We start from the raw sequence: 144,179 nt of genomic DNA on the forward strand, positions 1-144,179 counted from the left end.
GACGTTTATTGAACTATATGAATAATAAAGTAAATTAGTTACAAACTACTGCATGCACACACTGTGTTCAACACGTAAACGTTACTACAGATATTCGGATTTAGGTTATGACATGTTCGATATGCCTGCCATCATTGGTGATGACGTGGCGCAGACAGATAGTGAAATTCTGTATGATCGGCTGAAGTGTCTGAACATCGATGCAGTCGATGACCTCCTGAATGGCTGTTTGCAGCTCAGCAATGGTTTTGGGGTAATAGCTGTTCACCTTGTCTTTAATATAGATCCACAAAAAGGAGTCGCAACTTTTCAGATCCACAGAATATTCCAGCCAACCGAGGCCCATGCCAGTGGCCTTTTCCGTACCCCGGAGCCAGAATGCGGTCCCCAAAGTGCTCCTCCAGGACTTCAGACACTCTCCTGCTTCTATGGGGTGGGGCTCCGTCTTACATGAAACACTTCTTGTCGATATCAGGATCACTCTGGATAATGAGGATGAAATCCTAAATCCTTCACGTACCGTTCGGTAGTTACCGTGCCATCGAGAAATATCGCACCAATTATTCTTTGACTGGACGAAGCACACCACACAGTCACCCGTTGACGGTGCAGAGACTTCTCGATCGCGAAATGCGGATACTCAGTCCCCAAATGCGCCGATTCTGCCTCGTTGACGAACCCATCCAAATGAAGTGGGCTTCGTCGCTAAACCAAACCGTACATGGAAATACTAACTCCCATCATGCCCCGCTGCCAACCGTGGAGTTTGAACGTCCTAGCGCAAACCGTTCAAAAGTTATGACAATTTTATTTCATATAGTTCAATAATTGTCACTATTTATCTAAGTCAACGAGCGAGCTAACTGCACCAGAGAGGCACAAAGTCTCTGTCAACAAAGTAAACTTTTAGATTTTGATGCAAAGAACATTACGATTATTGTCCAGATAACACTAACTTTCATGCCGCAACCTGCGAATATAGCACCGAAATGACAGTTGTAACTAAAGAAGTGTCAAGTCGCTCTCAACATTTAATGATTCACTTATATTTTCATAATCATTATCTTGAAAATAGAAGAAAAATTTTCGTAAGGCCATTGTAAATAAAAGAAGAATACACAAGAATTTTGCATCATTTCAGTATAATCATTTTGTTGATATTATTTTATCTACATTTTTGACAAGTGCATTGTGTAATGTATGGAGCGCATCAGGATATTACTGATCATAGAAACATGGAAAACGATAATTAATACGACATACAGCATTTGTAATAAACGCCGAATTTTTACATATGTATAGTTCTTTTGATGTGTCTACTGCAAACCAAACTTTTTTTTTTTTTTACAAACGCTACTCGCTAATCACACAATTTGGTGGCGCACCTGTTGTTGGGATGACGTAGGAATTAAAAAAAAAAAGCGCCGGTAGCGAGATTCGATTCACCAGCCTCACGTTTATGAAACTAAGCGCCTACATGCTAGGCTGTGGAGTCCATGAATACTACCCCCATAAGAAGTACATAAGCACAGTGAAATATTCAAGCATGATTTTCTCGAAAACGGTTGAGTGTTTCGTCTTTTACGGATTTGACGTCCTGGTCATGCCCTATACGCCCTGTCAATACGAATCAAATCGGTGTGGGGAATTAAATTCCAGTCATACCTCCTACAAACAGAAAGCGATCTAGTAATCAGGCGATCTTAAGTGATTCACCACATAAATTATTTGATTGATGCATTAATTTGCAGCGTTTCTTCGTAAGTTTAATAAACATAACAGATATACGTAACAGATACTTTAGACAATAATATATCGCCCCTCGCTATTTACAACAGTGTACCAAAGCTGGGCCGGCCGGGGTGGCCGAGCGGTTCTAGGCGCTACAGTCTGGAACCGGGCGACCGCTACGGTAGCAGGTTCGAATCCTGTCTCGGGCATGGATGTGTGTGATGTCCTTAGCTTAGTTAGGTTTAAGTAGTTCTAAGTTCTAGGGGACTGATGAGCTCAGATGTTAAGTCCTATAGTGCTCAGAGCCATTTGAACCAAAGCTGGGGTAACTTTCCGATTCCGTGACTGTAGAGATCACATAGTTCTGACGTGAAGAACTTGTCGCGCCATAGTCGGAGCGCATTTTCATCCGGACAGGAAGTTCCTTGGAGGTTGCTCAATACAGAGCTGAAAAGGCGATAATCTAAGGGAGCAATATCAGGTGAATAAGGTGGGTGCGGAATGATACCGCAACACGATTCCTGTATAGTGCTTTTGGTCAGTCTAGCAGAACGAGGACAGGGGTTATTGTGGAGTAGCATGCAGTCTTCCTGGTTGTTATTCCTGGAACGCGGTCTTCAATAGATCTCAGTTATTGACAACAAATGTCAGCATTGATGGTTAAACCTCGGAAAAGAAATTCGTAGTACACCACACAGTCGCTTTTCCATTAGACGCATAACGTTATCTCTCGTGGCCGTGTGAAGGTCTTTGCACAGGGAGATACTGCTCCTTCCTTTTCCTTATGTTACCATGAAGTCACCATTTTTCGTCACCAGTAACGGTACAGTTGTCCACGGGAATACTGATGACGAGCAAGCAGATATATGGCCACCCACTGGTTTTTGCGGTATTGGCTTCGAATATGCGATACCCATACACGTGATAGTTGAACCTTCCCCATTGCATGCGAATGTCGCACTACGTCGGAATCATCACAGTTCATCACATTTGCCAGTTCTCGAGTACACTGACGCTGGTAAGTGCGGATTAATGCGTTTCAACGGTCTTCATCCAAGCCCGAAGGTCGCCCGGAACTTGGAGAGTAATTAAAGACAAAATGGTTCTCCTTAAAATGAGAAAACCATTTTCTTGGCGTGTTCTGTCCGATGACATTATCGCTATACACGGCGCAAATATTTGTGGCTGCTTCCGATGCTGTAACTCCTCTGCTGAACTCAGAGGAATATGTCGGAAGTGTTCCGATTTCTCCAAATGGCACTCAATTTTCTAACGTCCACAACTCCGCTCACTGTTTCCAGATGACAATGTGTCAACTCAAATAGAAACAGTAAGCTACAAATAAAAATGGCAGTCGAAAATGAACCCATAGCAACCGGAATAGCGATATGCAAAACAAAAACACTACATACTACTGTTTTATGTTGTACATGGGATCTCCAACGTCTCATGCGAATATCTTATGGTGCTGTCCTCTGGGGTTTAACATATGTGGAACTATGAGCCATTGAACTTAATGACATCATAAGGAAGATTAACATAGGTACTTTAGGGACAGACCTCTTGAGAGAAGATCTGTAGCTCTGTGTTGCTTAGGACAGAGGGCACATTGACACGGAGACTATCTGTTTGTGATTTCGGTCACTCAGTATTTCTAAGATGGAGGTTTGGTGACAAGTATCACAGGTTTGCGATAGAAGATAGATGGTAGCGAAGTACATCCATTCGGAAGTGTCGGAGAAGACGTGCAGTGTGCTAAAATCCACCCCAAATTTGTATCTACTTTCATTTAAAAGATACAGTGTTGCGTAACCGGATGGTACTTTTTTGATTCAGCGTGTGTATTACACTGTAAGGGATTTTCCGGGTTTATATTCTACAAGTTATGACTTTCTCGAGCTCGCAACAACACTGTCTTACCGCTTCTCGCAGCCGTCTTGCGTACCCAGGAGGGGCGGCCGCAGCGGCGACCCTCAGCTGGCTCTGCGCGGCGCAGCAGTGGAGCTCGGGTTTCGGCGGCGGCGACGTCACAGCGCAGCGGCTGGCTGGCTGGCTCGTGTTTCAGAAAGACGCTCAGCTCCGACACGCTTTTTGCGGGTCGCCGCCGAAAAGGCGTCCACGGTAAGAGCAGACGGAGCCGGAGCCGCGCCTCGCTGGGAAACAGGACCTCGTGCTGACGTTCGTTGCTCCAGGACCTTCCTCACCCTCCACTTCTCGGCATTCTTTGATGAACTACAGCATTTCGGTTGAGGAACTCAGCTACACAGATTTAACAAGATTGCCCTGGCATCGAACAACAGACTTACCTATATACAAGGTGTCAAAGACGTCGAATGTTCTAAAAGGTTGTAGTATTTATCATTACAAACCGAAAAAGGACAACGACAACGTAGACCAATAAACACAACCAAAAAAGCAGAAATTGCCAAAATAGTAAAGACTGAAAGTACAACAATTAGGAGATGCATAAAGAAACGGTAGGAAGCACATCGGTGTTGGAGAACCTTTTCAAATAAAACAGTGTACAAGAAAATAGCACCAGTAATGAGAACGATCAAGAAGAAATGCGTCTCATTCTTTGGACAACTTACGAAAATACCAGAAGTAGGATTAGTAAGTGAGTAATAGAAAAATTGTCGAACAGTAAAAGCAACTTTACGTCGATCACAAGAATTAAGGAAGATACGAGTATGAGAGAACTCCAGTTAGATGACAAAAAAAAAAAAACAAAAAAAACAGAGAAAACCAAAATACTGCAAGACACACAATCTAGACAACAAACGAAGATAAACAAAAGCACTGCAGGAAGAGTGACATCAAATGACGAAAGAAAAAAAAAATATGCTGACGGAACAGAATAACATCAGTTACATAATAATAAATTACAGTAATCTTTGTATAAACACTGTATTATTGAATTATCCTTAGTAAATTGCTACTGAACTGAAGTGTTTTCCTTAACGATAACAATTCCTTGAATAAAACTTCGTATAAGCGACTAGAGTGCTGCAATGAAAGCCATTAAATAAATAAATAGATAATAATAATAATAATACACTAAATATACACACCAGGCAGAGATCAGAACCAACCAAGACACAGAAGAAACCCACAAAACCAGCATGGCAACACAGGCTACAGATCAGAATAGAAAAACTGAGAAAAGACATCGGCCAGCTAACAATTTATAAGAAATGAAATATCAGACAAAAAACGAAAAAGGTTAGGTAAAATCTCACAACAAGAAGCGATAGAGCAGTTAGATGAATCGAAGCAGAAATTACAAGCATTGGCCAAACGACTTAGAAGATACAAAAAAAGTGAAAATAGAAGGAAACAAAACCAAAAATTCAACACAAACCAAAAGAAATTTTACCAGACAATAGATAACACACACAATAAAATAGACAATCCACCAAACATAACAGACATGGAACACTTCTGGAGCAACATATGGTCAAACCCAGTGCAGCATAACAGGCATGTACGGTGGATACAAGCAGAAACAGACACGTACAAGATGATACCACAAATGCCTGAAGTGATAATTTTGCAACATGAAGTCACCCAAGCAATTAATTCTACTCACAATTGGAAAGCCCCTGGAAAAGATAAAATAGCAAATTTCTGGCTAAAGAAGTTCACCTCAACACATTCACACCAAACTAAATTATTTAACAGCTACATTGCAGACCCGTACACATTCCCTGATACACTTACACATGGAATAACTTGTCTGAAACCTAAAGATCAAGCAGACACAGCAAACCCAGCTAAATATCGCCCCATAACATGCCTACCAACAATATACAAAATATTAACTTCAGTCATTACAAAGAAATTAATGACACATACAACACAGAACAAAATTATAAATGAAGAACAAAAAGGCTGTTGCAAAGAAGCACGAGGATGTAAAGAGCAACTGATAATAGATGTAGGGGTGACATATCAAGCTAAAACTAAACAAAGCTCGTTACACTACGCATACATTGATTACCAAAAAGCTTTTGATAGTGTACCCCGCTCATGGTTACTACAAATATTGGAAATATACAAAGTAGATCCTAAATTTATACAGTTCCTAAACATAGTAATGAAAAATTGGAAAACCGTACTTAATATCCAAACAAATTCAAATAATATCACATTACAGCCAATACAGATTAAGCGTGGAATATACCAAGGAGACTCATTAAGTCCTTTCTGGTTCTGCCTTGCTCTGAACCCACTATCCAACATGCTAAATAATACAAATTATGGATACAATATTACTGGAACATACCAACACAAAATCACACATTTGCTATACATGAATGATCTAAAACTACTGGCAGCAACAAATCAACAACTCAACCAATTACTAAAGATAACAGAAGTATTCAGCAATGATATAAATATGGCTTTTGGAACAGACAAATGTAAGAAAAATAGCGTAGTCAAGGGAAAACACACTAAACAAGAAGATTACATATTGGATAAACACAGCGACTGCATAGAAGCGATGGAAAAAACAGACGCCTATAAATATCTAGGATACACACAAAAAATAGGAATAGGTTATACAAATATTAAAGAAGAACTAAAAGAAAAATATAGACAAAGACTAACAAAAATACTGAAAACAGAATTGACAGCAAGAAACAAGACAAAAGCTATAAATACTTATGCTATACCATTATTGACCTACTCATTTGGAGTAGTGAAATGGAGTAACACAGACCTTAGAAGCACTTAATACACTTACACGATCACAATGCCACAAATATAGAATACATCACATACATTCAGCAACAGAAAGATTCACATTAAGCAGAAAGGAAGGAGGGAGGGGATTTATCGACATAAAAAACCTACATTATTGACAGGTAAACAATTTAAGAAAATTCTTTATAGAACGAGCAGAAACTAGGAAAATACACAAAGCAATCACTCATATAAATACATCGGCTACACCACTACAATTTCATAACCACCTCTACAACCCTTTAGATCACATAACATCAACAGATACGAAGAAAGTAAATTGGAAAAAGAAAACACTACATGACAAGCAACCGTATCATCTAACACAGCCACACATAGATCAAGACGCATCCAACACATGGCTAAGAAAAGGGAATATAGACAGTGAGATGGAAGGATTCATGATTGCAATACAGGATCAAACAATAAACACCAGATATTACAGCAAGCATATTATTAAAGATCCCAATACCACAACAGATAAATACAGACTTTGCAAACAACAAATGGAAACAGTAGATCACATAACAAGCGGATGTACAATACTAGCAAATACAGAATACCCCAGAAGACATGACAATGTAGCGAAAATAATACATCAACAGCTTGCCTTACAACATAAACTTATAAAACAACACATTCCCACGTACAAGTATGCACCACAAAATGTACTGGAGAATGATGAATACAAATTATACTGGAACAGAACCATTATAACAGATAAAACAACACCACATAACAAACCTGACATCATATTCACCAATAAAAAGAAGAAATTAACACAACTAATCGAAATGTCCATACCCAATACAACAAATATACAGAAGAAAACAGGAGAAAAAATTGAAAAATACATCCAACTGGCTGAGGAAGTCAAGGACATGTGGCATCAGGATAAAGTTGACATTATACCGATTATACTATCAACTACAGGAGTCATACCACACAATATCCACCAGTACATCAACCCAATACAGCTACATCCAAACTTACATATACAACTACAGAAATCTGTAATTATTGATACTTGTTCAGTTACCCGAAAGTTCCTAAATGCAATGTAACATATACCGTACAGTTAAAAGGAGGTCATGCTTGATCAAGTTCTGCGTCACCTTCCATTTTTAACCAGACATAACGTCTGAGACAGGAAAGAGAAATAATAATAAACTAATTCGGATCAAAATGATACCAGCTAGAAAATTACCGAAAAACGTCTCGGACATAATGAGGAAAATAAGCATTAGTCTTTATGCACGAATCCTCAAAATGAACCCAAACAGATTAACGAAAAACATTTAACTGCTCCCGCAACAAAGAAAGGCCAATCAAACTGGTTTAAGGAAACGGAAAAGGGCTCAAGAGAACTTCAAATCACTGTAAAGATGTTCGCAGATAAAACTGAAAAAAAAAAAAACAGACAGGAAAGGGAGGTTCCAAGGCAAAATGAAAACCAAACGAACAATCCAAATCTCTGAAGCAGAAAGGAAAGCGAGATCAAAAAAAGAATGAAACAATACTGGGTTCACGGGCCGCAAAGCAGAGTAAAACGGAACGAAAACATTATTATTATAAAACATAGGACGAAACCCATGTTTTCGGAGATACGAAAACCTGTTTATAGGAGAGGCCGTAAGACGTTCCGTTATGAGCACAGTCGTTGTATTGGTACTCTGAAAACAAGTTCTACAGTGTTAGGTGTGTCTCTGTAATGCAGCACAGTACCTATACATTCTACTAAACATTAGACGCTCTGCAATCAGTTGCCTCAAATGTCTTTTGTAGTTTTGCTTCAAACAAATGCGCTGATGATCCAGAACGCTATGGCCATCTGCTTAATATAGTTTTGGTCCACTTTTCTAACGAAACGCAACAGCAATTCTGTGGGCCCTTCTTGATAAAAGTTTCTGGAGCTATGGGTCACCAGATGTCTCCGCACAGGCCATGAAGGATTGTGCATAGTGCGCTGTAACGTTCACCTAGTCCTCAGCTCTCGTGGCGCCTTCTATTGCTACCACAGGGCCCAGGGTAGCCAAGATGAATGTCTCCTATAGCATTAATACTGCCACCACCGGCACGCGCCTGTCACGCGGTGCATGTTTCGAGCAAACGTTCGCCTGGATAAAAGCGGATCCGAACACGACCATCAACTTGGCATAACAAGAAAAGTCATTCATCAAACCCGTAGTCCAGTTTCCATGAACCGGCAGCTGTAATTGTAATTGCTCGTCCTGCTTATTTGACCTATATATTGGGTTGATGCGTAAGTTCGTAGCATTTTTCCATAATATTAATTAGCACAACAGATACACATAACTGAGACTTTCATCATCAAAAATATATTCTTCTTCACTGTTTACAGTAGTCTGCCAACGCTGCTGTATCTGATCGATACCCCCACAGTAGAAATCACGTGGTCTTGAGGCGAAGAACTCGTCGAGCCATGTTCGCAACGCATTTACATCCGGGAATGAGGTTCCTTGAGAGTTCTTTGGCAGAGAGCGGAAACGGTGAAAACCTGTTGGCGCAAGATGAGTTGAATAAGGTGGGTCAGGAATGACTTCCTAAACCAACCCCTGTATAGTGTCACAAAGGAATTACAGACGATGGCTGCGAGCGGGCTTTTTTTGCGTTGATCAACTCCTCACTACAGTAACACCCGACTCTTGGGTGGGTTATCAGAGATACTACGATGGAAATTCGACAAAAGTTGTTTGTATGGAGGGTTGCGGACAACTGCATAAAGTTGTTCATTAAGGAAGTGACAAAATTCAAGGATTTTTTCCTCGCCGTCAGCAAACAAGTAATAAACTGTATGTCCACAATTCCACTCCACCGAGTTCACCTTCGCTTGGGGGAAGTACGAGTATGCCGAGTTCTGAAAGAGGAGCCGGCGAGAATGTATCTGATGAGAAGTCGTGAGGGTAATTACGGCCAGCACCTGTCGCACCGAGAACCACACACCCATCACCCATCCCCACATCAGATGATGCTCATCCGCGTCCAGCACATCATAGGCGACACACAACAGCGTGTCTGCAAGGTGAATCCCATGAAGGTATGACTGGCATACTTGCTTCCCATTGACCGTATGGTACCATGTGGACTGGACTTCAGTGGCAAGATAAGAAGCGTACACCGATCGTGAGACCGCACGCCAGTCGATGTGGGGGTGCTTCTCCACAACCACATTCGGTGACTTAAGCTGCTGAAGAAAGCCGCAGATCGCCTTTGTGGATGTCAAGCACATTGACAATATCGCAGTATGGACGTAGCTCAGTTCGAAAGCTGGATAGGTTCTGTGTGGTGTAAAAGCCTTCAGCAACAGGGTGGTAAGGCTCTTAGGACAACAGCGCTACCACGCCATGTGAGAGCTGACGGAAATTGCTATCGCTCTGTCAGTGACATGCTTCAGGCCTAAACCATCCTTGCATACGAAACCAATGCCGCTAGCATGTGGTGAGCCGTGGACGGAGGAATGGGAACTGTTTGTGCCACTGACGCCAAACATGACGCCAAACATGCATTTACGTATTGTGTCTGATGCAGAAGATCGAGGGCTCGTAAACGATGATTTAGTAGCGCAGCTCGTACTTGGGACTGTGGGCGCCAGCAGCTGAGGGCAATCGTGCGCCTCATATCACTTGTGTAATCGAGTCCTAAGCATCGGATAGTAGCAAGCTACTCGCAAAGAAGCAGATCTGTCTACAGGAAGCCCCGCACCTATAGCCATGGCGCTCGATTTTCGGACAGTAAAAGAGCTACCAGAAGCTTCGCCACGAGTGGTAACACATGCCAGTGACTCCCTGGCCTCAGCACCGCTATGAAGAACGATTACGAGATCATCCGCGTGAGCATTGCAGAAGTATACCTGGCCACCGAGAGACATCCCTGACAAGCGCCGAGGCCGCAAAGCAAAGGCGAAAGCGTACAACAGTGCAGAGAGTGGGAAACCTTGACGCACTGAACGCCAGATCAAAACGGAAGGAGTGAGAGGGACTTTGTAGAGAACACAGGACGTAGCTCCGCCAAGGAGACGCATTACGACCTCGACGTTAGGATCAAGGTATACCAAATCGTGGAGCACCGCTTCCAAGTAGTCGTGATCGACCCAATCGAACCATCGAACGCCTGGCTAAAGTCAAAGGCTGTCAGAAGTCCAGGCTCACGATAAGCATGAACAAGAGGGATTATGTCCCGATAGCGGCAGAAGGCAGCTCAAATCTTATTGGCATCTCCCAAGTGCCAGGCCGTCCCTTTGGTAGAGTAACCAGCAGCTGGGTTAAGATCCTTGTGTGTTTAAGATTCTTGTGTCACAGTTGAGCAACGTCAAGGGGCGGAAATCGCTTATCCGCGAGGTACTCCGAGGCCTATGGATGGGAATGATGAGACCGTCGAGGAAACTGTCTGTGATCTGCACGAGAGGCGACATAAGGTCCCGACACATTTCCGTCCACACCGGCCCCATTAGGGGATGAAATGTCCCATAAAACTCAGTGGGAGGCCATTAGGGCCACGTGACTTGCTCCTAGAACCCGCCTGGACGTAGGCAAGCAAATCCATCTTTGCTACCCTAGAAAGTGAGCCAAAGCAGATTCGGATACAGCTTTAACGTTGGCGGGTTGGTGACATGCAAGTACAGCATAACACAATGTGCATGCAGGGCAGCCTTACATCGCGTTGGGTACCTAAGTGACACACCTCATCAGTCGTAAGAAGATTAATCTAAGTGTTCCGACGGCGGCGCCGTTCCACTATCACATAATACATAGATGGTCGCTCCTGCCGATAGCTCCTATAAGGTGACGGCGTGAGAGCGATGTGAGCTGCGCCATACGGCATCATAGTACATTTCCAGAGAATGGTGAAATAGAAATCCTGGGTTCATCGCCGCCATGTCGTGACCTCTCTTCTGTATCCAGTTAAGGCCTTGCGGAGGGCAGCTTTGCGCAGAGCACCCACTATGACAGGGCAGACTGATAAGGCATTACTGCTTCGATGACAAGCTGTCCACGTGGTCTCGATGAAATGCCGGCAGCCGGATGAATTAGATGTGTTCAGTTTCCATACTCCCAGGCCGCATCACATCCTTCGGCGGTAGAAGTTCACGACACAGATACATGCGTCATGGTCAGAGAACGCCATGGTCAGACTTCAGCAGCATGTACCCCACAGACAATATCGCGGGAGATATAAACAGTATCAAGGCGGCTGGAAGAAAGGCTAGTGAAACGCGTAATCCCAGGACGATCACCATGAATCCATAAGAATCCATAAGGGTGAGGTTTTGAGGAATCGCCGCTAGCGCCGCGCAAGGAGAGTGAGGCAGCAGTTGGTCTGGACGCCTGGGTGGAGTTGAAATTGCCTCCCATGACCAATGCATCCTGTCGACGCAGGAAGAGAGGCGTGACTGCCTCGGAGAAGAGAGTGGAACGTTCTCTGCGGCGGCCCGAACCAGATGGCACGTACACGTTAATGATCCTGACGCCATACTTCTAGAATCACGGTGATAGGCAACTGTATCAGTGAGGATACCGTCAAGTAGGAGGATCGCCACCACACTACCAGTAGGAGAAGCATGGGAGACATGTGCTGTAAAACACTGGGGAGAACAGAAGGTTGCAATATGCACCTCCTGAAGAAGGGTGACGTCAGCGTCCGCAGTAAAAAGCATTTCATGGAGTAAAGCGAGTTTGTAGCGCATGCAAACAGTACTGACCTTGACTGTGGATATCCGATAAGTCCAGAGAACGGACGATTCAGATTCTATGGACGGGTACGTCACTGTGATGGGGGAGTAGCTGATCCCACCAATGGGGGTCCGTTACTCTGTACACCTTGCATGGGGGCTTAATTATTTAGTTTGAAAATATTTTTTGGTAGCTGTTTGTCCGATTACGCTGTTTCGTAAACGGTTGGCCCTGACTAGTATTATTACGCTATCTGACTGCAAAGAACAACAACAAAGAATGAAATGAAAATTTTCGTTAACACAATTAATTAAGTCCCCAGCAACTATGAAACCTACGAAACCAAGCACAAGTATAACTGTTCTGTATGTGGAAGTATGACTCAACGCACATCTGGCACGGTTCTTCTTCAACAAGACAAGAATTTTTAAATACCAATTTTACTGACGTGATAAAAGAAAATTAGAAATACTATAATTGCGTAAGGGAAGCAGAATTAAACTCTAATACAAGAACACAAGCCAGATGCTTTGTTGACTGAACCTGTAATGACGCATTATTCAGGACATTGAAATAATGAAAAAAAAAAGAAACGGAGTTTGTTACCTCATTTATATTGATAAAAGTCACTCTAATCCTTACAATATATCTCCACACCGACTCTCTACTACCACATCTCAACAAGACTCTTCAGTATCACATCTCAGCAAGCACTGCCTACTAGCACATCTCAACAAACACTCTCTGCTACGAGTTCTTAACAGGCACTGACTATTACGAGTCCTCGACAGGCACTGACTATTACGAGCTCTCCCCAAGCACTGTGTAGGCGGCTTAATAATACTCTTTGGCGCAATCTCTGGCGCAGTCGCTCAGTGTAGCCACCTTTCATATGCCCCTCCTCCACAGGCCAGAATTTGATGGTATTTTTGCCAGCATTGGTGGTGAAAATACCACCAAATTCGTCCACAAAAATACAGATAAAAATAAAAGACAATATTAATATCTAAATATCACATAATTAGTTAAAATTTTGGCTTTGCACTGACCTTTCAATAACCTAATATATAAAATACAGTAGGCAATACAAATTCTTTCATACATGTGGCTTTACATAATAGTTTACACAATACACAAAAAATCAGTTTATACAAATGTTCACATAAAATGCTTTCAATGATTAGTACCAGTAGTAGCACCCAGCGATGGTCAACAGGTGCAAACACCAACAAGTGACATCATTTTAGTAAAAGCAGTTCCATCAGTGGCACCCAGTAAAGTTGAGCAGGTACACACAGCAACAAGTGACATTATTTCAGTAGAAGCAGTTCATCAGTGGCACCCAGTAAAGTTGAGCAGGTACACACAGCAACAAGTCACATTTCTCAGCAGAAGCAGTTCCATTAGTGGCACCCAGCAATGTTGAGGAGGTGCAGACACCAACAAGTGACATCATTTCAGTAGAAGCAGTCCATCAGTGGCACCCAGTAAAGATGAGCAAGTACACACAGCAACAAGTCACATTTCTCAGCAGAAGCAGTTCCATTAGTGGCACCCAGCAATGTTGAATAGGTGCAGACACCAACAAGTGACATTATCTCAGTACAAACAGTTCCATCTGTGGCACCCAGCAATGTTGAGGAGGTGCAGACACCAACAAGTGACATCATTTCAGTAGAAGCAATCCATCAGTGGCACCCAGCAATGTTGAGCAGGTGCAGACACCAACAAGTGACATCATTTCAGTAGAAGCAATCCATCAGTGGCACCCAGCAATGTTGAGCAGGTGCAGACACCAACAAGTGACATCATTTCAGTAGAATCAGTCCATTAGTGGCACCTAGCAATGATGAGCAGGTCCAGAGAGCAGTCTATAATATTCACTATCACTAATCAGACAGTTCAGGCATGAACAATAGTTTGAATACACATACAAATGCTTTTACACACTAAACATATAAATTCTAATAAACACAAAAATGATATCAGATAATTGTCGTATTAACTATTACAAATACACAAATACCAGTAAACCCATAATATTTATGGGTGTCAGTGCAAGCCACTACAAACAAATAAAATAATATCTAGGAGATAGGTGGGTAGGATTAGTAAAGGAAAACACACAGAACACACTCACTCATCTTTCATCCACATTAAGTACTACTGTGTAATTGAATAGTGTTATCTGCATAAATGCAATTCTGTCAAAATTTGATGTTCATCATGTGTATCAAGTAGTAGTGGCAGCAATGTATAGCAGTCAATAATAGTTAAGTCAACGTCATAGTCATCATGTCAAGACCAATGTATGCCAAGCCAGATCAAAATGTACGGTTGCTGAACAACTGTCAGTGAGCCAAGATATGCAATTACTTCCTCTCTCCAAAAAAAAGTATATACCGCTTAGCGATTTAACAATGTGTGTGGACAATCTTCCTTCCACTTTAGTATTCTAGTCTGCTATCTTCATCTTCATTGTTCCATATAGACCAACAAAAAAAATATGCACCTCACTTACTTCACCTCTTATACACCAAAACTCCAATAATCATTAGCATCACATAATCTCAATACTTCAATAATACCTCTTACGTCGATACATGTAAACCTTATCATTAATAGCATTTACCTTACCTCTTGTCCACCAAAACTCCAATAATCATCAACTTCACATAATCTCAATAATACCTCAATAATACCTCTTCAATACGTCGATACATATAAACCTTATTACCAATATCATTTCACTTCCATAACAACTCTCTCCTCTAGTCAGTCTCCTCGAACAAGTACAGATAAAATCCTAATGCAAACCTCATCATCCCATACAATCCGAAGACACATTGTCAACACACAACCTCTGTGTAATCCATCTGACCCAAATCTTCTACTCATTATGAATTATAAACAAAGAAATGCACACATGACCTCTAACAGACTTAGTTCGGATAACTCTCAGTAATTAAGTACGATAACGGAGTGTGAATGATCATAATATTTCACAGTGTGTACATCACTTCAAGAATTATGGCAGAAGCAAACATGTGGAGTATTTTTTGTGTCAAGTGTCACTTACTATTTCAATTGCTCACGAAAAATTCAGTGTAATGACTGTCAATGGTCTAAACCTAGTGTTGGTATGTCATGTCGTTAGCTTCCTTCCTATTAGCATAAATTTATACAACTTCCATAAAACCTCCAGCTCATGTGACTTCTATGAAGTTTCTTGTACTAATGTTGTTCGTCGAATTATAGCAGTTCATTTTCTTATCTTAAAATATAAGGCACTGAGCGTAAGCAAAACATGCAATAGCGAGTAAATATACCAGTACAGAACAGAATGTCAACAAGTGGATGCAGCACAATTCTTACAACGAGGCTCTGCCACGCGAACAATCTATAATTAATACCATAGTGTGACCTAAACGCTATGTTTGTACACCTTATATGAGCATTTCTATATACCAAATTAAAGAGTAGTTATGACAACAAACAGAAATGTATAAATATGCAATCCATACGCATAGCAGCAAACAGGTCATTAGCATCATATCAGCATAAGCAAATAAATGTTCATATGTAATCTTAATAAGCAAACATGAAGGCGCAAGCAGATAAATCGAAAAGTATAACTTACATATCTAACCACAAGAGCACAATTAATCAGGTGACAATTATAATTTAAATAAATAAGCACAGCAGGCACATAATTAAAAAATATGATCAGTGAAAAAGCAGTGCAGCCAAGCGATGCATAATATACACAAGTTACAACCCAGTTCATTAATAACCATTGTCAAAATCAGTTAACGTACGCAAGCACGTCGCTTCACAAGTAAATTCATAGAACATGAAATTAGCACAAAGTATGAATCACGTAATCGCGAGCAGCAAACTACGTCCAAAGTACGTACCTAAGTGGAAATATGTTACCTGAAAAATAAACTCAATTAATAGTTACCTTTTTAGTTTATTAGTTTCTTCTTCGAAATTACATTCTTCCTGAAAATTTCTTGATAGCAAGTCGTCTTAACGTCGGACACGCACAGAATTTACCTGAAGTTCTTAAATATTTTATACGAGGGCCGTTCAGAAAGTAACCTCCGGTTGATTTAAAAAAATACACCAAGTTAAATAAAAATATTTTAATATATACATCTTACAACTACATCTTTGCACTATTTCTCTACATAGTCTCCATAGCGATTGAGGCACTTATCGTATCTCTTCACAAGCTTTGAAATTCCTTCTGCATAAAAATCACCCGCTTGTGCCTGGAGCCAGCCTGTGACCGCATCTTTGAGTTATTCGTCGTCATCAAACCGCTGTGACCCGAGCCATTTCTTCAAATGCATGAAGAGGTGATAATCACTTGGCGCCAGGTTTGGGCTGTAAGGTGGATGGTTGATAACGTCCCACTTGAAGGACTCAAGAAGGGCCGTTGTTCTGCGAGCAGAGTGAGGACGGGCGTTATCGTGCAAAAAAACGATACCGGAAGTCAGCATACCACGGCGTTTGTTCTGTATAGCCCGACGTAACTTTTTTATTGTTTCACAGTACACGTCTTGATTAATGGTCGTACCACGTTCCATGAATTCAACCAACAACACCCCTTTGGCATCCCAAAACACCGTTGCCATCAGTTTTCTGGCAGAAAAATCTTGCGAGGCTTTTCTTGGTTTGGTAGGCGAATTTGAATGTGCCCACATCTTTGATTGTTCTTTTGTCTCAGGGTTCACGTACTTAATCCAGGTTTCGTCACCAGTCACGATTCTGTTTAACAATGGTTCTCCTTCGTCCTCATAACTTGACAGAAAGTCTAATGCAGAGGCCATTCTTTGAGTTTTGTGGTGGTCGGTAAGAATTTTGGGCACCCATCGTGCACAGAACTTACGGTAACCCAATCTTGCTGTCACTATCTCGTACAAGAGAATCTTAGAAATCTGTGGAAAACCAGTAGACAACTCCGACATTGAGAAACGTCGATTTTCACGAACTTTTGCATCAACTGTCTGAACGAGTTCGTCAGTCACCAATGATGGTCTACCACTCCTCTCTTCATCATGAACGTTTTCTCGTCCACTTTTAGATGAACGTACCCATTCACGGACAACTCCTTCACTCATAACTCTTGATCCATACACGGCACAAAGCTCACGATGAATAGCTGCTGCAGAATATCCTTTGGCTGTAAAAAACCTTATGACAGCACGCACTTCACATTTGGCGGGGTTTTCTATTGCAGCACACATTTCAAACTGCCACAAAAACTAAACTAGTGCAGGTACGACGTTCACTCGACCACAGCTTGATGCCGACTGACCTGTTGAGTGCGTGAACGCACAGATGGCGTCGCTACTCCCCCCACAACCCGCACTGTGACCAATCGGAGGTTACTTTCTGAACCGCCCTCGTACAACCGTATCCTGAAAAATACTGAATGTTAATAACATAATTCATCAAGTCACTATAGCTTTATACTGAATTTAATCGGAGAAATTAAACTGTGTATTTGTTTACAGCTGTCAGTGCATTCGCACTGAGCGCTCGATCAGCTGTAGGCGCGTGACGTAGGAAGCAATTGTTTTCGGTCAACGACTGCCTTGTGCGGCGCGCAGACTTGACTGTTGCTTTGAGTATATGCCGCCGCCAAAACACAGCGCGGTATCCTTGTACTCTCTGCGTGTTTACATGTAGCTGTTAGTTTCTCACAAGGATGTCATTCCACAAAAATTTTGACGTTTGATATATGATGTATTCCCTTAGAGCGTCGTGATTTAAGAGTTTCTACTTCAACAGTGTTATCATGTATAATTTTGCGAATTCTATATGGACCGTTATAAAGCAGAAAAAATTTGCGACACAAGCCCTTTCCTTTGTGAGACAAACGATGAGACTTAATTAATACCTTTTGACCAACTGACAAGATTTTTAAACGACCAGGACGCTTAGCTGATTTCTCTCTTCTAGCAGCCGCAGATGCAATATTTTGCAGAGCCATGTTCACAACTTCAGAATGCCGCAGTTTCCGTGTAGGCGGAAAAGGAACGATTTCAGAAATGCGATTTGTCGGTGCTTTGTTTTTTAATGTCAGTATAGGCGGTAAAGAAGTTGAATCATTAGGGAGTTCATTCAGAATGTTTTGAAAAATATGAAGATACTGATCCCACGTTCTGTGATTCTGATGACAATAAAGACGACACAATGTATTGATTTCCTTCATCCATCTCTCTGAAGCCTTAGATTGAGGGTGAAAAAGTGAAATGAAGATTGGTTTAATTTTACGACGCCGTAGAGTACGAAGCTAAATTTTAGAACGAAACTGTGATCCATTATCTGATATAACCTTATCAACATGACCAACTTCTTTAAGGAAATGTTTGATGAAAGCATTCGATACTCAACGAGCTGTTGCTTTGCGTAACGGTGTAAAACACACATATTTTGACGTCAGTTCCACTGCTACGAAAATGTACGCAAAACCATTAGTAGATCGAACCACTGGACCGAACAAATCGACTGCAGCCATCTCCTTTAATTTCGCTGGAATGATAGGAAACAACGGTGCTCTGTGAGAAACTGTTGGCGGCTTAGCCTTTTGACATAATTTGCATTTGGCCAGAACAGATCGAATACGTTTTTCCATATTACTGAAGTAACAATTTTCTCGTAATTTATGAAAGCATTTTCTGGGACCAAAGTGTGCATAACCGAAATGCGTATACCAAATCAGCTTATTAACCCACTCATCAGGAATACAAACTAACCAAACAGAGTTGTCGACCGATTTTCGTTTAAAAAGAATGTCATTGCGGACTAAATAATGCTGTCTAATCACTACGCTTTCCTTTCTCCTCCACTTCTCCTTAATGTCCTTCCAGATTGGATCCTTATTTTGCTCCTTAGCGATGTCCTGGAGCGAAGACGAAATAAAGTTCTCAAACGCAACACCTTGAATATACATCAAACAATAATTGTTTTCCTTGCAGTCCTCTTCAGCACTTTGTTTCAAACCCATAGGTGCACGTGACAAAGCATCGGCAACAATATTTGAAGAACCTTGTATGTAAACAATACTAAAGTCAAATTCCTGTAGGTACAACGCCCATCGTGGCAATCTGCCATGAGTTAATTTTGTTGACATAAGAAATTCCAGAGCTCGATGATCGGTATAAACCTTAGTATGTCTGCCAACCAAAAATGTGCGAAATTTTGTGAAAGCCCAAACAACAGCCAAAGCTTCAAGTTCCGTAATCGAATAATTCTTTTCTGATTTAGAAAAAACACGACTTCCAAATGCAATAGTTTTCTGTACTACAATGCCGTCTTCTTCTATCTCTTGAAATAAATGTGCACCTAGGCCTTTGTATGATGAGTCCATCGCCAAACAAAAATCTTTAGATAGATCCGGATGTGAAAGAAGTGGAGCAGCAACTAAAGCATCACGAAGTTGTTCAAATTCTGACTGAGCTTCCTCATCCCAACACCAATTAGAATTCTTTCCGGATAGTTCACATAAACGAGGTGTGGCCAAATCGTCCAATCTAACAAAGCGTCTAAGAAAATTACAGACACCAAGAAAACTACGAACATCACGTTTTGTTGTAGGAACAGCATAATTACGAATAGCGTCAAGTTTTTCTGGATCAGGGAGAATACCTTCTGTAGAAATAATGTGACCGAGAAATTTCACCTGAGAACGACCAAATTCAGATTTTTCCAAGTTCACAGTAATTCCAACTCTTGCAAAGATACGTAATAATGAATCCAAAATTTTGTTGTGCTCACTCCAAGAAGGTTTAGCAATAAGAATGTCGTCAACATATGAAGTAATATTGTCACGAAGATAAACAGGTAAAATTTCATTTAAGCTACGAATGAATGCTGCTGAAGATACAGTAAGTCCAAACGCTAATTTCCGAAACTGGTAACAGTTACCAAAGGCTAAAATGGCCGTGTATTTTCTACAATCAGGGTGGAGTTCTATTTGCCAAAAACTTGCGCGCATATCAATCGTGGATAAAACTTTAATTCCATGAAAATGTTGAAGAAGTTCATCTAAATTTTGTGGACGGTCAGTTTCAGGAATGATGATATTATTTATCTGTCTGGAATCCAGAACCAAACGAATTGACCCATCCTTTTTAAGAACAACGTGTAATGGGCTAGTATAAGGACTGACTGCAGGCTCAATAATGCCCTGATCTAACATGTACTGAAGTTCATTCTTAACCTTGTCTCTGTAAGCCAAAGGAATAGCGTACGTTTTCCCGCGAAATGGTGTGTGTTCTTTTACTTTAAATAAATATTGTAAGCCTTGTATAGTTCCTGTCTGATGACTAAATACTGTAGCATGTGAAGTCAAAATGTGGTGCAGCTCTTCTATTGCAACGTCATCTGGCACTTCAGCTTTCTTAACCTTTTCATTAATTAATTCTTCGCTATTAATTATATCATCCATCGCGTCTCTGTATCTATTGTCATTGTCATGAATAAACACACTGTCATCATAATGCTCAACGAAAACATCAGAAGTAAGAAACCTTAAACATTTTGTATCTGACTCAGATCTTGTTAATACTCGAAAAATTTCAAACATTTTGGCATTCCGGCAACAGTCAAGTTCACACTTCCTTCTTTAAAGTTCAAAATTGCCTTATGTGCGGTAAGAAACTCCATACCTAATATAATTTGTGTACTGAGTAATGGAACAATAATAAAATTAGCAGAAAATTCGTATCCTTGACAAATGAAATTTAAATTGGTCTGTTGTTTGACCTCCACACTTTTTCCAGAAATCGCTCCTCGAATTGTAGTTTTAGAAATAGGTAACACAGGACAAGCAATAGTTCTTACATATATACGAAAAACTGATTCACTAATGACATTCAGTGGGCTCCCAGAATCTAAAACTGCAGTGAACTTATTCTTACCCACACATACTTCAATAACAGGATGTAAAAACGCGTCTACATTATTTTCCTTTTCGTCTAACAAAATGTCTCTCATGTCTTCCAGGCGTACGTAGTGTAAAGTCGTAGTGTCATTACTTTCTGAACCGTCTATATTGCTGCCAGAAGCCGAATCTGCAAGTCATTGTCGATTGTTTGCGTCACGTCTTTGATTATTCGCGTCATTTCGCGGATCAATTTCAACGATTTGCACTTGTCTCTCTGAAGTTCTGTCACGTGGGGGATGCCAATTAGGTCCTTCCTGTCTGTTAGATGCAAATTCTTGGTTGTGTCTGTTATTAAAATTTCTGTTTTCCTGTCTGTCTGCATAACTACTTCTTGTGTAATTTCGACTGTCACTTCTGAAATTATTGTTGTATCTACTAGCCTGATTATTTCTGTAGTAAGAATTTCTATTACTGTATGAATAATTTCTGTCCTAATGACACCGATTACTGTTTCCGTATGATTGATCATTCCGGTACGAATTACCGTTATTATAATTGTCTGTGTAATTTCTGTTAGAACGTCTGTTATTGTCATAAGGCTGGTATCTATTGTCCTGTCTGTTACGTCTGTCATTCTCAAAATTACCCATATAACGCCCGTTCCGATCACTATCCCCTTTCTCTGAAAATCTATTGTAATTACTGTTACTGAAAAAGTTACAAGAAGTCCCGTCGTCGTTGTCATACTCAAGTTCTTGCAATAAAGTCTTAAAAGTCTCGATGTCGTCTTTACATCTTCCAGCTAAAGCAATTTGTCTTATGGATTGTGGCAGCTTAGTTAAACAAATGCGAATTAATTCAGTCGGGCTATAAGGGTTGGAAAGGAACTGATTCTTTCGAATCATGTCTTCAAAATATTCCGCTGGCGTGCGGAACTCAGACTGTTTGAAATTACGCTGCATAATAAGACTGTGTTTGACTCTGTCTTGCGTGTTTTCGGACCAATATGCCGATAGAAATGCATGATAAAAAATCATTTAGGTTATTACAATCTCTAATGAGTGCGCGCATCCGCGTCGCCGGTTCGTTTTTTAAATATCCACACATAAATTCCAGTTTGTGACTTAGTGGCCAATTTGGTGGAAGTGCGTACATAAATTGATCTAACCATGCACATGGATGTATGTCATTCTTAGAGTTGCGGAAGATCTTAAATTTCCGAACAGTCAAAAAGTGTTTATAATCAAAGTTTTCGCCTCGTGGCGACAAAGACCTGCCGCGCCTGTCCCTGTCCCAATGACGATTATTGTTAAATTCACGCGCCTGGCGCTCTCTTGTTGCATCCCGTAAATGAAACAAATTATTTTCTTCAAAGCCCTCTGCTATCTGTGATTCTAGATTTCTTCTGCTGTCTTTTCCTACGATTTCGCCTTCAATTTGTTTGACTTGCTTTTTTAATGCCTCAAATTCCCTTTTCACGCGTTCATTAAATTTTCCCTGATTTTCAACATGCTTATTTATGTTCTGATACTCTTCGGTTTCTGCAAATGGTAATGGAGCTGTATCATCCGAATCTCTGTCCCCATGTAAACTAAGATTTGTCAATTTATCTGAAATCTCCTCAATTCTTTCCGATAAGTCACCTATTTGTTCTTTCTGTTTATTTACGTCTTCCGTAAGTATCGTGACTCGGGTTTCAGTATTGACACACTTGGTAGTTAACTGTTCATATTGTTGTGTTAGATTATTTAATCTGTCATTTGGTACGGATTCCTCGATTCTCTCAAATATTTCTTCCTTATCTTTTGCACGTTGTAAATTTAACTCTGAAAATTTCTGTACTATCACGTGATCTCTTTCTTCCTGTTCTCTATCCTGTTCCCTTTGTCTAATCTCTACTGCAATTAATCTATTACTGTGAGAATTCAAAATCGGTTGTACTTCTTCTCTGATTTCTTTCTTTAATTCATCTTTCATGTTTTTGAAACATGTCCCTATTCGTGAGTCTAACCGTGTTTCCATTGTTTCCATCTGTGTTTTTAATTCAGATCGAAACTGTGCTTGCATTGTTCCCATATCAGTTTTTAATTCAGATCCCAAAGTTCCCATCTCGGTTTTAATTGTTCCTATTTGTGATCCCAGTGAGTCTAACCGTGTTTCCATTGTTCCCTTTTGTGAGTCTAACCGAGATCCCAAATTTAATATTGCACTCATCAACTGCTCCATATCTTCTGTCGTTAATCTCGGATTCTGTCAATTTTCTGATTGAGAAAAATTTTAAAATGGTTCCGGCCTATTTTTCCGACTTATTACATTGTTTTCCACTTCATTATTCATGATACTGTTTTCCTCTGTTGGCGAGTTCGCCATGTTAACAATTTCGTCATTCTCACTATTCATCATTTTCGCCTTCTTCATCGATCGCGTAATCATTTACAAAACATACAAAACTCGTCACTGTACGAAAATTACACACAATGACTCCTTATCTCTAACAATACCATTCACACGAGATGTTTCCCTCAAACACGATTAACGAACAATTGAAATAATTGCACTAGATTGTCAAACGCGTATACAAGACAACAAAATTAAATTATGAAATACCATTAGAAGAATGACAATTACCAAATCTACAAATGCAATATAGACTACAATTACTAAACTACAAATTACTACAACAATACTACTGTCTACTATTTTTACAATCAGAATAATTCCAAGGGACGATCCGAAGCAGCGGTCGCCACGTGCATGGGGGCTTAATTATTTAGTTTGAAAATATTTTTTGGTAGCTGTTTGTCCGATTACGCTGTTTCGTAAACGGTTGGCCCTGAATAGTATTATTACGCTATCTGACTGCAAAGAACAACAACAAAGAATGAAATGAAAATTTTCGTGAACACAATTAATTAAGTCCCCAGCAACTATGAAACCTACGAAACCAAGCACAAGTATAACTGTTCTGTATGTGGAAGTATGACTCAACGCACATCTGGCACGGTTCTTCTTCAACAAGACAAGAATTTTTAAATACCAATTTTACTGACGTGATAAAAGAAAATTAGAAATACTATAATTGCGTAAGGAAAGCAGAATTAAACTCTAATACAAGAACACAAGCAAGATGCTTTGTTGACTGAACCTGTAATGACGCATTATTCAGGACATTGAAATAATGAAAAAAAAGAAACGGAGTTGTTACCTCATTTATATTGATAAAAATCACTCTAATCCTTACAATATATCCCCACACCGACTCTCTACTACCACATCTCAACAAGACTCTTCAGTATCACATCTCAGCAAGCACTGCCTACTAGCACATCTCAACAAACACTCTCTGCTACGAGTTCTTAACAGGCACTGACTATTATGAGTCCTCGACAGGCACTGACTATTACGAGCTCTCCCCAAGCACTGTGTAGGCGGCTTAATAATACTCTTTGGCGCAATCTCTGGCGCAGTGGCTCAGTGTAGCCACCTTTCAACCTCCAGAACGCCCACCTTCAACATCGACGTCGTCCACCGAGCAGACAGACGTCTCAGCAGGTGGTTCAGTGGAATAAATCAGAAGTGCGTCCACAGTTAGCGTCAGACAGAAGGAGAGACAACCGCATCAGACGCGGGAGTAGGAAAGTCGGTGTCTCTAGGTGGATGCTGACTAGAGACGGAGGCGGGGAAAGACATTGCGTCGTCAGGTGTCAGGGCATCTTGGAACAGCGCACTGCTGCGCCATGAATAAGAACAGGCGTGGATTTGGGGAATTTCTGTAAATCTCCCACAGCTATAGCTAGAAGGTAGTAGTTAAGGGACGAATTGGCACACCAGATGGCAGGCGCGGGCGATGTTGATACTTTGCAAACGGGTCTCCAAGTAAGGCTTACGACATCGCTCGCAGGCTAGAATGCACGGCCTGGTGAGCAGTGTATACCACTGTGAAGTAATCAGTACACCACAGGGAGTCAACGTCTAGTGACCTGCGTGTAGAGGCCGACGCGGGCTGAGGACTGACGTTGTAATCATCAAGAGCACTCCACTTGTCCCCTCCAGTGGAACTACACCAGAGGTGTACGGAAAAGACGTATAAATAAGCGAGCCTGGAGGCTCAGTGCAAGCAGTCCTGTCGCCATTATGTCTACATCTAGAACCGGAGAGAATGATGATTGTTTAAGTTGAAGGCCAACCATGACGAACATTTGGTTATGGATAACGGCCCAATCGGCCCGCTATGCTACCTCCAACCTTCGCTACACTGATGCATCAGTGCTGTGGCGGAGCGCGTTGCACCTTGGAGCTACACTGTCGAGTGGAACGAGAGGGCTGCTAGCCTCCGCTGTCTGGGTGACATCGTCCTTCGGACTTCAAGCTGCCGTCCTTAGGGGTGGGGCTGGGGCGCGAACTCGAAGCCTCCCTGGTGCAGAGCTGTCTGCGGGCACAGAGGGAGCTGTCTTGGGCAGACGGCCGAAGCTGCTGAAGCTCACTACAACATGGCGGCCAGTTGCATCCCTTCGGCGCTCTACATGGAGTCCACGAGTCGCGCTTGAGGGAGCAAGCAGCCGTGTTCCGGGCAATCGGGCACAGCTAACGCACCCGGCAGCCACTTAGACGTGGTAGGAATAGGAGTGCTAGGCCCGCAAAGCTTGGAGATTGGGCGCGGTCGCTGCAGATTCTGGCATTGGCATTCGCCGTCGTCGACTTCAACAGGAGACCCGCTGTGTATCTTCGATGTAACAAAGTCAATGACGCACTCGCCTGTGCTTCTCTTCTCGCTTCAGCGTGAGTCGTCCCTCTCTCTTGAACCATATCTCTCGGTCGTTCTGACATACTAAATCCCTGAGTTCGGGGAGTTGTAAAAATTTGGTGTGAGGAAGTCGTAGTTTCACTTTCCATCCCAGTACTTTGCGTCGAAAACTGCCCATCAAATACCAACACTACGTTTTAGTGAGACATTTGATTTTGGTGAGTGGTGAGTGAGGCGGTGGCGCTTGACGTAGATACCTGAGCCGTGTATGGCTCATGTTCGTGCCATCTATTGTGTAACATCTTGTTTTAACGTACGACCACCTCGTCATTTTAAATTTCAATTAATGGTGACACTGAATTACCGTCTTGCCTGTCCGTGAGTGGCGGCAGCAGCGAGTATCGATATTTGCCCTGCCGTGTTATATTTGTTGGACGGCTTTTACTTCCCTGTCATGATGTGTCGTGCGGAGAGATCGGACCTGGAGTAGTGGGAGTTGGAAAGCGGCAGAAGTGCAGTCGGGACGTAGCAGCAGTAGGCGACGGAGCGCTAGGGAGTCGTGGACAGCCAGTACTCGCAGACCGCTAGCGACACAGGATGAACAGTCCGACGGACGGAGATGGCTGCGGGATCGACCGTTGTTCCGTCGATCAGTTGGTCGCCTCTTTGGGCGACGTGTGTCTGTTCTCTTGACCGATTCTGGGCCTCGTCACTGGGTCATCCTGCTGGACGTGGCTCGGTCCCTTCTTGTGCGGAGACGTCGTGGCCAATGGGCAAGCGTTAACTCTGCATGACTCGGTCCGAGCCAGTGTGCCCGGATAGCCGTGTCTCTCAGTTCCCAACGGACAGGGGACACTCATGGTTTGAGTGCCAACAACCTTGGTTGGTTGTTGGTCGGTCGTCTGGTCAGACGACGTGTGTTTCGTCACCGACCGTCCTTCGGGTTTGTGTGTGTGTCCCCCGGTGAATTGTTCTAGTTGCTCATCAGTGATTCGATTTACGAGTGTTCGAGTTTCTTGTGGTAGTGTTTCGTGCAACACAGTGTACCCTGTGTCAGTTCGACTGAACAATGCTTTAAATGCTGTACTGCAGTAGCCAGTTGGGAAGCTGCGACAGAGCAGCGAGTGAGTGTTTTCTTACCGTGTTGATGCTGTCCGCCACGGCGTGTAGTTCTACAGCCGTTGCGATGTTCATGTATGTCAGTAGTTATTGTGACTTGGCTTATTAACAAGCCAATATTTTAAGATAAGTGTTACCTGGCATTTTGGTTGTAGTGTTTCTGGTCTGGTGACCGAAATCAGGTAGTTGGTTGGTTCGTCGGCTTTCTGTCGTTGGGTTGCCTTCCGATTTAGAGATTGTTGGTCAGGCTGCCTGTCTCGCCTAAACGGGCGTTAGAGTTACAATTCCAGGCCGACACTTGGAAACTTCTGAGTGCCGTTTCGTGTCTGTTACATGGTAACTTCCCTGTTTGAGTTTTAGTATTTTGGTTAATGTGTGGCCTTCAGCCGAGTTTTAATATATCCTGAATTAATGTTCTTGTCTTGTCCTTAAGGCATACGATTGTGATGTTTTGGTATGGGGCCTTCAGCCGAAATTTTTATGTTTTAAGATAAGGCTTTCTGCCTTTTAAATTGAAACTCCTTTCTAGGCCATAAACCGTTAAACATATTTTGTTGATATGTGGGCTTCAGCCGAGTATTAATATCTCTTAAATTAATCTTCTTGTCTTGCCCTTAAGGCATGAGCCTGTGATTCTCAATTTTATATGAAATGTTTTATGGTTCGATCTTCTGCCTTTTAAAACTCAAACTTTTCTTTTAGGGCTTAAGCCGTTAAATTACTTGCTGATGTGCAGCGTATAGCCGAGTGTTGATATCTATTAAATTAATGTGTCTGTCTTGCCCTTACGGGATAAGATTGAAAGCTTTTGTTTGCTTGAAATGTTTTAAGATAAGGCTTTCTACCTTTTGATTAACGCTTTCTTATTGCTTAATATGCGGTCTCCTGCCAAGTTCCATTAAAATTGGGTTGCTAAAGCCTTCAGCCTGTTTATATTGAAGATTTAGAAAATATTTTTCGGTGAAACCTCCAGAAGAACCTTGTATGCCAATTTCATGCTTAGGCCTTGCTTCTTTGCTTTTGAGTGTGGCCTTCAGCCGATCTAAAGTTAATCGAAGGAGATCGATCAAAACCTTGAGTTTTTTTGCATTCTTGTGTAATATTGTGATGCACAAATAAAGTTTGTATGTTGAGTGCAACTGCCAACAACCTATTTTGGCCCCTTTCCATAGTCTAATCCGCTCTGGCCTGCTAGCCCGGGCATTTCAATATCAGCTCAGCACAATGTGGTGCGGTGAGTCCGTTTCATTTATATTATTTTTTTATGTTTTCTCTCGCTGTCGGAGTTAGTTGTGTGAGCTAGGGTACAACATGTTTAGATTTACTTTTGTGAAGCCACAGGAACACGTACAGAAGTAATTGCGGACTGGATAATTTTGTGCCACAGAGGTTTCCATTTTGTGTTCTGTCTGGACACGAGTTCCCGTGTACCAGACCTGTAGCAGCTCTTTGTTCTGCATGTAGACATACTGGTTATCTGTCTAGGAGGTGTACTGAATGTAGATGCGAGATGATTCACCGGATGAATTAATTCTGTTTAAATTTTTTCTATGTAGCGTTGAATGGGAGTTCGTGTTTTAATTTTTCTCTTAGAAAAAAAAAAGAAAAAGGAGTCGGTTGCATTAAGGTCGAAGTAGAGTACGTAAAACAGTAGAAGCACGTGCTACTACCGCAGCTGCCGTTTCTGCTTTAACTCGGCTAGTGCAACTGTTAACACAGCAGTTTGAGATCATGAAGGAGAAAATTTTGAACTTAATCGCGAGTTTGAGGCCGCTCGTTGCATATAAGGAAGTTATTGTCGAGTTGGTTTCATCCGCAGACGGGAGAACGGAACGCATGCAGAAGACAATTGCAAAGATGTTGAGAAATTACGTAGGTTCCAGACACGTCGATGGGAGCGTCTATTTACCACATGCACTGTGTGCATACAATTTGAAGGTTCATACTGCAACGGGCTTGTCACTATTTGCAGTGGTGTAGGGCAGGGAAATACCGACTTCCTTTGACGTTTTGGTTCCTAAATTAAGACCGGTTGGAGAGTCGGTGAGGAAGTTTGCTAGAAGAATTAGGGAAGTTCGGAGAAAAGTGCAAAATGCAAACCTTGCAGGCGCTATAAGGCCAGGAACAACAAAACAGATGTATGAGCAAATTGCCGCAATACCGCGTGGTGCAGTGGGTAATAGTCACTAGTCCCTATACGTCAGAGGAGGAAACGAAAGGATTTTTAACAACCAGGCCGTGGAAATGAGTTCACCAGTCAATGTGAAGATGCAGTTCCCTGAAAATACGTCTGTTACGCAGGTCACTCGCATAAAACCATTTAAAGAAATGGAAGATGGGATGGCACAGTTATCGGCAGCTAATCAGGAGGTAAGAGCTACAAATGGTAGAAAGAACGAACCATATATTGGTGAGCAACGTAAGGTGCATGACGTGCCGTATAAGTTAAGGTCGTGTAAGTAAGTTGTATAATTGTAATTGGTTGGGTTTTATTTTGATTTATTACATCGGGGAGTATGCACTCCTTTTTCCCCTAGGGATATTTGTTGTTTTTTCTGATTTGTTGGTTTTTAATGTCATTGTTATCGTTTTTTGTCGATTGCGCGTTCTCGGAAACAGAGAGGAACGTTAGAGCAATTTGTGATCTGCCTGGTGGCCGAGTACGGACAGGTATGAGGACATGTGAAGTGAGCTCGTTTCTGGGGGAAGTAAATCGGACTAGTTGTGGTAATGAGCTTCTGCTGCTCCAGAGGATGGGTGCTCATTGGTTCGTGTTCCGCCGGAAAATATATGGTTGAATTGCTACGAAGGAGGAAGAGCGGTAGGGTTGTAAAAACTCAAGCTTCTGGAATCTGAATGATCATTAATGGCATGACTTGCGAAGTAATCGGGATGGGTTTTCATCTACCAGTTATGCTCACAGGTTCAACTGTTATGACATAGTCGCGGAATACGTTGTATTGGCTAGCTGGGGTGTCATCGTCCTGTACACACATCCGATGGAGGCAATCAAAGGGGTACGGGATTGTATCTTATGTTTCCTCGGCGACGTTACTTCCTAACATGTTGTTCCTTGTCGAATGGCGGGCGGCTGTCGTCCGACAGGTGGTCAGACGCCAGAAAAGTGGAGATCGGTACAGCTCCAAGAGTAACAGCCATGGGGTTGGAAGATGCTACGTGCGTCTGCTGACGGCCATCGGCCTTTGTTATTGCCTCTAGCGGCATTGTAGGAGAGACAGGAGAAATGTCCACCGCGTCGTCGAGAGGCGTCGACGCCGGTGCCCACTGATTCAAAGTGGGCGCAGCAGGCAGCGCGTTTGCATGAGATAGAGGTAACACAGTGGGCGCCGCAGAGAGAGCGATGTCTCCCATCGGTGTCTGAACCATCAACGCTGGAGACATTCAGAACGGACATGGCCTTCCTGGCCACAGCCTGAACAAATGTGCGGCTGGCCATCCTACATGAAGACAGTTCAGCAGCCGGCAATTACCACAAAGGAAGGCACATGTTTGCCGGCCGGGGTGGCCGAGCGGTTCTAGGTGCTACAGTCTGGAACCGCGCGACCGCTACGTCGCAGGTTCGAATCCTGCCTCGGGCACGGATGTGTGTGATGTCCTTAGGTTAGTTAGGTTTAAGTAGTTCAAAGTTCTAGGGGATTCATGACCTCAGAAGTTAAGTCCCACAGTGCTGAGAGCCATTTGAACCATTTGAAGGCACGTGTTTCCTTAGTTCAGTTTTTATCATTCATCATTGAGGACACAGTATCTTTCGACCGTCTTCCACGTTTCAGAAACGTGACTGACGACGTTGCCGTAAGGTTTAATGGTGGAAACTACAACATCCGAAGGCACATCAAACGGGAGTTCGAAAACCCGCAACATATATAGACCAAAACCAGCGTTGTAAACTACGACAACCCCTTTATGACCGTCAGAGTATCGGAACTTGAGGTCGTGAGCATGGCGCCGCACACCACCGGCGCACAGCTCTTCGTTCCCCACATTTATGTAAACAGTGTTACTAAGGATAGAAAAACGAATTCCGAGAACATCTTGTGGCGAGAGACACATTTCGTCCCGTATAAACGGTTCCACTTCGTACGCTTTTGGTTGTTCATGATCGAAAGAAAACGTTAATTTAATAGTGAATTGGCAATAGGAGAACTCCATAATGGTCGGTGAATTCAGACACGAAGACAAGCTGCGACGGGGAAGTAAACACACAAACAAACAGCACGACAGGCGAGAGGCAAACAATGCGTGCTCGCCTCACCACTACAGTGAGCCATCCGGACAGAGTGGTCACAGCAACTGCACGGACTATTCAAGCATGCCTCCCGTCAGACCCAAAATCACAACCCATCCTCACACTGCTGATGTAGTGCCGCAGAGGCATTATCCTCGTCACTCTCGGCTTTTCGCCGATTCACGTAAGAGTTCAAGCCTGGAGTGCATCTGCAGAAGAGATGATTGGCCGTCTTGTCTTAATTACATATATACGTTGTGTCAGTTCTGTGTAGTTTTTTTTTTTTTTTGAGTCTAGAAGAATGCGGGCGGGCGTTATCGTGGAGTAGCATCACTTCACGCAGTCTTCCTGGTCGTTGTTCGTGTATTGCGTCTATAAGATGTCTCAGTTGTTGAGAATAAATGTCAGAAGTGCTGGTTGCACCTTGGGGTGCAATCCATAGTACACCACACCGTCGCTTTTCCACCAGATACATAATAATATCTTTTGTGGATGCGCGCAGATTTTTGCACGGGGAGTTGCTGCTTCCTTTGGAGTCAACCATTCATTCCTTTTCTTATGTTGGCATAAAGACATCATTTCTCGTCACCAGTAACGATTTTCATCAAACCGCAAAGGTCTTCCTGAACATGGAGAGTCAATAATGTCAAAACGACCCTCCTTAAAACGAGAAAACCGTTTTCTTGGGTGGTCTGTTCAAAATGGTTCAAATGGCTCTGAGCACTATGGGACTCAACTGCTGAGGTCATTAGTCCCCTAGAACTTAGAACTAGTTAAACCTAAATAACCTAAGGACATCACAAACATCCATGCCCGAGGCAGGATTCGAACCTGCGGCCGTAGCGGTCTTGCGGTTCCAGACTGCAGCGCCTTTAACCGCACGGCCACTTCGGCCGGCGGGTGGTCTGTCCAATAGTATTATCCCCATACATGATGCAAGTATTTATGGCTACCTCTGCTGCTGTCACCCCTCTACTGAACTCAAACAGAAGGATATGTCAATAACTGTTCCGATTTCTTCAATTGGCAGTCCATTTTCTAGCGTCCACAGCTCCGCTCACACCTCCAAATGACTAAATGCTAATAGGTAATGAGACGTGGTACTTAGGGAAAGGCAGGATTCAGTGTGGACGGGGCTGTACTCTGTTACCGTTGTAGCAACATCTAAGTTCTTTGACCACAGCCCACATGTTTGTATGTAAACATAGTGTATTTCACGAGTGCACATCATAACAGTGGAATATGAAGCTATACTTGGTAAAACTGAAACATTCACGTGAAAATGACAATAAGTGTGTAAGTAAGTGGCAAAACTGTCACCACAGCATAACTGTAATAATGGTGCTTCATCTTTATGTAAGTACAGATATATTTTCATCAAATGCTGCCTTACCACTTACAATTGCCCCACTTGTATCTGTGTAGTCACCAGCAAATAGTTTTTTTGTATTTATACAGTGATCTCCAACAGTATAAACATGGAAATGAATGTATAAACACCTGAAGATGGGCGCAAGCCCGAAACCGGTCGTGTGACAAATAGATAACCTTTTATTGTGACTGGTAGCGGATAATTTTCTACACCCGATTTCTTAAGAAAGTTACACTCACGGCTGAAGGCCTTATTGACCAGAAATTCAACTTATTTGTCGGCTGAAGGCTCCAATAGTAATACCTCAAAAAACAATTTGACGGCTGAAGACCTAGGTAGCAAATTCTTAAGAACGAGTTAACTTCTCCAAGAGATACTAAAATATTATAAAAAAGGACAACATCTAATTAATAATTCTTAAGACAAATTGCATTCACGGCCGAAGTCCTTATTGACAATTATCACAATCTGACCAAATCAAGCGAGGAGAGGGCCTCAGCTCTTCCAAGGATCGACCAGGGAAAGTCGCTCAGCTTCGTAAACGATGAGGCAGGCAGCCAAGAATTGTATTCACTTAACCGGATGGCAAATCAGACTAGTGACAGTTTAAACGCAGGCCAACACTCTTGCAACATCTACCTAACATCTGATAACCAACACAACGATGGAATAACCCAGGCAACGCGGAGCCGGCGGTCAGCACTGCGTCTTCAGAATCCAGTGTTTATAACATCCAGAACCAGAAGGACCCACTACGACCAAAGTAGTCCAAAAGAAACAAATATCCGAACCACAATCAAGGAGGCTGTCGAACTACACGCCTTACCGAACAGCAGCGGCAACGCGAGGAAAGGTACACTGCCGCGAAAATACGCTAACCTCCAGGGCACGTAACTGGGGCGTTAGCGGCCACTAAGCAGAAAAATATCGCTGGTTGAAATTCACCAATAATAACACAAGGAATTCAATGAATAATAACAAGTGGAGGACGGCTAATTAATTTCGCCAACTGCAAACATTCCACTCGTTGCTCTTCGTCTCTGCGACCCTGCGAACAGCAACGCGCGAACAACCGGCGTGATCTCAAAATAGTGGAGGTTTCACTGCTGGGTTAATGTTCACTCAACTCAAACGTCCGGTGGACAACGAGGTTGTGGCCGTCACAACTACAGCCCCTCGATCCGGCAGTGCCTGCGTGCCGCCAGCGGTCCCGGCATATGATCGCGCTGCCGGACCTCACTGCTGCTCCGTCCCAACCGAACTACCCGATACACCCCGATCCGGAAAACACTTGACGCCCTTCCGAAGATAGTACTAGGGTACTAGATATCGATAACCGCTGATGCTGTCACTCGTGGACAGACAACGCTAGCAAACGTACTGGCGCCAGAAAACACGAGAAGAAAACGAGACGCCACTATCCCTATAACACGACGCCAACCTACCCAACGGCATCAACGTGATCCACAACACGGCTCATATAAACTCAAATAGCAACAGTGAACTGTAAACAGAAAATGACAATCGATAAATAAACCCTTAGCAACCGGAATACCGACCTGTAAGACAAAAACGCTGCGAAGTTGTGCACCAACCCAATAATAATAGGAGCAATTAGTACAAATCATTTTATGAACACTTGAACTAGAAAGGGGATCTCTGATGTTGTTAATTGTATGCAACAAGGTTTCCCTTAAACTGTAAGTAAGATATTAAGAACATTTTGTAGGAAAGGAGGGTGGTAATGTGCACTACTCCACATTTGCTGAACTCGTTACTAATCATTCCCCTATTGGTCTGGAAGTAACCGAAATTTTGTGTAAGAAGGTTAAAGGAGTAAAGAAAGGGAAAGTCTTAAACACATACTCCATAGGGTAACATGTTATATGAGCGACTGCTACTCGTGAGTCGACAGTTTCTTGAAGGTTTTAAGCCGGTACTTTAGACCAGTTAACGTAGTTACAGTTCGTTGGTGGCCTCCACTTATCAATCATTCTGATCAAATTTCTATTTTTCTTGTATAACATTTTACCTCCTTCTATTTATCTCCAATTTTTCACTGCTATAATTCATTTTCAAAGTTTGCCGTCCTCCTCCCTACCTCCCATCATCACCCATTTTTCTGCCTAAAAATTTTGTGAGTTTGGTATCGATATATAGCGTTTTCTATGCGCTTAAGTTTTTGCGTAGTGACGCAACCTATCGGTGTTTCCTATTTAGTGCACTGCGACGATTTTGTCAGTAGCTGCATGGCACCATCGACTTACGGGCCGTTTCAATGCCTTTTAGTTTTATTTACATTCAATGTGAAAATTGTTAGCTTAGCCCAGCTGCAATGGGAATGTTTTTTAGTGAATTTTATTTCGTTTTACTGTTGGTCACATATAGCATGTTACTTTATGCGAGCTCCTTTGTTCTGAAATTTGTCGTCGCCAATATGTGATTTTACGCATAAGGAACTTTTATTTATTTTATTTTCATCCAATAATTTTGTACATCCTTTACGCCTTGTTAATTCTTTGTAAATATGACGTAAAATTTCACCTCTAGGTCTATGTACTTCTGAAGAAGACAATTTTATAATTGTCGAAACCGTGGTCAAGTGTTTTAATACCTTTATTCCTGCAACTGGTTGGCTGATTTTCTCAAATAATTCATTTTAACATCCTTTGTTGTTGAACAACAGTTATGTTAAACAAATACAGTATCACGCAAAGAATTTTTCTGAATTTTTTTTTATTATTATTTGCTTAGCTTTCTCAACATACTTTTACTGTGCTACCCAAGTGATCCTTCAGTGTAAACGATGTATTACTTAATAACTACCATTTTAGTGCCTTTTTAAATAAATTTTATTTTAGTGATCTCTTCAATCCAGGAAGGCAATTTATTGAAAAATTTTATACATTGGCATAAAACACTGCCTTGAGTTTATTTTTAATGCCTTATTGATAAATTTAGTAGACCTCCATCTCGATGGACAAAGCTGTTTGTTCAGTAATTATCAAGCAATTACTTTTGTGTGCATAACTAATTGGTAAACTTACTTGCATGGTATAGTTGAAATACTCAGTGTTTTGAACAGATATTTAGAATGAGCCCACTTACTGTTTTTGTTTATTTTTCTCATGGACATTTTCTGTAGTTTGAAAACTGTGTTCATATTATTTTCATAGCTAAGGACTGAATGCACGTATTAATATAATGGAATCAAGAATCACTCGTTCTTTTACGGTGATGACAAGCCCCTACGGGCATAACATACCGATGACATTCTGTTGGTAAGTATTTTTGTGTGTTCAGACCACCTTAACCGACAATCGATATTTTTTTCGGAGAGACTTTCTTCTCGTCACGCAGTCTGTCTACATTTTAAGTGACAGTGTCATTTTCATTCTTCAAACTGAAGTTCATGCCATTTGTTTTCTTTCTGTTCAATGTAACTTTTTAGCTTCTTAATCATTATTAACCTTCTTGAGGTTTCGATTTGTTTTCTTTGTAAGTTCTCTATTTTTTCCTGTGACTATAATGTTGGTGACATTAGTGAAGAGAATATTTTCCCCATCACTGACACTGTTCGGAAACAGGAGCAGGATTGGTCCTAACATGTTACCCGGAGGAACTCCGACATTAATGTATTTCGGATCTGATAAGCAATTCACCAAACGTTTAGCCTTATTTGAGGATTATGTTATCTCTATTAACTCTACTCTTCTAAATATGATCGGAACCAGTCCTCAGCTATACCTCTTATTCTTAATAGCAATAGCCCATTTAATGGAATATTTTGATCAACAATAAGAAAAGCATCGGATTGTGTTTGATATTTCCATTGTATTTCAAGATGAGAATGAAACGTTAACAGCGAACCATCGGTAAGAGCGGACCGTCTGAAATATTTTCGAAAGAACATACCGTCGAGATCACATCATGAATTTTCAGAACGAATCTTCACAAGTACAGCGGGTTTTTCACGAGGTCAGACAAAATTGTCGGTTCATTAACACGCATAATGAACCGTTCGCACACGCACGGAGGAAGGGCCAGCGCCAAACGCATTCGCCCCGTAGAGCTGGGAGATCGTTTCACGCATTTCGGCATCCCGGCCAGCGTTTGCCTTTGTGGGCGGGTCACAGTGTCGTCACACACAGCGAGCGCGCAATTGCGGCGCCGGCGTCACAGAGAGGTCGGCCGCCCACGCGCGAGGGTGGGGTGGCGGGCGCTCTGGTTTTTTTTTGCCCGAGCGAGTTCCGGGAGAGGCGACAGGCCATGGCGACCTCGTTCTCTCTTGTGGCACGGCTTGATAAGGTTCGGAATGACCGTGGTTGTCTTTCCGTAAAATTATCATTGCAAGCCTCAATTTCTGTTGCACGCCGACTAATGGGTTGTGAAATGAAACAAATATGAATGCGCTTTAACACTCTCAGTCAAGTGTAAAAACAGTAATGGGGAGCGTGAGCAGAACTTCTCCATGAAACTTCACACCTCCACAGCTGCTTCACACTAACTCCTAGCACACACCTTACTGGATTTTCGTTGACCTGCAGCCAACGGCCGATGCTTCGAATCTGTGGAGATGTGGTGGTTAATGCTTGCAACCGATGATGAGGTTCCGTGATGTGATACCAATCCGAGCATGGTCGCCAGTTGAAACGATCCTTTCGCCCATCCTTGGAGCTTCAGGAAGTCGTGGGTAGAGTATGATTATGAACAATAAGTCTCTTATCATTTTGTTTTGTAGACTTGAGAATTCAAATAAGAATTAAATTTATACCCGAGAGTGTGTGAGATATTTGTGTTAAAATATTGGGGAAGTGACTTTTCTTGTCCAAAAGTTTCCATTCAAGTAATTCTATGCTATTCAGTCATAATCATTTAACCTGAATGTAATGAGGAGAGAAGTTAAAAAAACGACAGTTTGCAGTGCGATGTACAACAGGTCGATGTTCTTGAAAAATTCTTGCGCTGCTGACACCTCCCGGACGTTTCCGCGCTTTTCTAAGGACGTCATGTGGCTGCAAATCCCACTGAACGTTATCTCATCCCTTGGAACTGTAGTCTGACAGCTAGTATACAGAGTGGAACCAAAGAAATGTGAACATCATCGAAAGAAGAAAAGAACCTGGAATAAAATATCTGTGGCTCTGCAGAATTCCGACAATTGTCGACTCCGGTAATTCTTAAAATAGTCAGAGGCACAATCGTACGCTGTAGGGAAGCCGTCTTGGGTGCTATGTCGTAATCAGTCTGCAGCACGGGAATCAGTGTCCAAGTTGTCTATTAATTTCGATAAAAGTCCAGGAATTAATCTCTCAACATAGAGAATAAACGACTTTGGTGCTGCTTTACTGATTTCCAGGATACAAAGTTCCCTACCGGTCACGACACACGAAATAATGTTTCGAGCCACAGACAATCGAGAAATTAAAATAAACAAAGAAAATTAAACGCACCTTTTCCATTCACGAAATTAGGTTTTTCCATAAATGATCTTCACAGTTGCATTTGACGATACATCATTCTCTTGTATGAGGTGACCATAATTAATCAAATTACATTCCGTATTCAAAATGGCAGCTTACAGTAATGCTGCTAATAACAGTTCCACTGAGATTCTGCCATCAGATTACCCTCCGCAATTGTTAAATCAAAAGTAAGTAAGTCATAATATACGTAATATTCCACAGTCTGTCCACAGTATTTTTACATCACGAGTCAGAGGTAATCTCTTTCTCTATTGTAGTCGTAATCAGTCTTGGAACCATATAGATCTCTTGCGCAGTTACGCATGGCGCTAGAAGAGAAAAACTGACACAAAACGGCGATACTACAAATGTCCCTGGCCGTAGCAACAAACTTTAAATGCCAATTAAGTTTGGTTGCTACCGATTTTAAGGGATTGTCCAGTTTCACTAATTTACTGGGAATGGATAACTATTAACCTGTCCATTTGCAACCAGACAAAAATTTGGTACCTTAACCATTTTCGCAGAATTTCTGTACATTAGGGTAGCATAGGTCTACAAAACGCTTTCTCATTAGGTACAAGATTGCCGACTTTCACGTATGGAGAGACTTATATCTCATTCCACTACACAACCATGGAAGACCACAATAAATTCAAATCTACCCATTAGGGAGCTGTATCCCAGAGGGAAACCGTGGAAAACCCCTGAATACAGACCCGCAACCTTGACCTTTTTCCAGTATGTAGATGGATATAAAAATTTTGAAAATTACACATCCAAACAGAAAACTAAAATAGCATGTACAAATCACAATGGATATTTTAAAACGTTAACTAATTTCGTTTGGTAACAAATTTAAATGTTCAGATCACTAATAGAACATAAACTACAGTTTGTGCGTTTAAAACAATTCAGTGAACAAATGCAAAATAACAATCTGTTGGCTTCAATAGACGGATTCGACGACGATCGATGAAGCTGGATGGAGTTGGTTAACAGATGGATTCCTGGATGCTGGACGCTGACTGGAACTGTTGGAGGCTGATGTGGGACGAATCTTGCGGGAGCCAGGTTATAGAAAAGTGGGATGATCTCGAATCTCATGGCACGAGACAGGACCAACAGGACATCAAACAATTTCAAACTTTGGATAAGTCGGAGACCTTTACGTTAGACACTGCAAAAGAATGTGTTTGTAGCACATTTCTCCATCGTATCCTTCATGATTTCAACACGTGCGGAAGATATGTTATCCACTGCAGTGTCCATTGCATAGCAATCGATTTTATCTATTTAAAATAAGTCTTTCCAAAGAAAATCACTGCTCATGATCATTTGATTACATTTGGATGTTCTAGGACTATATGAAGTCGACAGATCGTCCAACACCTTTTCTAACTTATACCACATAACTCAATATAAACGAATTTTTCCGTATGAGCCGATATTCAAAAAGAAAAGATCATTCTTCATTTTAGGAATTCTTCTCTCTGTGCATCGATCACGATTCTTCATTGTAAGACAAGACAATTTTTTTGTATTCAAAGTGCATATTCCACCTGGGAAATGCTTCCGCACCACTTCTATGTTTTTCTCATACATTTCTCTCTTAAACTCCTACGCCTTCTCAATTTCTTTTTAGTTCACGTCTAAATCTGAATCCACTTTAGAACAATTGGATAAATCAATTCTTCTTACATTCACGATCATTTGAAATCAAATAACTGACCATATATATATATATATATATATATATATATATATATATATATATATGTGTGTGTGTGTGTGTGTGTGTGTGTGTGTGTGTGTGTAGATATACGGGATTTGATCTGCCTGAAAGTGAAATTCATTAGGGTCGGGAACCACCAAACCAATCCCAATCAACATCTTGTATACCAACCACCTTGCAACTATACTAGGTGGCAAGAACACAGCAAAATTTAATTGTTCGTTGTCGATGATTCCTGCAAGTCCCTGAAATGTCACCATCATCATAAATGAGAATACCTTCTTCGGTTAAGTTCAGTCAATTCAGGTACATTTCCTCTCACACAAAAGACCAACTTATGATGCATAAACGTGTGTGGATAAAACACATAAAGACACCCAAAATCGAAACTTGAGTAACTGAAATGGAGGACTACACAGTCATACAGACACTTCCTAAAAATAACTAACTAACTTGTTCATCAACAAAAATTAGTTGCTTACTAGATAAACATTTTCATTACTTCTCTAAAGTACTCTCTTTGAGGTGCATAATCTCTTATTACTAACTCTGATCTCACTATGAGTGCATCATTCTGCAACATTAAACACAATTACTATAAATTTAATCATAGTCCATCACTTCTCACTATGTAATTCCTAATCGCTATGAATTTAATTATGACAGCCCTTTTCACACAGTTAATCACTTCATATGATATTTTGGCGACAGAGTCCTCTGATTATTAAACTTCCTGTATAGGCCGTCAAATACGCACCAGTGTTTGGAATCTTCACAATTACGAAACGTCCAGTGTATAATAATTGTCATTTCCTGTTCTTTTTGGAAAGTAATGAGGATTGCGGTCGTCCTGGTAGCAATACCTTTCCGCCTATCCTGAATGTTTGAATCAGTTTGAGTAAGCTGTCAACCCTTTTTCCTGATCCTGGCCTTCTCAGTGAGATTAACCAGAGCTTGTCTAATTTCCTCTTCCCAATGTATGTCAGTATATACTGCCTTTGGAATTTTATCTACCCATCCATTTCCTTCCTTTCTTCTAAACATCAGTTCAGCAGGCGTGAATTTGGTTGAGGAGGGAAGCAAGTTGTTCGTAACTTCCTCTAATTCTTGCAGCCTGCCTAGCGTGGTAATACGTTCTCATGAATCTATTTCATTCGTGGACTGCACATTAAATTGGGTTGGCTTCTGGATGACAGGGCGAAGTTAATACCCGTTTTATCCCCTGTTGTGTTAAAATACAGGGTGTTTCAAAATGAATATAAGTGTTTTAAGGCTTTGTAACATTCATTATATTTAACTTACAATTATGAATAATACACCAAGTGAAAGAGCAACTATAACAGTTTTTCTTAAAAGTGTTCAATGTCAGCACTATCGCCACACATCGAGTGGATAGGCGAGTTCTTCCAAAACCTCGATCTCTGTGTCTATAGGAATTGTTGCAACGATGCTTTTTCTGAAGTTGGATAGATCAGCTGGTAGCGTAGACATATAAACAATCTTTTATGAACCCCCAAAGGCATGGGGTCAGAACGTGCGTGAACATGAAGGACACACAAAACGAGCTCTGTCAACCAGTGCCTTGCGGCCAATCCAGCGGTCGGGTATACCGTCGTTTAACCAGTCGCATGCTGAGTTATGCCAGAGTGATGGCGCACCATTTTGCTGACAAATAAAATTCTGCGGTTCAGCTTCTTCCAGTTGAGGAAAGAGTCATTTTTTTTGTAGACCATCTAGGTGAGAAACACCAGTTGCAGTTGCTTCACCGAAAAAGTCTAGAGGACTCTCGTTGCAACTGTACCATCTCATGAGGATTTGCTGACCCCAGATACACACATTACGTGTATTCACATTTCCGTATGTCGATACACCACTGAAGACGACACGATCCAAAAAATCTTCATCTCATGCAGCAAAATTTCGTTTGAGAAGTTGGCACGTAAACCGTAGTCTGTAGGCTTTAGAGCTTGTAACAACCACTCACAACAAGGACGAACTGATTTCTTTGGACGCGTTATAGACCTTCACTCGTTCATGATGTTTTTCATTCATTCTAGGTCGTTCCATACTCTTCCCTTTGTGGACGGGTATGCAAACAGATCTGCTTGAGTTGTTCTTTCATTTGATGGATCATTTATAAGAGTAAATTGAATGTAATAAATGCTACCAAGCCTTAAAACCCGTATATTCAATTTGAAACACCCTGTATTTCTCCACTTGCAACAAGTAAAATTTGCAGCATTATCTGACAAAAGCGCTTCAGGCTTTCTAACCTTCTGAACATAGTTATTAGCTAATCTGTTTATGATTGGGGAACTCGTGGCTGTCTTCAACAGATAAAGTTTTACGTACTTTTTTAAACTTCTAAAAATCCAATTATATATTTAACCCCTCCTCTTGACTGGGGCATGGACCACAAACATTGATTGATACTAACGCAAGCAGTTTTTCCAGAAGAACTGAATGGAACATGCTCTTCGTCTTTAGATTGTCGGGCTTCACTTTCTGACATAGTACACAGCGCTTCAACTCACGCTGAACTTTTCTACGGAGGTTGGAAAAATAACAGCAGGTATGTAGCTTTGTTGTACATTTGAGTACACCAAAGTGTCCCCATGCGTAAAGGGTATACCTGATTAACTTCGTTTCATACTCCTCTGGTATACATACACATCAGTTTTTCAAATGTTCACTTCTTCTGTGGAATATGAGATTATTCGTCAATTTGAAAAGCTCATTAATCCTCTGCTGATCTGGTTGTCCTAGTTTTTGTCAAATCTGACTCCAACATGTGTCTACATGTTGAAGACTAGTCATTATGCAACAAAGGTAGTACCCTCGATGTAGCTGGTCTTCCATAAGCAACACTTTGTGAATTGAGATGATTGTTCATTGTCTCAAACTTTCTGGCACACGTGATAAGGTATCACATGTGAACTATCCGAAAGTTGTATTCTTCCAAAGAAATGATTGGACGTAGTCTATAAAAGTTCGTAAGAAGAGTTCTGATAGTGAAATACCTCTACAATTTGATTGTAAAAACTATGGTAAACGAACGACTATCAGGAAAAATACATGGTTTGACTATTAAAAAAAATCGATCCAGATCATCATAATTCTTGTATGTTGCTGGATTAGGGGCTACAGCCTGCATGTAACAGCATCACAAACTGACTTATCTACCTATGCCGTGTGTTACTATTTCGGGTATTCACTGAGAAGTGACAGTGACGAACGACAGTGTAGCAATCTGTGGGCCGAATAAAGTTGTTGAAATGGACGAGTCGCATATAGCAATAAGTAAAAACCAAAGAGTACGACCTTTAAAAAATGAAATCAAACATGCTTGGGTATTCCGTGGCGTAGAACGAGTGTTCCGGAAGTGCTTCATAGTAAGAGTGTTCTCCAGAGACAAGGCAACTTTACTCTGTTTGATAAAGCACTTTATTCTATCCGGTAGAAAAGTGATTACAGACGACTTTCAGTCCTACAACACATTATAAGTGGAAATATTCAACCGCGAGTTCGTGAACCATTGGGTAGAGTGCGTGTCTTCCGTGTACACACACGGAACATCGACCGGTTGTGGAAATTAGTGAAATCTTCCATTAAAAGAGAATGGCGTCCAGGAGAAAGAGAACAACTCTACTTGCTTCAGTATCTGTATTTCCAAAACATGCGGTTGCAAGGAAAAGCTGATGCATGTGAGACACTACCCACATTTTTGCGTGACATAGCCAGAGTCTACCCAAGTTATGGCAATAAGGGAACACTTCCCGTAGCATACACATCAAATGGACTTGCTTATGACGACAACGTCGATGACGAATGAGGTAAGTCATACTCTTTGTAGTTGCAGGTATTTTAGTCAACGTTCTTCTTTTCTCGTTGCTGTAGTGACCGCCATAAACACACCTCCTAATGCCCGTCACCACAGTCGCGTGATCGATTTAGAATCGCCCGTTCGATATCTATCATTTGGGGCCCGCGGCTTCGACAGGCAAGCATTCTTGGAAATTATCCAGAAGTAAGTAGGTTCGTAGTATATCTCTATCGCAGTGATAGTCTTTGATCCATATAGATCACTTCCGCAATTACGCATAAGCATTTGCGCTAGAAGAGAAAAAGTGACAGAAAATAGGTGCTGCTACGATTTTCGAGCGTGAAATGTGTGAAAATGAAGGCCCCTGGGGATGGGGTGGTTTCACTGATGTGATTTACGCCACCACCTGAGACTTCTCTCCATCGCAGAGGCGACAATCGGTGAAACGTGGGTAACAGAAGTTGTGACGTTCCCATCGTGTGACACTTGCACGGTGTCGATGACCAGCGTTTAGATGAGATCTGGTGCCAATGTGGCATCATTAACCACCCTTATGCCTCACATGAAGATCCGGGCTCTGCCTTTTTTTCCGCATGTGTCAGCACCTTGCAGTTTGAAGCGTCTCAATCCCGAGGCAGGCCACAACGCTTTTCCATCTTTACCGAAGAAGGATGTAGGCGCCCCTGGGCCAAATGTCAAACTTCTGCATGGCAGAGGGAGACTACTAAGGTGTTTCAAGAATCTGAGACTTTGTCTTGCACAGCGCACAGTTTACAGCAGGTGTCTCTCCTACCGGTCGTCAGGCGCATTTCATGTGATGTTTCGGCTGATGTTTACAATTTCATTTTTGCAGTGTGTAACTAGAGTCAGCCCACAGAAATATTGCTCGTCAAATTTTCCATGCTGCACTCAGTACCCACAGAAAGCTTCGGTTTGTTTCCGGTTACGATCAAAATGATATTTAATGCGTAATTTTACGTACCCACTCTAACCAATGCACCAGTAGTGACAACACTGCCCTGGCCTATGCTGCTCAGTCGCTCGTGCGGTACTGGTTATTCTTCCTGTTTTAACGCCCTTGCTAATACATATCTAAAAAAATGAATATCGCACTAGATTAATTTGGGGACGCTCAATTCAATGGTTACTAAAATTCTGTTGTAAGAATACTTTGCTCGCAATGAGAAACAAGCAAACGCTTTCCGTCTACACTGGGCATCGCGTGAAAGACTTGACGAGCGGTATTTGATGGGCTCACTTCAGCTACACACTGCAAAAACCGCGTCGTCTTTGTTCCAAGGATTTCCGTTTAAGTTCCTTCGACCATTTCTATTACACTTTCACAAGGAGTCTAGTCTCTGAATTCGTTCGCCGTCTGTTGTTCCTCCTGCTTAATGTCCTTTCTGCCTCTGAATTCGTTCGACATCTATTGTCTCTGCTACTTATCGAAAGTGATCGAGATGCAGGGCGATTATACTGTGGTCATGTAACATGCCACGTCACATGTAATACGTCACGTCACATATGTAATGCATCACTAACTCAAGGTATTTTCCCAGACAGGTTAAAATATGCCATTGTCAGGCATCTCTACAAAAAGGGCGACACCACAGATGCCAATAATTATAGGCCAGTATCCTCGCTTACAGCATTCTCAAAAATCTTCGAGAGAGTAATGTGCTGAAGAGTGGTTAGCCATCTCAACAGTAATGGGATACTTAGTAAATCACTGTTCGGATTTCAGAAATGGTGTTCCACTGAGACAGCAATATACAATTTCACTGTCCACATAATAGAGTCTTTAAATAGTAAAATGTCACCCATAGGAATTTTCTGTGACTTGTCCAAAGCATTTGATTGTGTGAACCATGACATTATGTTACAGAAATTACAATTCTATGGTATAAATGGAATAGCATATGAGTGGTTTAAGTCATACCTACAGAACAGGAAGCAAAAAGTGTCCTTATATGTGTCAAGTGATTTAAATAAGTTTGTTACTTCATCTAAATGGGGTGAAATTACATTAGGTGTTCCACAGGGTTCAATCATGGGTCCCCTTCTGTTCTTGATATATGTGAACGACCTCCCTTCCTATCTGAAACAGGAAGCTGAACTGGCACTGTTTGCTGATGATACAAGCATTATTATTAATCCAGTAAAAGAAAGTCCAATTTAAAATGATACAAATAAGGTCTTTGGAAAAGTCCTTAATTGGTTTTCTGCAAATGGGCTTGCTCTAAACTTTGAAAAAACACAGTACATCCAATTTTCTGCTGCAAAATGTAAAGTTCCTTAAACAAATATAACACATCAACAGAAGTCAATAGACAGGGTAGCGCATACTAAGTTTTTGGGTGTACATATAGATGAAAGTCTTAATTGGAAAATTCATATTTTGGACCTCCTAAAGCCCACTAGGTTCAGCAACTTTTGCGATCAGAATAATTGCCAATTTTGAGGATATGGAAATTATTAAGCTAACATACTTTGCATACTTTCACTCTCTCATGTCATATGGAATAATATTTTGGGGTAACTCAACATTTAGACAAAAAGTATTTACTGCTCAAAAGAAAGTGGTTAGAATAATGTGTGGGGTTCATAGTCGCACATCTTGTAGGCACCTTTTTAAAAGATTTGGAATTCTTAAAACAGCCTCACAGTACGTCTACTCACTAATGAAATTTGTCCTCAACAACATGGACCAGTTTAAAAACAACAGTGACATTCATGATTATAATACCAGAAAAAAGAAAGACTTACACCATCCTCTGCAAAACCTATCTTTGGCACGGAAAGGGGTAAAATATGCTGCTATAGAAATTTTCGACAAATTACCAGATGAAATAAGGTGTCTGAGAGACAGCAGTAATAGCTTCGAAAATAAACTGAAATCATATCTCCTTGACAACTCCTTCTATACCATAGATGAATTCTGGAATGGGAATAAATAAATCTATAAATATAGTATATGCATTTTAGGTCATTTAAGGGAGTGGGGTATATAATAGAAATAATAATCATTAACTGTGTATTATATATATACAGTTTCATATGTGCATTTCTTGTGCACTTAACACGTTCCACATCGTAACGGCTACCGTTCCGTGAGATTGATCAATGGAACACGAAACCAACTAACTACGATAAACACGTCAATAAAGTCTGGCATGAATTCCAACAGTGTTGGCGCTACTTTTTATCCAACCCACGTACGTTTGTGATAGCGAATTTATAAAGTGTAAGTTATCGTTATGATTAATGACCAGAGCATGAGGTGGTCGTGCCGCCGCGCCATGGCAGCGCAGTGGTGAGCGGGGTGGGCGCCGCGTCTAGATGCGGCAGCGACCTCGCCAGCCAGCCAGCCAGCCAGCCAGGCCAAGTGAGGCGCCGCTGCTGGTTTGTATTCACGGCCGCCGGCTGCCGCGTGCCTCTGCTTATGCATTTCGCCGCGCCCACCAGCCTTACGAACAGCGGCACCGGTCGACAGACACTTCTGCGGTGCCGACTGTCGTTAGCAAGTACCTCCAACTGCTGCCACACACCCGCGCTCCTCATGTAGATTAGTACAAACAGACGCAAACGCCACTCAAGGATTAGGCCTGAGGACTATGCCGACTGGCCGAGTGGCTGCCTACAAGGCGGTACGAGGATCACAATGTGTCCAAGTACCTCCAACAGTTATTGCTAGTAGATCAATCCTGATGCTATCCCTGCTTCCTTATTCAGGCAGCTCGCATTTGGCCTAACGAAGCTGAACCGAACCGATTTCAGATCACCCTACCTCAAAAAAAAAAAGTCCGAGAAGGTGCCGGGAATCGAGCCCAGGTCCTTCTGCGCCAAATACAGTGACACTAATCGTTAGTCTACGGAGGCAGTCTCCTACAAAATTAGTCTTTCGTAAATAACACAGCTTGGTTCTTTAGTCGATTTAAAATCAATGTTTAGTTTCACGTAATGCTGCTGTCATCAAATACCACGCTATTAATTATTCATTATTGACTACATTCCTCACATGTGACAAACGTAGTTATACAAAATAACGTACAGTCATTAATGTATTACACTTCCACCTATGAGAAACGCAGTCATACAAAATAATTTACTGTCGAAACATGCACATGTGACGATGGCAGCATGCTGTCGAGATCCGCAGTGCTAAATTAAACACTGTTACTAATCAAAACTGGTTCAAATGGTTCAAATGGCTCTGAGCACTATGGGACTTAACATCTATGGTCATCAGTCCCCTAGAACTTAGAACTACTTAAACCTAACTAACCTAAGGACAGCACACAACATCCAGTCATCACGAGGCAGAGAAAATCCCTGACCCCGCCGGGAATCGAAACCGGGAACCCGGGCGTGGGAAGCCAGAACGCTACCGCACGACCACGGGATGCGGACTCAAAACTGGTTCAAATGGCTCTAAGCACTATGCGACGTAACATCTGAGGTCATGAGTCCCCTAGACTTAAAACTACTTAAACCTAACTAACTTAAGGACATCACACATATCCATGCCCGAGGCAGTATTCGAACCTACAACAGTAGCAGCAGCGCGTTTCCCGACTGAACCGACTGAGCCGCTCGGTCACAGCGGCCGTCTGTTGCTAATGGCGGGTGAGTCAGCAAACTGTGTTCCTTATAACATTGGTACAACATCTAGTTCTATATTACATAAAACAATCTTGCTGTGGCTACACTAAACAACATATCTAATTTTTCGCACTTATGGGCATGGCCAGCTATGCGTACTAGCCAGATAGGAGTACTTAGCTACTGATGGGTACTCGTCCAGCCCTTGGAGCTTATCCAGCAATGGGCAATTGGCTAGCTCTGACTACTTAACCAGCACCGGCTACTTAGCCTGAGACGTGCACTTAGCTGGCAGTGGGTACTTAATCGGCCAACGAGCTAATGTACTAGGCGCACCATCTCCCCGTTACTCGAAATTACCAACTCTCTCACCCTTCCCCCTCACAAAAGCTTCCAAACCCTAACTAGATTCTGACGTTATCGTCATCGTGGTCTTAAGACTCTTTTCGGGTAACTATCCACGGTATTACATCCTATAGGTGTCTCGGAGGGCAGGCGACATTTTCTTTTCCACATCATTCATTTCCTAGTCCTGAAAGTTGGGCAGGCTGTTATGAAACAATTTTGTTCTTTCCTCCCAAATATCCCATTGGCTGGGAGTCGGGCAGACGGGCTACCAATTCGTAATATGTGAGAGGGGACATTCGCTTGGCGCCCAAGGGAACATACGACAAAACGTTTTTCTAAAGTCATCGCCGAGCTGCATTCCTACTGAACGTGATCGCACAGGTTTGGAGTCTAGCATGACCGCAAGTTTTCATTTGGTATATAGGTTGGAATAAATATGTACGAGAACCAAGAAGGAATAATAGTGTACGACCAATAACGAAATGCTCGGATTAATAACGTTATAAGATAGGATGTAGTCTTCTACCCCTACTGTTCAACCTGTACATCGAAGAAGCAATAGCGGGAATAAAAGAGAGGTTCAGGAGTGGAATTTAAATTCAACGTGTAAGGATGTCAATGGTACGATTTGCTGATGACACTGCTATTCTGCGTGAAAGTGAAGAAGAATGATCTGCTAAATGGCTGAATGGCATAAACAGTCGAATGAGTATGGAACATGGATTGAGAGTAAATCGAATGAAGACGAAAGTAATGAAAAGTAGCAGAAATGAGAACAGCGAGAAACTTAATATCAGGATTGATGGTCACGAAGTAGATGAAGTTAAGGAATTCTGCTACCTAGGCAGCAAATTAAGCAATGACGCACCGAGCAAGAGGACATCAAAAGCAGATTAGCACTGGCAGAAATGGCATTCCTGAGCAAGAGAATCAAATATTGACCTTAATTTGAGGAAGAAATTTCTGAGAATGTACGTTTGGAGCACAACATCTTGTGGTAGTAAAACATGGACGGGGGGAAAATCGGAACAGAAGAGAACAGAAGCATTTGAAACGTGATGCTGCAGACGAATGAGGAAGTTCTGTGCAGAATCGGAGACGAAAGGAGTATGTGGAAAACAGTTATAAGGGGAAGGAAGGAAGGGACGGGATGATAGGTTATCTGTTGACACATCAGAGAATGACTTCCACGGTGCTAGAGGGAGTTGTAGAGGGCAAAAATCGTAGAGGATTAGAATACCTCCAGCAAATAGTTGAGGACGTACGTTGCAAATGGTACTATGAAATGAAGAGTTTGGCACAGGAGAGGAATCCGTGGCAGGCCGCATCAAGCCAGTCAGATGACTGATGACTCAGAAAAAGAGTGTGCCTTTTTCGAGTATTTCCATCCCAAAAAAGCTTCAGATATTTTGTCAACATTTCTCAAGTACTCAGCTTTACACGTTTTATCGTCTGATTTCGTATTTACACGACTAATAAAATATTTTAAAGGAGACTCTCATCTGTCGACTTTACTTGGAAGATGCGAATTTGTATGGTTCCCCGCTGATTTCTGCACGTATTATCACAAACTTGCGTTTTCATTTACACTGGCGTCCAAAATTAAAGCAACAAAGTGAAATCTTGCAAGGATGCATTTATTTTGAAGCAAAATAGTGCAAACAGGTGATATTAAAGTAGGAACAATGTACAGAACGTAAACAACTGCAACATGCACAACATTAGACAGAAATGTTCTTTCCAACTTCACGGATTTGCTCACTCATTCCTAGAACTGTTAATGCGCTCAGTATGGTCTGTGACCACCTCTGGCAGCAATAGGAACCTGAGAGCGACAGGGGATGCTGCGAATGATGTCATCAATCTCACGTTGAGGTAACAACGTCCAATCTTCCTGCAGAGTTGTTCGCAAGTCTTGGAGAGTGGTTAGTGGATGCTGATGCGACACGTTTCCCTAGTGCATCCCGGACATACACTATGCGATTCAAATCGGGATAGCGAGCAGGTCACGCCATGTGTACAATAGCTTTTGTTTCCAAGGAAACATCAACTAACTGTACTCTATGAGGTCCAGCATTATCGATCATCATTACGAATTCTGGGCTCACAGAATGTCGCAACAACCGCAAGTGATGTCCCAAGATCTCGTCACGATGCCTGACAGCGGTTAAACCTTGCCGATTCACCCGTACAATTTCATGAAGAGGTGTTTCAGTGATTAACATAATCCCTGCTCACAACACTATGGATCCTCCTTGATGCACATTGTTTGAGCCCCGAAATCGTGTTCCACATCCCCTCCAGACACGAATGCGTAGAGAATCACTCTCCAGACCAAATCGAGACTCATATGTGAAAAGAACATTGGCCTAATATTAGACCGTCCAGGTGGCATATTAATGACTCCGCTCTAGACATTCCCTTCTGTGAAGACGTTTCAGAGATACACATACGCAGATTTCCGACAATAAAGGCCACTCTGCCAAAGCCTTCTGTACACTATCTGCCTCGATGCAACGCCTCCAGTGGATGCTGCGAGGTCGGATTCCAGATACCGTGCAGTACTAAGGCGGTACCGTCGTGCCCTTACAGCCAAGTAACGGTCCTCTCTTTCTGATGTCACACGTTGTCGGGCTTGCCCTGGACTTCGCGATACAGTTTCGGTCTCTATAAACTGTCTCCACATCCGAGAAACAACAAAACGGTTGACATTAACCCATTGCGCCACCTCAGTCTGCGACTTCCCTGCTTCCATTCGCCCGCATCTCGTGGTCGTGCGGTAGCGTTCTCGCTTCCCACGCCCGGGTTCCTGGGTTCGATTCTCGGCGGGGTCAGGGATTTTCTCTGCCTCGTGATGACTGGGTGTTGTGTGATGTCCTTAGGTTAGTTAGGTTTAAGTAGTTCTAAGTTCTAGGGGACTGATGACCATAGATGTTAAGTCCCATAGTGCTCAGAGCCATTTGAACCATTTTTTGCTTCCATTCTTCCTATGGTTATCCACCGCGGATAGTCTTCTATGTGCCATAACTGCACCTTCTGTGATGTGTACACAGCGATTGTAGATGTGAGACCGCCCGGCAAACACTTCCCCATTTGAAAGGTGCCATGACGTCATCGTTTCAGTGGTTGTCCGTTGACTGGATTGTCATCTTCCATGCAGGACATGATCATACGGACATCTGTTGACAGTTTATATGATTATCGTGAATTAAACACAGGACGGGGATTTAGGGTTTTTTGCTTTAATTTTAGACATCAATGTATTCAGTGAATTCTATCAATGGTAATTTAAAGATTTTTATGATTTCATAGACATTTACAGGAGGTGACTGTCGTGGTTATCTGTGTAATGTAGATCTTCTGTGTGTGAGGGAGTCCTTTCTTTGTTTGCTACTCTACTGTAATTGCATTAAACTTCATGAGCTACCGCAGTTAAATCAAATGTTAGCGCTGTAGCTGATACAACGTTTGATGATTCTGTGTACAGAGAAGGGACAAATGAACAGGGATCCTTTCATAGTACTGACTTCACTGGGACAGATAGGGCAATTTTTACAGGAATGACCAGAAAAAATTTTCAGTAACGAACATGGAACAACAAAGTGCAGATGAGTATTCTGCTTTGAAAAGTGAGTCTGTACGATGTAATTTTCACAACAGCCAGGTACTGTAGTTAAAGGTTAAAGTTTTGAGCCACAACCGTAGGCCGAATTGAGCCAGTCTCTACTCCTTTCTGTATTAATGCCAAGGTTGGGAACAATGATTTTTTGCAAAGTATTCTGATGGTATTATCAGAGTGCAATAAAGAACAGGGCTGAAAATTTGAAGATCCAGACACAAGACCGCACAAAAAGTTAAGCAATCTAGAAAAGAATAATAAAAAGAAATTAGAGAGGAACCTTCGGCCGACTTAAAAGCGAAAACTAAGCAGGTTAAGTAGGATGCACGTGAGGAGTTCAACATTGTAATAATCTGAAGTCAAGAGTTGAACACAAGGAAACGGCGAAAATTTCGCATTCAAAAGCAGCAGGACAGTCAGCTTGAAACCTAGATATAAACTGTTGAAGAGTAATATGCATCGCTTAAGGCTAAATAAAGATTAGCTACCTGAGAACAGTTAAACACAGTTACTAAACGGCTAAATGATCTTTCTGCACCGCGACCCAACTGTCTATCAATGCGGACAAAAATTCTGATGTTACACAGCCTGCACTGCTTGCCAGTTTGGAAGAGCATCTTCCTCTTCAACATGCTAGACTGTGACAAATGACCATTAATCAGCTGCACGTGTATGATGTAAAGAAACTTGATGATCGATTATCACGTATTGAACGGAAAACTGGGCACAGGCGTGATGCTACAGATGTTCACATTACGTGGTTTAATACTTCTGAAGAAATATCTGATTCATGACATGTAGGTTAACTCATATGTGATCGCAGTGTGTTCTGCAGACAAGATACCTCACACAACGTGAGAAATAATTTGTTCTCCCACCAGAATGAATCATTTCATAATGGATCTCAATTTCGATATTAGCATTGGTTGTGTTCATTACACCATAAGAAAATTAAATCATCTCTATCATCTCCATGCATCTTCAGACCCTTATGAACACCTAATGTAGGAGCCTGGGAAACTCTGAAGTTGCATTGTCGCCAAAAACACTACATTAGGGATAGATCCCTTCATTTGCTTCGGAATGTATTGCATGAGTCACCAAATCATTTTAATCTTTGTCCTCTCTTCTCGTGTAAAAAAAAAAAAAAAAAAAAAAAAAAAAAAAAAAAAAAAAAAAAAAAAAAAAGAACTGCATCCTGACCGTGTCAGAAATTGTACCTTTACAGGAACAGAGATGCCTATGCATCATGAGGTGATTGATTTAGCTTTATTTAACAGTAAGAGGGGGCTGCTGAAAATAGTAAGACGTTACAACGACATGTAAATATCAAACAGTCATATGCACGCAAAAACGTCTTGGTGAAACCACACCATCGTTCTCACAAGGGGAAAAAAACTCAGCCACAAGTTCTTTCTACTGTAGAACTGACATTTTCGCGTATCGCGTTGTTCACTAAAATGCTGCGGAAGTGGAAACAAGGACGACAGATAAATTGTGAAGTGTTCATCATATATCTCATGTCAAAATATTTAATTAATAATGTAGGTAGAGGATCCATCGCTCTGCGATGGATACATAAGATGACGACTGATGCCTCGTCGAACAGAGTGTTACCATTCTTTCTTTTAATTCATGGTGCACCCAAATTCATCTACTGTTATGTTTAGTAAATACACTCCTGGAAATTGAAATAAGAACACCGTGAATTCATTGTCCCAGGAAGGGGAAACTTTATTGACACATTCCTGGGGTCAGATACATCACATGATCACACTGACAGAACCACAGGCACATAGACACAGGCAACAGAGCATGCACAATGTCGGCACTAGTACAGTGTATATCCACCTTTCGCAGCAATGCAGGCTGCTATTCTCCCATGGAGACGATCGTAGAGATGCTGGACGTAGTCCTGTGGAACGGCTTGCCATGCCATTTCCACCTGGCGCCTCAGTTGGACCAGCGTTCGTGCTGGACGTGCAGACCGCGTGAGATGACGCTTCATCCAGTCCCAAACATGCTCAATGGGGGACAGATCCGGAGATCTTGCTGGCCAGGGTAGTTGACTTACACCTTCTAGATCACGTTGGGTGGCACGGGATACATGCGGACGTGCATTGTCCTGTTGGAACAGCAAGTTCCCTTGCCGGTCTAGGAATGGTAGAACGATGGGTTCGATGACGGTTTGGATGTACCGTGCACTATTCAGTGTCCCCTCGACGATCACCAGTGGTGTATGGCCAGTGTAGGAGATCGCTCCCCACACCATGATGCCGGGTGTTGGCCCTGTGTGCCTCGGTCGTATGCAGTCCTGATTGTGGCGCTCACCTGCACGGCGCCAAACACGCATACGACCATCATTGGCACCAAGGCAGAAGCGACTCTCATCGCTGAAGACGACACGTCTCCATTCGTCCCTCCATTCACGCCTGTCGCGACACCACTGGAGGCGGGCTGCACGATGTTGGGGCGTGAGCGGAAGACGGCCTAACGGTGTGCGGGACCGTAGCCCAGATTCATGGAGACGGTTGCGAATGGTCCTCGCCGATACCCCAGGAGCAACAGTGTCCCTAATTTGCTGGGAAGTGGCAGTGCGGTCCCCTACGGCACTGCGTAGGATCCTACGGTCTTGGCGTGCATCCGTGCGTCGCTGCGGTCCGGTCCCAGGTCGACGGGCACGTGCACCTTCCGCCGACCACTGGCGACAACATCGATGTACTGTGGAGACCTCACGCCCCACGTGTTGAGCAATTCGGCGGTACGTCCACCCGGCCTCCCGCATGCCCACTATACGCCCTCGCTCAAAGTCCGTCAACTGCACATACGGTTCACGTCCACGCTGTCGTGGCATGCTACCAGTGTTAAAGACTGCGATGGAGCTCCGTATGCCACGGCAAACTGGCTGACACTGACGGCGGCGGTGCACAAATGCTGCGCAGCTAGCGCCATTCGACGGCCAACACCGTGGTTCCTGGTGTGTCCGCTGTGCCGTGCGTGTGATCATTGCTTGTACAGCCCTCTCGCAGTGTCCGGAGCAAGTATGGTGGGTCTGACACACCGGTGTCAATGTGTTCTTTTTTCCATTTCCAGGAGTGTATATGTAAATAAGTCTCTCCTATTATCCTAACATATGTAAGATAAAATACGGGTTGAGACTAGTTGTGTACTCAAATACCTCACTTATTAACTGGTGATGACTGCAATTTGCTATGAACATTTGTTAATAGGTGAATAATGTTTCAGAAGTCAATGGTACTTATGCCACATTGATGTATTTGAAAATGATTTTGTGAGGTTAACGATCCTCAGCTATTTATTGCTGGTAATACAGAGATATTAACTGATAGTTCCAGCTGAACATGTATATTGTAAGAAACTGGAAAAAGGGTAAAGAATCATAAAGAAAGGTTAAAATATGACATTTGTTAAAAGAAGTACTGAGATAAAAAGGTAGAAGGTAATATGCGTATGATGCAGATGTATTTGTGTGATGAAAGAAGACGTTGATATTTTTTAGTACTGGAAATGTTATGTTGAGCATGAATGAAGAAACAATAAATTGGCTTACGATACAGTGGCACCTGGCTACTACAACATTCAAAGGACATTGAAAATTATGTTGTTATAAATGAGTGTCGTTGGAACTGAGATTCGTACTTTCACTCTATTGTAGTGGTAAGTGGAAAAGAACAAATCTATTTTACTTACATGAATGTAGGTGTGAAGTAATTAGTCATTTTACTCTGCTGTCTATTTGCCCAATACCCTCCCCTACCGTCATAGAACATGTTCACAATTGTTATGGCTTCCAAAGCGTCACTCACTGTAGGGGTAACCACTGTGTGTTTTTTTTTTCCTTCTTCCTCTCTTTTTACGTCTTCCCTCCCTCGCTTCATGGTCACCGTGGCCCTGATTCTTCACTTCATATGCAATTTAGTCTTCGATTGTAACATGGTCATAATCTATTCTTGCATACATTTCATAGTCACATTTATTGAGAATACTACAGCTGATTTTTCTCAACACTGCAGACAGCGGCAGATCACCAGTGGCATGGAACGTCTCTTCAGTTTCGCTGGCATTTATTTTTTCAATTGTGATTCCCCATTATTGATGATTAGTTACTTATGATTAGGTCTGAGAACCGGCTCCAAGCTTTGGTAATGCGTCTGATAGCTTCCATCCCTCTAACAGAATAATCCTACTTTTTGTCAATGCATTGCCTCATTTTCAATAGCATGAATCTACAATAGTGGCATTTCAGATTCTTAATTTTATTGTATTGTATGGAACAGGGGACCTAGAAACGACGGAGAGGCTTCGTCCCCGCCGTAGCCCTCGGTGGTACACAACCCTACAACAGGCTACAGCTATCCACTCTCCCCAGCACCGCCCCACACCGTACCCAGTTTGTTGAATGGTTCGGTCCCCAGTGGACCCCCCAGGGAACGTCTCACGCCAGACTAGTGTAACCCCAATGATCTGCGTGGTAGAGTAATTATGGCGAACGCGTAAGTAGAGAAAGTGTCTGCGCAGCAATCGCCGACATACGTGTAACTGAGGCAGAATAACCGGAACCAGCCCGAATTCAGCGAGTCTGATAGAAAACCGCCTTAAAAACCATCCACAGACTGGCCGGGCGGATTCGTGCCGATAATCGGCACGCCTTCCCGCCAGGAAAGCAGTGTTTTAGACCGCACGGCCGACAGGTCGGGCAGCCTTCTAACTACTCCTTGGTCCACGACCGTAATACGTTTGCCATAACTGCTGCAAGAAAAAAACGCTTAATATTCTCCAGGTCAGAGAATGCAAAATTTGCTGCACAGTTGTCAACAATAACCAGTACCTTCTTTTCTGATCTCTAAGTTCCCGATCCCAAGGCCTTCTTTCAGCTTCAACGAGTTCAGAAGCCATCGAGGAATATTTATTAGCATTGTCATGGACTGTAAAAAAATTTTTACATGCTTAAAACACATCTCATTTTTTGATTTGTCTATTACAAGTAACTTCTTCTTCTCAGTTCCATCTGTGTTAGCACAAACCAGAATTGTTATTCGTTCTTTAGATAACATGCCACCAATACATTTTTCGCCCTTGAATTTCAGTTTTGTCAGGTGTCAATTTAAAGCAAATGCCAGTCTTTTCTGCATCAAAGACTTCACAGTTGGCATATCCTTTACTAATTGCAGGCCAGACGGTAGTGAGCCAGTGTTGGATTGTTTCAGTATTCACACTGTTGGCTTCACCGCTTTGCCAAAAATAATACCATGGCGTTGCTTGAAACTGCCAATCCGGTCACAGCTGCACACAGATTCCTCACATTTTAACTTCTTGTCAAAATCTTCTGCTTTCACCATAAGGTGAGGCCCACTAATGGGCACATTCACGTTTCTCTGTTGTTTAAACCACTTAAGCAGCGCTTTATCCACTTCGTTTAGTTAAGCTTTTCGTAACCGCTTAATTTTAGACCCATTTTGTTCAAGCACAGTAACAATTTTATTCTTTTTCTTCTAAATCGTTTGGACTGTGCAATTCACGGGGCCAAATTAACAACACACGTCAATTTTTCTTTTACTCGCCATGCTATTCTAAAATGCGTGCACTTCGTATCAGATTGTTATGAAACCTGACATCGCTGGTACTGTTGACTAGCTCTGTGATGTCGACACTAGTGCAGTATGAATACTCTGGGGGAACAATGAGTTGAGGTGTCTATACTACACCTATTGTTGACAGAAGGGCAGAGAGAAGAATACGCCAACTTGCCATATCGCAATAACAGATTTCCTTCTAAAATACATTGATTCCTGGATAATGCTGTTCTAACTGAAGCTGAAAATAACGTATGCACGAGGTGCATGCATGTACATTTGTTATATTAACCAAGAATGAGAAGTATGTTCCTTAGGAGAGATTTGGCCATATCACAGAAATGACGACGTTATAGCCGAGTTGGCATTGTAAGTGATGTCATTATAAGAAAGTTCAACTGTACGTGTATTAAGGTGCAAAGATGTTCTTATGAATTATTGTTTGAGAAAGCCAATGAGATATAAAGGAAGATTTTGTCTCAGTCGCGATGATGTATGTGGCCTAATTTTAACATTACAAGTACACTGTGTAATAGTGGGAACGCGAAGGAGAATGCTTTTACCATGGACATCTTCTTTCAGACCTGTGCTCTGTATTTATGAAGAATTATTCAATATATAATAGATCTGATTTGTGGCTTACATCTGAGCTCTGAATTTTTAGGAATTTCCAGCTTGTTAGTGAAAATATAATTAACATGCTACTCTTTTGTCATCAGGAATGACAGTGGTTTTGTAGTCTCAGTGATACCAGTGAATCTTTACAATACTAATATGATGTTACAGCTAAGTTTTTTCTCTAATAGTATTACTGACTGACACATGAGTGACATTAATAGTACAGTAATAAGGTTTTCTGTTCTAAGAGTGTTTACACAATATCTATTTTTGGTGATTATCATAGTTATTCCTAATGTTGTAATGCATTCTACATGTGGTATTTAGCATTCCAGCCACACAGATGCGTGCATGTAACTAGAAAACTGCATCCAAATCCTTTCATTCATATTATGTACTTTATGATTAGAGACAATTACTCAACACTGAAAATCGATGATCAACTGTATACTTGCTTAAGCAATGTGGTTAAAACGGCATCAGGAATGTACAATCAGATCTTATATACGATTCTTATGATACCCAGGTTATAAGATAACCATTTCTATTGTATACATTAAATAAGGATTTTGAATAAGGTATATGTGCATGGAATTATATTTTTTTCAGGTCGATTCATTATGGTATTATGATGAATGTAACTAGTTATCTAATTACTTTGTAAATTTGTGTAATATATTTAGGAAACCCATGGGAGATGATCTTGGCTAACTTGCACTCACAAAGCATAATGATAATGGACAATATTATACATTTCACTGATGCACTATGTTGGATGCCATATCATGTCTCGGCTTATGAAAGATGGACCAATGGAAACACTGCTTATTATATCAATCCTATAGCAATGACTGTAGCTCTTCAAACTCTCGATTTTTGGTGGAGGTTATGAGGTGTCACTTCCATCCTCCTTGAGACTGCCTGGTATCTTAGAGCCCTGTGGTTTGTCAATGGAGAAATTAAAGCCAAATTACTATACTCCCTGAGACTCCCCCAGAAATGTGTTCATACTATCATATTCGTATAATTGTGATTTGCATGTATGTGACAAAATAGTGCTGCATGCGACATTTTGCTTTGATATTTTTCCTCCCATTCCATAACATTATCCTTGTAGGTCTTCTCAGAACTTTAACAGACACTTGTAACTTCTTTATAAAGTTTTGTACCATACTACAATGATGAGTTTATTTTTCTTTGTTTATCTGAAACGACAAGAATGCCTACTTGTCCTTACAGTTTTTCACAATAAGTTGAACAGACAATTGAATATAATGCTTTGTACTATATTGCAAAACTTCATGTATCTATGTTACTGTATTTGATCAGACAAGATTACAGACTCACATAGCAAGCATATTGTTATTCCATATTATCTCTGTTACAATGAAACTGAAAATGATTTACTGCTGGAAACTTGACACATTTGTCCATATGTATGTACTGCTACTAGTATTTAAATTTATGTACAACTATTGTATTACTTTGTGAGTGTTCAAAAAAATTTTTGTATGTATTGTCACCCACCTCAGGCATTTGTAACCACACATTTTCTATCACGCTTTTCTGTTTGATTCCTTTTGCAGAATTTTTGAGTGCATTCTACTATTCTATCAACAGGAACCACTCTGCAGAATTCTTGTTTAATAGAGGAGGAGTGATAAAAAGTGGCTGTCCGATTTGCTGCGATAGTTCTGAGTATGTCACGTGCCACAAATATGAGTTAATTTGTAAATTTGCCAAATGTTTTCAAACCTTGCAATACCGCTACTACAATGCCTTTTATAAAATTCTTTAATGGATGGAAACTATCTTATCCAGAGTAAAGGCAATATCATTTGGAGTAATTTTTGTAATCGGATGTTTAAAGAGAGATATTAAACAAATGGCTTATAATATTGTATGAACTAGGAAAAGGTAGTATATAAAGGTAACGAGGTTTGTTTCATTTGTAAGTACTTAGTATGCTGATTATTATAATAGCACTTACGGTTTAGATATTCTGTAAGATTTTTCTAGTGAAGTTATACAGCTCTGTCTTTCATTGTAAGGATAAATGCTAAAGAGACAGTACTCAAACTAGTTCATGTGTTAGGAGTGTGAAAAGTTGTATTGCTGCTAAGACTTAATGAAACTCACTTAAAACCTAATGACGTTTCAGTTATTTTTTGTCGGTGAGATTAGTACCCGATTTTTCGTTTGTGTTCATGGTTTTATTTGACTGCACACTCGCTTTACACATCGTGAGTTGTGTGCTGATTAACATTTTTTAACACTGATGAAGTCCCGTCTCGCATCACACATAGCAAGAACGGTGAGTGAAACTTAATTTCGATAGCCAGACCATTATTTTGTAAAAAAAAAAACAAGGTTGCAGAGCAGATGAGCAGTCCATTGAGCACAGGTAAGCCATAAATTTCATTATCATTATAATTCATATTCAGAGTCAGGCAGAGTGCATCTATGAGAATAACACCAGTATAAGTTCAGAGGTTTAATGCGAGTCAAATATTTTATGAAAGTGCTACATTGTGATTTCAAACAGATTTAACAAATAAAGTCACATGCATTTTATTCATTGGTCGCTTGTTGTGTTCTTACGATAATAGTTCTGGTACAGCAACTGTTTTCGAAACTAATAAAGATTCAGGACCAACATTTAACACAAAGCCATTCTCTCAGAGAGTCAGTCAACATGCGAAAATTTTATTGAGAACAGATTTCTCTCTCAGAGTTATTTTGTATGATCGACCAGTTACTCTGGCTTTCACACAGTGTAGAGTGAGCTTCACGTTTTTCTATCTCAAACAAGTTTCAGTTTTCTCAATCAACATTTCTCAGTTATTCAGCTCCGCATATTTTACAGTCTGAATTCACGATTGTACGACTATTACACTATTTTAAAAGATAATTTCACCTTCTGCGGCACTCCATTCAGCAAAATAGGCCGAATCCCGGGAAGACATGGTATCAGATCTATTTTTCGGCCTCCCAAGAAGATTAATACAGTACACCCTGTTATGAATAGTTTAGGCTACAGAGTTCCTGGGATTTACAACACGCCTTATCAGTATGGAAGCAATTACATCGGTCAGTCGATCCACACCGTTTCCAACCGCTGTGCAGAACATCAATGGCATATTAAAAGTCGAGAACTCTAAAAATCTATAGATGGCTAAGTTTTTTAGTTACACAGATCTTTTGACCAATACCATTGTCTGCTCCAACACTGCATAATAATATTTGAGTATTTAGTGCCACTTAATAAAATGATTCATTAATAAAAATATGCTAAAATGCTTGCATTTATTTATAAATGATGTAAAATAGTTGTGTTCACTTATGTAAGTTCCAGTAGATGGTGATTTGTTTTGTTGTGGACCATGTGATTTTCCAGGTCAATGAATATATTGTTGAATTGCACATGTGTAGTAAATAAATTATTGTGGCACAGTTTGTAATATTCTTAATATCAGTGTTGAGCATAGCACATGTACTATTTAGTTCATATTTTTGTTTGAAGTTCAAAGATTATCATTATGCACAGATACAAAGATTTCATTCATCTGATATTGACCAAGGATGTAAGCAGAGCAAATATGATGTGTCGGATGCGCAAACTGAATGTCTTAATAACAGAAAAATGTTTATAGTCTAAAATTAAAAATATTATTGAAAGACAGTAGAACAAATTGTCTTTAGTAAATTTTCCTTTTTCTACTGCCAGTGGAAGTTAGTGACAAAATACTTTAAGGGTAACTGCTTGCATATTATAAAGCAGACACATATGTATAACATTTATATGTACAGATATTTGATTATCATTACAATTTGTAATTAAGTTGCATCAACTACAAAATTAAAAATTTTAATGGTGCGATGAGTGCACCACATTTATGAATCTTGGTAATTTATACAATTATATACTGATATCTTAAACTGCAGCGCTATTACTCTTAGGCAAGCAGTTGGTGTTGATTTCTTTGAACAGACCAAGGAATTTGTTTAGAAAATGTTTACTGACTAACTTCAACTACTCATGTAGAATTTACTGGCGTATTCTGAGGGTTTGAATACAAATTTCTGGTTCCTCTAAGAGGTCCTTTTCTTGCTTTTGTTGGTGGTTTGTAATATCTGCAAGTGATCATTAATGTTAGTAACAGAGTGTCCATACTGATTCAAGTGAGTGGATATTGCTGATTTACTTAAAAATTTTTGGTCTAAAGGGATCCACGTGTTCACGATATTTTATACCGAAGCTTCTGCCCTTTGGTACATGATAAAAGCTGGGACAGTTATCTGAAATAGTCTTGTAAATTCTTGATTTTTCTAGGCATAGGCTGGTGGGTTTGGTGCTGTGGATAATATTATGTTGCACATGTTACTGTTATGGAAACGTGTTTGAACTCCTGTCCTTCAGAAAAGATTGTCAGTTTTGTATGAGATTGTGCACAGGAAGGGAATGCATGCAAATAGTTCCTTTTCTGCTACTGGTCGTGAATTTACTGCAAGCCATTTATTGTCTTTAATTTTATTGTACAGATGGCCAATTATTTGTGGCTTATAGCCATTTTTTGCTACAGTTTTCATAATACTGATCTCTTTCTCCATGGCAGATGAAGGTGCTGAGAATTTTATTTATATGGCTTAACACACATCTGATATAAGCCATTTTGTTCTCTGTCAGTTGGCATGAAGAATGGTTTATTATTATATCTGTGGCTGCTGGTTTTATATGAATTTCAAAGACTTGCTTCTGATGACATTTCTTAATGATGTCAAATGTGTCAAATTAACATAGGTATTCTTTACTCAATAGAATCTCTGTCCTTTTTACAAATTACTACCTCATACCTAAAAATTCATCTATTGAGTAGAAGGAGTTGTCATTCAGTCAGTTGCTTTTAAAGTATTTCATCAATAATTTCCTCTAGCAACATAAAAAGACATCTACTATAAATTATTTATCCTACTATCCTTGAATCATAACTTTACTCTTAGATTGGAAACATTTTTCTGTTAATAACATGTTACATTTTGTGCATCCCACACATCATCATTGCTCTGTTTACACCCTAACTCAATATTAGATAAATGATATCTTTGTATCCTTTGAAAGTAGGATGTAAGTAGAACATCAACAAAACCAAAACGAAGATAATGGCATATAGTCGAATTAAATCAGGTGATGCTGAAGGAATTACATTAGGAAATGAGACACTTAAAGTGGTAGATGGGTTTTGCTATTTGGGGAGCAAAATAACCGATGATGGTCGAAGTAGAGAGGATATAAAATGTAGACTGGCAATGGCAAAAGAGAAATCTGTTAACATCTAGAATTGAAGTAAGTATTAGGAAGTATCTGTATGCAGTGTAGCCATGTATGGAAGTGAAACATGGATGATAAATAGTTTAGACAAGAAGAGAATAGAAGCTTTCGAAATGTGGTGCTACAGAAGAATGCTGAAGATTAGATGGGCAGATCATGTAACTAATGAGGAGGTACTGAATAGAGTTGGGGAGAAGAGGAATTCGGGGCACATCTTGATTAGTAGATGGTATCGGTTGGTAGTACACATTCTGAGGCATCAAGGGATCACCAATTTCGAATTGGAGGCAAGCGTGAAGCGTAAAAGTCGTACAGGGAGACTAAGAGATGAATACACTTAGCAGATTAGGAAAGATGTAGGTTGCAGTAGTTACTTGGAGATGAAGAAGCTTGAACAGGATAGCGTAGCATGGAGAGCTGCATCAAACCAATCTCTGAACTGGAGACATCTTTGCATCTTTGCTTAATGAGAATATTTGCAATGGAAACAAAAACATCAAGTATATAGCACATGTTTGATGCCCAACACTGACATTAAGAATATTATAAAGTGTGCCACAATAATTTATTTACATTATGTTTGCTGTATGGATATCAACAACCTATACATCTACCTGGTAAACCAGATGAACCGTAAGAAAACAGATCCATCTACTGGAACGAAAATAATTATTCTACATCTACATCTACATTTATACTCCGCAAGCCACCCAACGGTGTGTGGCGGAGGGCACTTTACGTGCCACTGTCATTACCTCCCTTTCCTGTTCCAGTCGCGTATGGTTCGCGGGAAGAACGACTGTCTGAAAGCCTCCGTGCGCGCTCTAATCTCTCTAATTTTACATTCGTGATCTCCTCGGGAGGTATAAGTAGGGGGAAGCAATATATTCGATATCTCATCCAGAAACGCACCCTCTCGAAACCTGGCGAGCAAGCTACACCGCGATGCAGAGCGCCTCTCTTGCAGAGTCTGCCACTTGAGTTTATTAAACATCTCCGTAACACTATCACGGTTACCAAATAACCCTGTGACGAAACGCGCCGCTCTTCTTTGGATCTTCTCTATCTCCTCCGTCAGATCGATCTGGTACGGATCCCACACTGATGAGCAATACTCAAGTATAGGTCGAACGAGTGTTTTGTAAGCCTCATATATAAATATATGCAAGCACTTAAGCGTATTTTCACTAATGAAACAATTTATGAAGTGGCACTAACTACTCAAATACTCTTGTGCAGTGTGGAAGCAGACGACACGCTGTTGGTCAATACATCTAACTAAAAAAATTAGTCTACTTAAAGACGGGCATGATTGCTCAAAATTGGTTATGGCCGAAAATACACTCCTGGAAATTGAAATAAGAACACCGTGAATTCATTGTCCCAGGAAGGGGAAACTTTATTGACACATTCCTGGGGTCAGAAACATCACATGATCACACTGACAGAACCACAGGCACATAGACACAGGCAACAGAGCATGCACAATGTCGGCACTAGTACAGTGTATATCCACCTTTCGCAGCAATGCAGGCTGCTATTCTCCCATGGAGACGATCGTAGAGACGCTGGATGTAGTCCTGTGGAACGGCTTGCCATGCCATTTCCACCTGGCGCCTCAGTTGGACCAGCGTTCGTGCTGGACGTGCAGACCGCGTGAGACGACGCTTCATCCAGTTCCAAACATGCTCAATGGGGGACAGATCCGGAGATCTTGCTGGCCAGGGTAGTTGACTTACACCTTCCAGAGCACGTTGGGTGGCACGGGATACATGCGGACGTGCATTGTCCTGTTGGAACAGCAAGTTCCCTTGCCGGTCTAGGAATGGTAGAACGATGGGTTCGATGACGGTTTGGATGTACCGTGCACTATTCAGTGTCCCCTCGACGATCACCAGTGGTGTATGGCCAGTGTAGGAGATCGCTCCCCACACCATGATGCCGGGTGTTGGCCCTGTGTCCCTCGGTCGTATGCAGTCCTGATTGTGGCGCTCACCTGAACGGCGCCAAACACGCATACGACCATCATTGGCACCAAGGCAGATGCGACTCTCATCGCTGAAGACGACACGTCTCCATTCGTCCCGCCATTCACGCCTGTCGCGACACCACTGGAGGCGGGCTGCACGATGTTGGGGCGTGAGCGGAAGACGGCCTAACGGTGTGCGGGACCGTAGCCCAGCTTCATGGAGACGGTTGCGAATGGTCCTCGCCGATACCCCAGGAGCAACAGTGTCCCTAATTTGCTGGGAAGTGGCGGTGCGGTCCCCTACGGCACTGCGTAGGATCCTACGGTCTTGGCGTGCATGCGTGCGTCGCTGCGGTCCGGTCCCAGGTCGACGGGCACGTGCACCTTCCGCCGACCACTGGCGACAACATCGATGTACTGTGGAGACCTCACGCCCCACGTGTTGAGCAATTCGGCGGTACGTCCACCCGACCTCCCGCATGCCCACTATACGCCCTCGCTCAAAGTTCGTCAACTGCACATACGGTTCACGTCCACGCTGTCGCGGCATGCTACCAGTGTTAAAGACTGCGATGGAGCTCCGTATGCCACGGCAAACTGGCTGACACTGACGGCGGCGGTGCACTAATGCTGCGCAGCTAGCGCCATTCGACGGCCAACACCGCGGTTCCTGGCGTGTCCGCTGTGCCGTGCGTGTGATCATTGCTTGTACAGCCCTCTCGCAGTGTCCGGAGCAAGTATGGTGGGTCTGACACACCGGTGTCAATGTGTTCTTTTTTCCATTTCCAGGAGTGTAAAACATTCAAAAAGTATTTGTGGATGTTTGCGTCGTTCTCCAACAAACATAAAATAATCTTCGATGAAACAAAAATTTTGTCCTGGGCTCCCACATACTGGAAATTTGTTATTAATTAGGATGTAGCAATAAGAATGTTTGGGATAATCTTCAACTGTGACGGCGGATATAATCTTAGCGATGCATGGAAGCGAGTTCTCGATGAAAACGTGAGGTAATTACTGTCCAGTCAGAGGCCGTCTTTATAAGGCCATTATAACAGCAGTTTTGACAGTCAGCTGTTACTGACGAAGACGATGGACGTAATCATCGAATGCTCGAGAATTTATTCGGAATTGACACGGCAAGATGTTCGAGAACGTTTTAAACAATTTGATTGATGTTTACGTTTCTGTTTCTTTATTTGTACGTTTATTTACTGAATTTTCAGTCTTCTGACTGGTTTGATACGGCCTGCCATAAATTCCTCTCTTGCATGAACCTCTTCATCTCCAAGTGTCACTTGCTACCTGCGTCCTCAGTTATTTATTGGATGCACTCCAGTCTGCTGCCTTCCCCAACAGCTTTTGCCCTTTGCCACTCTCTCTTATTTTTATTGCTATTCATCATCCCTCTAGTACCATGGAAGATATTCCCTCAGGTTCTAACACATATCGTAATGATGTCCTCCTTCCTGTCAGTGTTCTCCATACGTCCTTTTGTTCGCCGATTCTGTGGAGAACCTCCTCATTTTTGGACCATCTAAGTTTCAAGATCGTTCTACAGAACCACATCTCAAACCCTTGGTTTCTATTTACCAGTTTTCTCACATTTCATGATTCACTACCGCGCTCCAAACGTACTTTCTCAGAAACTTCTTCCTCATCCCGGATTATTGCCCTTTAGATACTGTAACCCCAGTAGATGTTATTGAGTTATTTTCGGTAACAATAACAGCTGCAACAGTTACTAAAATTTTTAACTAAAAGAAACCTGACTGGTGTGGTCGTCACACGCCAATTTCAAGTTATTCCAAGTAGTCCTCATAGAAAAATTATCACTTCGCCCCTCATATTCCATTTACAGAGGGGGAAGAAGAAGGACCCAGTGAAAGTGGCGATTACCAATGAAGAGAAGTGACAGTGATCTTGTTGCGTTTTAAGCAGCACCCTCAATTGGAAAGAAATTATCTTTTTCACTTAACTCGTTTTTCAATCAATGTGCAAAAGACATTTGCTATTTTCCTGTTAAAAATGATGTAATTATTTTTATCTTCCTTTAGAAAACAAATTTCTGTATAAACGTGTACCTTATACTGATTACAAGGACATTTGATTAATTCTAAGTATGGGAAAAAAGTTGAACTGTAGAACAAGTACAGTTTTTAAAGTTTGTTTCTCTTTAGCATGTACAACATGAAAGCTAATGGCGATAATGATCTTACTCCCATTGTGAAAGTTTTACGATAGATTTGAGTGAAAACATTTATTTTTTTCTCGCCTCCAAAGCACGGACACTAATGCTACTGCTCCATTATATTTACGTTGAGAGGCACCCACATGCCTTGCTCATACTGTGGCATCAATCAGTCAGGCCTGCAAGATGAGTGGTCTGCCAAGCGAGTGGATTCATTCTTATTTATCGAGTAACATGAACTCTCGTACTCACAATTTAGTTACAAATTATCCTCCTGCATGAATAATGCGCAACGGAAACACGGCTCTGACTATCAGTAATTTACAGAACTCTGACTGCACACTTCGCACTGGCAAAACCACATTTTCTTTTTGTCTTTTATTTAACGGCTTTTGTCAACACGTGGCCACCGCACTGAATATGAATGGCGCACACATTATAAATTCGGGACATTATGACAACATACAATTCGAAGGAAAAGTCCACCAATCTTTTTCTTTTCACTATCTTATTTATTCCGATAAATTCGCTAACCTAAACACACAAATTCTATAACCTACAACAATAACACATGAGAAATTCCGACCAGTGGGCGTGGCTTTACAACGGTGAATCTCTATATTATGGTCTCGTAATTATTTTAACGCTACAGTGCACTTGATGGATAAGATGGTGGATCTTTTATTATACCTCACACTTCGACTCTCACAATCATCATCACTAAACTTTCCTCCAGACCGAGCGGTACCGAAGGAACAAGCATAACCCACTAATCTTTTGAAACTACCTCGCTACTCTCCCATGCAAACCACACATACCCAAATTACATGACATACACCACACTACGACATGGAATACAAAACACAAAATAGTCACAACACTATCACTTTCAGCTTTCCCACTTCAATTAGTATTTATCCCAGTTTCACGCGACACTGCCCCACTTTGTAATTCTACTTTCCTACTATGAACTCTGGAGATATTTGCACGTCTTCCTGTGCAATGCAAGCCAAGTGGCGTTGCTGGATAGACGGGCAACTCACCTTGCTTCTCTCTCAGAGTTTGAATCAAGTGTCACACGGAATCATATCACGCAAAGTGATATTAAGAACATATCCATCACACACGCGAGTCCTCAACTGATACCATGGACGAGTACTTCTCTTTATCCTTTGTCTCATACACAGATTGAGACTCACACAGTACTCACCACGTGGAAGTACTCGTCTGAAATTTCAAGTCCTGCACACGCCATTTCTTAAATATTTCAACTTATGGTACACACGCTATTTCTTAAATATTTCAACTTATTGTACACACGCTAGTAATTCAGCTTAACTTAAGCACACGGAAGTATTTCAACTTATTGCTACACGTGGTTTCATTGTGACCGTTGGTCACTTCCAAAGATTCCTACAATCCCATTAATATTACCTGCCTGACATTTAATTCTCCCCACAAAAGTTCCTGAAATAGAGAAATTAATATTTCAAACTACTCTTAAAAATTCCACATGCATACCATGTCTCCACTCTTTCGTCATTACGGAGCACAACTAAAACAGGTCTTAACAGCACAAGATCCAGCGGCAGAGTGCTGAAACATGGCCGTTCTTGAGGTTCTCTCCCACCTCTGTCGAAGTGGGGGAGCACCTTTCTACCGCATTGGTCAGCCACATTTCAGGTGCTCAAAGCTCAGGCAAATTTCGTCTCTTTGGTCCCACCAAAGGTGGCCAAAGGATCGACTCAAAGATGATCATATATTCACATTCACTATCTGTGGTTAGCAGACGACCATACATTCATTCATTCCACAGATCTCACTAAACTGGATGTAGGGATTTACTTTGTGGGAGTGCACATGTGATCAATTAAATAAATAAATTGTCATTCTTTCCCGCACTGGTATCCGGCTTCGCTGTATTAATTGAAATTGAGTTATTTTACAAAAAAAATGTGTTCTTCTGACAAAAATAATGAAGTATGTTGTACCTATTTTCAATGTCTGGCGGTACTGTACCCTTTCAACGTTTATGACTGAATTGACCCGTTTTCAATACATTTTGGCTCATGTGCGTTGGAATAGTTGATTGCATGAAAAGCTGTTCCGGCGGATATTCTTTGTGAACTCATTAAATGATACATGAGGTGTTCAGGAGAGTGTAATTGTAAGTGGTATGCACGTCATTCGAGAACTTACAGGAAATGATCAGACCTGGGTGATTTAAACACGTAGGCTACTCTGGAAAAAGTGAGAGTCATATGAGGATTTTGTAGGTGTACAGATTGATGGAAGTGCCCAGGATCAAGCTCGGTCGGCAACCTTTTAGTAATATAAGTCTATTATCGTGTTTCTATTTGATGGTCACTTGATACGGCTTATTTCTATTACGATAATCCGTGAAACATACTTCATAGCGAGTAAAGATGAAAGCGTCTGGTGTACAGAAGCTTTCAAAATTGCAACTAGACGCAGTAGTCAGGAGCCGAAGAATGTCGCCGGCAGGAGCAGTTCATTACGAACCCCGGACGTCTGTCCGGTTGTTAGCGATGCACTCTGTGCCGCCAGACATGGCTTCTGCAGAAGGCAGGATGCGCCTCTTACGCAATGCGACAGGGTCATCAGCTCGTGCAGGCGCCGCACGCACGGTTCTGCAAGTACAGTAACGTCAGGTGAAAAACGAGCACCTGGAACCACTGGTGTCACATAAACGAACTTTTATTACAGGCTAAGCGATGCTCTTTGAAAGACTCCTTTGTTTTTATTAGAAATAAAGGATTCTTATTCCCGCTGCAGGAAGCAAAATTTTGAATTACCCTGAGTTGACAACAGTCATAGCAATATGTACATATACAGATGGAGGTAGTATCGCATAGACAAAGTATAAAGGCGCAGAGCATTGGCAAAGCTATCATTTGTACCCAGGTGACTCATGAGAATCCTGCCGGTGTGGCCGAGCGGTTCTAGGCGCTACAGTCTGGAACCACGCGATCGCTTCGGTCGCAGGTTCGAATCCTCCCTCGGGCATGGATGTGTGTGATGTCCTTAGGTTAGTTAGGTTTAAGTAGTTCTAAGTTCTAGGGGACTGATGACCTCAGCAGTTAAGTGCCATAGTGCTCAGAGCCATTTGAACCATTTGAGTCATGAGAAAATGTTTCCGACGTGATTATAGCCGCACAGGACATTCCATTTAGTAAATGGTTAAGGAATTCACTAATCCGAGACCCACAGTGCCAAGAGTGTGCTGAGAATGTTAAATTTCAGGCGTTACCTCTCACTACGGACAACTCAGTGGCCGACGGGCTTCACTTGACGACCGAGAGCAACAGTGTTTGCGTAGAGTTGTCAGTGTAAACAGATAAGTAACAAAGATTAAAATAACCGCAGAAATCAATGTGGGACGTGCTACCAACATATCCGTTGAACAGTGCTGCGAATTTTGAAATTAATGGATTATGGCAGCAGACGACCGACACTAGTGCCTTTACTAACAGCACTACATCGTCTGCAGCGCCTCTGTTGGGCTCTGCGTCGGCTGGACCATAGACGACAGGAAAACCGTGGGCTGGCCAGATGAGTTTCGATTTCAGCTAGTAAGAGTTCATAGTTTCGAGTGTGGCACAGACCCCACGAAGCTATGTACTTAAGTTGTCAACAAGGCACTGTGCAAGATGGTGGTGGTTCCATAACGTTTGGACTGTGTTTACATGAAATAGACTGGGTCCTCTGGATGTTCGGGTATTTGGAGTCTATTTGCAGCTATTCATGGATTTTATGTTCCGAGACAACGATGCAATTTTTATGGATGGAAATGCTCCCTGTCACTAGACCTCAGTTGTTCGCGATTGTTTTGAAGCACATTCTGCGTAATTCGGATTTGGCCACCCAGATCGCGTGACATGAATCCGGTAGTTCATTGATGGGACGTAATCGAGAGGTTAGTTCGTGCACAAAATCCTGCCCCGGTAACACTTTCGCAATTATGAGCTGCTATAGAGGCAGCATAGTTCAGTTTTCTACATGGGATTTCGAACGACTTGTTGAGTCCACGCACGTCACGTCGAGTTGCTGCACAACGCCAGGAAAAAGGAGGTCCAACATGAAGTTAAGACATATTTCATGATTTTTGTCATCTCAGTGTTTGTTTGTCGTCAGTGAATCATTACAGCAGGCAGCTCAGTGTTCGGGCTGAGCAGAGTTGAGAGAGAGCTTGCTGTCACTAGCAGCACGGTAACGTAGCATATCCTATTCTAAGGACACATCTCTTTGACATTAGAGGAATGTCAGCATACTAGTTTGGATAATTTTACGGATTCATCAGTGCTATTCACTCATTTCGTCAAAAACCATCAGAGCCGCTGCAGGCTATCGTTCAGAATGCCATGGCGCTTAAATTGGTCCTTTATGTCATTGCCGTTACTCTGCAATAGATGCAATTCTCCTTCTCCAGCCCCACTCGCAATCGACTGTCACTGACGGATAGGCAGAACCGCTCACTTGTCCAAAAGCAAGTTTGCACCAATCACAATTACAGTGTCATACAGTAAAGGCCAGAAAGAAATACTGCATCAATTTCGCAGTTCAGATACAATGAGATTTCCTTTCGTCACAACATTTCGTCAAGGCACTCGGCCCTCAATTGCCCATTTCTCTGTGTAACGGAGGCAAACTTCACGGTGATGTTGCGTGCGAGTCGAGAAATTATGAATGTTTAATCGCAGCAAATGGTTTGTGATAATGCTAGATGACACTCTGATTGCAGCATCTGTTCCAATTTATGCTGTCATGACAGTGATCACCAGTGAACAATCGTCTGATGCAGCTCCCCAGACTTATATTTGTGTACATCGTCCGGAACCAGGACAATAGAACCTATTTATCTTTCTTGGGCCATCGGCACCAACAATAATATACTGTCACCAAAAAATTGTATACCCCTTTACATTTTTCCAAATATCTCAGGATTAGTTGTTGTAACAGTGGATATGGAGTACATGAAACGATTACATTTAAGAACAACAGCACAAGCGGTTCTGAGGTACTACGTATCGACCCATAATGAAACACTTATATTAGCGTGTGGTGTGGCCTCCAAGAGCGGCAATGTAGGAGCTGTCTCTGGTACCCAGTCGATCGCACAGGTAGCAAATACTGTCCTGGGATACGTTAGGCTACGCCTGCTCGACCTGCTCCTTAGTTTTGTAAGAGTTGTTGGTTGGCGAGTGCACGAGACACTTCTCATATCCAATTCATGCTCGGTTGAAGTCAGGATGTCGTGCAGGCCAGAGAAGTTGCTGCATATGTTTCAGAGCACGATGACTTTCACTGACAATGTGTGGGCGAACATTGTCCTGTCGGAGCAACGTATGACATTCCAGCTGCAAGAATGGCAAAATAACTGCTTTTAAACATCCTTCAAGTACTGAGTGCCGGTTAGCGCTCTCTCCAAAAACTGAACGAGAGTTATAGATTATCGTACCCCGGCCGTGAGGCCTGGGATGAGGCCATTGTGTTTCGGACGAATGCACTGTATGAGACAACGCTCGTCTACATCGTACGCGCAAAGGACGGTCACTTTCGTGCAGGTAGAATCCGCTTTCATCACTGAAGATCAGGCGCGCCCTTCCAAATGATCCTGTGACGACGCCAGTAGTGCCGTGCACGTCGATGCTGTGGCCCGAGTGGAAGACGGGCTGATGGTGTGCGAGCATGTAGCCCCACAGCTAACAACATATTAGCAACAGTTTATGCTGACACTTCTTACAAGGCCACTTAATGTGCTGTGGTAGATGTACGATCTGCCACTGCTGCCCTTCTGGACGTCCACACAACCTCGTCATCGGGTGTGAGAACGTTCATGTGATCACTGATACCAGCATCAATCACAATAGACGCAACACGCCCAACGTCTGTGGCAGTTTTCCGAAAGGACCATCCCGGCACTCGGAAAGCCTCAAACGGACCCCTTTCAAACTCGCTCATTTGGCTGTAGAAAGCATGACGACATCTTTTGTGCATGGTTGCCTGCTTTCTTCACACCTTTACACCACACTAAGCTTTCTGGCTGTGATCATCCCCGATTAAAGAGCAAACGCAGATGACGCGCTGATAGCAACGTCACTACGCTATGTGCTGGTGGACGGCGTTGAAATCATTATCGTAAATATACCATACTCTATACCGGCATGGGATCAAAATAGATTGCGTGTTTCCCGATGTGCTAATTATTTCCAGCAGTGTACGTAGCTTACAAGACAAATAGACACATTGTTTGTTAAGCAAAACACACATGATTCGAAGTAGTGTAATGGCAGATGCCAAGAAAAGGACTCATGGCTGTAATAATAATACTTGCCATTCATTCTAGCAAAGCATTGCGCAACACCGACTTCCTAGATATACAAGGAATAGCGAATAAGTGGCTCGAGTCTTACCTGGAAAACAGGGTGCAAAAGATGGAGATAGTTCCCACGTCTGCTGATGATAAATTTTACCAGAAAAGAAACAGATAAACACATGTGTTTCTCAGAGTAGTATATTGGAACCAGTTTTGCACTTAATGTACAGGCTGGTCAGATGTCTGAAAAGCTGGTAATGATGTTGCAGGGTAGGTTGTGGCTGAACGTAAGTTGTTCTCATACTGCAGACGATAGCGCACGAGACTACACAGCATTTGGCTCGGGTTTGATCCTTACTATCGTATCACTACCAATTTCTGTATCGTTTTACTTACTCGTTATAGGAAAACCAAACGAAGAACACATTTGGCACACCGTCTCTGGCGGGTGGCTTGAATTTGACTGGTTAACTTCAATGCCAATTAACTCGGAAACGACGCAACGTATCGAATTTTTTCCTTAACAAATCTTTCTCAGCACAGCCCACCCTGCAACACTCTTACAAGATTTTCAGACTGTTTCTGACCACCCTGTATAACAGTGACTTTCCAGATAGTGTAACACATGGAGAAAAAGTTTTCTCGTTGATGATGGCAACATCATAGTCACTAAAAAATTACCAGAGCTTCTATTAGAGAAAGCAAATGAAAGCCTCAAGGATATTTACAGTTGGACAGTATGTAACAACGTTCAACACCAAGAAAACAAACAGTATGCACTTCAGCATAATCAGGGAAAACAACTCTGTCACTTTAAGCATAGACGATAGATCTATAGATTGTGTAACAAAAACAAAGTTTTTAGCGATGAACATTGTCACCTACCGTAGAATGAACAAACAAATACACTGGTAAAAGAGATTGTAGTCAACACACTATTCTCTTAGAGCGTTAGCATCAGTCTGTAACATCCAATGTCTTGTGATGATATACCATGTCTACGGTCACTCAGTTCTTAGCTCTGAGTTTCTTTTCTGGGGGTCGAAAGCACAAAACATGGACACAGGGACACAGTTTTAAGAAAAAGAACTGGAAGTATAGTAGCGCTTATAGTAAAGAGCTATTTATAAAAGTGGTCATCTGTACTGCACAAGGTGAGTCCGTAAATAATCTGCATTGCATATCAGGGGAAACATTACTAAAGACTTTACTAGTAGCTCCGTACTTAACAATGTAACAAGAGAGCCAGTTCACAGTTACATTTGCCCAGAGAAAAACAAAGAACTCAAAACCGCATTTTATATCAAGGGGTAAAGTTGTATAATGGATTTCCAAAGGAAGTGAAAAAGATTACCGAAATAAATCCGTTTAAACGGCAGCTAAAATGTGCTTCGTAATAAATCTACACCACACAGTTAAAGATTACTTACAAGGCACCCTTGAGTACGAGGCTGCAAAAGGCCAATCATGTTTACGGCATTCGCCGTCCCACATATTGTCTACCATGCAACAACACTGTTGGCTGCTAGTGGCAACGGGTATCGAGTGGTGAGAACAGAATGAGGTTATGGAGCGTAGTTGAACTATTTAGCCCACCAGTAGCTCACAACGGTGGTGCTAATGGCAAACTGCCGAAGCAGAGTTTGAAGCGTTCACGAAAAGCAGGGATGCTCACATAATACTAGGAAAGAAAGCTGGTTAAAATCTGAAATTCTCAGCAGTGAGATTTTTGTGGGAAATTTAAGAGCATATCGAAAGGATAGGAAAATGGGAAATGGAGGTGGAGTATTTGTCGCAGTAGACAAGAAACTCAAATCCATCGAGATAGAAATTGAAGCTGCATGTGAGATTTTTTGGGCAAGACTCAGTATCAAGGGTGGACGTACGATCCTCCTATCTGCAACCAGATTCACCTCCTGATGTAATCGAAAATTTTAGAGAAAATCTCAGTTCAGTTGTGCCTAAGTTCCCCAGTCATACTGTAACATCGAGGGAGACTTAAATCACCTAAAACTAAATTGGTAAAATTAGAGTTTTGTTAGGGGGCCATGATAATACATCCTGTGAAACTTTACTAAATGCCGTTTCCGAAAACTACGAAGAACAGGTAGCCAGGAACCACACTTATAATGGAAATCAACTGGATCCAATGGCAAATAGACCTGAACTCTTTGAGAATGTCCACATCGAAACGGGTATCAGTGACCATGACGCTGTTGTGGCATCAAAGATTAAAAAAATGGCTCTGAGCACTATGGGACTTAACATCTGAGGTCACCAGTCCCCTAGAGCTTAGAACTACTTAAATCTAACCAACCTAAGGACATCACACACATCCATGCCTGAGGCAGGATTCGAACCTGCGACTGTAGCGGTTGCGCGGTTCCAAACTGAAGCGCCTAGAGCCGCTCGGCCACCTCGGGTGGCATCAAAGAGTACCAAAATGCAAAGGACACCTAAAACAAGCAGAAAGATATATATGTTCAGTAAACTAGATAAGGAATCAGTAGCGTCATATCTCGATGATGAATTCAAACTTTCAGCAGACTGCAGGTGTATGTACAGAAATTTGGCTCAAATTCAAAAGAATATTTGACCATGCTTTGGATGGATATGTACTCAGTAGAACATTTCATAATGGGAGGGAATCTTCATGGCATACTGTCACTGTAAAGAAACTTCTACAGAAACAGAGATTACTGCATAATAGATGAAAAACAGAACGTAGGGCTATAGACAGAGAGGTGCTAAATGAAACGCGTTTGGCTGTCAAGAGAGCACTGCGTGATGCCTTCAGTGAGTACCGTAGGGGATCAAATGATCTTTCACAAAACCCAAAGAAATTCTGGTCGTATGATAAGGCTGCTAGTGGCACCAAAATTAGTGTCCAGCTCCTAGTGAAAATTATTTGACTCAGTACCACACCTATGGTTATTGTCAAAAGTACGATCATGTTGGGTATCAAGTGAAATTTGTGAGTGGATTGAGGACCTTTTTGGTAGGGAGGACACAGCATGTTGTCTTGAATAAAGAGTCATCGACAGATGGTGACGTAACTTCGGGTGTGCCTCAGGGAAGAGTGTTGAGGCCCTTTCTATTCATGTTGTATATTAATGATTTTGCACACAATACTAATAGTGAAATCATGCTTTTTCCAGATGATGCAGTTATCTATAACGAAGTACTATCTGAGAGAAGCTGCATAATATTCAGTCACGTCTTGATAAGATTTCTAAGCGGTGCAGAGGTTGGTTACTTGCTTTAAATATTCAGAAACGTAAAATTTTGCACTTCACAAAACGGAGAAATGTAGTATCCTATGACTATAATATCCCTGAATCACTGTTGGAACCGGCCGACTCAAATACCTGACTGTAGCACTTTGCAGGGGCATGAAACAGAATGACCACATAGGTACAGTGGGAAAAGTAGATGGCAAACTGAGGTTTATTGGTAGAATACTGGGGTAGTGCAATGAATCTACAAAGGAGATTGCTTGCAAATCATTCGTGCTACCGGTTCTAGGATATTGCTCAAGTATGTGGAACCCGTACAAGATAGGACTAAGAGCGGATATTGAACGTATACAGAGAAGAGCAGCACGAATGGTCACAGCTCTGTTTAATCCATGGGAGAGTGTCACAAAGATACTAAAGGAACTCAACGCAGGAACTCTTGAAGATAGACGTAAAGTATCCCGAGCAAGTCTATTAACGAAGTTTCAAAAACCGACTTTAAATGATTACCCTAGGAATGTACTACAACCCACTACGTATCGTTCACATAGGGATCGTCAGAATAAGACTCGAATAATTACTCTACGCACAGAGGCATACAATCAATCGTTCTTCCTTCGCATCATACGTGAATGGAACACGAAGAAACCCTAAGAACTGGCACAACGGGCTGTACCCTCTGCCATGTGCCTCACTGTCGTTTGCAGAGTATAGATGTAGATGTACCTATAAAGCAGACCAATGGAAACGATAAACAAAGTAAACATTGCATTTTATCTACAACATCAGTTGCCGAATCGACATTTCGTCAGAAAAGAAACCAATGAATTTCGCACAGCGAGGAGGAAGTAGTAGATGAAATACTACTGTTTCTGCGAGATGGTGGTGTAGTGTACGATCCACTGTGCGGACAATGTACATGAAGAGTACAATGATGATACGTGCTTGACAGGACAGGGAGCCACAATCGTTGTCCAAGGAGCGGGTACTAAACATAAAACATGCATGGAATATCATCTGCAGCATAGTAAAAAAAAGTTGTCAATACATTTCGAATAAGAACGTGGCAATAGGACGGTGTAGTGCAGGAGAAACACTATGGATATTCAAGGTAGGACAAGACCCACTTATCACAAAAACTGGAGTTTGTGCGTTTCAAGAATACAATTTACAGACTCTGCATGATAGTGACCTACACTACCTTATGCACTCAAACTGCGCGCGACGTAGCTTACAGTGATTTCAAGGGCAGCAGAGGATGGTTGCATAACTTCAGACAGACGGAATTGGAATACGTAGGATAACGATATTTCAAATAAAGCGTTAACTTGATGATGCACAGAAAACTACCCAATCGGCCAGAAAATAAGATAAACAAATTTATCCTATCGTTCAGTAGTGAATTTTTCAACTCAGAGCAATCGGATTTTAAGAGGAAACGCACATGAAAGGATTACTGGCAATTAGATGTAGCACTAGAGTTGTATGAATGTCACCTAACATCAGTGCCTTAATGCTTTTTTATACAATTATGCCGATTTTTAATCTGGCTGGTAAATTGGCTAGTAAGTTATTTATATCCGCCATGAGACGAAACAGAGCCTCCACTTCAGCCACAGATTGCAATTTGGGTACTGTGGACGTCGATCATGCTGGTTTGGGACTCTGCCGAATCAAGATTTCGAACGTACATTTGAACTCCCAGTGGAAGTCGTAGAATCAGCACTTTGCCCCAGCAGCACAATGCATAGCCTTGTTGTGGAAAGGTGGAATCGGAAAATATCCTGTCCTGGACAGAGTCTGACAGGTCCACATTGAACTTAAAAGATATGACCCATCATGTCTCTACATCGGTGACTGCCATACCATTGTCATATACAACGGGATGTATGAAGGAGTGACATCTTGAATCAAACTATATTCCACTCCTCATCATGCAGATACCACAAGCGGACCTGGCGCCACCACTGCAACCAATGCTACTTCCCATGACTTTCATTGCCGCCCTCACGACTGCTGCTACTTCACCATGGCACCATGGCATCCAGCACTCCCTGATGACCTAATGCAGCGTCCTCTGTTGCAGTGGAAGGATGAAATGCTCGTTCTACGTGTCACAGGCTCCACTCTGACAGCGCTGTCCCTATCGACACCTGTCGAGGTTCATGACAACAGAATGGCTTTTGTGCTGGAGGACAATGAGTCGCTGCCTCCATGTGAAACAGAAGGGTACACTCGAAAGCAACGATCTCCAAAGCGTCATTTCTGTGGGTACAGAGCAACTTTAGAACAGGTTGAGAACCGTCTGTGGGAGGATAAATATTCTACCCTCCAAGACGATGTTCCTACAGAAGCAGCTGCCCCAGCTGCAGCATGGGAGACAGAATGGTACAGAGAAAGTTCGTGCTTGCCCGTAGCTGAGCAACCAGACATCAGCACGCTAGATGGATGCTACCTCCCGACATCCCAGAGTAAGGGCATTCATCCTGATGATGGGAGACGGTCTGGTCTTGTTGTGCATTCAGTGGCCTCGAGGGCTGAGGGGGGAGGGGGGGAGGCGATCACGTCACTGACAGGGCCCGTGCCAGTGGTGCTGGCACTTTAGGAACAGCTCTAACCAATGTGTTGAGGGTGGCTAAAGGTGACAACACAACTTGTCGGCCAATAAACTTGACGCCCAATAAATAGCTTGGCACCTCCAGGCCGACGACAAGCTTATCATATTGCTACAATTAACCTTAATAAGACTAGAACAACAGCGGAGGTCCATCTGCTGCGAGAGATGCTTTGTGCATCGGATATTCTGTTTACTTTACTGCAACAAGTGCAATTAGGGTCTCTCTCTGACTTCTATGATTATGCAGCATATATGACACAGAGTGACCAGACTGGCCGTGGTACAGTGATACTCGTGCGTGACGGTATTGAAATGTGACTCACCTCCCTTCAGTCAGGGGCCCAGGGATCACGGTGCTTGGCAGACGTATTATTAACTTTAATGCTCCAGCAGGAACCGACTAATGGCGCGAGAAATCTGTTCTACTCGCAGGAACCCTTTCTCCTCTTTCTTGTTCGTTACGATCAATTTTTCTTCTGCGGCGACTTTAACTGTGTGCTTCAACCTAAAGACCCTCTCTACACTTTTCGACTTGTCAGAAACTTCGATGATTGGAGCGAGACCTGCTTTATACTCGGGACAAAATGCAAAATGCAAGATAACAACCCCGTACAAACATTTTTTAACAGTCTCTTGCTCTATCATTCTGATCACATCTATGTCTCACATGAGCTTGCGCCAGGAGTGTTGGACACCGAACGATGACTGCTTTTCTCCTCAGACCATAGCGACTTCATAGTCAAGGTCACCCTCCAGCAACAACGGGATCTGCGATATTGATGCGGCACATCTACAGGAATGCCGTCAGGTTATCTCCGTTGCTGCAAACGACGATAACCTCCGACATTGGTATGGTGGATGGAATGTGCCAAACTGTCGTTCTGGCAAATGGTAACACAATATGAAAGGACACTGCTGCATGGCATCTCATACTTCGGAGTTTTATTACACGATGCTTCGCAAACTCGCATCCCAATCGCTGTGACCCGATCGGCAAATGGCAACCGCCGAATTAAAGCCAAAATATTGTCTCTTATGCAGCGAAAATGGGAAGGGGTCATCATGCGGACGCGGCGTCAAGACTGAGCAAGTAACGAAATCCCATCTATGAACCACATCGTGCTCGGTAGCCGTCGACACCGACGACAGGAAATTACGGACATCATTTTGTTGAATTTCTTAAATCTACATAGGTGAAAGCAAGTAAACTAGTGACAGCATCAAGTGCAAGAGATACATAGCGATATAGCACAAGACTAGGCATAAATGAAATATGGCAACATTATAGATTGCAAAAAGTGACTAACGTAACAAAAAATGTAGTAATAATCATGAGACAATAGCATAAATGTCAGAAGTAATACTATCTTGCCTAGGGTGTGCAATAATGGTGAAGTAGAATAACATAACAGCAAAAAATGGCACATTTCATGGTATCAGTAAAGACAAAATAGCATCTGAAATAAATTAACATAAGATGAATAGCGGCTACATACAAAAAGAATACAAATTCGTATTATGAATAAATGTTTGAGATACGGTTTGCAGCGGTCAGACCACCCAAGGAATGTGATCCACTGAGCAAATGTCAAAATAAATGGTCTCTCTTTCAGTTGTTGTTTTCATGCACCTGCGTATGAAAACACATAAATGTGCAAGGCCTAAACTTACTGTAAGAGAATCGACGTGCGAGATTCTCCCTACCGGGCACGTCTCCACCTATGAAAATGCTGAATAATCAAGGAATCGCGAAAACAAGGTACCAATAGAATTTTTATAAATTTGGGAAATGCATCAGGTAAAAAAAAAAAATCTGTGTTGTGTCATATTATTACGTACACTCACTTGTAAATCAGAATAAGCATATGTGAAAGCTGTCAATATAAATACGCGCATCTGTAAAAAATTTGGCAATTAGCATAGTCCGCAGCTCGTGGTCGTGCGGTAGCGTTCTCGCTTCCCACGCCCGGGTTCCCGGGTTCGATTCCCGGCGGGGTCAGGGATTTTCTCTGCCTCGTGATGACTGGGTGTTGTGTGGTGTCCTTAGGTTAGTTAGGTTTAAGTAGTTCTAAGTTCTAGGGGACTGATGACCATTGATGTTAAGTCCCATAGTGCTCAGAGCCATTTTGGCAATTAGCATAGCTCCTGAAAAATAGCAAAAAAAAATTTATACCAAGATGAACGGTGAAGAAATAAAGAGTTGTGGTATGTCATCATCAAATTTCTATCTAGCTATATGAAATGAAATAAAGCAAAAGTTATTCTATTAAGTGCATGCCGCTGTTGGAGCGATGATTGCCTCGCGATTTTCTCGTCCGTTAAGTTTCAACATGAACCACATAGGGATGGGGAATATTACATATCCTAAAACGTCCAGGATATAAATGTTCAAATTTACTTCAACGACGTTTACCTCTGTTGGTTAGGTAATGAGTGCGTATCAACACTTTTTGTCCAGTGCGAAATTCCAGGAGGTTACTCACCTGTTTTTGCTGACGTTTGCGGCGCTGTGCTGCGCTCTTTATATTGTTAAGTGCGATGCCTATAATTTCATGGTGACGTAATCTTCTTGTAGAAGGAAAAGAAAAAATTTCACGGATTTCGTTAGGTGAGTCTATATTTTTCAACACAAGATACGGCGAAAACATGGTAGAGTCGTTGGGTATGGAATTGATGACGTCCTGAAAATCTGAAATGTGTTTGTCCCAATCAATATGTTTTTCGTGACAGTACATACGACAAAGTTTTCCAATCTCTTTCATGATGCGCCCTGTTAGGTTGGAAGAAGCATGGTATCTGGAAACTGAATGGGTGTAATATTTCTGGCTTGCAATGTGCGTTTCCATATTACTGATTGAAATTGCTGCCCATTGTCGGGGATTACCATCTGAACATGTTCAACATGAGGCAAAAATGTTTAGTAACAGCATTAGAAATAGTTCTAGCATCGGTTTTTCGTAACGGAGTGAAAGACACAAATTTCGAAAGTTCTACAGCAACGAAAATGTAACAGAAACCTTTATTAGTTCTAGAAATAGATCCAAACACTTCAACAGCTGCCGTATGTTTTAATTTCATGGGTACAATGGGGTACAGAAGATTTAACTTTTTATACAAATTTGGCAAGTCGCTAAGACTCGTCGAATACGCTTTCCATATTTGTGAAATAACGGTTCTGTAGTAGTATCAAAATGCATTTGCGAGCATCATAATGGGCCTACCTCATGTGTGTATAACAGATTAATTTATTGACAAGTTCTTCAGGTATGCAGAGGGTCGTCTTCTTCTATTCTCTGGCGATGCCTTTTAATGATGTTGAAATAAAATTTTCAAAAGCTATCTGTTTAATGTAGAGAATGCTGAAGTTAGTTTGACAGAAATTAGCAGCGATTTCTTGCTGGTTACTGTACAGAGCTAGAAAGCGCATCTGCTACAGTATTCTGGGTTTCTGGGATGTGGACAATCCTAAAATCAAATTCCCGCAAATAAAGTTTCCAACGACTAAGTCTGTCATGCGTAAATTTAGCTGATAAAAGAAATTGAATAGCTCTGTGATCTGTGTATACTGTTGTGTGTCTGCTATATAGAAAGTGACGAAATTTTGTGAAAGCACAAACAACACATAATGTTTCGAGTTCAGTGATAGAAATTTTTTTTCAGCCGGTGTGAGGATGCGACTAGCAAACACGATGTTCTTCTTAACAGTTGTACCATTTTCCTCTATTTCATGAAATACCTGGACACCAAGAGAAGCCTTGGAGTTGTCTGTGGCAATCGAAAAATTGTTTGTCGGGTCAGGATGTGATAGAAGTGGAGCGTTAAGTAAAGCCTTTTTCAGATTGAGAAACTCGGACTGTGTTTCGTCATCCCAAGACCAGATAGTATTTTTACCAGTAAGATGACTCAATGTAGGGGTATCTAGTGCAGAGTGGTGTATGAAACGGCAAAAAAAATTGACCAAACCGAGGAAGCTGCGAAGTTGTTATTTGGTAGACGGAATTGAAATTTCACGGATGGCTTGTAGTTTGTCGTGATCAGGCGCAATGCCGTCTACCAAAATTACATGACCTAGAAATTTAATGGAAGTTTTGCCAAATGAGATTTACCAAGGTTCACGGTAACACATTCTGTAACAAAAGTTTGCAGTAGCATGCGAAGAACAGAGTTATGTTCCGCCCAAGAAGGTTCTGCAGTGAGAATGTCGTCAATCTATGTGGTGATTCTGTCTTTTAATTCATTTAGAAGAAAATATTCATCGCAAGGATGAAAGCAGCGGAGCTACCGAAACAAAGGAAAGCAGTGTATTTTGTGCAATTAGGGTGCAGTTGAATTTGCCGGAATCCAGACTTTAGGTCCAAAGTGGAATAGATTAATGTTTTTGCAAGAGCTCTTCCAGCATTTGCAGACGATCGGTTTCGGTAATGACGATTTTGTTTATCTGACGTGAATCCAACACAAGACGAAGTGAGCCATCTTTCTTATTAACAATGTGACGAGGGTTAGTATACTGACTAACGGTTGGTTCAATGATACCTTGATCTAACATAGTATGAAGTTCTTGCTTGACTTGATCTCTATAGATGAACGGAATGGAATAATGTTTTGCCTTAAACGTATCATGCGGTTTTACTTGGAATTCGTAAACAAAACTGGATATACACTCCTGGAAATTGAAATAAGAACACCGTGAATTCATTGTCCCAGGAAGGGGAAACTTTATTGACGCATTCCTGGGGTCAGATACATCACATGATCACACTGACAGAACCACAGGCACATAGACACAGGCAACAGAGCATGCACAATGTTGGCACTAGTACAGTGTATATCCACCTTTCGCAGCAATGCAGGCTGCTATTCTCCCATGGAGACGATCGTAGAGATGCTGGATGTAGTCCTGTGGAACGGCTTGCCATGCCATTTCCACCTGGCGCCTCAGTTGGACCAGCGTTCGTGCTGGACGTGCAGACCGCGTGAGACGACGCTTCATCCAGTCCCAAACATGCTCAATGGGGGACAGATCCGGAGATCTTGCTGGCCAGGGTAGTTGACTTACACCTTCTAGAGCACGTTGGGTGGCACGGGATACATGCGGACGTGCATTGTCCTGTTGGAACAGCAAGTTCCCTTGCCGGTCTAGGAATGGTAGAACGATGGGTTCGATGACGGTTTGGATGTACCGTGCACTGTTCAGTGTCCCCTCGACGATCACCAGTGGTGTACGGCCAGTGTAGGAGATCGCTCCCCACACCATGATGCCGGGTGTTGGCCCTGTGTGCCTCGGTCGTATGCAGTCCTGATTGTGGCGCTCACCTGCACGGCGCCAAACACGCATACGACCATCATTGGCACCAAGGCAGAAGCGACTCTCATCGCTGAAGACGACACGTCTCCATTCGTCCCTCCATTCACGCTTGTCGCGACACCACTGGAGGCGGGCTGCACGATGTTGGGGCGTGAGCGGAAGACGGCCTAACGGTGTGCGGGACCGTAGCCCAGCTTCATGGAGACGGTTGCGAATGGTCCTCGCCGATACCCCAGGAGCAACAGTGTCCCTAATTTGCTGGGAAGTGTCGGTGCGGTCCCCTACGGCACTGCGTAGGATCCTACGGTCTTGGCGTGCATCCGTGCGTCGTTGCGGTCCGGTCCCAGGTCGACGGGCACGTGCACCTTCCGCCGACCACTGGCGACAACATCGATGTACTGTGGAGACCTCACGCCCCACGTGTTGAGCAATTCGGCGGTACGTCCACCCGGCCTCCCGCATGCCCACTATACGCCCTCGCTCAAAGTCCGTCAACTGCACATACGGTTCACGTCCACGCTGTCGCGGCATGCTACCAGTGTTAAAGACTGCGATGGAGCTCCGTATGCCACGGCAAACTGGCTGACACTGACGGCGGCGGTGCACAAATGCTGCGCAGCTAGCGCCATTCGACGGCCAACACCGCGGTTCCTGGTGTGTCCGCTGTGCCGTGCGTGTGATCATTGCTTGTACAGCCCTCTCGCAGTGTCCGGAGCAAGTATGGTGGGTCTGACACACCGGTGTCAATGTGTTCTTTTTTCCATTTCCAGGAGTGTAGTTCCTCGTACACTTTTAAATATTTCAGAATGCTGTAAAAGAATATCCAGCAACTGTTGTCGCTCATCGTCGGTCGAAGCTTTACATTCATTTATCTTACTGTTGACCGTCTGTACAACGTCGTAGTCAAATTCATCAGGGATATTGTTATAACGGAAATACGCGTTTGTAAAAAATGTTGTATGCCAATTAGCATTCTTATACGATGAAATGACCTCTAGGCCTACTCTGTTAATGTCTTGTTCCTCAGCTGAGGAACTATTCTGAAAAATTCGTAACGGATTTCAATATAAGCAATGACTTCTTAAAGTTGATAACAGCGTCACGTTCAACAAGGTAATACATGCCAAGCATGACGTTAAGAGAGGATCGATCCAGAAATTAGCATCAAATGTGTGATTAGCAAATAGAAAAGATAGACGAGTTCTCCCTTGTTGGATACTGCGCCTCGAACTTTCGTTTTACGAAGTGGAGAGGTAGAACAGGTATCGTCGGTGTCACAGTTATGATATGCTGTTTCATTTATCACTGTTACAGGTGAAACAGAGTCGTTGTTTATTAATATTGTGATCGATCGCTGCAGAAAATAAATACAAGCCAAATTTAATTTCAACTGCGGGATGAGAAATATTCTTTAGAGTTTGGTGTCTCTCTTGTAATAATGTGTCCTTAATATCGTCGAAAGTTATGACGTTTTGCTGAACGGTATCATAACTAGAAGAATCGCGTTGTGCGTTTTCCGATTGAACAGCGTCGGTAGTTTCTAGTCATGCATTACTAGTGGGCTGATTGATGGCAGAAGATTGCTGTGGTGGTTCAATTATATGTACTGTACGGTTGTTTTGGTCTGCAGAATGCTGCGCTGACCGGAAACGAACATTAGGTTCATAAAGAATGAACTGAGTCTGCTGAGGCCAATTGTGATGAAAGTTGCTGTTACCAAAATTACGCTTAAATTATTGATTATTCCCTTCATGCTTGTGGTGAAAATTTCTTTGCTGTTGATCGTTTTGATGTGACTGCGACCATTGATTTTTGTGGGAGAAGTTATTCGCTTGCCGTTTAGTAAAATTATTAGACTGGGCTGTACTGGCAAAACTGAGCGGTGCACATTGACCTTCGGTTGGGCTTGTACGCAGTATTGCTGTCGAATATTTCCGGGCTGCTGTGGCTGTGGCAAGACTTGGGGTTGCGAACTGTGATTGTTGGCGTCGAAATTCTAATATTCTTGCTGCTGCTGAATACACTGGTTAGAAAATTTTGTCTCTTATTAGCATGTCCATAAAAATCGTTATCGGATCCAAATCTGTTATTTCTCTTATCTGATACCTTCCGAGGAGATCACGAATGTAAAATTAGAGAGATTCGAACGCGCACGGAGGCTTTCCGGCAGTCGTTCTTCCCGCGAACCATACGCGACTGGAACAGGGAAGGGAGGTAATGACAGTAGCACGTAAGGTGCCCTCTGCCACGTACCGTTGGGTGACTTGAGGAGTACAAATGTAGATGCAGATGTAGATGTAAATGGAATGGGCGGGCTTGCTTGTTGGATGTGAGTGAGTTATTCCCTTGATTGCCGTTATTAAAGTTCTTATTGACAAATGAGTAGTCCGACTGCTAAATTTATAATAATTGTGACAAGTTTCTGAATGCTGAAATATTTCCTTTTTGCTGTCCTGTGAGAAGAGGAACTCGTTACGAACGTGGAAGTTTTGAGATGCATAACTGTATGACCGCAGATTGGCTATTAGGTTCGGTCAGGTACTGGTTTTATTGGACCATATATTCAAAAAAGTAGGTGGTAGTTGGAAGATTGGGGTGTTCAAAATTGGGTAAACTAAGTAGCTGGTCGTTAATCCTCACTGAGTCGTTTCCGACCAATACGCAGATAGAAAAGCATTTCGAAATTCTTCGACAGAGTGACATTGCCTTGCTATGGGTCTCATACGCATCGAAAGTTCTCTCTCTAAGAAGTTACAGATAAATTCGAGCTTATGTGTCACTGGCCAGTTTGGTGGCAGCGAAAATGAAAATTGCTGCACCCAATCAAGGGGATGTAGGTCTGTGTAGTTATTTCTAAATACCTTGAATTTCTTTACAGATGGGAAATATTTATAGTCCAATCCTTCGTGTTGTAGATTTTGAGAAGGTTCGGCGGCTTAAAAAAATGATTGTGTGACGACTGGTTTGCTTTAATGTCACGCGTTCTTTGTAGTCTGCTCGTACTATTTTGAGGTTTAAAAGTAGGTGACTGTTACTGTTGCATGTCAGGCATGTTAGTTTGAAACTGATTACAAGGAAAAAAATTTCTGATATTGGTTACTTCCTGATGTAAACTATTATCATTCCTGTGCAGCGACCTGTTATGTGTACCAACCTGGTTTAGTGTTTGCTTAATGTACTTATATTTCTGAGATTCAGTAAATGGAATGGGAGCTGTGTCGTCTGATTTATTTTCAGTTTGGTTTTCTAGTGTTTCTAGTCTTACTGATAGCTCATCACATTTTGCCGTGAGCATAAGAATATGTGTGAAATTGTTGGAGTTTAAGCGTCGACTTGTTTCTGTAGATTTTCAAATGTGCTTCAATTGTGTTAGGGTTCTGCACCAGCTCTATTTATTCAAGGCTGGTGCTTAACGACTCAAGGTCATCTGTACACTTTCCTTCAACTTTCTGGATTCGTTTTACAACAGTGGTTTTGAAATCAGTTACATCTGTCTGTATTTGGTTCTGTGATTGTTAGCGTGGTCTGCAACGGAATTTATACTAGCGTCAACATGGGTTGTAAGACTAGCGAGCAGCTCCTGTTCTATTTCCTGTCTTTTTTCTGCGAATGACTGTAACAACTGATTGTTTTCCTCTGTGCGTTTACGGAGAAAGTCTTTGTATCGCATTTCTGAGGTCTCTGTTTCAACTTTTAAGACGTGCTTCTAGTCGAGTGTCTTGTTCATCTATTCTTTCATTAATTGATTGTCTTTCATCTGTAAGCTTTCTATATGTTTCACCACATTGATGTCTTCAAACATTAATGTCATCTCTCAAAGGTTTGGTTCTGTCTGCGCATTGGCTGGCTAAGGCTTCAGTTTTATCGCAAAGTCGTTTTTCATTGCCCTGAGCGTCTCTATCTACCTGTTTGAAACGGTTATCGGTCGTTTCTCTGTACTATTTAAGCTCGACAAGTATGGTGGAAAATTGTTCATTGAACTGGGTGGTGGTGTCAACTTGTATTTCCCGTATGATGGAAAACTGTTCATCATTGCCGGTCGGAGTGGCCGAGCGGTTCTAGGCGCTACAGTTTGGAACAGCGCGACCGCAACGGTCGCAGGTTCGAATCCTGCTTCTGGCATGGATGTGTGTGATGTCCTTAGGTTAGTCAGGTTTAAGTAGTTCTGAGTTCTAGGGGACTGATGACCACAGCAGTTAAGTCCCATAGTGCTCAGAGCCATTTTCTTTGTTCATCATTTTTATTAACTCGCGCATTGGACATGGGCATGAGATTTTGTAACATCGCTTCAATATTGCTTTGAATTGATGCGACGGGTGTCATTTGTGTTGTGCTTTGTGATGTGGAGATATCAACAGCCATGGACGTCTCGTTTGTTGCGTTATCTGCATAATTACCTTTTACGGAATCTGACGTAATTTTAAAAACAGATTGAGTATTTTGCACTACTGTGTCCTCTGACATACTGTTGGCATTCTGATTGACTGTGCGAGAATCGGGAAGTTAATTGACCTGATTCGGTAAAGAATCGTGTTCTGACGTCTGCATGTTAGTAATATCTACCGCAGCGTCTGAGCAGATGCTACATTAGGTGATATCATACTGTCAGGAAACTGTTCATTACTCTTGGAAGCGGAACTCACGTTTTCTGTAGTGCTTTGAAACTGTTATCCTCAACATTGTTGTCAATAATAGGAAAATCGTCTATTTCGGTATCTCTAATTGTCAGATTACGTGCCGGAACCTTGACATTTATGCGCGGCATCGTGTCAGATTCGGAGTACAAATCCAAAGACAAAAATTCAACCTTCATGAGAAAAAAAGAGGAGCACAAGAATCCCGATGAACTGTGGAAGGAATTTTGTACCAGTTAGTAAATTGCGTTGAGCCTAAATATATCTACTATTATTGTTACAGAGTGGTTGAGAGAACAGAATATATATAACTGACTATTTTAATATCAAATATTTCACAATGAGAACGACTAGCAGGGCCGTCGCCCAGTGTAACGTTATTTTATAAAAATAAACTTTTTAAGATTACGTTGATTGAATGTCTGAACTGTCGAATGGATACTAAACGCGAATTATCGTGTAGCGTGTTGTAACTGCAAGTGGTGTGCTTACTCTGTGTTATTGTTAGCAAAATTTTATACGAACTGATTGAGCAATGCAGCTCCCAATAACAATAAAGAAATACAGTCACTGCTAAATACATTCAGCCCCTTAGGTACTGAATTCTCTGACCCTGTTCAATGCTTTTATAGAATCCTACTATTAGCGCAGTTTGGCCTTGTAAAAGCCATGCCGAGATACATATTCTCATTATGAATTATGTATAGGCCGCTGAATGCCATATAAAGTTATAGGTAAATGATATTTTATGATACTTTCTCAGCTTTGAAGTTTATCCTATGCAAAACTAGGCCATTTTCAGCCACAAATATAATTTTTGCAACATTTCTTTAGCTACTAAGATCAGCATTTATGTAACTAAAAGGTCGACTTGGAGCCTCTGATTGATATTTTCTATTCAGTTGTTTTAGATATTAAGATTTGCGTGTATTCCAAGAACAAGGCCACCTAGAGCCATTCAATTCTTGATTTTACTGTTAGGCTTTCTTAAGTAGTTACGTCTCAATATTGTGTTAACAAGGCCACTGAGAACCACGGTATAATGTTATGAACCAGTGATGTTCTCTGTCATGTTTGGTTATTCTATGTCTATTTGCCATCCTGATGTCACACTTATTGATTTTGCCTTATTCAGAGTTTACTTTAAATTTCGCCTATTATCTCTGATATAAAGCATTGTTGCTTCATTAAGTCTATAATTTCGTTCGATTCCTGAACATCTTCTGATCAAATAGATTACTTGATGTTGACACAGGTAGAAATGGTCATGTCCCACCTTACGTTTGCTACTTTTTTGTACCTTCCATTATCCAGTCACCTATGTCTGTTCATGGTATTGGAGCAATCTAATACTGTTATTCATACTTCAGCGTAAGCAACTATATGTGTTGTTTGGATCTCAGAGGAATCTTTACTATGAAGAGCAGTGATGATGTTGGTCATCACGTTAATAATACAATGATAATCGCCAATTACCGTTGTTGGTAACCTGTTGCCGAGTACCTCTTTTATCTCTGCACATGACAGGAAAATAATATGGAGTTCAGATGTATTGGTACACTGAATGTAATCCACGCTGGTCACTACTAAGTAGCTGAACCTGCACGAAACAGAAACAAATGGACTTTATGATGCAGTCACTTCAGCATGCTCATAGGCTTCAGCCATGACTCTTACTTTCCCTTGCCCAATCCTGTATCATCATCTCGACAGTTAGGACTGTATACTGATTCTGCTTTACATGATTTATTTGTCATCAACCTTCCTTGGGGAGACAACTTACTCATAATATAATCAGATTATGATTCATACTAGTGCACCTGAGCACTATCAATTCTTTCGAGTTTAATGATGTTATACAGTTAGATAAATTTACCACACATTTGTTGTAGCAGGTACTTCCAAATATGTGTCAAATTTCTTAAACCCCACTGGAGGGTTGTGAAAGGATTCTACTGGGGCACATTTGTACGTGGCACCCGAATATGATTTTATAAACGATGTATGTCTTTGGAAGGTATAATATCGCTGACTGTGTAAGACCGCAGAACCAGAGATCCTGCTTCTGGTCTGAGATTATTATAGTGGTGGAGTAAGAGTGCTCTTCGCGCACAGTTGTAGGTAGCTGCCTGTTGGGGAAAGACGATGGAGTAGGCAGTTTTTGTGGTCTGCTGTGTGAAGCCACCAAGTATTAGATTAATTCAAGTATGCCAATATTGTTGAACCTGGAAGCAGAAGTCTTCGTGCAAGAAAGGTAAATATGTTAAATAATTATGATACTTGTTTTCGTCAGCGCGTTAGTATAGATGAGTTGACTGATAATTTGTAATTGTTGAGTAACCCCAGAACGTACATAAACTGTTTTGATAGAAACGCTAGTTAGATATTTCACTTTGTAATGTCTCTAAGATTTCTTAACAGTGTTATATTGAATTTGATGATTTGCATTTATGTTGGTTTAATGAAGATAGATAATATTGGTGTTTAAATCTCTTGTTTTTGAATCAGTTGTGAGTAATGTAAAGTCAGCTGTCAGATGTTTTTGAAAAGACAATTTTACCTTGCAATATAGTTTTGCTAAAAAAAAAATCTGTGTTAGTAGTTCACCACAATCAGTACTGCCTCCCTGTCCAGATCATACGTTTTCCAGAGAAGTTGGATTTTCATAAATGTTTTCATTTAGCAACCAAAACAATTTCATGTGCATTTCAGGTCTTACAGCCAGCATTGCACATCCCTGAGACAGTAGCTAGCATTTATTTTCAGGAGAGACCACAATATATCGCTTTCCACCGTTGCTGCTCTGTAGGTAAGACAATTTAATTTCTTTGTTATGTGCACAGGGACCAAAGTTATGTTTTGAACAGGGCCAGATGATTTACTGCCTAAGGGGCTGAATGTATTTTGCAGTGACTGTATTTCTTTATAGGTATTGGGAGTTGCATTGCTAAATCAGTTCGTATAAAATTTCGCTACCAACAACACAGAGTAAGCACACCACTTGCAGTTACAGCACGCAATACGATAATTCGAGTTTTTTATCCATTCCACAGATCAGACATTCAATCAACGTAATCTTAAAAAGTTTAATATTATAAAAGAACAACATGAACAGAAGAAAGGAAGAGACTTCATGGGGAGAAAATGAGGGAATACTGCAAAAATAGGAAACAACAACAAAGGAAGAAGGGGAACTGGAGTTGTTAACGTGATCCTAGAAGGTCAATACGAAAAAAAAGAACTTTACACATGTCGCAGACCACAGCAGGCCCGTTGAGGATGCGGTCAGGCGAGCAAGAGCACTCACGCTCGCTCGTCGCCTGGGTTATGGTCGCTCGCAGTAAAATGGGAAGGTCAGACACCGTTACTTAGCGCAGCACAGCCGACTGATAGGGCATAGATACGAACACACAGTATGTACGGAGCAGTGCTTAAGGGGAGACTCCATCTATAAATTTAACTTATCTTCTACCCTGTCGATAGCGACAAAATCTTAGCATCGTGTCTATTATGCTAAAGATCTACATCCACGCGACTACTCTGCTATTCCCAATAAAGTGCCTGGCAGAGGGTTTAACGAACCTCCTTCAAGCAGTCTCTACCGTTCCACTCTCGAACGCCGAGCGGGAAAAACGAGCACCAAATTTTTTCTTTGCGATTCCTGATTTCTCTTATTTTAACATGATGATTATTTCTCCCTATGTAGGTGCCAATAGAATGTTTTCGCAATAGGAGGAGAAAACTGGTTATTGAAATTTCGTGTGATGATCCCATCGCAACGAAGAACGCCTTTGCCACTCCAAATCATGTATCATATTTCTGGCACTATCTCCCCTATTTCGCTCTTGTTTGAACTTTTTCGATGTCATCCGTCAGTCCCTTCAGACGCGGATCCCACCCCGCACAGCAATACTCCAGAATAGGGCGGACAAGCGTAGTGTAAGCAGACTCTTTAGTAGACCTGTTGCACCTTCTATGTGTCCTGCCAATGAATCCCAGTCTTTGGTTTGCTCTACCCACAACATTATCTATGTGATCATTCCAATTTAGGATATTTGTAATTGTCATCGCTAAGTATTTAGTTGAATTTACAGCCTTCAAATTTGTGTGACTTATCGCGTAATCGAAATTCAGTGGATTTCTTTTAGTACCCATGTGAATAACTTCACACTTCTCGTTATTCAGGATCAATTGCCACTTTTCGCACCATAGAGGTATCTTATCTAAGCCATTTTGCAATTCGTTTTGGTCGTCTGATGACTTTACAGGATGATAAATGCAGCATCATCTGTAAACAATCAAAGATTGTTTCCTATGTCGTTAATATAGGTCAGGAACAATAGAGGGGCTATAACACTTCCTTGGGGAACGCCGGATATTACTTTTTTTTTACTCGATGACTTTCCGTCTATAACTACGAAACTGTTACCTTTCTGACAGGAAATCACAAATCCAGTCACACAACTGAGGCGATAATCCAAAGGCATGCAGTTTGTTTAGAAGACGCTTGTGAGGGACGGTATCGAAAGGCTTCTGGAAATCTAAACATATGGAATCAATTTGACAACCCCTTTCGATATCTCTTATTACTTCATGAGAATAAAGAGCTAGTTGTATTTCACAACGATATTTTCTGAATCCGTGCTGACTATGAGTCAATAAATGGTTTTCTTCGAGTTACGTCCTAATGTTCTAACACAGTATATGTTCCAAAACCCTTCTACAAATCGACGTTAGTGATATTGGCCTGCAATTCAGCGGATTACTCATACTTTCCGTTTTGGCTATTGCTGTGACTTGAGCAATTTTCCAGTCTTTAGGTACAGATTTTTCTGTGAGCTAGCGGTTGTATATAATTGCTAAATAAGATATTGTATCATTACATTCTGAAAGAACCTGACTGGTGTAAAATCTGGACCGGAGGCGTTGCCTTTATTAAGTGATTTAAGCTGTTTTGCTACAATTTCAGTTACCAGTATACAAATGTGTTGATAAAACAAACAAATTACATTTTCGATAATATTAATGCATAAAAGAATGTCAACAATTCATTCATATTGGGTAACATGTATGAAAAAAAGGATGCCACTGCGATTAGATAAAAAAATTTATGTTAAAATGAATTTTAACGTTTTATCAAAGAATGAATGTTACTACAAGACACATAGCCATTAAAATTCTCCGGCACCATAACGTTTTCCCTTTCTGCTTGCATGAGGCTTCTTCTTTTAATTTTAAGATCAGGGTAGCCTTTTTCTTGAACTTTCTGATTAAAAACGTACTCACAATCTCCGTCAGAAGGTTCAATGGTAGGGATATAATTTGTAAGCCAATGCCTATTCCTTTGGAGCTTGTTGATTGTACTGAACAGGACTTCAGTGTATTCCCTAAATTTATATTTACGCAGCGAACAGGTAAAGTAATTGATTTCCAACGACTGGCTATGAGTTGTTTCACTTCACTTTTCCTGGAAATACTGCTGCTTGTTTTACCCAGTTTGAATTTAATCCAAGTTTGGAGTAAATATGAATACGGCCGAATCGTTCTGGATCTAAGAGTAACCATTCCAAAGATATAGCAATATGACTGAAGATTGTATACATTATATGGGAGCAGAGAAGTAAACGTCTCAGTAATTTTCCCAACGTTTTCGCTATGAAAATACATTTTTGTTTTCAGGGGGATCACTCAATGAATGAGTCTGCACTTAGATCAACTTTTCAAAAGGTTGCACAGTTTCACCGATTTTCGGGTTATAATGACAGTGTTGAAAGATGGGTACAGCTAGAACTTATGCATCTACAGTGTCATGTTTGCGTGCTTAGTTTCGTAACAAAATGAGTCGAAGTTTGTACGAGGGTTATTCCAAAAGTAAGGTCCGATCGGTCGCGAAATGGAAACGACTATGAAAATCCGATAAAGCTTTGCACAGATGTGTTGGGTAGTGTCTCTAGTATAACCCCAGTTAGCATCACGTCGCTCTTCTCATTTCTGAGCTCGCAGTGAGTGCGTAAAGATGTCTAGAAAATAGTGTCTGCCGCCAAGTACGAGGGCCTGGTGAGAAATTTCGCCTGAAGCTATGCAGCCAACATTACATAACTGTCGTGCTGTTTCGTCTTCACGACAATTCTCAGCCGCATTCTGCAGGGGCAATGAAGATGCTCCTGCATCGTTTTCAAATGGAAATGTTAGATTACCCACAATACAGTCCGCAATTGTCTCCCCCTGAGTTTCATCTCTGGTCACATGAACCGCTGTCTTTGACGACAACATTTTGACACAGACAACGAGGTGTAGGCCAGCGTGGAGAATTGGCGGAAAGCACTGGCGGCTGCCTTCTATGATGAGGCTATTGAAAAGTTGGTACAACGCTATGACAAAAGTCTAAGTCAGAACGGCGACTACGTAGAGAAGTAGCTGAAAGGTGTAGCTAATTGTTACAAGTAAAACATTTCTGATGTTCACTGTGGTTTCAATTTGGCAATCAATCGGACCTTACTTTTGGAATAACCCTCGTACATATATTTACCGTTTCTTTTTTTTTCTCAGTGAAGAGTACGAAGTCTTCCCACAGAAGCTCAGTGGCAGACTTCACTTTAAGAGCTTGCCTTCGAATTAACATTCTCGGAAAGTAGTACCAGACATTGACCTTTAGTAAAAAGCAAAATAAGTAATATTTACTGAAATCTTTGTTTTTATGTTTAACGTTTAAATAAAATGGCAACGAAATATAAGTTTCTCAATTTAAATTTCGTCCTAAAACGGAAGTCATCAGAAGCCTGCAACAGTCATGAGAAATACTACGTTTCTTACTTAGCTGCCCCTCGTTTGTTACATCATGAAAATATTAAATGAGATGTTGAATTTCATTGTCACTTCTCATTATAGCGTATTTCATTGTCAGTCCTCATTAATACAAGTCTTACTAACAAAATTTCCCACGAAACACCCTGAAGCGATACACGGTTGCTCACTGCTCTGGTGTGAGCGCGAGTTAGCTCGCACGAGCAGCTGTGCTGAACTCCTATACTTCTTGGTGTGCCTGCACCTGTGAACAACCAGTTAGCCGACAGGTGTCACTCCGTGCAAATTTCACTCCATGCAAGTGTTCCTCCTTCGCCACTGATAAATAAAATGTGTGACTAGGGCCTCCCGTCGGGTAGACCGTTCGGCGGGTGCAAGTCTTTCGATTTTGACACCACTTCGGCGACTTGCGCGTCGATGGAGATGAAATGATGATGATCAGGACAACAAAACACCCAATCCCTGAGCAGAGAATATCTCCGACCCAGCTGGGAATCGAACCCGGCCCTTAGGATTGACATTCTGTCGCGCTGACCACTCAGCTACCGGGGGCGGACTTCGTCACAGATAAGACACTGACGTTCGTATACACGACGGGTCCAGCTCTATATGCCCCTTCCAATGGGTAGCCCCACCAGTGGCAAATTCCAGAACATGCAAAAAAGGCTTCGAATGGTCCACAATGTTCCAGAACACTCAACAAAACGCGAGAGTGTTCTGGAATGTTCCATAATGATTTCTGATGTTCTGAGAGGTTCCCGAATATTCTCGAATCTTCCAGAATGTTTCACACTATTCCCGAACATTCCAGAACATCCCGGATCATTATGGAACATCCCTGAACGTTCTGTAATGTTACTGAATGCTCTCGAATACTCTCGACTTGTCTGGAACGTTCTCGAATACTCTCGAATTTTCTGAAATGTTCCAGAAATTTTTAGAGACCGGAACTTCCCAACGTTTATATCTTCAAAAGCACGCCGTACATGTAAAAACGGGGACGTTTTACGTGGACGGGGGATAGAGGACTACCAGACAATATAACTCCCTTGGTTGTAAAGGAACTCGGTTCTGAGTTTTAGCGGCACACACACTGTACAATTATTTTTATAATATACACTCCTGGAAATTGAAATAAGAACACCGTGAATTCATTGTCCCAGGAAGGGGAAACTTTATTGACGCATTCCTGGGGTCAGATACATCACATGATCACACTGACAGAACCACAGGCACATAGACACAGGCAACAGTGCATGCACAATGTCGGCACTAGTACAGTGTATATCCACCTTTCGCAGCAATGCAGGCTGCTATTCTCCCATGGAGACGATCGTAGAGATGCTGGATGTAGTCCTGTGGAACGGCTTGCCATGCCATTTCCACCTGGCGCCTCAGTTGGACCAGCGTTCGTGCTGGACGTGCAGACCGCGTGAGACGACGCTTCATCCAGTCCCACACATGCTCAATGGGGGACAGATCCGGAGATCTTGCTGGCCAGGGTAGTTGACTTAAACCTTCTAGAGCACGTTGGGTGGCACGGGATACATGCGGACGTGCATTGTCCTGTTGGAACAGCAAGTTCCTTTGCCCGTCTAGGAATGGTAGAACGATGGGTTCGATGACGGTTTGGATGTACCGTGCACTATTCAGTGTCCCCTCGACGATCACCAGTGGTGTACGGCCAGTGTAGGAGATCGCTCCCCACACCATGATGCCGGGTGTTGGCCCTGTGTGCCTCGGTCGTATGCAGTCCTGATTGTGGCGCTCACCTGCACGGCGCCAAACACGCATACGACCATCATTGGCACCAAGCCAGAAGCGACTCTCATCGCTGAAGACGACACGTCTCCATTCGTCCCTCCATTCACGCCTGTCGCGACACCACTGGAGGCGGGCTGCACGATGTTGGGGCGTGAGCGGAAGACGGCCTAACGGTGTGCGGGACCGTAGCCCAGCTTTATGGAGACGGTTGCGAATGGTCCTCGCCGATACCCCAGGAGCAACAGTGTCCCTAATTTGCTGGGAAGTGGCGGTGCGGTCCCCTACGGCACTGCGTAGGATCCTACGGTCTTGGCGTGCATCCGTGCGTCGCTGCGGTCCGGTCCCAGGTCGACGGGCACGTGCACCTTCCGCCGACCACCGGCGACAACATCGATGTACTGTGGAGACCTCACGCCCCACGTGTTGAGCAATTCGGCGGTACGTCCACCCGGCCTCCCGCATGCCCACTATACGCCCTCGCTCAAAGACCGTCAACTGCACATACGGTTCACGTCCACGCTGTCGCGGCATGCTACCAGTGTTAAAGACTTCGATGGAGCTCCGTATGCCACGGCAAACTGGCTGACACTGACGGCGGCGGTGCACAAATGCTGTGCAGCTAGCGCCATTCGACGGCCAACACCGCGGTTCCTGGTGTGTCCGCTGTGCCGTGCGTGTGATCATTGCTTGTACAGCCCTCTCGCAGTGTCCGGAGCAAGTATGGTGGGTCTGACACACCGGTGTCAATGTGTTCTTTTTTCCATTTCCAGGAGTGTATATCGATTACGGAGGACGATGTTGAGGACGCGCTCTCCACGATTTGCACGCTCTTGGGCATTAAGTTGAGCGGCCACACCTTTCACTACAGTGTGCATGCTGACGATCTTTTACTGCTGGCCCAATCAGGCGATAAGGTACGATCTGTACTTGAATCGATCATGTGATATGGAGTGGTCGTGAGAAGCCACTTGAATACAACCAAGTTGACGACGATGCATATTAGAAGGAGCCTCCAGGTGAGCTGCGTGGCGTCCCTCCCACGGATAGATTCGATCAGATATTTGAGCATTACATTTATGCAGGACGAGCATCACACTGCTACCACGACCTTTACACAACTACTGCAGATAATGCACACATAAGTTCGCCAGAATCTACTTCGATGCATAGAAGTATTACAGTGTGTCGAGTACTTTAACCTTCACTTGGCGACTAAGTTGAAACACGTGGCTCAGGTTCTCCCACCGACAACGATGAATGCAGACTGCAGGCGCCGTTCGGATATTACCTCACTGCTGGATTCTTATTTAAAGTCTACACCATCACCCTCCCTCCACGTGAAGGCAGAGTGATACTTATAAATGTATGAGATAGGGCTGCAGCCTTATTTTTGTGCACAGTGGCGAAACTGTGGTCCCAACAAAATTCACTTACAGGCCTTGTATCAGAGGAACATCCATCCTAACACGTGTTACAAATGCACACATCACTCCCTCTCTGCCCCACGTCCCGGCATTCATATTCTAATACAGTTATGTGCACTGCTTGAGCTCCGAAAGCGAGAGACATTATCATTCGCTACTGAGATCCAACTCTCGCAACGTGGCTGGGAGTAAAAGCGTAACCACATTACGACTTGCGGTGTGAAGAGCAATCCAGCAACCCTTCCTCTCTACACGGGCTCGAGCAACATGGTGCTATGTTGTCAACCAGAAATATGCGACAAAAAACAACTTGAATGTTATCGGTTTGCCTGTTTCTCTCCTTTGCCCATAGTGATACCTCCAGGACACTGATGAACACCGTTTAACATTTGATTCAGCGTTTGACGTGCGTACTCTCGTATAGAAGAAGATCCTCGCCCGCTACCTTCGTGCCCTGCCCTGCAGCATGAGTAACCACTCTCCTCGCCCCTCCCCCGCCCACCGTTCCTCCTATAACCAGAGGATACTTATTTCCCAACCAAGAAGACTGACGCTCTCGTATGTTCATTCGCTATTTATTCTGGTGGCGTGATGAGGAGACGGTTCTTGACTGTTGGCAATATCTCCAAGATAACCACAACATAGCTAAGCACGCTCCTTGTATTAACAACTCTTTGCAAATTATTTGCGCAGTGCCTTTGCAAACCCCGCCTCGCGCATGGGGAGTGCCAGGCAGGGAATGACCTCCATAGGACGTTGACCCGAGGCAAAATGTTTATCGACTTAGTACAAATGAACACTTTCCACAGATGGGAAGCCCACGTGGGATGGCGTGCAGGATTTTGTTCGCAACATGATTTTCATTTCCTTCGGCCGTGTGGTCGTTGTCTAAGCAATATACCTGTAGCAGTTTCCATTTTTTATTTATTCTTGGGTGTTTTGAGTTCACTCCTCTGTTGGAGAATGGGCGACAGAAGCATATGTATCCCTGCCCACCCTGTCTCTACCAGCCTTACGCCTACCGCTCTACTACCTTAAGGCAACATTTAAAAAAATAAAAATATATAAAAAATGTAAAAGGGGGCGGATAAGGCAAACATTCTAGAGAAGCGGTGTACCTGAGTTCGAGTACCGTCCTGGCACAGATGTTCACATGTCGCGACTGCATTTAACACAATGCCAGTATGCCGTTCGAAACTGAAAATTTTTCTTTCATTAAAATGCATTACCATATTGCCCATTAGGGGCTTCTTCCTCTCCTCATTGCCATCATTATTTGGAGGGAATTGTGCTATATTCTGAAATATCTGTTGGTTTACTTCTCAGAACTGTGATGCCAAAAAGTTTCCTTTTCTGCAGTTATTCCGGTCACACCCGATTTATGAAATCTAACATATTCTTAATTTATGATTGCTATTCTACCGTCACAAAAGAGGCATCATCAGTCAATGACTTGACATTGGCAAAACTGCCTATACTGGTCTCGAAGTCATGTTGTTCAGGCGTGTTTTCTGAGCACTTAGGTATGAGGCGGAATCAAAATTCAGGGTGAAAGGACATCAACGATAAGATTCTATGATGACATTGCCATCCTCAGTGAAAGTGAAGAAGAATTACAAGATCTACTACATGGAATGAACAGTCTTCTGAGAACAGAATATGGACTGAGCGTAAATCGAAGAACGACGAGGGTAATAAGAAGTAGCAGAAGTAAGAACAGCAAGAAACCTAACATCTAGAATTGATGGTCACGAAGTAGATGAAGTTAAGGAATACCTATACCTATCCAGCAAAATAACCCATGACGGAAAGAGCAAGATGTGCGTCAAAAACAGACTAGCACTGCAAAAAAGGGAATTCCTGGCAATCAGAAATCTACTAGTATTAAACATAGGCCTTAATTTGTGGAAGAAATTTCTGATAATGTACGTTTGGAGAACAACATTGTATGGTAGTGAAAGACGGCTTGAGGGAAAATTGGAAGAGAAGATAATCGAAGCATTTGATTTGTGGTGTTACAGACGAATGTTGGGCTGATAAGGTAAGGAATGAGGAGGTTCTCCGCAGAATAAGAGAGGAAAGGAATATATTGGGAACACTGACAAGAAGAGACAGGATGATGGGACATACGTTAAGACATCAGGGAATAACTTCCATGACAGTGGTTGGGGCTGTATAGGGTAATAACTGTAGAGGAAGACAGTGATTGAAATACATCCAGCAAATAACAGAGATTGCAAGTGCTGCCCTGAGATGGAGAGGTTGGCACAGGAGAGTAATTCGTGGGGGGAAGCATCAAACCAGTCAGAAGACTTATGACTCAAAGAGAAAAAGACCGTGGAGTCGTCCCTGGTAAATTGACTTGCGTTTGATCTATTAAAACCATTTATGTTTTTATTTTTGTCGCGCTGAAACTATCTGCACTATGGTACAAATGTCGGTGGCATGCTGTGTGTGTCTTGTTTGTAGTCTAACTTGTTTCATTCAGTGACGGTTGCGCTTCGCCATCAGGCATGTTTTCACTGCTGTTCTGTTTTGTCTCTGTGCACACGCGCCTATTTTGTGTTTTGAACTGTACTTTTTGATTATCGTATATTACAGGCTTATTACTATTTTGGGCTGTTTTCACAGAAACAAAGGTGATTGGGGTAATAAATCTGATAAATAATACTAACGTAATTACTTTGTAACAAGTCACGGGAGACCAAAGATCCCCCATACCAGATAGGAAAAATCCGTGAACAATCTCATAAATTTTGTCTGTGGAGTTCGGAGTCATCCTGTTTAAACAATATCATATTACTCTTTTCTTGTTTTTCTTCACTTCATGTATTAGGCAAATAAACTCCCATCTGAAGGTCATCTTCATTTGTAAGTAGGCTGTTTAGGTTTTATTATGGTAACCCCACGTAGCGCTCTGTATCAGAATCACTGATTGCGCTGTATGCAGTCTGTGGCTGCTGGACTCATATTCACCAGTGTAGTGTTGGGCAGCTGGATGTGAACAGCGCGTAGCGTTGTGCAATTGGAAGTGAGCCGCCAGCAGTGGTGGAAGTGGGTAGAGAGATGCCAGAGTTTTAAGCGGACGATCTGCACGTGTGTCCGCCAGAAAAAGGAAATTTGTTAAGATTGTTGTCATGATGTCATGAATTGATGACGTTTGAACATTATTAAGGTAAATACGTTGTTTGTTCTCTATCAAAATCTTTCATTTGCTGACTATGCCTATCAGTAGTTAGTGCCTTCAATAGTTAGTTTTATTAGTTTTATTTAGATGGCAGTATTGGCGCTCGCTGTATTGCTGTAGTTCGAGTAACGAATATTTTTGTGAGGTAAGTGATTCATGAAAGGTATAGGTTATTGTTAGTGAGGGCCACTGTTTTGTAGGGATTTTTGAAAGTCAGATTGCGTTGCGCAAAAAAATAATGTGTGTCAGTTTAGTGATGATCAGAGTAAGTGAGGAGAGAACTGTCTGTGTACGTTCAGTTCTACTCAGCCGTTTTTGTATCAAATAACGTAGAAGTTTACTAGCACAGTCATTCATAATTTTTCTAAGGGGACCTTTCACATTCTTTGTAATCAGACTGGGAAGATCTGCACATAAAATTACTGTAGTCTGCTGTCACGACCTAAACGAATATCACTTATGTTCAACATTTTACTTTTACTGATAACTCCATCTGTATATGTATTATACAGTGTTGGATAAATGCAAAATCCTTGTCGTACTCCTTTGTTTGTGTTCAGTGGCTTTGTTGTTATACTTCCCATATTTATAACAATTTCGGTGTTGTTTATAAAGCTATTGCATTTGTAAGGTGAGAAGGATAACCTCATTCAGCCAACGTATTTCATAGCATTTCTCTGTTCACATTATCGTATGCTTTATCAAAATCCACAAAAACGAGATGAGTTTCCCTATTTGACTCTAGTCCCTTTTCTGTAACTTCTTGCAGCGTAAAAACAGTGTCAATAGTTGATCGTCCTTTCTAAACCAGATTGTTCTTCAGATATTAACTTTTTCATAACATTTTTAAGTATTGCATTCAGATTTTTGGCATATAATTTATAAGTTTCGACAGCTACTACATTTCTTTTTTATCGCCCTTTTTAAAGATATTACTTCGGCTCTTAGCCAGTCCTTCTGTATCTTCTTATTTCTCCAACATAGACATTAATACATTTTTTTTTTATTATTGTCATTTTCTAATACCTCGGGTTGGTACCCGTGGTCTAGGGGTAGCGTCCTTGCTTCATAATGAAAACGACTTCGGTCCCGGATTCGAATTCCGCCTCTGCTTGAATTTTGATTAATAATCAGCATTGGCGGCCGAAGATTTCCGGCATAAGAAGTCACGTCTCATTCTGCCAACGGTCCTGTCAAAGAGGGCGGAGGAGCGGGCAGAGGTTCAGGGCACTTTCTTGTCCTTGGGTGGGAAACTGCCCCTAAAGGCGGAAGAATCAGCAATGATCAGCGGCATGAGGATGCAGAAGGCAATGAAAACCACTGCATTGAAGACACGTAACGTGTATCCACAGGACATGTGGCCTGTAATTGAATAAGTGTCATGATGATCTCTCCATTGGCAAAAGATTCCGGAGTAGTCCCCCATTCGGATCGCCGGGAGGGGACTGCCAAGAGGAGGTTACCATGAGAAAAAGATTGAATAACCAACGGAAGGATAACGTTCTACGAGTCGGGGCTTGGAATGTCAGAAGGTTGAACGGGATAGGGAAACCAGAAAATCCGAAAAGTGAAACGCAAAGGCTCAATCTATATATAGTAGGGGTCAGTGAAATGAAATGGAAAGAAGACAAGGGTTTGTGGTCAGATGAACAGCAGCAGAAAACGGTATGACGGGAATAGGATTCTTTATGAATAAGAAGGTAGGGCAGAGAATGTGTTTCTGTGAACAGTTCAGCGATAGGGTTGTTCTTATCAGAATCGACAGTAAACCAACACCGACAAGGATAGTTCAGGTATACATGCCGACGTCGCAAGCTGAAGATGAAGAGATAGAAAAAGTGTATGATGATATTGAAAGGGTAATACAGCATGTGAAAGGGGGATGAAAATCTTACACGCATGGGGGAGTGGAATGCACTTGTAGGGAAAGAACAAAAGGTTACAAGAGACTAAGGGCTTGGGAAAATGAATGAGAGAGGAAAAGGTCTAATTGAGTTCTGTAATAAGATTCAGGTAGTAATAGCGAATACTCTGTTCAAGAATCACAAAAGAGGAAGATATACCTGGAAAAGGCCAAGTGATACGGGAAGATTTCAGTTAGATTACATCATGGTCAGACAGAGATTCCGAAATCATATACTGGATTGTAAGACGTACCCAGGAGCAGACATAGAGAGTAGGCTGAAGTTTAAAACATTAGTCAGGAAGATTCAATACGCAAAGAAGTGCCATACGGAAGCACTAAAGAATGACGAGATACGGTTGAAGTTCAATAAGACTATAGATAGAGCAATGAGGAATAGCTCAGTAGACAGTACAGTTGAAGACGAAAGGACATCTCTAAAAAGGGCCGTCACAGAAGTTGGGAAGGAAAGCATAGGTACAAAGAAGGTAACTGCGAAGAAACTGTGCAAAACAGAAGAAATACTTCAATTGATCGATGAAAGGAGGAAGTACAAAAATGTTGCGGGAAACTCAGGAATAGAGAAATACAAGTCGCTGAGGGATTAAATAAATAGGAAGTGCGGGGAAGCTAAGACGAAATGGCTGCAGGGAAAATGTGAAGACGTCGAAAAAGAAATTATTGTTGGAAGGACAGACTCAGCACACAGGAAAGTCAAAACAACCTTCGGTGACATTAAAAGCAGTGGTGACAACATTAAGAGTGCAACGGGAATTCCAATGTTAAATGCAGAGGAGAGAGCGGACAGGTGGAAAAAATACATTGGCAGCCTCTGTGAGGGGGAAGATTTGTCTGATATGATAGATGGAGAAGCAGGAGTCGATTTAGAAGAGATAGGGGATCCAGTACTAGAATCAGAATTTAACAGAGCTTTGGTGGAGGACTTAAGATCATATAAAGCAACAAGGATACATAACATTCCATAAGAATTTCAAAATCACTGGGGAACTGGCAACAAAACGACTATCAACGTTGGTGTGTAGACTGTATGACTCTGGCGACATACCATCTGACTTTCGGAAAAGTATCATCCACACATTTCCGAAGACGGCAAGATCTGACAAGTGCGAGAATTGCCGCACAATCAGCTTAACAGCTCATGCATCCAAGCAGCTGACAAGAATAATACACAGAAGAATGGAAATGAAAATTGAGGATGCGCTGGATGACAATCTGTTTGGCTTTACGAAACGTAAAGGAGAGATTAAGGAAAAATCAAAACACGTTCATAGGATTTGTCGATCTGGAAAAAGAGGTCGACAATGTAAAATGGTGCAAGATATTCGAAATTCTGAGAAAAGTAGGGGTAAGCTATAAGGAAAGACGGGTCATACACAATATGTACAACAGGCTAGAGGGAACAGCAAGAGTGGATGACCAAGAAAGAAGGGCTCATATTGAAAAGGGTGTAAGACAAGGATGTAGCCTTTCGCCCCTACTGTTCAGTCTGTATATCGAGGAAGCAATGATCGAAATAAAAGAAAGGTTCAGGAGTGGAATTAAAATTCAAGGTGAAAGGATATCAATGATTCGATTGGCTGATGACATTGCTATCCTGAGTGAAAGTGAAGAAGAACAACATGATCTGCTGAACGGAATGAACAGTCTAATGGGTACACAGTACGGATAGAGAGTAAATCGAAGAAAGATGAAGGTAATGAGAAGTAGCAGAAATGAAAACTGTGAATACATGTGAATACACACAATATACAACCACGGAAATGAATATATTATTATTATTACTATTATTATTATTAGTCGCAAAGCTCCCCCATTGAAGACGCTCGGTAAATATGGTTCATTTTTCGTTCTTCTTTTTCTTCTGGTTCTTTTTATTTGCACACCAGTTTTTCATTGTGTGCGCGAATTTAGCTCTTCTTTCTCCGCTCCATTTTGTTCCGATGCTTCAGGCTTTTGTCTCTGGTTTAACCTCCCATTTTTCTACCTTTATTCTAAAATTGTTCCTTACGTCTATTTTTTTATTTGGTGATTTTGGCTAATTCCAAGTCTTTTTAACATTTTGGATCAATTCTCCTCCATTAGCGAGGGAATCTACGTATATCACTATTCTTTTTTTTAGTCTGTGTTCGGGAAGCTTTATTATGTGCCCATAGAATTTGAGGCGTCTTTTCCTCATATCTGTCTCTACGTTAGAATATTCTTCAATTTTGGACGTTTTCTGTACTCTGTATCCATTATCGGTCCATCTTGGTCCCAAAATTTTCCTAATTATTTTTCTTTCTTCTTTCTTTAGATACTGTATATCAGTTTTCCTCATCTGGTATAACTCCAGTTTTTATCTCGAATAGTTGTGAACGTTTTCCCATAAATTTCACTTTGGATGTTGTATTTTTTAATGTCTGCTGAATGATTTTCTGTATTTTCCGATACAATCCTTTTTTGTCGACCAAGACATATACCGTAGGCTTGCATCGCATCTTCCTTATTCTTATGATTAATTTTTGGTTTAAGATTTTCTCTGGGCGCGATCTGTTTGGCCTGAAACCAGCTTGGAAATCTGAGATTTTGGGTTCTAGTAGTTGTCGTGCTCGTTCAAGAATACAAGCTAATAACATCTTATATGTGACAAAGAGTAGAGAAATTCCTCTGTAATTACTCACATCGTATTTGTCCACTTTTTTATGTAATCAGTGTATTAAGGCACACTTCCAATCTTCTGATATTTCTTCGGTGACCAATATATTTTCAATAATTCTTACTAGCTCCTTTTTTGAATTAGGCCCTAGACTTTTGAGAAATTCGGCTACAGTTCCATCTTCCCCAGAGGCTTTGTTATTTTTGAGTTTCTTTACGTATTTGATAATTTCTTCTTCTGTTGGCGGTGTAGAATCTTTTGGTTGTGGAGGTTCGGTGTTGGACATTGGGAGGGTTCCTGTGGGTCAGGACAGTTTAGTAGTTTCTCAAAATATTGCGCTAATACTTCACTATTTTCTTAATCGCTTAGTGCTAAATTCCATCTGGTTTTTGGAAGCGAACATTTTGTGGGTTATACCCCTTAATTTGGTTTTGCGAAGGTCTTGTAGAACCCATGTGTATTATAATTTTAAAAACGGTTTCTATTGAATATAGTTGCTGGATTACATATTTTCTCTTCATTTGTCCCATAATTTTATTGGAAACCTTTCGAGTTTCTAGAAAGATTTGGTGATTCTCCTCATTTTTATTGGAGCCATATTTCTCGAAGGCTTTTTTGCGTAGTTCATCCCGTGCCTTTTCACATTCTATATTCCGCCACAGATGTTTATGTTTCTACTGTAACGGTATTTGTTCCTTGGCTGTTTACGTGATTTTCGTCTTGAATTTTTTTCCAGTTGTTTGCAGGAGAAGTTTCCCATTTTTCTATTTTTTCTGATTCTGTTAGATTTTGTAGATTAAATTTTGGAACTACCGGTGGTGTTCGTGGTATTTTTCGTCTTGGGGTGAATTGTATTCGAACCCTCGTAAGGTAGTGATCAGAGTCGATATCTGTGTGTTTCTTAACTTGGATATCTCTGACCTCTTTTCGGAAGTCATGGTCTATCTGAAATTTTCCAAGTTGGCTTATAGGGGATCTCCAAGTTTTCTGTTTACTAGGTTTGTTGGTGAAGGAAGTTGAGCTGATTTTCATATTATTATTATTATTATTATTATTATGATTCCATGTACACATTTACAATAAAATGGGCACTAAGAATATCAAGATGATGTGAATACGAGGTTTGGTACTTAAATAGTGGCAATTATTTATTCACGACCGATACAAAAGAATTACATGTTTGCTCCTGTTACTATCTTTCAAAGTAGTCACCAGCGTTGTGTACAACTCGTTGTCAGCGATGTGGAAGGCGTAGTATACCGTTAGCAGATCCTGTTCTGTTGATGTGCGAATGGAGCGGTCTAAAATTATGGTGATTTTCATGTACGACTGTGATGGTGTTAACCTAACGCATTACGTTCCGCCACTGTAGACCGCCAATGCACAGTATTACTGTTCGTTTTTGGAGCATCAAATGCGACTAACTTTGCGAAAGAAGCGGCCACACTTTCTGCGCAACCCACCCATCATTTTGCACGACAATGTGCGGCCGCATACGGCGCAAGCTGTGACTGCTCTATTCGGTTGATGGAACTGGGAAGTACTGTACCATCCACCACACTCATCGGTCCGTGTGACTTTGATTTGATTCCGAGGATGAAGGAGCCACTTCACTTCACAACTGTTCCAGAGATTCGACAGGCAGTAGACTGCCCCATTCGCTTCATCAACAGAACAGCCTCTGCTAATGGTATACTATGCTTTCCACAATGTGCGGCCGCATACGGCGCAAGCTGTGGCTGCTCTATTCGGTTGATGGAACTGGAAGTACTGTACCATCCACCACACTCATCGGTCCCTGTGACGTTGATTTGATTCCGAGGATGAAGGAGCCACTTCGCTTCACAACGGTTCCAGAGATTCGACAGGCAGTAGACTGCCCCATTCGCTCCATCAACAGAACAGGCTCTGCTAATGACATACTATGCTTTCCACATCGCTGGCAACGGGTTCTACACAACGCTGGTGACTACTTTGAAAAACAGTAACAGGTGAAACATATAACTCTTTTGTATCGGTTGTGAATAGATAGTTGCCACTATTTAAGTAGCATGTTTGCGACAAGTAACTGAAAAAAACTGTTGTTGATGTTTGATTTACATATTGAACAGAATAACTTTTCAGTACTATGAAAGTGAAACAATAGTTGGATAATACATTTACAATACTGATGAAATGAAACAGAAATAACGCAAGTTGAGTCAAAAATATTGATTGTGACTGAATTTATTAGTGAAGCAGAATTTCTGATATTAAGGTTACGCTAAGCGAGCTGTACGGAGGACAAAAAACTCCTGCCGATAAATGGTGGGAACGAACCGAAACACCAAGCACAAAAGCGGTATTCTTCCGGAGATCATACCTCTGGTCCCATTGGTGACAGAAAGGCGTTTTGGATAGCCCTTGCTCTAGGGACCATTTGTATACCCCACAGAAGGATCGTCTTGCTGCAACAATTCTACACTAACGGAGCAAAGTTTTGGTACTACACACTTCCTCCTGCTTAGGCAAATGGAAGAAATAGATTCTTTTTGGATCTGATGTGGTCTTCGGTGAGCCGTAAGTTGCTTATGTAACCACCATTATTTCATGGGCGATTCCTTAGAAAATTCTAGCATTTTCTTAAAATTTTTTTGCACCAAAATCGAGAGGAAGATTGCAAGAAAGCTCTGCGCAGAAAATGGATGAAATTTTAGATATATTCCGAAGAGCCCGACCTCGAACAATCATAAAAATTTTATTGATATCTTTACCTGCTTCCGAGATAAAGAGGTTCAGTTATCCTACTTCTATCCTTAAAACACACACGTTGAATCCGGTATGAGGTGAAATCTAAATAATAAATAACCGCAGCAGATTGCTCAAATTTTAACGGTATATTTTCTTGATATTCCCCTGGAAGTGTGTCTTGAAAGGAGGATATAAGATGAACATCAACAAAAGCAAAACGAGAATAATGGAATGTAGTCGAATTAAGTCGGGTGATGCTGAAGGAATTAGATTAGGAAATGAGACACTTAAAGTAGTAAAGGAGTTTTGCTATTTGGGGAGCCAAATAACTGATGATGGTCGAAGTAGAGAGGATATAAAATGTAGACTGGCAATGGCAAGGAAAGCGTTCCTGAAAAAGAGAAATTTGTTAACATCGAGTATAGATTTAAGTGTCAGGAAATTGTTTCTGAAAGTATTTGTATGGAGTGTAGCCATGTATGGAAGTGAAACGTGGACGATAACTACACTCCTGGAAATTGAAATACGAACACCGTGAATTCATTGTCCCAGGAAGGGGAAACTTTATTGACACATTCCTGGGGTCAGATACATCACATGATCACACTGACAGAACCACAGGCACATAGACACAGGCAACAGAGCATGCACAATGTCGACACTAGTACAGTGTATATCCACCTTTCGCAGCAATGCAGGCTGCTACTCTCCAATGGAGACGATCGTAGAGATGCTGGATGTAGTCCTGTGGAACGGCTTGTCATGCCATTTCCACCTGGCGTCTCAGTTGGACTAGCGTTCGTGCTGGACGTGCAGACCGCGTGAGACGACGCTTCATCCAGTCCCAAACATGCTCAGTGGGGGACAGATCCGGAGATCTTGCTGGCCAGGGTAGTTGACTTACACCTTCTAGAGCACGTTGGGTGGCACGGGATACATGCGGACGTGCATTGTCCTGTTGGAACAGCAAGTTCCCTTGCCGGTCTAGGAATGGTAGAACGATGGGTTCGATGACGGTTTGGATGTACCGTGCACTATTCAGTGTCCCCTCGACGATCACCAGTGGTGTACGGCCAGTGTAGGAGATCGCTCCCCACACCATGATGCCGGGTGTTGGCCCTGTGTGCCTCGGTCGTATGCAGTCCTGATTGTGGCGCTCACCTGCACGGCGCCAAACACGCATACGACCATCATTGGCACCAAGGCAGAAGCGACTCTCATCGCTGAAGACGACACGTCTCCATTCGTCCATGTTGGGGCGTGAGCGGAAGACGGCCTAACGGTGTGCGGGACCGTAGCCCAGCTTCATGGAGACGGTTGCGAATGGTCCTCGCCGATACCCCAGGAGCAACAGTGTCCCTAATTTGCTGGGAAGTGGCGGTGCGGTCCCCTACGGCACTGCGTAGGATCCTACGGTCTTGGCGTGCATCCGTGCGTCGCTGCGGTCCGGTCCCAGGTCGACGGGCACGTGCACCTTCCGCCGACCACTGGCGACAACATCGATGTACTGTGGAGACCTCACGCCCCACGTGTTGAGCAATTCGGCGGTACGTCCACCCGGCCTCCCGCATGCCCACTATACGCCCTCGCTCAAAGTCCGTCAACTGCACACACGGTTCACGTCCACGCTGTCGCGGCATGCTACCAGTGTTAAAGACTGCGATGGAGCTCCGTATACCACGGCAAACTGGCTGACACTGACGGCGGCGGTGCACAAATGCTGCGCAGCTAGCGCCATTCGACGGCCAACACCGCGGTTCCTGGTGTGTCCGCTGTGCCGTGCGTGTGATCATTGCTTGTACAGCCCTCTCGCAGTGTCCGGAGCAAGTATGGTGGGTCTGACACACCGGTGTCAATGTGTTCTTTTTTCCATTTCCAGGAGTGTAGTTTAGACAAGAAGAGAATAGAAGCTTTCGAAATGTGGTGCTACAGAAGAATGCTGAAGATTAGATGGGTAGATCATATAACTAATGAGGAGGTATTGAATAGGATTGGGGAGAAGAGAAGTTTGTGGCACAACTTGACTAGAAGAAGGGATCGGATGGTAGGACATGTACTGAGGTATCAAGGGTTCACCAAGTTAGTATTGGAGGGCTGCGTGGAGGGTAAAAATCGTAGAGGGAGACCAAGAGATGAATACACTAAACAAATACAGAAGAATGTAGGCTGCAGTAGGTACTGGGAGATGAGGAAGCTTGCACAGGATAGAGTAGCATGGAGAGCTGCATCAAACCAGTCTCAGGACTGAAGACCACAACAACAACAACCCCTGGAAGTGCCATCTCCCTGTTTCCGCGTATCCTTATTCGTTATCAAGAAACATCCCAGAAACCTGTTTTTTGGACTCCAAAACCAAGCCGCAGATAGCAAGACGATATATTCCGAAGATCCACATATCTAACAACCTTGAAAATATTCTTGGTATCTTTATTCGTTTCAAAATACAGGGCTTCAAATTTACCCTACTTGTACACATAAAATACGCACGTAAAATCCGATGCGAGGCGAAAACGTAGTTTGTATAGTGACTTAGCAAGGAGAAATACGCTGTAAAGTGTCTCAGTAATCATCAGAGCGGTCTCTGAGCCCCGTGTTGTAATACTAAAGGTATGAAAAATTTTTGTGCACCTAAAATCTGGTCTGAGGTGTAAAAATAGTTTTGCATTCTAGAATGAGATTTTCCCTCTGCAGCGGTGTGTGCGCTGATATGAAACTTCCTGGCAGATTAAAACTGTGTGCCGTACCGAGACTCGAACTCGGACCTTTGCCTTTCGCGGGCAACTGCTCTACCATCTGAGCCACCCAAGCATGACTCACGCCCCGTCCCCAGAGGTACTGGCAGAAGTAAAGCTGTGGGGACAGGCCGTGAGTCGTGCTTGGGTAGCTCAGATAGTAGAGCACTTGCCCGAGAGAGGCAAAGGTCCCGAGTTCGAGTCTCGGTCCGGCACGCAGTTTTAATCTGCCAGGAAGTTTCATATTTTTGCATTATTTCAATTTAAGTTCTTTTCATACGAGCGACACGCTCTTCTGTGGCAGTAAAAAAGAGAAGACCAGCGGAAAAATGCTCCTATAGGAGCTTAAAAAAGGCAAATATACTCCTGTTTAACAGACTCCGAGCAGTATGGTACCAGCTGCCTCATTCTTCGTTCCTCAGCGCCTTTAATAAAATTTTCCAAAAATTTTTACATGCGAACATATTCGCTCTTCTCTTATGCTGAGGGAGAAGGAGACCGTGGCAGTGGGAAAGAGTGGAAGTGGTTGTGGTGTAGAAAGAGCGAAGGAGACAACTACAGTGTGACACAGAGAGAGAGAGAGAGAGAGAGAAAGGCTCAGTGGAACGTAGTTGACAGTGACAGAACAGTGCTAGGAAAACAGTTAAGGAGACAGTACCAGTTGGAGAGGAATAAAGAGGCAATAAAGTGGTAGTGGGTGAGAGCCAGTGATAGCGAAAGACAAAGTCTATGGCAATGACAACGAGGAAGACGGAGATAGTGACCGCAACAGTGGGAAACAATGAATAAGATAGTGTTAGTAAGAGAGAGCAGACAGTCGTAGTAGGACAGAACGGAAGGCACTGTAGCGGTAAGACAGGAGACAGTGAAAGTCAGACACAAAGAGATAATGACAATGATCTGGGATGAATGAGTGAGTGAATGTGGCCAACAGGGAGTGGATGGGTATGAATGATTTAAGCGTTGGAGTAATGGGTGTGAGCGAGTTACATTCAGGGGCGCTTATGGGACTCAGATGTAAGCTACAAGTTAAAAAGAGTGCTAATACGTTCGAAGGCCAAAATTTTTGGGAAAATATTTAAAAGTGTTGAGGAAGGTAGATTGGGGCACCTGAAACGAATATCAAGCATCGATGTACGTGCTCTTGCGTGGACAATTACACCGTTAGTACCATCTGACAGTTTATCTCAACGATCTGTGGCTCGCGAATGTTTCTGGCAACGACAATTGCAAATAATCACGTAATCCAGATTTTCGTCACTGTCCCTTATTGAATTCAGCAACGCAATCGCTAACACGACGGTTAATTACTAGAAACACCACTATGTCCACGTACAAACAGTATACCACCACCTACATTCGTTCTGATTTTGTTATAATTTGACACTTCAGGTCCATCATGTTGGGTAATTCCTTGATTTCCCAGTCTCTTACTGGCCCCAGCGTGATTCCATTGGAAGTCAGCTAACTACGGTTCGGTAGTCCTGGTACACTACATAAATGACGTAGTAAATTATGTGATTCATGGTAATACTGGTGGTAGGGAAAGAAAAATAAATGAAATTGACAGAAACTGGTAGCCGACGACTTCTCTTTGTTTTTTTTGTTTGTTGGATTGTTTGTTTTGAACATAATCAGAATGGCGCATCATTCATGTTAGTCCATTGTGTGTTTTATATCCTTACAGAACATAAATTTCATTTTATAAGTAATGAAAATTAGTTGATGGCGTAACTTCAGCGTTGTCATATAACGAATGCAATTACGTTTGATGCAAGTACAGTTTACATGCACAAACATAAAAAGCTTTGTATAGTTATTTGTTGCTTTTTCGACTCAATAGAACGTTCATCATCAAGATCACAGGCCCGAGTTCCCTGTTGTTACTGATAAATGCAGAAGTTCAACGAAGTACTGAGACGATGTTTGATATATTTTTGTTTTGCTTCTTGTTTAGTTTTATCTTTTTATCGAGAAAATTGAGTTTCTGGCTCTACAGGACAAATCTGTACTGTTTTCTTTATTTTTACTGTAATATCCCTCTGTTTCACGTTACAAATCAATAATTTCCCAATAAAACTTTAATTAAACATTGACAGTTTCAGTTTTAATATAAATACCGTTAATTCTAAGTAACAGACAGGAGGATAACTACACTCCTGGAAATGGAAAAAAGAACACATTGACACCGGTGTGTCAGACCCACCATACTTGCTCCGGACACTGCGAGAGGGCTGTACAAGCAATGATCACACGCACGGCACAGCGGACACACCAGGAACCGCGGTGTTGGCCGTCGAATGGCGCTAGCTGCGCAGCATTTGTGCACCGCCGCCGTCAGTGTCAGCCAGTTTGCCGTGGCATACGGAGCTCCATCGCAGTCTTTAACACTGGTAGCATGCCGCGACAGCGTGGACGTGAACCGTATGTGCAGTTGACGGACTTTGTGCGAGGGCGTATAGTGGGCATGCGGGAGGCCGGGTGGACGTACCGCCGAATTGCTCAACACGTGGGGCGTGAGGTCTCCACAGTACATCGATGTTGTCGCCAGTGGTCGGCGGAAGGTGCACGTGCCCGTCGACCTGGGACCGGACCGCAGCGACGCACGGATGCACGCCAAGACCGTAGGATCCTACGCAGTGCCGTAGGGGACCGCACCGCCACTTCCCAGCAAATTAGGGACACTGTTGCTCCTGGGGTATCGGCGAGGACCATTCGCAACCGTCTCCATGAAGCTGGGCTACGGTCCCGCACACCGTTAGGCCGTCTTCCGCTCACGCCCCAACATCGTGCAGCCCGCCTCCAGTGGTGTTGCGACAGGCGTCAATGGAGGGACGAATGGAGACGTGTCGTCTTCAGCGATGAGAGTCGCTTCTGCCTTGGTGCCATTGATGGTCGTATGCGTGTTTGGCGCCGTACAGGTGAGCGCCACAATCAGGACTGCATACGACCGAGGCACACAGGGCCAACACCCGGCATCATGGTGTGGGGAGCGATCTCCTACACTGGCCGTACACCACTGGTGATCGTCGAGGGGACACTGAATAGTGCACGGTACATCCAAACCGTCATCGAACCCATCGTTCTACCATTCCTAGACCGGCAAGGGAACTTGCTGTTCCAACAGGACAATGCACATCCGCATGTATCCCGTGCCACCCAACGTGCTCTAGAAGGTGTAAGTCAACTACCCTGGCCAGCAAGATCTCCGGATCTGTCCCCCATTGAGCACGTTTGGGACTGGATGAAGCGTCGTCTCACGCGGTCTGCACGTCCAGCACGAACGCTGGTCCAACTGAGGCGCCAGGTGGAAATGGCATGGCAAGCCGTTCCACAGGACTACATCCAGCATCTCTACGATCGTCTCCATGGGAGAATAGCAGCCTGCATTGCTGCGAAAGGTGGATATACACTGTACTAGTGCCGACATTGTGCATGCTCTGTTGCCTGTGTCTATGTGCCTGTGGTTCTGTCAGTGTGATCATGTGATGTATCTGACCCCAGGAATGTGTCAATAAAGTTTCCCCTTCCTGGGACAATGAATTCACGGTGTTCTTATTTCAATTTCCAGGAGTGTATGCAGAACAATCATGTTGTAGAACAGCTGTGTAGAACAACCAGTCGGTCAGTCAGCCCTTTAAATACTCTCACTCATTATCTAGACGGTCATCACTTCTGCTTTTTAGGAGAATCTAGTAAGACACTAACCGCATATGCAAAGAAAGCGATCGCAATGAGGTAACGCCCAATGGGTATGTAACTCACAACTATACAGTTAACACGGATACAACCTTAACTGACGAACGCTACTATCTGAGCTACTGTAGCCTAATCTTACTTACGATAGTCTGTGGTAGTCTACGGTAGTTTCACAACTCTAACTGCAGCAGATGTTCTCGTCCTGTTTTGTCTTTAATGTTAACTAACCTTGTAGAGTGCTCGTAACATATGACCGTCTTTCCAGCAATGCATATATCATTGTGGACTCGCAGTTTTCATATTCAGTAGTCTACATGGTTACTCTTCAGTCAGCAGCATGGCGCTTTGAATAATTACATTTATTGCACTTCGTCAGTGTCCCATGAAAATATGACATTTTTACATCACATGCTTAGAGATTCTCGCTCCTTGTTTTAGATTTGTGAAGTATTTCTGCTACTTCCAAACGTTTCTCAACCATCACTTGTTATTAGATTAATATAAATTTTACTGTGATCGTGAACGAAAGCCTCCTCCTTTGACGATGCTCTTGCGGCCTTCAGTCCGAAGACTGGTTTGATGCAGCTCTCCATGCTACTCTATTCTTTGTAAGACTCTAAAACTCTTCAACTCTGAACAACTACTGGAACCTACATCCTCCTGAGTCTCCTTACTGTATTCATATCTTGGTCTCCCTCTACGATTTTTAACTGCCCACTTCCCCCTCACTTTCCTCCAGTACTAAATTGGTGACGCCTTGATATCTCAGAATGTGTCCTATCAAACGATCCCTTTTTTGGTCAGGTTGTGCCAAAAATTTCGTGTCTCCCCAATGCTATCCGGTACTTCAAAAATGGCTCTGAGCACTATGGGACTGAGGTCATTAGTCCCCTAGAACGTAGAACTACTTAAACCTAACTAACTTAAGGACATCACACACATCCATGCCCGAGGCAGGATTCGAACCTGCGACCATAGCGGTCGCGCGGTTCCAGACTGAAGCGCCTAGAACCGCTCGGCCACTCCGGCCGGCTATCCGGTACTTCCTTATTAGTTACGTGATAGAACATCTACTCTTAACATTATTCTGTAGCCCCACATTTCGAAGGCTTCTTTTCTCTTTTTGTCTGAACTACCCGTGTTTACTTTAATATATGGCAGATAATATGAAAGCACTAGTCACACTAAGCAATCCCGAGCTGGCAAAAATGAGCACAATAAGCTTATTCAACATGACAACGGACATATATGATACCTGTGGGTGCGTCTGTGTGTGTGTGTGTTTGTGTGTGTGTGTGTGTGTGTGTGTGTGTGTGCGTGCGTGTGTGCAGGTAATGCTAATCTAATGTTCTGTATTTGAGTGACAAAATAACAGAAACGTACATCAACAACGTCGTACCACTCACTAACACGTGTGTCCATCGCTTTGACATCACAAGCTGTAGCCACAAAGTTTATGTTGTAATTCGTAATTTCTGTTGCTGATTAATAAAACCGTTGCTTTTAAGACGGACGCTGGAATATTTTCATATTTTTTTTTTTTAGTCATCACTCTTCTGACTGGTCTGATGCGGCCCGCCAAGTGTGCCAACCCCTTCATCTCAGAGTAGCACTTGGAACCTGCGTCCTCAATTATTTGCTGGATGTATTCCAGTCTCTGTCTTCCTCTGCAGTTTTTGCCTTCTACAGCTCCCTGTAGTACCATGGATGTCACTCCCTGATGTCTTAACAGATTCCTATCATCCTCTCCCTCCTCCTTGACAGTGTTTTCCACATATTCTTTTCCTCTCCGATTCAGCGCAGAACCACCTCATTCCTTGCCTTATCAGTCCACCTAATTTTCAACATTTCTGCTACTTCTCATTATTTTCGTCTTTCTTCGAATTACTTTCAATCCATATTTTGTACTCATTAGACTGTTCATTCCATTCAGCAGATCATGTAATTCTTATTCACTTTCGCTCAGGATAGTAATATCATAGGGGAACCGTAACACTGATATCCTTTCACCTTAAATTCCACTCCTGAATCTTTGTTTTATTTCCGTCATTGCTTCTTCGATGTACAGATTGAACAGTAGGCGCGAAAGATGAAATCCCTGTCTTACACTCTTTTTAATCCAAGCAGTTCATTCTTGGTCGTCCATTCTTATTATTATCTCTTGGCTCTTGTACGTATTGAATATTACTAGTCTCTCCCTGTAACATACTCCTATTTTTCTCAAAATTTCGAACATCTTGCATCATTGTACACTATCGAACGCTTTTTTCAGGGCTAAAAATCCTATGAACGTGTCTTGATTTTTCTTTGGTCTTGCCTTCATTACACAGGCCAACGATGGAATAACTTTTTTGCAGAAAATACCTTATTCTTATGTTTTTTAGGGTGGGAAGTCCAAATATGATGCTTAAAAAACTGTACAACCCACCATTTATTCACATTTTACAGTAAAATTTACTAAATTAAGCGATTTTTTAAAGAATTTAACAGCTTTTATGTAGTTAAAATAATTTAAAAACAAAGTGTAATGAATGTAGATGAAGTTGGTAGCACTGCTGAAAAACATTTTCTGGCCAAAAAAGGTCGATTCTATTTTTGTGTTAACAGATGGTATTTTGTTTACTGTCAACCTAACCTCACGTTCCCATTTCCTGTACAAGTGTTCAGTACAGTGTCTAATCGTGGTTGTAAAAACTCTGCTGACAGTTTGTTATACTTTTGGTAAATTTGTGATTAAAAAACACCAAAGAAACATTACAGACTTTGTGAAATAGTTTTATCTATCATACTTTGGATGTAAGCTTGGCGATCAAGATAAATCCTTGGCGCTGCATAAGGTATGTCATGTGTGTTTTGAAGATCTGAGAAAATGGTTCAAAAAGGAGAAGAAACCTGTAGACTGCTATTTTTGCAGTGCTGATATTACTGGTCATAATTCGAAAAACAAGACGGTAATAAGCTACCCTAACCTTCCATCAGCCATCCGATCAGTAGGGCACCTGACGATTTAAATTCTATTCCAGCAGGAGTATTTTCTGATGTACAATCTGATTTAGATGAGCCAGATGATGATGAATCCCAATGTAAGACAAAAAATCTAGAGCCCAAATTGTTTATTCAGACTGAGCTTAACGATTTGGTTAGGGTTCTGGGCTTAACGAGAAAATAAGCTGAATTGCTTGGCTCTAGATTAAAAGAAAAGAACTTATTGGCATTTGGGACCAGCATATACATGTATAGAAAGGGAGAGCAGCAATTTTCCAAGTTTTTTCGAGAAGAAGGTGATTTAGTGTTCTGCTCCGACATTCTCTGTCTGATGAATGAGTTTAGTACTGAATACAAAAAGGAAGACTGGAGGCTGTTTATTGATTCATCCAAAATCAGTTTAAAGGCTGTTTTATTGCACAATGGTAACATGTATGCATCTATACCTGTTGGACATTCTGTTCATATGAAAGAAAGCTAAATAAAATAGGCTATTCTGCTCACTGTTGGATGATATGTGGCGATCTAAAAGTAACATGCATGCTCCTTGGTCAGCAAGGTGGCTTTACCAAATTTCCATGTTTCTTGTGTGAATGGGACAATATGGTTAGCGTTCTACACTTGTGCAGAAAGAACTGGCCTGTGAGGGAGTCCTTGAAACCTTGTAGATCTAAAAAACGTACTCCTGCCACCTCTACATAAAAAGTTAGGCCCAATGAAAGAGTTTCTAAAGGCTTTGCCCAAAGATGGACCATGTTTTAAGTATCTCTGCCGAAAGTTTCCACACCTTTCAGAAGCTAAACTAAAAGAAGGCGTTTTTGTCGGACCTGACATTATAAAATTGATGTTTGATGTTAACTTTGAATCCACAATGACCTTAAATGGGTGTCATTCAAGCAAGTCGTTAAAAAGTTCTTAGGACATGAAAAAGACCCAGAATATGTTTCTATTGTAGCTACAGTGTTAAAGAAGTTTAACACTTTAGGGTGTTTAATGAGCCTGAAACTTCACTTTTTGAACAGTCACCTTGATTACTTCCCGGACAATATGGGAGATGTCAGTGAGGAGCAAGGAGAGCGTTTTCACAAGGACATTAAAGTGATGGGAAAACGCTACCAGGGCCGCTGGAACACCAAAATGATGGGGCACTTCTGTTGGTCACTTCACCGAGAAGTTCAGCAAGCGACTCATCATAGGAAAAGCTACACAATAAGCTTCAAAGAAAAACGAGAAAGAAAATACAAACCAATTCCAGCTGAGAAGTGAAACCTCTATTAACTAATATCATTGTTTTATGTAGCTTACTGTAAAAACAGACCATGCTTATGTTGTAACAAAGCGTTTCATTAATTTCCCTGTTTACCATACAGCATAGAATTTTTATATTATATAACAAAAAGGATATTTATCGAAGACTATGGGTGATACAAAAAAACTAAGGTTAGATTTGGATTCAGTTCATAAAAATCAATAAAGATCAGCTATCAAAGTAACAAAGTCTTTCAAAAAATTTTTTTGTTGGCCTGTGTTATGACAAGCAATGTCAGAATTGCCTCTCTGGTGCTTTTACCTTTCCTAAATCCAAACTGATCATCATCTGACACATTCTCAATTTCCTTTTCAATTGTTTTGTATATTATTCTCGTAAGCGACTTGGATTGATGAGCTGTTAAGCTGATTGTGCGATAATTCTCGTACTTGTCGGCTCTTGCAATCTTCGGAATAGTGTGGATGATACTTTTCCGAAAGTCCGATAGTATGTCGCCAGACTCATACATTCTACACACCAACGTGAATAATTGTGTTGTTGCCACTTCGTGAATTATTTCTTTCCTCGGCGATTTGTATTTCTGTATGCCTGAATTTCCCAAGACATCTTTGTGCTTCCTTCTTTCATTGATCAACTGAAGCATTTCTTCTGATACCCATGGCGTCTTCGTAGTTACCTTCTTTGCACCTATGTGTTTCTTTCCTACTTCTATAATAATCCTTTTTAGATTCATCCATTCCTCTTGAAGTGTACTGCCTACTGGGCTTTTCTTTATTGCTGTATCTATAACCATTGAGAACTTCAAGAGTATCTCGTTATTTCTTAGCACTTCCGTATCCCACTCCTTTGCGTATTGATTCTTCCTGACTAACCTCTTAAACTTTATCCTACTCTTCATCACTACTATATCGTGATGTGAGTCTATATCTGCTCCTAGGTATGCCTTACAACCCAGTGTTTGATTTCGGAATATCTGTCTAACCATGATGTAATCTAACTGAAGTCTTCCCATATCAGCCAGCCTTGTCCAAGTAATTCTTGAACAGAGCTATCTATTACTAGCTGAAATTTATTACATAACTCAATTGGTCTTTCTCCTCTCTCATTCCTTGTCCCAAGTCCATGTCTCCTGTATGTTTTTCATCTACTCCTTCCCCTATAACTGCATTCCTGTCCCCTATGAGTATTAAATTTTTATCTCCCTTTACGTACTGTATTACCCTTTCAGTATTCTGATGTACTTTCTCTATCTCTTAATCTTCAGCTTGCGATGTAAAATAGCTGAACGATGTAACAACTGGCGTTAAAGTGAAATTATTAAGAAAGAGGAAAACTCAAACTTGTATCCTTGACTCGAAACCAACGGAATATTGCTCATAACAACAAAGAATAAGGATATCACTTACTGTCTTTTCACACTATGCCGATGATGGAAAGGTTGCGCGTACAGAAGAATGAAACAAATATTATAAGGTATATGGAAGAAATTTATAGCCATTATAGCCATGAGTAAAATAATATACAGTCATATTTAACGAAATGTTATTGCCCATAACAATATTTAAATGAAGAAAAAGTCGAAGCTTCTACCTACCCGGAGGTTAGTTTTAAAGCTACCGTGATTTTCCGGGCGTGGTACTATCAGAGGCAGTAAATTGTTGTTTTCCTCGAACTTTCAAGTGATTTACCCACCAAATTGCAGGGGAACCTACAGTTAAATTCAGAATCTCAATGCTATTCTGCGTTTTCAAGCCAACAGATTCACTTTCTAGTGACATTAACGTGACCACCTATCGAAAGCTTGAATAACATCTTTTGCAGCGCGGACGGCTGCTAGAAGTGCACGAAGAGAGTCAGTGAGGTTCTGGAAGCTACCAACAGGGACATGGAGCAATGCCGACTCCAGTTGTGCTAGGTTATTCGGTTAAGGATCCAATGCGCAAACAGCCCGATCTAGGTGGTCCCACAGACTCTCTATTGGTTTTAAATCGGGGAAGTTTAGTGCCCAGGGGAGTACGGTAAGCTCATCCTGGTTCTCTCCGAACTTCGAACTTACACTGCAAGCTGTGGGACACGTTGCTTTGACCTGCCGTTAGATGTCATCACGCCGTGGAAAAATAAACTGCATTTAGGGGTGCACATGGTCCCGAAGGATCGATGCCGAGTCATTGTGTCTTGCAGAATGACGAGATCTCGCCCGGTTGAAGGCCACGAAAACATTCGCTGACCACGACGCTCTCTCCACCTGTTTTTGTGTTTGCTTTCAGACGTTTCACAACGTACACGTCAAAGGCCGTCTGCCCGATGGATTGTTATCAAAAGGCCGGCTGTCGCCCCTCAGTGGACGTCCAATTGCAGCAAATACCAGCCTTCTCTGCCAATGAACAGCAGTCACCAAGGATTCATGAAACGGACTCCTGGTACGGAGGATCATACGCAGCAGTGTTCGGTGATCTGTGAAGAGACACTTTTGGTAGCTGCTTTGTTCATCCGGACGGTCATTTGCTCAACAACAACATGTCTGTTCGCCCGTACGCACCTGCGTAGCCGTCGTTCACCTCTGTCACCTACGGCCCGTTGTGCACCACAGTTGCCCAGGCGCCGGGAACAGTTTATAAACTTAACCGTTTCGGAATTGAAACTTCCTGGCAAATTAAAACTGTGTGCCGGACCGGGACTCGAACTCGGGACCTTTGCCTTTTGCCGGCAGATGCTCTACCATCTGGGCTAACCAGGCACCACTCACGCCCCGTCCTCACAGCTACTTCCGCCAGTACCCCGTCTCCTACTTTCCAAACTTCACTAAAGCTCTCCTGCGAACCTTGCAGAACTAGCACTCCTGGAAATGCTTGTTTCGAAAGCCAATGACCATGACATTTTGGACGTCACGCAAATCTCTCCGTTTCCGGTTTACGATAACGACTGTACTGTTTGTCCGCGTGCCCTGGACACGCTTTGCATACTCTCCACAGCTAGTGTTGCCATTCATCCTATATGAGCAGTTACTGCACGTTGACATCGAGCGTAGGTGGTGATGACATTAATGTGAGTGGACCCCGTATTACCAAGGGTGAAACAAGTAATGAGTGAGATAAAAATCGTAGGACTTATCGAGGATCGAACTACCCATCCTTAGGTAATTTCAGTAAATCTGTTTTCGAATCAATGGTATTGTTTTCATCACATTTCATGATAAAATATTTTGACGCGCCTTCACCTCTGGTGTAAATTTATTTACATAGAGGTGTGTACATGTTACTTGGCGTGTCATTTTTATGTAGTGTAACTTCTATGAAAGATGTATTTCTCGGGAGTAACACGTACTCCGTCCACATAAATAAGCATGAAATGAAAATAATAAACTAAAGAAACGTAATTTTTTTCCAAGAGGCTGCCCTGATTCAGAACACTGACCAAAAGAATCTTTTATCGTTTCGTCTCAACTCTGTCATACAAATATTCCCGCAGCAGAGATCTGACGCCGTGCGTTAACTTGTAGAGATCATACGAGTGACGGTTGCACGAGTAACTTAAATCGCTGTTGGATAGAGGTCACACGCTCTCATTAAATATTTTCTCTTTAATTTGGCACAGTAATCAGTAATGAAAGTTATTACCTTCCCCTTCGTGTCGCCCACGCTTCAGACACGCTTCCAACACGCGATCGAGCCGAGTATTTGCTGCGAGTTTTGGAGTGCAGGTTGTGACTTAGAGAACAGTTGAATATCGCGAGGTGTTGGAGGGTAGCAGGCGGCGCGGCGGCGACTGGCGCAGAGTGCGTAACCAGCACAATCATTTCAGCCGGCTCGGGCCTTTGCGAGCGGTGCGGTGCCGGTGCCCGTTTTATCAGACGGAAGTCCAATTAAAATTTCAGGCTCCACGCGCTCCAGTCAAGTAGCCGAGGCCCCCACCTGCACAGGCCTTTCAGAAATCGCAGCGATCCGCACAGGAAACTGCCGACTGCAAGTTTTTCGACGAGATGGTGGGTCGATTTTTCGCACCTGCTTAAAGTCCAGAATCTCTTTTCAGATACTGCAACGAACTTCGTTCAGTTTAAAAATCTCTGAATGTCACGAGTTATATAACAGCATATCCACACAGAATTTATCTGTGTTGCACGTTCGAATACTAGAAATACTGCCCAAAACTTTTGAAGTAGGCCTACCCATCGTCATTAAGAAAATTCGAATATGAGTATGCCTCGGTTAAAAAAATTAAAATTGAAGACAAAAGAAAAGAGGTGACAAATTATATGATAATCTCATCTTCCTAACTATCCTTCTTGTGTTCTATATTTATATTCATACTCTGCGAACCTTTGTAAAGTGTATGGTAGAGGATGCTACTCATTATTATTGTTATTTATTTCTTTTCTCAGACGTTATGTCTGGTCAAAAATGGAAAGTGACGCGGACCTTGATCAAGCGTGACTTCCTTTTAACTGTATGGTATATGTTATATTGCATTTAGGAACTTTCGGGTAATTGAACATGTATCAATAATTACGGATTTCTGTAGTTGTATATATAAGTTTGGATGTAGCTGTATTGCATTCATGTACTGGTGGATATTGTGTGGTATGACTCCTGTAGTTGATAGTATAATTGGTATAATGTCAACTTTATCCTGATGCCACATGTATGTACTTGACTTCCTCAGCCAGTTGGATGTATTTTTCAATTTTTTCTCCTGTTTTCTTTTGTATATTTGTTGTATTTGGTATGGATATTTCGATTAGTTGTGTTAATTTCTTCTTTTTATTGGTGAGTATGATGTCAAGTCTCTTATGTGGTCTTGTTTTATCTGTTATAATGGTTCTGTTCCAGTATAATTTGTATTCATCATTCTTCAGTACATTTTGTGGTGCATACTTGTATGTGGGAACGTGTTGTTTTATAAGTTTATGTTGTAAGGCAAGCTGTTGATGTATTATTTTCGCTACATTGTCATGTCTTCTGGGGTATTCTGTATTTGCTAGTATTGTACATCCGCTTGTGATGTGATCTACTGTTTCTATTTGTTGTTTGCAAAGTCTGCATTTATCTGTCGTGGTATTGGGATCTTTAATAATATGCTTGCTGTAATATCTGGTGTTTATTGTTTCATCCTGTGTTGCAATCATGCATCCTTCCGTCTCACTGTATATATTGCCTTTTCTTAGCCATGTGTTGGATGCGTCTTGATCGATGTGTGGATGTGTTAGATGATACGGGTGCCTGCCATGTAGTGTTTTCTTTTTCCAATTTCCTTTCTTCGTATCTGTTGATGTTATGTGATCTAAAGGGTTGTAGAAGTGGTTATGAAATTGCAGTGGTGTAGCCGATGTATTTATATGAGTGATTGCTTTGTGTATTTTGCTAGTTTCTGCTCGTTCTAGAAAGAATTTTCTTAAATTGTCTACCTGTCCATAATGTAGGTTTTTATGTCGATAAATCCCCTTCCTCCTTCCTTTCTGCTTAATGTGAATCTTTCAGTTGCTGAATGTATGTGATGTATTCTATATTTGTGGCATTGTGATCGTGTAAGTGTATTGAGTGCTTCTAGGTCTATGTTACTCCATTTCACTACTCCAAATGAGTAGCTCAATATTGGTATAGCATAAGTATTTATAGTTTTTGTCTTGTTTCTTGCTGTCAATTCTGTTTTCAGTATTTTTGTTAGTCTTTGTCTATATTTTTCTTTTAGTTCTTCTTTAATATTTGTATTATCTATTCCTATTTCTTGTCTGTATCCTAGGTATTTATAGGCATCTGTTTTTTCCATCGCTTCTATGCAGTCGCTGTGGTTACCCAATATGTAATCTTCTTGTTTAGTGTGTTTTCCCTTGACTATGCTATTTTTCTTACATTTGTCTGTTCCAAAAGCCATATTTATATCATTGCTGAATGCTTCTGTTATCTTTAGTAATTGGTTGAGTTGTTGATTTGTTGCTGCCAGTAGTTTTAGATCATCCATGTATAGCAGATGTGTGATTTTGTGTGGGTATGTTCCAGTAATATTGTATCCATAATTTGTATTATTTAGCATGTTGGATAGTGGGTTCAGAGCAAGGCAGAACCAGAAAGGACTTAATGAGTCTCCTTGGTATATTCCACGCTTAATCTGCATTGGCTGTGATGTGATATTATTTGAATTTGTTTGGATATTAAGTGTGGTTTTCCAATTTTTCATTACTATGTTTAGGAACAGTATCAATTTAGGATCTATTATGTATATTTCCAATATTTGTAGTAACCATGAGTGGGGTACACTATCAAAAGCTTTTTGGTAATCAATTTATGCGTAGTGTAGCGACCTGCGTTTAGTTTTAGCTTGATATGTCACCTCTGCATCTATTATTAGTTGCTCTTTACATCCTCATGCTCCTTTGCAATAGCCTTTTTGTTCTTCATTTATAATTTTGTTCTGTGTTGTATGTGTCATTAATTTCTTTGTAATGACTGAAGTTAATATTTTGTATATTGTTGGTAGGCATGTTATGGGGCGATATTTAGCTGGGTTTGCTGTGTCTGCTTGATCTTTAGGTTTCATATAAGTTATTCCATGTGTAAGTGTATCAGGGAATGTGTATGGGTCTGCAACGTAACTGTTAAATAATTTAGTTAGATGTGAATGTGTTGAGGTGAATTTCTTTAGCCAGAAATTTGCTATTTTATCTTTTCCAGGGGCTTTCCAATTGTGAGTAGAATTAATTGCTTGGGTGACTTCATGTTGCAAAATTATCACTTCAGGCATTTGTGGTATCATCTTGTATGAGTCTGCTTCTGCTTGTATCCACCGTGCATGCCCATTATGTTGTACCGGGTTTGACCATATGTTGCTCCAGAAGTGTTTCATGTCTGTTATGTTTGGTGGATTGTCTATTTTAATGTGTGTGTTATCTATTGTCTGATAAAATTTCTTTTGGTTTGTGTTGAATGTTTGGTTTTGTTTCCTTCTATTTTCACTTTCTTTGTATCTTCCAAGTCGTTTGGCCAATGCTTGTAATTTCTGCTTCTTTTCATCTAATTGGTCTATCACTTCTTGTTGTGAGATTTTACCTAACCTTTTTCGTTTTTTTTTTCTGACATTTCATTTCTTATAAATTGTGTTAGCTGTCCGATGTCTTTTCTCAGTTTTTCTATTCTGATCTGTAGCCTGTGTTGCCATGCTGGTTTTGTGGGTTTCTTCTGTGTGTTGGTTGGTTCTTATCTCTGCCTAGTGTGTATATTTAGTGTCGTGAGTGCTCCTATATAAACCAGTAGTTGTAACTCTCCCATAGTTGTGTTTTCATTTATTTTGTTGTGTATGATTGTGTTGATAGTTTTTATTGTTGTTTCGACTTGTGGGTTATTTGGCGGTCTATGCAAGAATAGTCTAATATCTGTATTTGTGTCTTTGTATTCTATATATGTCAGCTGAAACTTTTCTTCTATATCTAACATATGTGTCACTTCGTGTTCTATTTGTGCTTGTTCTGGTGGCTGTCTTAAGATTTCGTTTTCCTCTGATTGTTTAATTGATGTGTGTTGTTCTTTGTTTGTTTGCTCTGGGATGTTTGAGTCCATTACTGTATTTTCTTCTTCTTCTGATTGCACATTGTTTTGTTCCAGTATTTGTTGTACTTGTTGTTTGATGTTTTCTAATTCTGACTGGGGTATCCTGTTATTTTTGATTATTACACGGATCTGATCAGCTACTCGTTGTTCTGTTAAAAATTTTAATTCTGGGTATCTGGTAATAAATGTTGTGTATACTTGGGATCTGTATCCAGTTGTGTTGGTTCCTAAGTTTGTTGCTTGGTAATAACAGAACATGAGGTGTCGGTTAACTTCATCTGACCGTCTCATCCTCTGTCTTTGTTTTCCTTCTAGAGTGGTTGCAGGAAGCATATCCTGCAAAACACCTCTATTTGGATTTAAATCATTTTCCAGTTGGCTAGCAGTGTCGTTACCATTGTGGGCGGGCATAGGGTTCAAGCGTCGTCCCCGACCATGACGGCGCTTGTCCGAGGCTTCTTTAATTCTGTCCTGAACCAACTAATCACACTAAAAGGGGGGTTAGCCCTATTAGTGGTTTGTTCTTTTCGTCGCCTTTTACGACTGGCAGAACATACCGGAGACCTATTCTTTTCCCGGGCCTCCACGGGAATTATTGTTATTATTATTATTATTATTATTATTTATCATATGGCATTCATTATGCGAACATTTTAGGTTAGGCTTTAACGTGATTGTTGTTGATATCGAATTAATCAATAAGTTTGCTGTGGTCGCACACAGTTTGCTTACATCAACAACGTGTTTCAAAAGTTTAAACCTTCATCATCAGATGGATTTATGTGTGTTAATACGGCAAGTGTGTGTTTTGTTACGACTCTGGGGCTACCCGTGGTCGCAGACTCCTTTCTCTGTCCTAATATATCACAATATAAACTGTTACATTTTGTAAACAAATATGCCGCTTGGAAACTCTTTACATTAGGATTTTCTGAATCACAAATATGGCTACACATATAAAAGATAACTAAACTACTACATATCAACATTTCAACATCGTTCTCCAGCATTACATAAAACAAATGACAACAGCTATATATCTCGGTCTTTTCTGTAGTTATCACGCCAGTCGTCACTGCCAGGAAATCTTCGAAAGGTTCTTATAACTTGTAGTCACGTGCGAGGCGGGACAGGTTAATACAGCATGAGCAGATGTCTGTCGTTCTACACCATAGTCACAATATGGTGTTCAAGATTTTTTACACTTGTGGGAAGTATCTATATATCTTCGACGACTAATTCAGGTGCTGTTCATGGTAACTCAAATTGCCCGAGGTTGGAAAAATCCAGGGATTTGTCCTGGATGAGTGCCTGTTTCAGGCTCTGAGCAAGACAGTTTTGTTGCCAACAGCGTTTCCATTCATCGATGACTTTCAGTTAACTTTCAGTTAGAGTCCTGCCCGTGATAAGAGTGGGATTCCTTGATCTCAATCTTTTTTGGTCCACAGGGAGTACATCGTTCAATACTGGAAGGTTGGGGTTGTCAACAATCCTGTGGGATTCTCGTATAGTATACTCTTCTGTCTGATATTGGGATGTGAAATGTGACTCAAGGTACGTGGGAGCTGATTGCATTGACCCACGTGTGGCTTCATTTGAATGTATTCTGTCTTTTCACGTACGGACTAGTAAGACAGACAAGCGCACAATAATCTTCGGTTAAGTATACGACTCCGACTAGTAATAGTCGAAGAATGTCTGGTTACGATCAGTACTAGTGTCACAGAGTTTATGGAGAATGTTATGAGTGCTTTTGAATCCAGCAGATGTTCGTGTCAAGTATTCCTTAAAAGAAAGTGCTCTATATAATGTGATCGCAAGGCATTTTGAATGCTTGCTATGGCGAAGTTTGTCTCCCTCAACACAGACATCAAAGGCTCTGTGTTCCAATCTATCTAAGCTGATCGTAGGTTGTGTTCAAAAAATGAACAGCATATAGAAAGAAGTGGTGACACTTTCTGCGGGACCTGACCATCATTTTGCAGGACAATGCTCAAGCACGTACAGTGCAAGGTGTAACTGATTTGTTTGACTGAGGGGGCTGCTAAGTACTATACCACCTACTGCACTCCCCTGACTTAAACTCAAGGAAACACTTAACGGCATTCGCTTCACAACTGCTACAAATTTTTCGGGCAATAGACCGCGCCACTCGAACTGTCAACACAACTGGCACTGCTAAGAGTATCCTACGACTTCCACATCGCTGGCAACGGGTTATACACAATGCTGGTGATTACTTTGAAGGTCAGTAAAACGTTGAAACACGTATCTTTTTTTGTTTTTTTGTTTTGAGCTGTAAATAAATAGTTGCCACTATTAAAGTTCCAACTCTCGTATTTTGTGGTGTACAGTACCTTCAAAAAATTGCTCGTTCTTACAGGCAAAGTCGTATAGGTACGCATTCTGCAGAAATCTGATACTATTCGTACTCGTACTATTTCACGTTGCATTGCGTGTGATCAGACTGGATAGACTTGCACTGAGGTGACAAAAATTATGGACATATGCACATATGCAAATGGCGGTAGTATCACATACACAAGGTATAAAATGGCAGAGCATTGACAGAGCTGCCATTTGCACTCAAGTGATTGATGTGGAAAGGTTTCCGACGTGATTATGGCCACAGGACGGGAATTAACGACCTCTGAACGCGGATGGTAGTTGGAGCTAGACGCAAGAAACATTCCATTTCGAAAATCGTTAGGGAATTCAGTATTACAAGATCTATCTATAGTGTGAAGAGTGTGCGAGAACACAACATTTCAGACAACACGGACAACGCAGTAGCTGACGGCGTTCACTTAAGGACCGAGAGCAGCGGCGCTTGCATATAGTTGTCAGCGCTGACAGAGAAGCAGCACTGTGTGAAGTAACTGCAGAAATCAATCCGTTAGGACAGTGCAGCGAAATTTGGCGTTAATTGGCTGTGGCAACAGACGACCGATGCGAGTTCGTTTGCTTACAGCACGACATCGCCTGAAACGCCTCTCCTGACCTCGTGACATATATGGTTGAACCCTAGACAATTCGAAAACCGTAGTCTGGTCAGATGATTGCCACTTTCATCTGGTAAGAGTTGATGATAGGGCTCGAGTGTGGTGAAAACCCCACAAGGTTATGAACCTAAGTAGTCAACAAGGCACTGTTCAAGCTGGTGGTGGTTCCATAATGGTTACGTGGAATGGACTGGATCCTCTTGTCCAACTGGACCAAACATTGACTGGATATGGTTATGTGCGGCTACCTGGAGACAGTTTGAAGCCATTTATGGGCTTCATGTTCCCAAACGACGATTGAATTTTTATGGATGATAAAGCGCCATGTTACCGAGCTATAGTTGTTGATTGTTTGAAGTACTTTCTGAACAGTCCGAGCTAATAATTTGGCCACTCAGATCGCCCGGAATGAATCCCATCGAACATTTGTGACAGGTCAATACGTGCACAAAGTCCTGCACCGGCAACACTTTCGCAGAATGGGCTGCTATACAGGCAGCATGGCTCAGTATTTCTGCAGGGGACTTCGAACGTCATTTTCTGTCCTTGGCACATCTAGATGCTGCACTTAAGGAGGTCCTACACGATATTAAGAGGTATCCCATGACCTTTGTCATATAAGTGTATTATTGTACTGACGGTGTGTTTTCCTCCCCGGTCTGGAAACTCACTGAGCAGTAATGACGTTGACATATACTTATTGTGGGAGCTGTATCGAAGGGGCTGCTCATACATTTACATTAAAAAGTAATTGGTCCCAGATCTCTGAACTTCATGTCTAGATTTTCTACATTTGGTATTCCAAAGAAGATTCCCAGCTATAATGGTAACTAACGGAAAGTGTCCTAGCTTGTACACTTTTCTGACATTCTTGCCCAGGCAGCCCTGTAATAGAAGCTGACTACATTTTTAAAATAATGGTATTCACTTTCAATGTGCTGTGGCCATTTTTTGAAATTACTAAAATTACCCCAGTACTTTACAGTTTTTCCAAGTGTGAAACCATATTCCGTGGTATAACATGGACACGTACCTATAAAGAAGTATCAGATTGAAATTTAAAACCGTTTTAATCCAGTAAATCTTGTCAGTACTGGATTTAATTGTCTGTTTACAGGGTGGGGCAGATAAAAGTGACCCACAGAACAGGGTACAAAGAAACAAAGCAGAGGAAACGAAATACAGTGTTAACCTGATTACAGCAGATGCTGAAAATGACCACCATTCATTTCATAGCACTTTTGAGCCGTGGTCAGCAAGTTGCTGAAGGCGATCGAACCTGGAATTGCTGAAATCTCATCCGAAATCTTTTGCTGCAGTTCTTGAAGACTATGGGGGTTGTGCTACCCACACTAAGTAATCGCACACTTACAGATAAGGTGACCTGGGTGGCAAGCTAGCGTTTAAATATGTAGAGCACTGACGGAAAAAAATTTGCAACACAAAGAAGCAGCTGAGCGACAAAGTAGGTGACCGCGTTTCTACAACTTAAAAAACATAATACCTGTCCAAATTTCGCGGCAGTCACATAAGAGTGGTGCTAGTAGCGCCACTATGAGGATGAAGAAAGACCTGGTAGGAATGTAGCCACTGTACATGACTGCCGGTAGCGGTGATCACGGGAATGTACGGTGGCAAAAAGACAAGGCTGCGGACGGCCACGTGACGCTACCGAGACGGAAGACCGTGATGTTCGGCTTATGGCACCTGCAGCAGCAATTTGAGCAGCAATTGGCGCCACAGGGACACAAAGAACAGTTACAAAACGTTGTTTCGAGGACAGCTCCGAGCCAGATGTCCTGTAGCGTGTGTTCCACTGAACCCAAACCAAAGCCGATTGCGACATCGGTGGTGTCAAGCAGGAGCTCGTTGGAGGGCGAAGTGGAGGATTGTTGTGTTTCCTGGTGAACTCTGGTCTGTCTCGGTGCCAGTGATGGCCATGTGTCGGCTAGGAGGCCAGATGAACGCCTACAATCGCTCAGCCTGCGGCCTAGACACACTCTACTTACACGTGGAGTTATCGTTTGGAGTGATTTAGTATGGCAGCAGGAGCACTCTCGTGGTTATCCCGCATACCCCGACTGCTAATTTGTAGGTCAACCTGGTGATTCGACCTGACATGTTGCCATTCACGAACAGCATTTTAGGCGGTGTTTGCCATCGGGATAATCCTCGCCATTTACCAGTGTTGTAACCCAACAAACTCTACATCGTCCTGTTTGATCTGTCTCCAATCGACCATGTATGGGACGCCATGGGATGACAATTCCAGCGTCATCGACAAACAACACTAACTCTCCCTGTATTGACGGGCCAAGTGGAACAGGCATGGAACACCATCCCAGAAACTGACATCCGACACTTGTACAACACAATGCATGCACGTTTGCACGCTTACATTCATCATTCTGGTGGTTAAGCAAGTTATTAATGTAGCAGCATTTCATATTTGCAATGGCTTATCTCGCGCTTACCTGTGAGCTTGCAATGTTAATCACTTCAATACGTTATCTCGACAAATGTCTTTTCCCGATATTCCATTACTCTACATTAACGATGTTTCGGTGGTGCGATATTTTTCGTCAGTGTATTTACAAGTGACGCAAAAAAACAACTTCTTGCCTAACAACAACAAAAACTGTGTAAAATGGCGTAAACGGCTTATGGCGCGCATTCCCTCATTCTAAACTCAATCACTGGACTGAAGCACTGACGAAAACTCTTCGTGTGTTTCTAGGTGCTCCAACGTCTAGGCAAAACACTCACTCTACGTAGTAGTAGTTTGCGGTTTTATGTCCCCTAATTAATGTTGTGGTTGTCGACACCACCTTGTTACCTAGTTCCTCTCAACTTCGTATTCAAAATAATGCGTTAAGTTGCATATGTTCTCTCCTACAACCCCTGCATACGTTCATTGGAGGTAGCCTCTCAACTGATGATGGCTGTATTCATTTTATGTATGTTTTTAGTCTATCCCACGTTTAAAACTTGCAGTGATTGGCACTTTTTGATGTATATTTCAGATTCTGATACTATTGTTCATGAGTTGAAGTATGGAAATGTCTAACGTTCTAAGTGCCAGATCCCGCTTAGGTCAGCATAACCAAAAAACACTGTCTTTTTTACATAACTTACTTGTATCCTTAAAATTAAGGATGTATTCAGATACCAAAGAATTATGGTGCCCGCCTCATCACTGCAAAAAATAATGAGACAAATTAGAAAGTAAATAGTGTTTTAAGAATGTTCCAAGTGCCATACCACGAAACCGAGTGATTCTAAATGCAAATAACACAGATTTTGTTCCAGGTGCTATTAACAAATATTCACTTAGTTTTATTTGTGATAATAAAAGTACGAAAATATTTTAACTAGTCCAACTATAGATAAGAAAAGCACTTCTCATACCTCTTGAATTTTTAACGAGAGCGTAACAAAATTAAATTCAAGAAAAAAACTCTTAATATTGACTTTTGTTTCTGACACATCCTCGAGCTGAGATGTTGCAAAGTTTACTGTAAAATTCCCTGTGCTGTCGAGGAAGAAATGCCAACTTCATCGACAGATCCTTTCCGTTTTGCAACTAATAGACATCATTCGTCCTGCAGATGAAGTGCGACGCGGCATACATCAGCTATGGTCTTTCCTCTTTTTTTCAGTCTTCTGTTTCACAGTAAGAACTTTTAACAGCTATTTGAAATTGTTGAGTACGGGACACTTCAATAATATTGCGTTTGGAGATCTTTCATGCCTGCATGAAAAAGAAAGTTTCAGCACCGTCCACAACATGAAATAAGCCTGTTGTATTCACTGGAATGATTCATAGCTCTAGCTGCCTCAACAGTCTTCTATAATTCTTCGAAACAGATGTCAGGCTATATCTCTCTTCGTTTCTCTATAAATTCAAAATTATTGTTGCGGTTCAAAATTATGTTTCCATTCGCCAGAAACGTGTGTTTCATCCCTTCAAACCATCACAAGCTAAATTGAGGAGACCTTGGCGCATGTCACATGAAATTTCAGGGGGAAGCATGTCTAGCGATGAATGGAACATTTTATGCGTAATTGGCGCTTAGAACAAGTCTAGGGACATGCTTCTAAGAACACAATTGAAAATATAGCAGTTAGAACGTTTGACATTCCCTCTCTCCATTTACAGAAACGTTTTGGTTCTCTCCTGCTCGTATGTTTTCGAACCTGATTGCTTTGCCACATTTTCATAGAATCTTGTTGGGTTTTCCATTCCACAGCACGCTCTTGTATTACGTTTGTCTAGAGTGTCAATAATGAAGTGTCTTCGCTACATCAACAGACTCTGAGACCACAACTTTCACCAATTGGTGACATTCATCAGCCTTATCCGCTATTCAACGTAGTTCCATCACTGAAAGGATGACACGTTCGTTTAGCAGGGCGTCTAGCACTTCTACCTATGTCTCTTGTTGCCTCTAAAGATGTAAAAAGAGGAAGATATTTGGTTACCTCTGGTATTTGACTAATTTTGGAAACTTTCTTACACAACACTTTCACTACGTTCTGTTAAATATCTTTTGAAAGTTATCTCCTAAAGCATGGGTTTTCTGACGATGTTACGGCTAGACTCTACGACAATACTGGACAATATGTCATGGGTACGAGCCGCATATCGCTCGCGATAACAAAAAAAGTCTTTACAGTGTTGAATGTGAGGAGGGCTTCACTGTCTTTAATAAAAGAAAATTTAAATTATTTACTATACTAAAGACTCACAATTTTCATCGTCTCATGCTTACACCACACACACACACACACACACACACACACACACACACACACACACACACGCACACCTACTAAGCTTTCTGGAGTCTTCTGGGTTTTTCAAGATAAAACCTGCGCTTGGCGAATTCCATCTTAAAGCTTTTATGTTTATTTTATTGTCATTGTTCTAGTGCAGATGGACTCTATTTACGCCGAGCTGAAGTTTGAAACGAACCCCATTTACATATTGTGTAGGTGGTACGTCAGATTCCAGCTGCATTACGGACACGGATGCATTAATCGCCAGTGTGCCTGCGATTTTCTTATATATGTACAGAAAAGCAAGAGCTGAAATTGTCTATGTGAGTATACATGCATACTGTAAACTGTGCTTAGTGTCCACTCTGGAAGGCTATTTACTCTTTATTGAGGACAGTTGTGACGTTATGAACTATTTACTTATTAGACTACCTACTAGAGTGCGCTAGATGGTATTCTACACTATGTGTTTAAGAGAAACTGGCCAAGTCAGCCAAACTTGACAAAACTAGATGCTGTTAAGTAAAATATATCTGCTTCGAGCGCCATAGTGAGAATATATGTGCATTTTAATCTGGAGACTCTTTTATCACTCCTCATATAAAACTGAGAGGAAACTCTGCATTAAAGCTAACAGTAAATCAGTTTATACGAGACAGTAACGAGTGTTACTCGTAAACCTTTCAATCATTTCCTGAAGTGCGGAAGTACCTCCATTAGCGCAAAGAATGACACTAAATGGAACGAAAGAAGGAAGGTAGGAAAATTAGGGTTTAACGTCATGTCGACATCGAGGATATTAGAGACGGGCAACTACATGTGAATATCAATTATACTTAATCTGTAGTCTGTCGGTATATCTATGTCCAAGTTTTTATAATAACCAACAAACCGACTGAGGAATTTCCTTTGGCATTGCGTCAACTTTTCAGCATCGGCTGCAAAGGTGGCTGTCGCCTTTAGCCGTGACGAGTGGTGGATTCATGTTTCGTTCAATATTCTCGAAAGTAAAAGTACGTGACGATTGTAAATAAGCAATGAATTCACAAGCATGGTAAATCATTTTAGGAAGAAATTCAATAACATAAGAAATATGACGGTTGCCTTCTGGGGCCAATGTTGTAGTCTGCTATCGCGAACAACAATCAACGAAAGCTCATCCCTCGTGAAATTGCGATGTGTGTGCTGTGAAGAAAACTGGAGTAGGATTAGCTGGTAAGAATCCTAGGACTAGTTAGTAAAAGTTTAATATATAGATTACACGCTGTTTTCCGTACTACAGGTCGACAGTATTCTCACTGTCCTATAGATTCAAGGATTTTGCCGAGAAAGTGACTTTCATTCTTTCTCTGTTTTTTAAGAGCACTTGCTTTACTCGAGTGAGTCACCAATATCATACTTTTTTAAGAAGTTCTTTTAATACCACAGAACTAAATACGACTCTTAATGTGGTGTACCCACACGAGTGTGTGTGTGTGTGTGTGTGTGTGTGTGTGTGTGTATTTGTGTGTGTATGTGAGTGAGTGAATGTGAAGTCAGGAAAGGAAGGCTGAAGATCAGTAAGAGAACTGAGAAGGGAAGAATTATTCATTTCTCGCATGGCATTATTACAAATCACATTAACGACCATAAGCTAGGAATAACATTCATAATGAAGCATCTAGAATACAAATACATGTAACAGCACTATTATTAGCATTTAGAAAATCTCCACATTTTCTTGTATGTTCTTAGCAAACACGTATGTGCTATATTGTCTGCTTTTCTGATTCATAGCCGGCTGTGTGTTTGGTTGTTCGGTTCGCATTTGTTCAATGAGTCCATACATTTGCCACGATTGATTGTAATTCAGTTTAGAACTACGCAGGAATTCTTTTTTCTTGGGAGACGAAAGCAAGTCGTTTTGTCAAAGATACATCAAAATTTCTTGAGATCTCCATATATAGTATCTTCCAAGACTTTCTTCCAGTACTTCACAACAGCAGAGTTGTTATTGTGTAGCAAGTAGCGTCTGCAGATGCTGGCTTTTTTAGAACGGAGTCTGTTAATATTGTCACAGAAGAAGCGTGGTAGCATCCTCACTGTGGTATAGCGCCTTTGATACTACGCTGTTATATAGAGGGTCGTGAGTTCGAAACTCACCTAAACCGTAAAATTTTAATTTTTATATTCGATCTGAGGACAGTCTAGAAGTACCCACAAATATCAGGACACATGTTCTGTAGCTGTATACTGTATACAGGGTGGTCCATTAATAGTGACTGGGCCAAATATCTCACGAAATAAGCATCAAACGAAAAAACTACAAATAATGAAACTCATCTAGCTTGAAGGGGGACACCAGATGGCGCCATGGTTGGCCCTTGGCCCACTAGATGACGCTGACATAAGTTGTAACCTCCCCACAAGAAGTGTAACCTCCCAACATTAAAAAATATAATTATAACCTCCCAACAGTAAAATATATAATTATATCATTCACAGTCTGCGTAACCTACCAACAGATAAATTCCGAAACCTACCAATAATATTCTGAGACTAATCTCTCAATAAAAAATGTGACCCACTTATAACCTTTCAATAATTGACTGTGAATTTAAACTGGTAAATTTTCGACGTCAGCAGTGCTGCGTCATGGCCCTGAAAGATCGTACTGAATAAATTGAAAATTCTTACCTCGATAAAGTCGCCGGATAACGCGTATATATCTGCTCCTATACGAAACTAAACTTTTCTGGCACAGCCCTGTGCAATGCTGGCCGATAGATCTGTCATTTATAAAAAGAAACAACTGATTTTTATTTACAATAATCAGGATGACCACGGATAGGAGAAATTAGTAAAATCTTCAAATTGGGTTGAATGATTGTCAAAAGTTAATTTTTACAAGAAAGATTATTATTAAGAGAAGTCTTTTTAAAAGCATTTACATGGGACGTGATATAACAATACTACATATGTGCGAGGCTGCTTTTACCTTATACTACAATGCTCAGGCACCGCCATCGCCCCAAGACCGGCCCAGTCAACTCCATACACCAGACTGGTAGCAACAACTTACTGCTACTGCTACAGACACTGCTCTTACTGTGTACAACACTGATCTTTGGTCTGAGATTCTCTTATAGCTTACATATCACAGGCAGCGCGTGAGCAATCCATCAAAATTGCATCTACTCCAGTGCGCTAGCAACAAATTCCTTATCATGGACCTCTTACATAACCCTCCACTGTGGGGGGCAAAAATTTGGCAGCGATGGTGAGTCGATTGGACTTGCCATGAGCAACAAATTTTTCTATAATCTTTTTAGTTACTAAGTCTACAGTCACAGAGTATATACATATATATAACATTATTGATAAATAATATAAGTACAGAACATATTAAGAAATGAAATAGAGTGCACACGCACTGAGTACAGAACAAATTAAGAAATGACAAAGTGTATATGCAATGAGTACAAAATATATTAATAAATGACAAAGTGCATATGCACTGTATAAGTCTTTACCATTTTACAAGAATTTATATATATTGAGAAATGAAATAAAGTGCACACGCACTGTAAAAGTCTTTAGCATATTTAGGAGAACTGATCATATTAACAAATGAAATGAAGTGCACACACACTGTAGATGTCTTTAGCATTTTACAAGAATTTAAACGTATTGCGAAATGAAGTAGAGTGCACACGCATTGCATAGGTCTTTACCATTTTACAAGAATTTAAACATATTGAGAAATGAAATAAAGTGCACACACACTGTAAAAGTCTTTACCATTTTACAAGAACTAGGAAATGGATGTGAAGGATAGCATCATGGTTGTAGCACAGTGGGTTGCACGTAGCTGCACTGAAAGTCCATGTTTTTCTACAGAAGCACAACACCAAGTGAGACAATCTGAAGTTCTCTTCCTGAAGTATTTATCAGTGTAGCCAAGACACTCAGATGTTGCATTAATATTGTATGTTATCATTTTGGTAATACATTAGCTACACCAAACAGAAGGACCATAATAACATCTCCATCGTTCAAGGTACTGGACAGCTTGATATGTCGACACCACATTCTTGTAGAATCCAAACTCTTACATCAATGTAGAATTAGTGCAAAAACCAAATATAGTGCTCCATTATCATGAGGATGGACAGGACACACCGATATTGCAGTAACTGCTGGTAATTAGGTCAGAAGGTGAAGGACATTAAGTCTTATGCTAGTCATCATTCAGAATTACACTAGTGTATCAACCAATTTGAATAATTATTGGCACTCATTGGCTACTTACTAAACATGGCATAGCATTTATGCATAAGTCATCTCATTACAGTAATCATTGGCATACATTTATGCATAAGTCATCTTATAAGAGTAATCATTGGCAATCATTCATGCATAAGTCATTTCATTGCACTAAACATTGGCATTCATTGGCCAGTTACTAAATGTGTAGTAAGTATTGAGTATTACAAAACACTATTCATAACTCACCTCATTGCAATAATTATTGGCATTCATTTATAGAGTATAACAAAACATCATTCATAAATCATCTCATTACAGTAATCACTGGCATAGCATTTATGCATTGTTACTAAACATCATTCAGTATTACTCAGAAGTCATAATTCAAACCAAGAATTATTGTGTGTAGCATCAAATTTTTAGTGTTTATATATGATATCATGCAAGTGACATAAGACATATTTAAAATGTGACACATTCTAACTATTACTCAAGGTCTGTAGTCCAATAATACACAGATATAATGGATTCAATACATCAGAGAAATTTGCATTATATTTAGGACTATAAATATATCTTAAACTGGTAGCATTATTTAGTTGTATACTGGTAATAGTTGGAACTGCTATTTTTTTTTTTTTTGCCAGCAATGCATTGCGTTGGGATCGATGGTCAATTCCTGGGGCATGAAAATATTTGCTTTCGACTTATTGCTGGAAATAAGGATTAATAATGTCATTCGTCATGAGTCAGCTGTAGCGAGGTTATGAAACAAGTAGAGTATATGTGATCACATTCATAAATGATAGACAAAACTGGGTAAAAAAATGCAAGTACTAGAACAGGTTTAATAACTAACTGCTTGTAGCATATTAATATCATGAAAAGCTTCTCCTGGAAAAAATACAAAGTGGGTTATTGAGCTGAAAGAAAAAATGTATATTATCCTGAAAAGTAGTAAACTTCGAATTAACAGGTAATGAAACGTGTACTTAATATGTATGTACTCTAGCTGTCTTTCCCAAAACATTCATTCATTATACTATGCGACATAAGACATACTGTCAAAAGGAACAGCAACAAATACTTAAATAACTACATAGCATTTCTTAACTAACAGAAAATATATAAACTTCATCATTGTCATCATCTGCAAAGAAAAACTTCATTATTCATATTACCATGTACTTCATATAACTATTCATCATCATGTATTATCATCTGCAAAAAAACAGACGCTTAATTATTCATTATTCATATTACCATTTCCTTCATACAACTATTCATAGTATAGAGTTTCTTACTTCTAGCACATTTCATCACTAAAATTAACATGTGTAGTTCTGTCTGGCAGCCTGCATCAGTCGCCTCGTATGCTGAAAGAAAAATAATTAGTTAAGACTGCTATTATAAAGTGTGTATAGTTTGCTAATTTCGATCCATTTACTCTTCATGACTAGTTATTGCATTTTCTTTCGTTCATTTCGATGGTGAAATTTCCATTTCATAGTAAACCACTGTGGTTTGTTTAATTTATTTCTTTTACACGTTATTGCTTTCTGAAAATGATTAATATGGATTAATATCTTGCATTTAAATCATATACTCATTAAATGAAAACTTGTTTCTAGTGTTATAACTAATCATACAGCACAGGATAACAGAAAACGTATTAGGTCAAAACCATAGACAATTTTCGAGTGCAAAAAGTATACACACAATATCATAATGTAGTAGCAAAAAAATGTAGAATAGTCAAGATATTGAGCTATCATAAGGCAGAAATGTTAAAGTCAACTGGTGTTTGTTGCATCTGAAAGATTTCATAGTGAATGCAGAGAAAAATTCTACATTCGATAGGAAAATTATCATATATACATAAAAAGAATGGAAAATGTGCACGGTCAGAGGCATTACAGTGTGATATATCGTAAAGTATGTTCATTCAATAAAGGGTTTAATATTGGAGACATGGTGATTGCCTTTGATTTTTCTGGTTCTCAAAGTTTCGACATGTACTATATTGGGCTGAGGAATGCTGCGAATTCTATATGGACCTACGTATAGAAGTTCAAATTTACTGCATCTACTTTTTCCTCTGTTGGAGAAATAGTGTATGCGTACTAATATTTTCTGTCCAATGAGAAAGTCACGGCGAGTACAAACCTGTTTCTGCTGCCTTCTCCGGCGCTCTGCGGCACGTTTGATGTAGTTGAGCGCAATGTCAATTATTTCATGGCGGCGTAGTCGACGAGATGTGGGAAAAGATACTAATTCTTTAATTTTGTTGGGTGGTTCAACATTTTCAATATAAAAATCGGAGATAGCATAGTAAAATCGTTTGGTATGGAGTTAATTAATCCTGGAATGAGCGTATGTGTGAGTCCGAATCAATGTCTTTTATGGCAGTATATTCTACATAGTTTACCAATTTCTTGCATTAGTCGTTCACAAGGGTTCGAAGAAGCGTGATACTTGGATATATAGATCGGAGAAACGTTTCTTGCTCGTAACATACGTGTCCATATCGCAGATAGAAATTGTGGTCCATTGTCGGAAATTACTTTCAATACATGTCCTACATGGAATAAAAAATGTTTTACAAATGCATTCGAAATAGATATCGCAGTAGCTTTGCGTAACGGAGTGAAGGAAACAAATTTCGAAGTGAGTTCAACAGCGACGAAGATGTAGCAAAAACCTCTATTAGTTCTGGGAATCGGACCAAAAATGTCTACAGCGGCCATGTGTCTCAATTTAACGGGTACAATGGGATGTAACGGGGGAATATGTGAAGTGTCTGATTTAGCTTTCTGGCAGATTTTACATGACGCTAAAACTCGTCGAATACGTTTCTCCATGTTCGCAAAATAGCAGTTCTGTCTCAGTATAAGAAAACATTTTCTGGCTCCATAGGGTGCGTAACTTAAATGAGTATACCAAATTAATTTGTTACCAAGCTCGTCAGGAATACATAATAACCAGTTGTTGCTGTCAGGGTGAGAGCGGCGAAACAGAATGTTCTTGTGTACAGTATAATGGTTTCTAACGGTAACGTTATTCCTATCTTGCCAAAGGTGTTTAATTTCTTTCCATACGTTGTCTTTGTTCTGCTCTTGTGTTTGGAATCCATACATGAAACCGAACATAGTGTACCAGAAATGTTGTCAAAAACTGAAGCTTGCTGTAAAAGAATTTTACGTAGTTGAGTACGTTCGTCATCTGTATTTGCGTTGCTCTGTCCGGCTTTATCAGAAATCATTTGAATAACGTCATAGTCGGCTTCGTCTGGTGTATTGTAGTTGTGTACATACGTATCTGTGAACAATGTGGAATGACAGTCTATGTTACGCGATGTAGAAATGATCTCTGTTCGATTAATTGCCTGTTCATCTGCAGATAAAGCGTGCTGAAATTCTATTGCCATTGTGGATGATCCAATCTTTACTTCAATGACAGCGTGGGAAATGGTTTTTTGAATAACTG

Source organism: Schistocerca piceifrons, chromosome 1 (genome assembly GCF_021461385.2).
Source record: "Schistocerca piceifrons isolate TAMUIC-IGC-003096 chromosome 1, iqSchPice1.1, whole genome shotgun sequence".
NCBI classification, from domain to species: domain Eukaryota; kingdom Metazoa; phylum Arthropoda; class Insecta; order Orthoptera; family Acrididae; genus Schistocerca; species Schistocerca piceifrons.